This window comes from Fundulus heteroclitus, chromosome 11, assembly GCF_011125445.2.
Source record: "Fundulus heteroclitus isolate FHET01 chromosome 11, MU-UCD_Fhet_4.1, whole genome shotgun sequence".
Classification (NCBI taxonomy): Eukaryota; Metazoa; Chordata; class Actinopteri; order Cyprinodontiformes; family Fundulidae; genus Fundulus; species Fundulus heteroclitus.
The window spans coordinates 26,857,392-27,001,570 of NC_046371.1; the positions used below are offsets into that span (position 1 = coordinate 26,857,392).

Consider the following 144,179-nt stretch of genomic DNA (forward strand, 5'->3'; position numbering starts at 1 on the left):
TGAACTCAGGGGAAGTAGAAAAGGTGTAAGGAGCTTTTAGAAATTAAATTATGTTCGACAGATATATTTTCAAACATCTAAAATGTGTCTTTACATATATTTGCTTCATGTGTTCATAAAAGACCCGTTTCTGAACAAAGATGAACACATACATACATACATACATATATAAATTCCGTTTATGAGTTCAGTCAATTTATCATTTTCTGCAATTTTGTACTCAGAAAATCCCAAAAGGTTCGCTTTTAAACACAATTATCACTCAGTTTCTTGACAAAATCACTTAACTCCTTGTTAAAAATATTATTTTGCACACAATTTGCCAGTTCAGTAACTGACCTATCCATAGAAAAATGGCAAAACATAAAAAAATAACTCCACCGAAAAGCCACGGGGCTAGAAACAAAGAAGGTGGGGCTTGAAGACTCGCAGCAAATCAAACAGGTCATTTCGACTCTTCCGGGTAAAGTGTAGCGGCAGCAGCGATTTGATTGGCTTCTAAAGATGATCGACAGATCTCCGTCTCCAATCACGAGCTTCCTATCTCGACACTACCAGCCTACAAGCTCCACACAATAGCGAAGCCAGCATTTAGTTATTTATCAACAGGCCTATATTAAAATCAATGTTTGATATATTTTCATTACTATAAACGCGTCTCTCCATTCCCCTCTAAGTTGTGAATTTAATAAAAAAAAACTGACACCCGCTAAACAAAAAACAAAAACATTTAATCAAATATATTAAAACAATGCACTTTCAAATAAAATTATATATAAAACTTCAACTCACCCAATCGTGGAAGCTCCGTTTGAATATCTTCCCGTCCCAACTCCATCGTTGCGGAACCAACTAAAGTTAAAAACAACCCATTAGAGATAACACGGGAGCTAACAGTTTCTACAAGGCAAAGGACGCGCTTCGTTTGTCAAACGCCGAGACAAAAATAAACAGCTTCTCGCAGACAGAAGGTTTAGTGAGGCAACATTGGGGAGACCCCGCAGGAGAAAAACAGAAAGGTCCAGCTGAACTTACCTCATACTCCTCCAGCTCCTCGATCAGAATCTAACAACAGAGATACACAGTTAGCCCGACAGGCTAGCGCTGCGGTCCGTTTTTTTTTTGTGATCTTACCACTTTAAAATTAAATTAACGTAACGCGTTACCTGTGCTGCCTTTTTACAAGGACCCGACTGCAGAAATCTGGCAATGAGGTAGTACAGTTCTGAAAAGAAATAATTCGCTGTTAGCCCGATGCTAGCCGTGCTAACGCTAGCTAACGTTTGGCTTCGCTCGGTTGCCAAGCTCACCAGCTGATGTACACAACTCCAAACTCTGGAAAATCACAAATATACGTGGTGAATCAAAAGGGCGTCCAGCACTCACCCGCTTCGATTTGTGAACACTTTTCTTTTGCCATCGCTATTCGGGACAGGCGACATTAAGCCAAAACTGATGCTTTAGCCTGCTCGTTAGCCGCCGGGCTAGCTAACAGTAGCTAAAACAGGCTAGTGAATGGCCTCCTCCTTTCCCAAGTTGTTGCCAATTACCTGCAGCTCTGTGTTAGCGCCCTCCAGCGTGCCAGCTAAATATTGGACTCTTTTTTTCCCCAGGTCTAAAGTGGGGAAAATGTAGCAAATACGTTTTTCCACGTCTAAAGTGAAAAAGAAAACGAGCAAATACGTTACAAAACACACATATATAATATATTTAAAGTTTTAACATGCAAACAAACTTGTTTAGTTGGGGATTTTTGGCAAACTCATATGTTAACAACTGGACCATACAAAGATTTAAAATGATTGTATTTGAATTAAGAACCAAACTGTGACTATATTGTCAATTAATGTATTTATTTTAGAGCAGTGGATTCCATATAAACCTTTCCTAAAATAATAGTTTCTGAGAGTTAACAATAGGCTGAGATGAATACAAATTTTATTTGTAATTTATTTCTATAAATTAATGCAAAACTAAACATTTAGTGAGTACAAATAAAAGTTTATTTTTTTAAATAATATTGTTTTTTTCTGTCTGACCATATACACGGGTTGAACAATGGTAAAGTTACTCATTCAGTAATGCAGTGCCTAAGGAAGTTATATATATTCACCCCCTAAACCTGTTCACGTTAGCTTCAAAATGTTATGTATTTAATTTGAATTTTATGGACCACATGGATTTAACATGGTATATAGTTATGAATGAAAGAGATATGATTTACAAATATATATCTAGCCCAAACAGCCATGTTTCTTACTATAATGTTAAGACTTGTACTGTTCACTTGTCCTGCCCAAGAACTCTGCCTTCTCAAAGCTAAAAGTCGTTGTCTGGAACGTCTCCTGAGTAAAACTTCCCACACACTTGCCTTTACAACAACAATCTTTTTGAAGAACTTCAGGTTGGTTTCTGTCCACAGCACTGAGAGAATGATCTCCTGATTCCCATCTCTCACCACGTCCTCTTTGATGGATTGTCTTCCATCGGTTTTCTTGCACCTCTTTGAATTATTTCACTGCTTACCTCTGATCGACCAATAATGGTTTGTTCGACTTAATAAGTTCAAATCACAGTTTCCCCCAGTGCACCTCAGGGGCATGTTCTTGCTCATCTGTTTTTTATCATCTATCTTCTTCCACTTGGTCTCATTTTCAGACAACTTTGTACCCACTACCCACTTAGTGAACTTTCTCCACTAAGCCCAAATCCACCCTTCCGCCTTCCTTCATTTCTGACTTGCTCTGCTGAATTAAATCACGGTTTAGACAAAACTTTCTCAGACTGAACTCAGAGAAAACAGAATTCATGTAACAGTTTCACAATTTGGTGATTCCTCAGATTCTACCTCCCCTCAAGCTAAGAGTCTGGGTGTCATTCTAGATAGTAATCTACCTTTTGAATCCAATGTCAACAACATTATTAGGTCTGTATGCTGGTCGAGGCATGCCAAATACAAAAAAGGTAAAAAAAAAAAAAAAAACAACCCTAAAAATCAAAAACAAAGGTGAGTTTTGAGAGAAAACAGAAGAAAGAAAGAAAAAAACAACACATAACCACATCAAAAAACCTCTTCAAACTTGTAGATATCCCAAGTGGGCTTTTGTCAAGGGAGCAAGAACACCCAGAAAACACACCACTGAACTGAACAAGGAAAAGATCAAATAAAAAAAATCGCCATGATGCCGAAACATGTCAGAAACTCAGAAGGATTTTCTCTGAACACAACCTGCCTGTGCATTTCAGACCAGACTGAACTCTCAGACAGTAGATGTTTCATACAAAGGATAAAACTGAGGAGTTTACTGGATCATTCTACTGTGTAAAAATGCTTGTATGTAAACCATTAAATGTTTTATTCCCCCTGGTTGTATATTTAGTCTTTGGCGGAATTCATGCATTCATTTTCCCCTTACAAATAACTTATTGGAAAATGTTCAAAATTTGATCTTAGGAAAGCCTCAAACTAAAATAACCACATGATCTACATTTATATTGGCTTAAGTAGAAGAATTCCTGATGATGTTGAGAATATTTTCAACCCAGGTAACGAAACGGGCGACATCAGAGGACGAGAGAAATTACAATTGTCTTTTAAAGTATTTGTCACATTTAACCATTACCCACAAAGGAAGTGCATGATTGTGAGTCACAGCGGCAGCAAAGCAGAGTGATTGTGATATCTTCTGTGAGAGTGAATACACATTCACTCATCCTCTTCAATGGACATAAAAAGGAAATTCTCTTGAATAGCATGGGCTGTGGTCCGTTCACTGATTTTGCTCAGACAATAGGCAACATATGTTTACTCTGACATGATGTAAATGCTGTACAGGTACTGTCACTCCACAATAAAGCATGGACTTCTTCTAAGAGACATTAATAAGTATTCATGAAAAACATTATTTTGTACATATATTTTAGTCAGAAATGTGATGATTTGTTTACTAAATGTATTTTCTAATAGGTCAGTCAGATGTCCGTGACAGAGTAATGAATTGCAAACAAACTAACAGTGCTGTTTTTGATGTTTTGTCCCTTCTGTCTGTCATTATTATCTTCCTGCAAGATCTTGTGGTGTGACTCTGTCAGATTTCTCTATGTAGAGAAAAGCCTCCCATTTATTGCAACACACTGAGCACAGATGTGTCCATCTGCTTGTTTTTTGAAGAAAATAATATCCAGACTGTTGCTGAGGGAGTAATAATTTCTGTGAAAACCTGCTGCTTTGTATTTTGACAGAAAGATCCATCTTTGTTCACTATTCTGTCTCAGATTCCTTGATCAGTTGGAAAAAAAATATCTTTGGAATATACAAAAAATATATTCCATAATTTAGTCCTGCGGGCCGGACTAAATTGGTACCGGCCCGCAGGCCATATGTTTGACACCCCTGCTCTAGGATTACACGCTTGGCTTTTGACTGAACTAAAGGACCAGGTAATTACACAGCATGATGCAAATCCAGCTAGAATCTCACAGAGAGGGTCCTTACTGTTTTTTTTTTTATCATAGCCCCAGGTTTTACCTCTAACTATAGCTCAGGTGAGCGTCCCTGTGCTCTCTGTTCCTCATTACATCCCTGATGATGCTTATTATAAACCTTCACCCCACGTCTTGCTGAGTGAATAACTGATTAGCTGTACCTTACAATTAGTCCATTTCGAGTCCACGGTCAGGTTTTACTAACCTCAGCCTGGGTTATGCTGCTTCCACCTGCCCCTGGGTCCCCCCCCCCTCCGGCTGTCTCTGTGGCTGCGCTGAAATGAGCCGTATCCCCTGTTATTACCCTTTTATAAGCGTCCAGTGTAACATTTTTGGATAATGAACGAAGCAGGCAGACGACCCTGGGCTTAACTCTGGACCGAACAGCCATTCAGGGACAATTTTGATTTGCCACGGGATTGATTCAACAAGACATTTTGTAAACCATCTCTCAATTTCCTCTCACTTGAAAATATGCACTACTTGTGTTGATTTGTCACATTAAATAAACTGTTTGCGATTCTAAAGTGACAAAATGCGAGAGAAATTTCAAACTGTATGGATTCTTTTTGAAGGCACTGTTCGGCTTTTAAAAGCTTTTACGTTTTATAATGTTGCAGTAAAACAAATTTAGCTGTCTAGGAAAGAGGAAACTGACTTTTAGATATTAAAAGAAAAGATCAGCGAGAACAACTGGATTTGTGTAACCCTTGAACCTCTGATTGAAAAAATTACGGTTCCCTTTTATGCGTCAAAGACAGAAAAACATCTTTAAGGCTGTTTTAAGTGAAAGGTGTATGAGTCAGTATCTGTCAGTGTAAAGGCACCCTTTACACAAAAGGGTAAAGTAGATGTAAGAGGGACATGAGCTGCTACTATGGTGACTCCTTTTCTGTTATGATTAAGTATTTACTCAAAAATAATTAATTGATAATGGAAACTGACTCCTTTTATGAAGACGCCATACTTAGTGTCAATTTTTCAGGTTTTTACCAGTCTGGATATGTGGATGCAGAAACGTTTAAATTGATGTTGGGAGTGGTATCCAGTCGTTGTCCCTTTCTTCTACTGCAGACTGAAGTTTTATAATAACTGCAAGGTTTCTTAGGTTTCACCTTGGGAGTGGTGTCATGCTGGGACACTTCAGAATATAACCAGTATCCTTAATGTGTACCTTCTGAGGTCAACAAGGCCTCGTTCAAAATCAAAGACAAGGCGTTATCTGAGTCACTGTCCCAGAATACTGCCCTCAATTGTTGCAGATGAGAGTTGAGTCAGGGAAGCATCACAGCAATTACAAAAACAGCTCTATAACTGGAATGGCAAATTAAGATTTTCTTTTAACAAGTTAGCCTAAAATGGTCGTGACAATGGCTGGAGGAATATTCTCAGCTTCTTTTCTTGCAAGAAAAACTAAGCATGTTTTTGCCCTTTTTCACAGTTTATAATAAAGATAAAGAAAATTTTGGATCAAGAAATGTAATTAATAAAAAAAAAATGACCTTCATGATTTATTTAGAAAGCACTTTAAAAACCAAAGTGCTGAACAGGTACACAAGAACTAAAAGGAAGATAAAAATAATTAAAAAACAATAAGCAATAAAATACAAGGTTGACACGGTATACACAGCAAGCAATGAACAATACTTTGTTAATGCCAAAGGAAATTTTATATAATTCATATAATCCAGGTTTGTTGTAGTTGTTGTTGTTGATGCTGTTGGCTATGGGCAGAATGGATTTTCTGTTGTGGTCTGTCTTACAGCAGATCTGAAAAAGCTTCTGACTGAAGACACCCTGGCCTCATTCCTACTGCAGGCAAATGTGACCCAAATCAGATGTTTTGCGAGTCAGGTGATCAGGTCAGACATTTTAGAACCAGTGGGAATGCTCAGATCTGGCCCAAATCTGATCTGAAGTCACATTTGAACCACTTCCATATGTGGTCCTGAATCTGATTCGTATCTGATCTTTTTGAATGTGACTCCAGTGGGAACCTATGGAAGAGGATTAGGCCCATTAAAAAAAAAAAAGAAAAGTCTATTAAATTTTGACTTTATTCTCAGAATTTGAAGATTAAAGTCATTCTGACTTTAATCTCAGAATTCTGAGAATAAAGTCAGAATTGAATAGACTTTTTTTAATGACCCTAATCCTCTTCCGTTGAACCACCAAGGCATATTTAACACGTCCTTGGCATCACTTTCAAGCGACACAACTTTGCGGCAGCAGCAGCTGGAGGGGATAGCAGTTAGCATTAGCAAGACAGACGGCAGCGTCCTGCTTGGCGCTGCTCAGTGGAGGCAGATTTTAGACCTTATTAATCAATGCAGCAAAACTTCTGCTCAGAACAGCTCGTATAGGAACCGTTTAGACGAGGGACGTAACGTACAGGCGTGCAAAACTCATGTACAATCCTGCACATGGAGGACTTTGCTATGCCAAAGAGGTTTTCATGCATTGCAATCCATTGTATTGCGTTTCAACAGGGGGCAGTGTGTCATGGTCGACCCCTGTTGCAAAGAGATAAAAGTTATTGCAATGGGTATCACGGGTTTGGAGTCGAGTTGAGATTATTAAAAGTTGCCCTCAACTTCCTAAAGTTATGAATGAACTTGGACTCTGTGAAGTTGTTAAAATCCCTACCCAACCAGTCCTGGTTCTGTCCAAACAGACCTATGTTTTGTCAAAACTTTGTAAAATGCCAGAATTGGGCATTTAGATCTGCAGCCAGAACGTAGCCTTAGTTGTTGTACAACAATCTAATGAACAGGATGCTCAGAGTTGTTCGCAATGTTTTATAATTTTCTCAAGAATACTTATTTGCACAATTGTCTCCAGAGTGTCTAGAAGAGTCCCCGGAACAGAATTTGTTTATTTTTCAGGTCACTGACTCTAATTCTACTACCCCGACAGATGATGGCAGAAGAGATCACACTCTCTGCAACAGACTAATAGAAGATATGCAGCATTTTGGTACGAACACTGAAGGGCCTAAGCTTCCTCTAGAGGTAGAGTCTCTTCTATGCCTTCATGTAGACAGGGCACATCGGTTGAACTTTCCAACTCAAAAATTCCAAGGTCAAAATTTCCGACTTCCAAGTGCATCTGGAATGCAGCAGAATACAAAAGAGTGCATATTACCATTTATGGTCAGTGCAACTGTTGGTTAGCATGGTGACTGAAAGCCGGTTAATGAACGGACATTGTTGACCAACGACCAGCACTGATCCACTGAAGTCCTCCAGACAAGAGAAAAGTAAGTTTGTTTATTCATATTTTAATGTATACGACAAACATTGTTCAAAAGCTTTAAAATTAATTTGTTTAAATATAATCTGTCAGAGCTTTTTATCATTTGCATATTTCATTTCCATACATAACATGTTAATGTTTTATTTAAATTTAATTGTAGCACAGAGGGGATGAACTTATTTTGTCTTTGCTATTAGGAACATTGAAGACTCGTTTATTTACCTTTGTATTGGAGCACAAATGTGAATTAATACAAAGTGACACATGTGTTCACCCTACCTGATGAAGAAAAGTTGTTACTTTCTTATTTAGAAAGGAGAGATCATTGTTTGCACCATCTGTCTGACTCATGGATCTTCTCAACACGCTAGGGGAAAGAGAGGTGCTGGATGATTTAAATTTGACTGAGATGAAAGGCTTTTCTCCCAAGAGGAAGCAAATTTAGATCCATGCTGGGCCTGAAAACAATTAGTTGAAGAATTTTGATTTGGGGGAGAGAATTTAGATGTTTTATAGAAACATTTCTGTTATGTTCTGTCGTAAATTATGTCATCAGTTGGGTTCACTCTTGCTCTGTCATAAATTTTTCCATTGGTGTGTCTATTCCGCAAAAGGGAGTTTGTTGTCTTTGTTGTTATAATAGGCACAACAGCTCAACATAAACATCATCTTTAAGCAGCATGACCGCCCCATCCCCCTGAGGATTAGAATAATACTGATAGTGCAGTACAGTTTGTTTTTCCAATTTTTAAAATAGTTTCAAGATTTAAATAAAAATAAGTCAAACTTTATTTTTGTTCAGAGTCTTTTGAACCTTTGCCGTTTAAAAAAGAAGAAGAAAAAAAAGAAAACGCTTACTTTACTAAGAGCAACCAGATGTCCGACGGCTTATTATTGGCTTTCTTAACCCACATCAAAACATTTCAGAACACATTTGGTTCACCACTAAAATCTCTGTTTGCTAAATTATAGTACATAAAAAGGGCTGTTTGCCGCCATATTTAACCTTACGTCAAGTTTGTGTGACATATCAGCAATCAGAGCCATGCCATGTTCACAGGTTCTTGGCAAAAAAGCACCAGAGAAATATCACATATCAAAATAAAGGGAGAGAGGTTTTATTTTCTTACACACCAAGTTGTTAAAGTTTTGTTTTCTTCAAACTGTCAGACAGAAACACAGAATCACGCCCATTGTGATTTATTTCGCACTGAGCTGCTAAAATGTTATATAATGCAGTTGGAAATTCCTCTAAAGTAGGGTTTGGGTTTTTTTCTTAAAATTATGCTAAAGCTTTTTTAACTGTTACATTACATTAAAACTTATACTTTCAAAGAACTGCTCAGCAATGCCATATTACCATCCAAAAGAGCACTTGTATGCAACACCATGGGATTTGTGTATAAGTGCAAAATCCATATAACATTTGCATTTGTTTAGCATTTCGGTTTGAACTGAAATTGACTCTTTGGACTTAATGTTAACGTGTAATTTATTGCTCAGGTGTGATTTTGACCCATTCTCCCACACAAACTATATCTTCAGATCTCAAAAGCACTGGGATTAACTTCTACTCACACAGACCTTCAAATCTGTCCATGCATTTCAAATAGATACAAGTTTGCTGATTGACTGGGAAATTCTAGCAGTTTTACTTCCTTTCTCTAAAACCAATTACTGTAAGAGTTTCCTTGGGTGTTCCTTGGAACTATTATCTTTGAAATGTACACTCATTTCATCTTCAGAATCTCAACAACAATGTCCAAGTATATTTCTCCACACATCCTTTCTTCAAATACCATATGAGACAGCTAACATCATCATGTTCCCACCTGCAAACCTTCTTTTTGCATTGTGTTTTGGGGGTGTTGTGTCTACACATATAACATCTAATGACATCTAAAAACTTCAGCTTTCGCCTCACTTGACCAGGCAATGTTCTCCTAGTATTTCACTGGCATGTGAACAATCCTCAAATGTTTTTTTCTTCAGCAGTGGAGTCTTGTGCAATGAACTTGCATAGAAACCATTACGTTGGTTACCATACTTATTGTTTTCATGGGCAACCTGTATTGCCTATTTCTGGGACTATTCTGATTATTCTTTTGACTCCTCTTTCAGAAATCTTACAAAGGGACACCTGGCTGTGGCTGGTTTATGTTGAAATAATTTTCTTTCCACATACAGATTATGGCTTCAACAGTGCTCACTTGTACATGTAAGCGTTACCATAAGTATGTTTTGCAACAGTAAGAGTGTTTAGCTCTGGGCCCTTTACGGGGGCTCTTCATAACTTTGGCCAAAAGTGTTGAAGACCTGAGAAATATTTATCAACATAAACGTAAAAAAGGAATTATTTTTTTGTTTGGTTTTCATGTGTTTTCATGAGGCTGCAAACTACATGTTCTTTCTTTCTTCATTTTCCATAAATTTGAAATGTTTCATTAAAGAAAATTCTTGTCTTCCAGCAAAATGTTTAAATTTTTATTTGTTCTAAACCCTAAGATTAGGTTTGATTGACTGGTTCTTTATTTTAATTTAGACAGTAGGTCATGCAGGGTTCATGGCTCTAGGCAAATTGTATTTATTTAAAACAAGAGCAAAAACGGCTCTTTAAATTTTAAAGTTAGCTGACCCCTTTGTTTAATCAGTCATATCATTCTAGGCAATAGTTTGGTAATGAGAAACCTTTTTATAGGCCAACAGTTAATATTTAATCAGCTGATATTAATTTGCACATAGCAGCAGGAATATTTCCTAAATACAGATAGATTTTAGCTTGTTTCTTGGATTCTATGCGTTTTTGCATGTATTTTTAACACACCATGTAAATGATGTAAAAGGTATTTGCTCCATACAGATTGCTTTTGCTTTCGCTTTGTTGTTTTTTTTCCCTTTTTCTTTTCTTGTCACATGCAAATGTTTCAGATCATAAAAAATAGATGCATTTTCAAAATGCATATTTTAAATGATGATTTCATCTTTTAAGATCAGGAGATAATATGTTGCCTTTGAGATCTTATGACCTACTCCATGTTGTCAGAAACGTTTCTATTTATGTGACTTGTTGATTTTACAGTAATCTGGCCTGGGTGTGGCAAATGAAACTGAACACAGCTTTCCCAGAAAGCGGTTAATAAAACTTAATTTGTGATTTAACAGGGGCACAACTTTTATCATTACCCCTTAATCAACTGTAAACAGCCTTTTTATATTACCTGGCAATGTTAGCAAAATGTTGTTCTTGGACATGAGAATCAATCAAATTACTTACCCTTGACATTAATCCATCTGGTGTAAAGTCCTGGAATCGTTTATCATTTGTTTAAATTTCAAGCGTAACATGACCATTGACCAGTGGAAATGTACTTTCATTTGCAATGTGGTAAAAGGCAATGAAAAAGACAAACAAATTTGACCTATTTATTCTACTGTAAAATGCTCTGACATAGTACTCTAAATTACTAAATGTAAAACACAAGATTAAAACGTAAAGGACAAGATCATTATTCCTTAACTAAAACATTTTATGTATAAAGCAAGACTATTAGGGCTATTACTAAATTATTCGTTATTGTAGCCTATATATTTTTCAGAAGTTATCGCAGTTGAATTTCAGAATTGACCTTAGGGTGGCGCTGTGGCGCCTGTTAAACTGAATGATCACAGAATTTGACCTGCACATCTATCTATCTATCTATCTATCTATCTATCTATCTATCTATCTATCTATCTATCTATCTATCTATCTATCTATCTATCTATCTATCTATCTATCTATCTATCTATCTATCTATCTATCAACAGATTAGAATATTATCAAAAAGATCAATTTGTTTCAGTAACCCAATAAAAATTATCATATTTGCTTACATATAATGAAAACAAAACATTTACGATTTGCATTGTCTTTGCACTGAAATGTGCTATATAAATAAATTTGCCTTGCCTTGCCTTGCCTAGAATATTACAGCAAACCAATAAAAATATATTTTTCTGTAATACAGAAATCAGGTCTTTAATGAAAAGCATGTCTAATGATTGCTCAAAGGTTATTTTCAAAGGCGCGCACATCACATATAGTTGTTTATTTACCACTCATTTATTTGCAAATCCTCATATTCTCCCTCCGTCAGTCCCTGCCTCAGTAACTTTATTTAGTATGTAGTCCAGTGGGCGGGACTGAGTGTGGACGCACACCGGCAGCTGCTCATTCAGCCCCTCTCCCTCTCTCTGTCTGTCTCCCTCTCCGTCTCCGGTAGGCTCACTGTGGACTGGACCCCGGTGCCGGTCAGCTCCACCGCTCTCGTCCGTGTCGTCGGTCTCGTGAAGCTGTGACATGTCAGGTGCGCGGACTGGACGGCGGTGGGCTCGGTCTCGCACATAAGAGGAATATCGCGCGTGTGGCCAGAAACAGGCTCTGCAGTTTTATCTCTGGGGCAAGTTTTTCTCGTTTTTTTTTTTTTTTTTTTTTTTTGGATTGTAGGAAGTCTGCTCTTTCTTGCCTTTCGCTGTCTTTTCTGGCTCCGACAGTCGTCACGCACAATAAGGTAGGTGTCTTCCAGCTTCCTGTGACGTCACAGAGCATACCTGTAGGTTACGCGTTAACCCCGCGGAGTTTAGTTGACGGCTGGAAAAGTACAAACTCATTCAAGGGAAATGGAATATCCTTCTTCTTCTTCTTAGCACCGGTGTGGCGGTGCTGGAAATAGAGCGTGACGTTGTGGAAAAACTTAAATTTGACACATTTTACTGAACGGCGCGGAGATGCGCTGCTGCCCGCCGTCGTAAGACCAGGTAAAGATTAAATCCCTGTTAAGGTCGCTGGCTATTCATTGCTATTTCCGGCCATTTATTAAAGGCAAACGTAGTGAGTAGTTAACTGCGACTTCTTCTGTTGGTGTTGTTCGTTTCATTCATGAATCGGAGTGTTGTTGTTGTTGTTGTTGTTTTCTGGCTTATTGGTGGCGGTTTTTGAGGCTGGCTGGAGCTTAATAAGGCTGACCCCGTTACTGGAGTGTTGTGGCTGCTGTAGACCTATTATGAAGCTTAGCAGGCCAGGGGTTGTCACAGCCACCTGGAAACCCACACTTAGGCTTATTACTGCATCTGGTACTTTAAATGTGAACAATTTAAAGAGATGTATGTCTGTGTAATGGGCGACAGAGTGATAATAATAATAATAATAATAATAATAATAATAATAATAATAATAATAATAATAATAATTGTTCCTTTATTTCCACCATGTAAAATCCTCATCAGAATTATAGTTTATTTTTCATGAGAGTCCAGGTAATAAACAGTAACGCCTAGATAATTACAGCTAATGCTCAGGATAAGGGAGCAGCCAAACCAAGTGCAACAACAAAAGAAAGAGCAGCAGAATTCATATGAAAAACAGCCACACTGACCCAATCATCTCTTCTCTTGTTCATTTAAAATGGGCTCACAGTTTCAGGTCCTCTTGTGCTTTGTTCTAGCTAATTACCACAGCCTTTAGATTGCAGTTTGAATTTTTTTACTGTACTTTTTAAGCTTGCATTGGAGGTTCATTTATCTATTGATTGATTGAAGTACGCCTGCTATATATTTATTTGTTTCTTTAAACCTTTTTGTCCACTTCGCTTTGTTAATTGCTGTTATTTTTTTTTCGGTGATTTTGCACTTCATTGACGCAGATTTGTTTTTGCTGTATTTTGGTGTAGCTGCAAGCCTGTCGGAGAGGGGAATTAAATAAAATACTTAACGAAAGATGGATTAATAGGTTGATTGAGTGACTGGTATAAATTAGAGGTGTGCCCACAGACGTTTCTCCAGTTTTCTTTGAAGTCTGAAATGTACATTTTTTTTGATACCCCCTACCCCTCCCAAAAAAGAGAGATTATGTCACAAAGTAGAAAGACATTTTCTTTTGCTGCAGGTTCATTGATAGAGATACTAATTTTGAATCCAACTGATACTATAGGAGTTTAAAGATTCTCCTCATCCATACTTCAAAGGATACGTTCAAAATGTATTAACACATTGCTTTATCTGTCAGCAGACAAAACAATGATGGGAATCCTAATCTTCGAGGATTTAATAGAAAGGGGAAAAAATATTCTTTTAATCTTTGTGTTCCTGATCCTCAAAAAGAGAAGATTTAGGTTTATGGAAATGGGTAATTTAGGTTTTTTTTAGAAACTGACATAAAAGCCTGTCCTGTTTGTGCTCAGAATGTTCTGACGGGCCACCATTTTCATTTTTCCACATTTCTACTTGAACATACCCAGATTGGCTGAGCAGACATGAATAGTGATGAGGATGTATGCTGACAGCTGAGGAGGGCGGGATGGGTTGCTCCATGACTGACTGAACTGGGGTGTTCACGGCACCATATGTTCCTGTTCACATCATGCTGCTTAACATTTGCGCCAGCCTCATGACTCATGCCATCTCTTTCGCTCCCCTGCATAATTTTTTTTTTTAGTCCTGTTACTAAATAGGGCAATGTGAATGTACATGGGTTAAGTAAAAGCGCTGCATGGAGTTTACTCACAGGTAACAGTTGTAGTAGTACTGCCTGCCACTGCATGAGTGTTCCTCAATTAAGGAATATTTCATCGGATGGGTTAGGGCTAGGGTTATGTTAATTATAACCATATTACAGCTATCTATTGCATAATACAGTTATTTATTGCATTTATTGGTTGTTCACCCCCCCCCCCCCCCCCCCCCCGATTATGATACATATACTACGGTGGGGCTGCAAGACTTTAGGAAAACATGCTACTGTGATATTATCGTTGGGTGAGATGACGATGATATTGGTTGGGATCAAAACACAATGTTCTTTTTTTTCCCTCTCTTTTCCATCATTACGATTTCCCATAACCTTGCTTGCAAGCTGAATTCTCACGGCGTTTGTGCGTTCACAAACAGACGAGAACACATCTTGTCCCACTCCCGTCTCAATCGTTTGAGACCGGACAAAAATGGGTCAGCCAATCACGTTGCAGTGTTATGGTTTAAGGAGGGACATACAGCTGTGACGAAAGCAAGAGGTGCCGAGCCCACAGCTGAACCAAAATAAACACGGCAGCACAGGAGGACGGGCGTATAGCTGCTGCTATCAAATCAGTTTTGTCAGAATCCACAATTTCATCTCTAAAAGAAGAACAGCAAGAAGTGCCTTGACCAGCGTAAATTGTGGTTTCTCATTGCGCCTGCTGCTTATATTTTCATTTGATACCGTGATTGGCTAAAACCAACCTTTTGTAGGCGGGCACTATAAAGTCGCTTCGCCCAATCAGCTCGGAAGGTTCTGCTGAATGTCCCTCCTTTCCCTGAATGCATTGGATGGGAGCAGACCCAGATACATAATATAGTATCATCTTATATCTCTTTTTAAAAAAATCTTGATATTTTTAAAATCTCAATATATCGCCCAGCCCTAAGTGAAAGTCCATCTGAGTATTAACATGTAAAGCGAGATTGAATAGGATTTCTGTATTGCACACATTGTGCTGAGGATTGTGACTAAACACATTGTGCAGCTCTTTACCTGTATAGGAATATAGAATAAAGTTGCCTACTTCTAAATTTTGTATATATATTTTTTTACAAATACATATTTTTTACATTCTGCTCTTAGCTTGATAAAAGTAAAGCATGGTTTTGCTTTGGTTTCCATGCCATGATTTTATTTTTTATTAAGTTTCCAAAAATATTTACAACCAGCTGTAGTTCTTTTTAATGTCAAGTAAGGTAACGTTCTTCTATCAGCAAGGTGACCTGCAGTGTGGAGGTCTCTGAAGAATTGCACTTCTCTGATTATAGAACCAGAGAACGCTTTAAAGCAGGTTTGAAGCAGAATTTTTCAAAACCTTTGTATCCCTTTATAACAGTAACCAGCCCCTGCCAAGTACAGGCGGCTGTTTGCTGCAAAAGTACAGTATGTTAACCTGGGTACTTCTTGTGAGGGTTGGAATTTAATCCTACAAACACACTGAGAATCCCTGTGGGGGGTAGCTTCTCACCTAATGTACTCACCGAGACAGGATTTGACGCATACGGATATGCTCTGTGACGTCAATAATGAAAATATAATGAAAGCTTAAGAAAGTCTATCACAATGTATCACTCTTTAAAGTCCTTCCCCCCCCCCCCCTAAATCAGTAGTGAGAGAGGTTTATGGAAAGTTTCTTTTTCAGAAACCAATCATGTTTTTTATTATTATTATTTTAGCTTTTTTATTGCTTTTTTGTGTGTTTTTTTTTTTTTTTTTTTTTGCTTTAGCATTGATGTCCCCCAGCTGTTTGCTTATTCTCCGCTAAAACTCAGCGGTGGACGTGGTGAAGGTTGGTTAACTGATGACACACAGCCTCGTCTCCGATGTTACCAAGCATGTTGTGAGGAAAGTAGGTTACTGGGCCATGTCCTGCAAGCTTAAAGTGAGTGCTAGTCTGAATATTGCTCGAGCTGCTTAGTGTGACCAGGCATGCACAAATGGTGCCGGTCCGCGCAGCAGCCAGCGGGAGCCTCCCCGCGCGCTGTCTCTTTAAGAAAACAGAGCGGCGCTCCACATAGCATGAATGTTGAACGTTCAGCCCACGCTGATTGATCTCAAAGCTGCATAAAACAGAGTGGAATCTGACAACAGGTTGACAAATTAGTATTCACAGTAGAGCAATATTGTGGACTTCTTTAAACGTTTAGCTTTTCAAGTCCATGCATAAAAAAATATATAAAAATACATTTATTATGTTGAACGCCACTTGTTTTTCCCGAAATGAACGTTTACTAGAATTCCTACAGATTAGCAATTATATATATATATATATATATATATATATATATATATATATATATATATATATATATATATCTTTTTTTTTAAACTGTGCACGACTTTGTTTCCTTTAGTAAACAAGACCCACAGATTTACTCCTGACACAGACATATTTTATATATCTTTTCATCTACCTTTCTGTGAAAAGCCATATGTTTCCTGAGTCATTCTTGGGTTTCAAACGCTTTTTGCCTTCTTGGTGAAGATGAGGCATTTTCAGACCTTGTAACAACTTTCATTATAGCAAAAAACAAAAAGAAAAATGGGCAGGACAACAACTAAAATAATACATCCCTTCAGTTCTTTACAAGACAAATTAAAGAAAAAGAGATGCATTTAAGTTTTAAAAGACTGACCCAGTTACCTCAAACGGTTTTTATTTTAGGACAATGAGTATATCCCCCCAAAAAAAAGGCTACTTGTATAACTTTGTAGGGCACTGAATAGATCCAACTGCAAGAAATGCAGTTTTCACTATAGTGCTGCACAATCTTCAGTTGCTTTCGAATAAACTAATTTTTTTACATTAAATCCAAATATTTAAATAAAACAAGAATGAAATAATTTTAGCAGAATTTATCTTTTGTAATCTGTACTTTAGACTAGTTCTGAATTGACTGGTTCAATAAATTCCTCTTAATCTTTTTTTTTTTTTTTTATCAGTCAGTCACAGGCTGATGTGTGTTTAACCACTTTTCAGTCTTTCCTTTGGCTTTTGTCTGAGTGTGGGACCCCAACTGTTGCTTTGGTGTAGACAGAGGGTGGAAGGGCATGACGTTTCAGCAAAAACCACAGTAATGTCTTCTTTCAAGTACCATGATGTGTTATCTTTGGTATCACTGTCAACCTGACCAAAGAGGCAGAAATTCTCCAATCTGAATTTTTTTCAAAACAGCACCAGATGTATTTTGTCGGTAACATTGTCACGCATTCTCAACAGGCTCCAAAAATAGGGAGATTTCTTTCACAGTGGAATAAATGAATTGTTGTCCCTACAACATAAACAACAAACACTGGATTTTGTTTGGTAGTAAAGGTTTGGTAGTATAACATAAGAAATAAAAATGGGCACATTGATCTGTTAACATTAATGGGTATCTGCGATACTTAATAACGTCTTAGCTCCTTGAAGATGTAAAATTTTAAAGTGGAGCTTACTTCAATTAAATGCTAATGATTACAGGAAAATGTTTACGGAGGTGTAGACTAATGATTAACGTAGATAAATCAGATTACTGATTTCAACAAGTTCTCATATGTTCTAAGCACTTCTCTTTTGTCTTTGGTAAAAAAAAATTTTAAGGATATTATCCACTGGTAGGTTTTTTCTCACTAACAAACTGAGAGGGAAACAGCAAAAATTGAAAAAAAAAAAATGTTTCTTCTTCTTTGTATGTATTTGGGTGAATGACATCACAAGAGGTTCAGATAGAAGATCGGCTGATATTAGCAATTACTATGGTGGATGATCAACTTGTGCGAGATTTTCAGTTTTGAAGGGGGAGCTAGTTTGACTCCAATTACTCCCAAGGGGTATCGGTGACAAAGATCAATGTGTTCAGAATTTCTACTTGTACTGCTATTATTCTGGTCTAAATGCTTACATCTGATTGGTTTATCTGCATATCGGCTGCTCGTAAAAATAGTACATGCTGCTTTTTACTCGTATCACCCTAAATAGTTATGTAATTTACTGATAATGTGACACTATATGAAGTCTGAACTGGTACTACTTTAGCTTACCTATAAACATGTAACCTTTTTTTGTCACCAGGAGCATGTGTGTTTGTTTCGATTTTGTCGTAAGTAAATAACCATTTTATGACAGAACAGCAAAACTAATAGAAAAACTAATCATGGCATTGATGGTAAAGTGTATCAAGTGAGGTTGACTGATTCTACAGAAAAGTGCGGCTTATAGCTTTAACCACGTTGGCCGCTTTGACTGCGAGAGCCAGGTTCTCCAATGCAGGACTCGTCCCTCCGCTCCTTGATGAAATGGCTCTTACGGTCGGTTTGGTGTCACCGACACGCTGAAAAACACAAGATGCTCCCATGAAGCAGATGGCGTAGCATGTTGCTGTGGAATGCTGTGGCGGCTATGTCGTGTTCAAGTGTTGCCCTGAATTCTGACATAACGTCTCCTCTTCGGTGCTTCGCAGTGGGAACCGCACATGCAGATACCATCTGCTCACCCTTTTTGCATTTCACGTAAACACACTGCCTAGATCAGAGAGCCGCAGATTTAGACCTGTTGAAGTGAAGTTCTGTGAGTTTAACGTGATATCACTGTGTTTCCAGATCAGCCTTGTTTACTGTTATAGCGGTTCCTTTGACTGAGAAACCTTTTCCCAGATGTCGATGTTAAATTAATGTATTTTTTGCTCTAACACAGGGCTTCATCTATATTTATTGGGGTTTTCAACATTCTTTAAAGAAACTTACAAAGTTAAAAAATGTTCTATACTGACGGACTCTCACATTCTTAATAAAGATCATTAGTGACTTTACCTGCCTAATTAAAAGGGCAGGAAATACAGAATTGTGCATAAGTTCAAATGTTTACTGCTGCAATACTTGCAATGAATTAATAGAGAATTCAAATCCTCAAATAGCCACAACATTTAAGTATCATTTAACTACATTCATATGCTACTAGTACTAAATTCTCTTTTGACATTTTATTAATTTTTATTGAATGAGTTGAACATTGATAAAGTTTATTCTCAAGTCTATTGAGGGCTGTACAAAAAGTCTTCAAGAAAACCCCTGTTTCTCTATATTTTGCTTTTCAGGACTCAGACCTTCTTAAAGTGGTTTTGATCATTTGGGCCAATTTTGCACATTTGCAGTCCGTGTTTTGTACTCTAACGTTTTCAGAGGAACATTTTTTTCCTAATGAACCGTTACGCATACCAGACAACCCAGCAACAACTACACACCCACAAACAAACAAAAAAGTTTTCAACTTTACTCAGTTTGTTACCAGATGTCTGTCACAAACACAATTATATGTATAGAAACATATATATATATATATATATATATATATATATATATATATATATATATATATATATATATATATATATATATAACTCTCTATATATAATTGTATACATATTTATTTATGCGTTAATTTCACCCACTGTAATGCCAATTTTCTTGCTGTAAAACACATACTATTTGTACTGTGACCCCAATAACTTTGATTCTTACGCAAGAATATTTTAGAGAACAATCTCCCATTTCTTCATGTTTTATATGTTTATGCCACTTTGATTTTGATTTTTTTTTTTTTTTTTTTAATGACAGTAGGACTCTAAAGTCTCAAGTGTTTAGGGGTAGGAGTTTATAAGTTCTCACTTCTTCCTACCCCATTTTGAGCATGATATGTTTACTGAAACAAAAAATCTGTATTTTCTCTTCTTTCTTATGCACTTCTTGTTACTGTGCACTATTTTATTTTTATATTTGTATCATGTTCAAATAAATTTCATTTCATTTCATTTCATTTCATATACTAATGCAAAAAAGGCTGAATATTTGTTGCTGGGAGATTTATTTACTCTTTGTAGGCTTTGCTTGGCTTTGCAAGATCATTAAAAAAATACTGTTCTGGTGATCATTTCAAAATGGAAAAAAATGGACATTCAATGATCACCTCTAATCTTTAGGAGCATTTTTGAAAGTATTATTGACAACAAGCTATGGTTGGGTTTTATGTAGGAGAGACAGTACAATAATATAACCTGGTGTATTTGTACTTTGTCTTTGGAGTATGTGCAAAATGCAGTTAGACAAATATTTCTAATTCCCTTTGACTAGAATATGATGAAACATTTTTTGTTTACAACCAGGACAGATTTATGTATTGGGGAGTTTGGTATGCTCAGATCTACAGTTTTACAACTTATCTTGATTTATTTTGGTTTAGACGTTGCACATTTTCTACAATTTCCTCTCATACAGAAAACACCATTTGCCTCATTCCAGATTTGTTCACATTTTTTGTCATCTCATTTCAGTTCATAAAATGACTTTTTCAACATCGGACAAAACTATCCTGAGTAAACACAAAAAGCCATTTTAGCGTGATGTTTTCATTTATTAACAGACATAATGCATCAAATACAGTTTATTTCAAATTCATATTCAAAAGTTTATCGTCATGCACAGAAAAACAAAACAAAAACAACAACAAACGTTTCTTTGTACAATTAAATTCTTACTTTGCTGTCCAGCATGAGGGTATAAAAGGGTATAAAAACAGTATACAATAAAATAAGTAAAAAGAAACTGTCACATGAGCATGTGAAAAAGTAATTACCCGTTCAACAATATAAACAGCTGTGCCACACATGGTGACTAGAACCTGTGTCAAGTGTTTGCAATACCTGGTAATTAGTCTTCTAATTGCTGTGAAGTAAATTTGACTCTTACCTTTTTTCATGAAGAGTCTGTTTAAGGTCTCTGTTAAAGCATATCGTTTACGTCAGGACTTTGACTAGGCCACTCCAAAGTACTTATTTTAATTCTTATTTTTTGGGGGGAGCATTCAGATGTGGACTTGGTGCTTCAAATGACTTTCCTGCTGCACAACCCAAGTGCCCTTGAGCCTAATGTCACGAACTGGCCGGCCATTCTAGAGAGGAGAATTCAGTCAATCACTGCATTTTGTCCAGGTCCTGAGGCAGCAACTGCTTTGCTAGTTTTACATCAGATGCAAAAAGGACACATATCCAGCCATTTGCAGTACTTTAGAATGTGATTTTGTGACCGATAATGTTTAACCTTTTTTTTTTTTTTTTTTACATTTGTGGATGACTGTTGTCACTGTGATTTACTGGAGTCTCAAAGCTTTAGAAATTTACCAGACCGATAAACATCAGTAAATCCGTTTCTCATCTGTTCTTGAATTTCTTTAGCATGGTGCAGGTTAGTTTAAATGCACCCCCCCACACCCCCCATAAATGAAACTGTCAATAAAAGTAGCATTATGTGTTTGCTTAGGATACCTTTGTTTGAAAATCAAAAATAGTTTGATGATTGAAAATAGGATTTCTCCTTGGAAACAGTGTGCTTTTTAGGAGCATTAACTTCCGAAGAGAAAGAGACAGAGATGCTGATTGTTGGCTTCAAATAAGGACATTTCCTCTGGCTCCACACCGCGCTGCGCTGATCCTCCTTTGTGGAACACTCTGTTTCCTTTGGCCACTGGAACTATGTTGCACATGACTCCAGAGACTATGGCAGGCATTCACATCACTCTCTTTAACCTTGCAGCTACGACAGACAAAATGTTCAGCCCTGGTTATATAACCCCCTCTGCAGACGTCATCATCCTCCGCTGCCGCCGCTGATCTCTTCCTCCGGAGCACACAGTTGTCTTCGTCAGCTGCCCCTGGCTCAGATACACGGTGGAGTGATTCAGATGATTGTCTTTTTAACTTTAAATATTTAAAAATAGCCTTTCCATTCCCTGGGTTAGACCAATCACATTATATCAGATTTTTTTTTTGTTCATTTAAAGCTTGACATTAGATATTAACAAGAAAAACTTTCCAAACGTCATTGAGGTAATAGACAATAATCATTATTAAGCACTTAAGGCAATTAGGAGGAAAAAAAAACTTAATTGCAGTTGGAATTATATCAATCGCCCGTTGAGTACTAATTTGCTCTGACTTTTTATTAAGTTGGTGTGAGTTGTTACAACCAAGAGGAAGTCACTCTTTTGAATCGGGAGTGGCTTTCGTGTACGTTAATATACCTCAACAATACATGTGGGCATGGCCCCTTGTGTGTGACCTAGATCTGATTCAGATCTTTAGTTCAGGGTGTTGGCTCTATGAGTGCATTACAATACTGTTTGTTTTTGAGGAGCCAAATACACAGCATGACCATGTCAGACCGTCTGAAAGGACCACTCCCGCACAGGTAAATCATCTGACGTGTCAACAGACAAAAGCTCAGTGATGGGATATTAATCCTTTTCAGGAGTCACTCACGGCTGTGATTCATTTTGCTCTCATTAAACGTCAGTGGGGAGAGCTCTGTTACGTTTTGCCGCTACACCTAACTTCGGAGGCTCGGGTTTCCCGTCTGATGGTTGGTTTCCCGAGGTCCAAAATGGGAATCTGAGTCAGTATCGAATGCCAGACCATGACAGAGGTTGAGAAGTTCATAATACTGGAAATTCTGTGCTTAGTTCAAAGCCATTACAGCTCAGTGGATTACTCCTCAGATATTCTAAAAGCGACGAATGATATATTTTTTATCCTTTCTTTAAACCAAAATCAAATATGTACACATATTTTGTATGTGCCCTTTAGGACAATCAGGCTAGCAGTACAATAGTGTCAAAACCTCAGCTCTCGTTGAAATTGTTGTTACTTGGTTATATTATAAAAGACACTCCTCACGCCGGACAGTCTCTGTTTGCACTGATGCCGTCGTGTAAACGGGACAGAGTAATAAGAACAAGAACAAATGGATTCAGACAGTTTTCTTACCTGACTCCGCCAGATAGATTTGCTCCGCATATCCATCTGGAAACCTTCCGTTGAAGTAATTTTGGGAAGGGGCGAAAATACTGGTTAGCTGATTGGCCTATGTTGGTGATAGACGGGCCAAATAAACCAATCAGATTCGTCGTCGCTCGTAACAGAGCAACGACGAAAACACAACCACAAGCCAAGCTACTCTTGCTGCTGCAGGTAAAGGCTCGTTAGCTCAGCAAAGAAATACTCTGTAATTCCGATAAAACTTGCTCGATAGCCACGCTAACGCTAGTTTCATCGGCTGAAGCCGCCATGTTCTTTAGACTGAACTGTCGCTTCTCGTTGCGTCACACCTCAACCCGCCTCAAAGCCAACGCTGATTGGACGTTCGTTTGGTGAACGGCTCCAAATTTTCTTTAACGGAGGGTAGCCAGACTGATCTGCGAGTGAAACCTTGAAAGCTCGCGAGATCAGGATGGTCTCACGAGGCTAACAGTTTTCATCCTACAGCTAAAACAAAACTTAATGCACTCAAAACAACCCATAAATTAACATGAAGGATTGTGTGCAAAAATCTGCATGTGTAGGCTATTTTTGTTCATTGGTTATTTATCAGTTATTTGTTTTGTTTCTTATGCTGTGTGTGTTTAATTTTTTTTTTTTAGATATTATAGTTACTGACTGATGGCACTTTTAATTTCGTGGTTCATGTGACATAAATCTAACTTGTCACTCCTTGTAAATATGTGTACAAAAATCACAGTTGCTCCAAGTCTTGTGCCGTGGCTCTCAACCAGAAAAAGGAGGAGCGATCCTTCCTCATGGTGGGGGCCCTCAAGTGGCAGTAGTTCAAGTAACTTGGGATCTTGTTCCCGGGTGAACCGCAGAGTGTGAGTGGAGGGATCAAAATTCATGAGTCACTATGGCTAATTGTCAGCAAATTCAATTAGCCATAACCTGATTACAGAGATGATTGAAAAAGAAGCTTGAATGGTTTAAACTAAACTGCAATGCAATTTAAAACAATTTTAGACAACTTTGAGGATATTTTCTGCAGACTGGTGTAGGAAACAAAATAACTTGTTAAACAAGCGTGCCGATTGGTTTAGCTGCAGGTAAATAGGTCCAGCTTCTCACCGACCAGCAGTGGTTTTTAGAAACCAGACATTGGCTAGATTTGGAAACCGTTACACAGATCTGGATTCCCCTTATGTCATTCAGCAGAATATGTTACAATCCACGTTTGTCACTGGCCCATGTCTTTGTCAGCTTAAATATAAGTACTGGCACCATGTGCGATATGCCAAGCGCTAGCATAAATGCTTGGGATTGAGGCCTTGTATGCAGTAATAATGTGGAGGTGGTAAAATTATTACATTTTATTCTTTAACTGAATAATTTTTTTAAATTTCAACCTTCTTCTTCTGTTCAGAGAAACCTAACAGGAGAGAGTTTTGTGTGGTTGGTAAGAAGGGCGTTGGAAAACTGAACGGCGCCGTTTCATAACAAGGAAAATGAAACACCAATAGATAGGAATGGAGACATAAGGTAATTTTTTCCATAGCCTACTTGCTAGAGTGCTGTTTGGAGTTTACTGGAGGATCTGATAATAACTGAGTAACTTGTTATGGTTTCCCAAACACTCCCAGAGGGTTCCATAACTTTGGCGTTATTCTGGCTGTCAGCTCAAACTGTTTCTTTTTATTGGAAAAGATATGTGGTACTCTTCCACAGGCAGGAATTTAATCAAAGATGTAATCTGGGATGTTTTTCTTAAGGCAGCAGTGAAAAGAAAAAAAAAAAATACTGCTTTGCCCTTTCCACTCATGCCCTAGAATTGTGACCTAGATATTTGCTCAAACAGTGCCTTCATTTAAAAAGGAAAATGAAAACTCCCTTGATTTGAAATCGTGTTACTAAGGCGAGGCAAGTTTATTTGTATAGTACATGTCAAACAAGATCATTTAAATGCTTTACATGATGAAAACATCAGTACATTGCTGTGGTGTAATAGAATAGAAATACTTTTATTGTCCCACAATAGGGAGATTTGGTTGTGACAGTGGCAAAAAACAAACAAACATGTAGACAGAAGAAAACCAGACTTACACACTAAATTAAATAATATGAATAAAAAGCTAATTAAGTTGTAAAGCAGAAGAGAGGACACTTATCTAAAAAGGCGGAAAATACTGCACAATTATTAATAGGTTATACGGCATATTCAGGTAAAACAAAAGCAACCTTTCAAGTTAAAATGGAAGAAAAAATAGAAGAAGAAAGACAGCAGCCGATTTACAGAACGACGACTGAAGAAAACTGCAATATGCATGATTGTATAAACTAACACACACAAATAGCAAACATTTGCATAATATAATAAAGGAATGGAAAGAAAAGTTGGACAACAGACTGAAACCAATGAGGTTTCAGTTAATAGTTTAAATAGTACAGTCAAAAGCAACAACTAACAAATGGGGTTTTAACCCTGATTTAAAAGACCCCAGGGGTACCAGTATTATTTCAGTTTAGTTGATTTTGTCCAGCTATGCTTTGATTGGGAAGTCTCTCTTTATAGATCTCCCCAGCGAACCTGCAGTCCAGTGTTTTGCCACTTCTGTTTGGCTTTTTCGACGTTCCCTTTTCTCACCTCTTACCTGTGGAGCATTTCTCCGTGGAGATTTCTTCTTAGCAGAGGCAACCTCACAACCAAAAGCCCGCTGTACACTCTTTCAAAACAACGGCAAACGCTAAAAGCCTCAGAGGCCAAAGCTCAGATGATCCGTATAGCAACATTAAGTGAAGGTCAAATGGTGCCAGAATGGCGAATCATAACATTAACAACCAGAGATATCTCCCTGCAATATAGTTGTAAAATTTGCTTGAATTTGTTTAGTGAGGCTGCCCTTTAAAAATCAGGAGCCAGGTACTGTATTTGCTTTTTCCTTCCCACCAAGGAGTAGTAGCAGCAGAAAAAAAAAACCCAGACGGGAATAATTTGGGTGATTTACTTAGAATTGTTGAAAGAATATATTTTTTTAAAGGAAATTTAAAGAGTACCCCCCACCTGGTGAAAGGATGTTTGTTTTATGGGTCTGCTTGAAAGGATGTGGCCACCCACAGTGGCTCTGTGTGCCGTGCGGTAAATGTGTAATTAAAAGGCTTTTTGGGCTAGAGCATCACCGGAGAGTGAACATAGAGTCTGCCGAAGAAATCTACACGTCCTGACAGAACAGACTAAATGCGTTGGGGGGCAGAACTGGCCAAATTTATGGGTCAATACTGTTAAAAATGTGTACAGCAACGCTTAAAAGTCAAATCTCCTTTTTATTGCAGGGGCACAATCTAACGCTGAATAATTTAGAAGAATCCAACCTTTAATTTGAGCCCATTTATTCACTTAGGGAAAAAAAATCCATTGTTAATAAATAAATGTTTTTAATAAATAATATGTCACGAAAATATTTGTACCCTTTTTCCAGGACTACTCCTATTAGCCGATAAGACTTCATTTAGGATTTAGGTCTGTGGACGGAGATGGCCACAGAAGAAAGCTGATTGTGTGTCTGGTGAACTATTGTTTCATTTTTTCTGACATATTTCTGGGTTAATATCTTGCAGAAAGTCCCAGAGATGACCCTCTTTTCTTATAGAATTTCTCTTCTAAATTACAAGCGCCTACATTTCAATTTTAAGAACAAGATTCCTCCTTTGTAGTCTCATAAATCACAGTTTTGAGGGTGAGCCTTAGATTTAAAGTTGAAAATAAGGAATCCTGCTCTTTACTAAAAATGTACGTTTTCAAGTTCACACATTAATTTACAGTTTACTGGCAGAGTACTTGGCATTTTTATTTCAAATCACCCGGTATTTTAAAGAGTTGATGATGCCAGGACTTCTAGCACTGTTAGAGTCTATGGAAGAAATACAAGCCCACAGCATCACACATCCTCCACCTTACTTAACAGCAGTAGTGAGGTGGTTTGTTCCGCATTCATTTATTTCACCTGGAGAGCTGGTCACTAAAATGCTTAATTTTAAACCCCTTTCACAAAACACTTTAAGCCGATATCAAGAAATCTTTTCCTGTCTTTGTATGTTTTGTTAAAGAACCAAGGTGGTAAAACGGAGTCCACCTGTCGCCGGTATAACCCTGACTTGGCAAGCCAGGTAGTCACAGCCCCGACTCGGCTGACTTGTAAGAAAATGTTTCTGAAAGGATTACAGGTGCTCTGTGAGGCCAGCTGGACACATTTAAAGTAGAAACACAGAGGCACATTCATGAATTTGACACGCATCATTTCTCTACATTAACACACATTGGAAAAGCCTTGCTGAATGGCACAGAGACAGAATAGATCACTGAACTTCAAACTAGTAAAAGTTTTGCTTGAAAATAGAAAAGGTGTTACACAACGCTGATGTGTTTACTGTTCTCGGAGCTTTTTGGCAGTTTTTCATGTGTTACTTTTTACATCAGCCCTCCTGACCTATACTTGACACCTCTTTTGGTTCTGCAATGCCAGCATTAATTTTCAAGCTCGCGCTAGTAGTATATCTCTGGCTTGATTTGTAATTAATGAATGGCCTGACATGACACAGACTCGACTGAAGGCCTAGTTTAGCAAATTACGGGTTGTCGTTTCTCCTGGTAGCACTTTCAGACTTGCTACTCTATAAAAAAACGAACATCCTCATATGAACTTCAAAACGTGAACTATACATTTTTAACAAGGTTCAGACGTGTTGATATTAAAGGAATTGTTTAGAAGTAATAACAACTGTACCACAAGTGACAAAATTTAGATAAAAATGTTCATTTGAGTGAACAAGACCACTCAAATTAACATTTTTTACTTTTTTAGTGTCAGATATCGCTATTGTGGTAGAAAATCAGCTAATAAAAAAATGTTTTAACATTATTTACAAGGATGCCAACAAATATTTGCATTGTGTTTTATTGTACACCTTCAACAACATCCAGCATACAGTTTATCGGTGGAGTTTTTACTTGACAGTTCTCTCAAATGATGAATTGTTTATTCTGTACTGAAACAAAAAGCGCTTTATGGAAATCATGTTACCAGCAGGATCCGATCTGTTGAACTGTGCCGTGAATGGAGCACATAAAGTGAATTAGTTTAGCTATTGTTTATCAGGGGAGGATTACCGTGTAGCTGCAGCTTAGTTAAGACTGACAATACTGGAGGGATTGCACTGCTGAGAAGATGCAATGATAATTAGTTGCGTTTCTGATCAGTGCTTCTTGTTTACAGGGAAACAAACCACTGTAGGGACAGGAGAATGTCCTAAAAATCCTTTTGTTAAAACAGAATGAAGTCCTAGCTTCTGTTTATCTGTGTTTCATCGATCCTGAATAAGACTGTTTGAGTTTAATGTTGTGTAGCTTGAACTGGACTAAGGAATAGTTACATAAAGGCAAAAGGCCCTTTTCTGCTGTGTTCAAATGGATTTCTCTTTGGCCGATTCAAGGAGAGAATCGACTTCTGATGTAACATTCTTGTCCTTCTGGGAGAAGATAAAGCTCAGTGGCGTTAAGCATGACATGCTTTCGGTTTTTCCACAGCGAGGAAAGTAAAACATCAACATTGGCAGACTTTAAAAGGAAGAAAAATGAAACACTGCACCTACTTATATTCATGGTCATTTCAGCTCATTGTGATCAGTTGCTTCCTAGGTTTCATTTATATATATATATATATATATATATATATATATATATATATATATATATATATATATATATATATATATATATATATATATATATATAAAAATGAAACATAGGCTTATATGAGCTTAGAGTGTCCGTGAGTTAAAGGAGTCAGAGCTCAGAGCCAGGAAGCCCGTTCTGGCACCTAATTAATATTCCGCAGAGGTAAATGGGTTCCTGAGCTATGGATGAAAAATGTCCTCAACCTGAAGAAAATGAAAACCAGCAGCTTGATGGACATGGCCGCTTCGGTTAGGAGAAAGTAGACACCGCACATTGTTACCATGGGAACACAGAGTGAACAGCCGTGGCAGTCTAATTAATGACAGTCAGTGCTTCAGCTCAGGGGCCGCCGTGACATCATCAATACCAGCACCGCTGTTGTCGCCGGAGGCAATATGGCTTAATATCCAAGTAATTAAACAAATAATTCCCCCTTTTCACTGGCGTGAAAGCAAGCAGTCTGGCCGAAGGTGCGGGATTGTGAAAGGCACACGCACGAGGTAACAATGAGCATTTACTATCCTGCCATGCCCACTTATGAGCAGGAAATGTCATCTCATTATCCAATAGCATGACCTACATAAAAGAGCAGAACTAATCTCCATGTAGGCGGGTGGTGAATAATGCAGGGAAATGTGGGAGATCTTTATGAATCTTAGATGTCTCACACTTGTTGGTTGCTGGCACAGCAGCCACTTTAATTAGGGAGGAATCCATATTAACGCTCTAGCACTGTTTACTTCTGTGATGTTGTTTAGTACAATTTCTGTGCTTGCAGAAAGTAGTTGCAAAGTGTAAGAAGATTAAAGTGTTGAAAAAACTAAAAATGGCTATGCAGTCAGAAAGGTTTGGGGATACCCAGATGCAGCAACTGGAAAAAGTCTTTATAGATTTAGGTCTAGAAAAGTTCAGAGTTGTGAATCACATTGTGATATACTGTGACTTGAGCTTCTTTTTCACTTCTAACCGATTAATTGATTATACTTTTTGATTTTACTGTGCTCACTGCCTTCATCGGTTTGCAGTCTGAGATGCTATTTCATGTTGAAGTTTTTTTTGATGCCTTTAATGATCCAGGTCATCAGAAATGAAGTATTTGAGACTTGTTTCCCAATCTGATTCTAGAATCGACAAAGTTAGCATCGGCAAATATAGTTCCAGCATGAAACTTTGCAGACTTTGACACCTCCCCCCCATAAAACTAAAATAATCCAACATCAAGGTTGCAACTTAGAGATAAAAATACCACTCGTGCACCACTGCAATGAAACTGAAATAAAATGTTAAACAAATGCCGCAGCATTGGCCCACTCATGTTTCAGACCTTCTATTCTGTATCAGCAAAGATGCAAACACCCTGTCATGATGTTGTGCCATTACACGTTTTTAAGTTATATAATGTTTATTAAATAACTTTCGGTCTGTTAGGTATTGTCTGGCGAATATCAGCCCAAACAGCTGAGATTTGGACGATAGTTGAAAATGATTTGAGCACTGGTATTCTTTTAACAGCAAATTCTGGACACATAGAATAAATGATAACTTCTCTTCAAGTTCAAGAATATATTAACAGAAATAAATGAACATCCAGTTATACCATTATATTGTTTTATCTGAATTAGCCATATATTTCAATCAACATATCCTCTCTACTAGGCTAGTGAAAATTAACTAAACTACTGAGCAAAATTAAGATTAAAGAAACTAAGGAACTATGTATGCAAAAAAGATCAAAAGGACATAAAAGTTGAAAAGCATCATCATCAGAATGAATCAGTGAATCTTGGTTCACTGCAGATCTAATGTACATCTTAAAGAATATGGAATGAAGTTAAATGAGCTTAATTAATTTAGAACGACATCTGATATTTGTTCAACCCATTCACAATGCAACTCCAGGTTAGATAAACCATTATTTGAGGAAATAACATTTTAAAGAATGATTTGTTAAATAAAAATCAATAACTTCTAGGACACTTGATTTTATTAATGTAATTGTTTCTCCTGCTAATAATTACGACTCAAATTGGTAACTTAGGAATCTAGAGGACGCTGGAGCGGATGATCGGCTGGAAATGACCATTAGCTTGATTGGTTAATCTTAAAATTACACAAAAACACCATTAAATCATAATGGTAATGACATTATCGTTTTTAGCACTATCGGACAATGGCGGAGCAATACGAAACAAACATTATGTTTGAAACAAACCGCAGTTATGTTTAACTGGGATATTAGCAGTAAGTGATCCTGGAGGCTAATAGCGCTATGCTAGCGGACATTCAGCCACTGAGCTATATAATACACTGGAGTGCTAATCACCGTCTGTTTGAACGAGTCGCTTTGAAGCCACCAGCCGCCATATTGGTACTCCCTATTTCCCTCCAGTAACTAGGGAATATGTGCGCTACAGCATCGAATAACGAGGATTTTCCTCATGTTCAGGGGGGACTTAAGACTTTTAAAATGTCAAATGCCATATAGTTTAATGTTATGTTCTAAAAATATCAAGTACTGAGAAAGTCATGTGCTGAAATATTTTGCATTTTATTCATTTAAATATATATGTTTAACATTTATAAATATATAAATAACAATATACAAAAACATATTTTTACATATGTGTATACATATATATACATATATACATATACACATACTTATATATACATATATACATATTTAATATGAATAACATGTAAAATATTTCAGCACCTAATTTCCTAGTAGTTGATAGTGTTAGTACATCCACTCACTGTAGAATTACCTGTGAAACGTTTTCACTCAGCCAGAAAACTGCTTGTTATTAAAAAACCAATTCCTATGAGATTCTGTGAGAGTAGGGAGGAGCAAGATGGCGGCCAGTGACTTCAGTTTTTCGGCAAAATCAGCACTCCAGTGTATTATATAGCTCAGTGCATTCAGCGCTAATTTAAGATTACTTTTAAGCTATATTTTAACATTAGTTTGTTATCACCGCAAAACACACCCAAAACACATTAGCAAAGCATTGTTTCAAAATTGCTAGCAGGAGGTTTGCCTGTAAGTTGCAGGTATTTTTTTTTACCTTGGTTAAACCTTAAAAACAAGACAGTAAAAACACATTAAAAGTAAACCATTTAACTTTCCCTGCTAGACTCTACCAAATCTCTGCCTCTGTGTCCGTTTGGTTGACTTTGGGGCGTCCAATTGCGAGAAGTTGCTCCAGGGTGAAGCTAGTGACGAAGCGAATGCCGTCATTTTGTTCTCCCAGCCCTGTCTTTGAGCGTCTCCCAGCATGTTCTCGACACAACGTCTGGACAGAACTTTTTTCTCAAAGGGTGTCCGACTACTGTACTGTGTTTGGACAGGATTAGATAGGCATGTTTAGGTTGCAGAAGCGGAAATGTCTCGCACATCTGTGAAACTGGAATCGTTCAGTCCCGCAGTTCAACTCTGCTCGTTTAAGTGGTCAAACATGCCAATTCCGCTCACTTGCGGTGTTTACTCTATGAATAATCCAAGCGGGTCAGTCCTACCCTCGTAGTACCGCACGTCACCGATGTTCGCAGTCTTTACAAATAGCAGCAGAGCACACCACGCTCTATTGTGTGTCTTCTTCTCAACTTTCAGCTCTCCGCGTGCTGGGCTCTCTGTGCCCCTGCCTGCCCGTCAGGTCTGACGTGACGTGGGCGGACATCTGCAGCTGAGTGTCTCATGCACTATGTATAGACAGAGCCAAAACAAACCTTTTTTTGTGTTCTTCCCACCCCGACTACGAGAAAAAAAACCTCTTAGTTCTTGTGGAGTATGTAGAAGCCTTCACTGTCATTTTGTTCTTGTCTGATTTCACAACAATGTTGAATGCTCATGAATGCTTAGGGGTTTCAACATGGACCAGTGGACCTGGCTCCATCCTCTACGTGATTCGGCAAATAAATTTGTCTCAGTTTAGGGTGGCGTAGGCTGTGAAGAGAGCCCTGAACTTTTAGCCCAAGATAGTCAGACAGTTATTAAAGAGGAAAAGAAAATCAGATCGTGACATCAGAGAAAGAAAACCCCCTTACTCTGCTAAAGTGGAGGCACACTGTGCATTTAACACGCTTTCTACCAATACCCATGCAATGCGCGTAACAGAACATCATATGATGGTACACATAATGTACTTTATGGATGTGACAGGAGTTGATGTTTCACAAAATGTACCGTTCTTCATCTTGTTTGTACACCCCCACCCCAATGAAAACAAAACTTTGACATATTCCAAAATATCTGGTTATTTATGCTGTGACAATATCTGGACATCTCTTTGAAATTACAGGTTGTCCAGTTTATTAAAAAAGAGAAAACGTCAAAAATTTTACGTTGCGTATGATGTGTTCTTTTTTCTTCAATATTTAGTAATTTTATACTAAGGATTTACTCTCACTGAGCAAAATGCAACAACGGGTGTGGGGAAGTGCTTGTTGCAGTGAATGACACCAAACAAATCCGCCGTGGGAACCACTGTGGTGCCCTTTTTTTTTAAGCAGGTTGACTGCGGTGAATAAGGCTCCCCGATGACTGCGTTACGCTGATATCAGAACCACCTAGATTTGAATGTATGTAAACATATTGCTCAGTAAATGCAGCCACAACTCCTGCCACTCCTTCAGTTTCCGTAAATACTTGAAAAGACCTGCTCCTGCGTACGCACGTTGTGTCATGGTCTGGCAGTTCACAGAATAAACCAGAAGTCTGGAAGAAATTATAATCCTGCTCCCACTTTGTCCCATTCTTTGGAACATTTCTAGCACATTTCTGGACAGGTGCTTCAGAAAAAAAAATGTTTAATTTACATTTTACCCTGGTAAAAAGGGTTATTTGTGTCTAAGTTGAGTCATTGAAGCCCTTTAACAGATGCTGTTTGATTCTCTTTGATTTTATTTCTCTTTGCACCAGGATTTTCCAACACCGTCTTCATTTGGGATGATGCTATGTAGAATTATATATCTTGCTTTTGTGTTTTGCTTTGAAATATATTGTTTACCCACAAACAACATTTTTGAGTGTGATTTGGGATTTCCCATGGTCTGTATGCGATCATTGTTTATCATCTGCCAGATTTTCAGGTCCACAGAGTTGTGAGAAACTAGAACAACTGGTTTGATTAGATCTTTGGTTGTTGATATTTTATTAAGACTGATGATGATACCACGTGGATCTTTTGTTTATATATTAATTATTTAGCAAAAAAACAAAACAGAACAAAAAAAAAAACACAGTGTCTTTATGCATTTTTTTGTGCCCTCATACTTAAAATTCCCTCATCATACATTTGTAATTTGAGGTCCAGAATAGTCAATAAATCCGACTGATTACATAATGATTGGTAGAAATTACAGGAATGATGTCAAGAGACACAATCAGGTAGAGATGGTATAATTAGAAAATCACAACATTACTTTCAACCCAGCATAGGTTCAACCTGTCATATGACTTCTGCATCTGCAGTCTGAATCAGCTGAAGGGAAAATGTGCCTTATAACATTAAGATGGCTATTTAAAGTGAAGACTTGCATACTTAGCAAAGCCTCAGCTGTGCGTGATGAAATTCATCAACATCTGGAGAGGAACTTTAACTGGGAAAACATGAAATAATGAGGTCTGGCAGAGCCCAGAGCAGCTACTAGAATGGCACGGCTGCTATTGTCTGTTTCTATAAGGGGGAAAATTAACACATATTTTGTCTAGTTTGTCAGTCTTTACAATAAAGTCAGACTACTTGTAATCTAGTAACACTGGGAGCGGCCTTTAAACCGAATCAGGAGCTACCCATTCAATGCAAAACAAGTTGCTGAGTTCTATTTCCTCTTCATGTCTTTGATTGTACTGGGACATACTTCATATTTAATTAAATTACATAATCTGGTTCACTCTACTGAAAAATGTTAATGTATTTTATTAGGATTTGAAGTGATTGCCCAACGCACAGGAATGTACAATTGTAGTGGAAGGAAAACATTGAATCGTGGTGTGCATTTATATTCAGCCCCCTTTGCGCTTATACTGTACCTTTTAATAAAATCCAGAGCCTTTGGAAATCGCATAACAAGGAAATGGAATACATCTGTTTATCATTTAAACTCATCATAAATCCAGCTGTTCGGTGAATGCACATGTCCAATAACACATGGACTGTAATAAACACGAGCAGAAATAAGTTTCAGAGTGAAAGGTCCAAATACAATAACATTTTTAGCAATGTAGCACAGCCTGTACCAAACATATCACAATTTCTTCCCTGATCAGACAGAAAAAAACTGGATGTTGAAAGTTAATTTATTTATATCATGTCAATTGTGAGCTCAGGGAATACACCATTGTGAGTCGACATATTACAGTCCTGTATACTAATGAGAATATTCTTCTACCATTACAATTATTGCAACAACCGGAGACTTAAGAGTCTGTGTGCGTTTTACCACCTTCCTTAAAGTAAATTGATTTTTCTCAGAGGCTCTCGACCTTTGACTGCTCACTTGTGTAACCACTCTCTCGGAGGCTAACTATTTGAATCCAATAAGTCATGCAAGGCTGCTGCTGCTGACCCACATTTGGGACTTCATCAGAGGGAAAAGACAACCAGGAAGTTGTTAAAGCACACGCGCACTGACCCACAGAGGAAGTGCACGGGGAAAACTAAAGTCTCTTCAGCTTCTTGTTTTGCAGATGGACATATTTGTGTCTGGTTTAGATTTATTCTGCCACCACCACCACCACCATCACCACCCACTCTAAGAATGCTCTATAAATTAGAAATCAGGGAATGATTTCTTGCGAGGAGGAGGCAACTGCTTTGATGCGCTAGTAGCGAGACGCTTTGGCCACTTTATTTTATTTTTGAATAAATAATTAGTCATTGATGCAGATGTTTTTGCCTAAATGAAACATGATCTCCTGCCCGGTGGGGCTACCCTTAAGACTGTACCATTCAGGTTCCCGAGTACACACACACACACACACACACAGTCTTTTCTCACACACGGCGCATCCAAACAGTCGCGTTAATGTCGCTTTTTGTGAATAAAAACACGTTGGAGGGTTATAATCTGCGCTCCTGACGCCTGCCTCCGGAGGTTTCTTCCTCCTGGCCGCGGCGGGCGCACAGCCTCTGCTTATATACCGCTGTCGTCGTTAGCCGAGTATTGAGCTACCAGCTGACCTACTTTCTGCGCTCCCAGCCGCCCGCTCCTGTTTACAAGCCACAGCCGAGCCGAGGGATGGGGAGCACCGCACCTGGGAAACCGACGGACGAGACCCGCCGCTAGCCTGGGAGACACAGGAAGACCGGAGTAACAATTAAAATCAGCCGAGAGTTGTGTTTTTTTTTTTTCTTTCTGAGAGGGGGAATAAGTGAGGAGTGCGACAGCGGCGCAGTGAGGGACGCCGGGGCGCTCAGTAACAACGCGTTAATAACTTGTTATGCAATTGAAGGGCTTTCGGTGAATAAGCCGCTGCCACTTGAGCTGAGGCTTCTATGTTGGAGTTTAAAGAACAAAAATGACTGCCTCGGTGAAAGTGACCGATGGCTCTTTATTTCTGCCGGACGCTCGTTCTTCAGGTATGTAGCTTTCTACCTTTCAGTTTCACCCAACTCTGCCCTACTTGTGCCGCTCCTTTTACTCTGTTTACATTATGCCGAGTGGCCCCTTCCCATTTTAGAGGTGGGCGAGCGCATGATTAGTCCTTGTTAATCATTTCCCGTCAGGCTAAACTTCACTGGACGAGGGGCTGTTTTTAAGGGGCTTCGGGTTTTTTTTTTTTTTACCCTGACATTTACAGGACGCTCCTGAACGCTCCTTGCGTGTTTGTCAGCTCTCCAAGTGCCCTGGTTTCAAGGTTGACATAACCATTTTTTTTTCTTCACGTTGACATCCATCACAGACACCGGTGGAGCAGAACGAAAATGCGAGAAAACTAATGCGTAAATCATTTCTCTAGGTTGTTTTTCCCCCTTTTCTTTTTGGTGTGATGTTACCCAACCTGGCAGCTGAAGCCCTGCAAGAGTTCACAGTTTATTTTCGTATAGGTTTGCTCACTGTTGGACGAGCCGATTATGGGTTTGCACAGCCTTACGATCATTTTGTACACTAAGCTTTTATTTTTGGGGGTTCCCCCACCCCCTTGTTATGTTAATGTAGATAAGCATAAACCTATTTCAGACGCCACAGCATAACATCTTGCACTCCTACCTTTCGCGCCGTGCAACGTTTATGTCACCTTACAAACGCAAAGTTGCACATCTGAAATTTCTCTTTGTGAAAAAAAAAAAAAAAAAGATTAGTTGGAGACTGTTTGTGGACAGCTGTTTACAAGCCTTGCTTTATAATCTCAAATGGATTTAGGTCTGGACTTTGACAGGGCCATTCTAACATAGAAATGCACTTTGATCAAAACCACCCCACTCTGTCTTGCTATATTTTAGGCCCGTCGTTCTCCTTGAAGGTGAAGCTCGGGCGAACTTTGATGTCTTTCCCAACCAATAATGGGTTTTCTTTTTTGGGATTGCCCTGTATTTAGCTTCATCCATCTTCATGGTAGGATCCCCAGAGCATAATGCTGTCACCACCATGTTGCGTACTGAGTGATTTTGCAGCGTCAGAGTTCCGCCACACAGAAAACTTAATTTCCGGTCTCATTCTTTCATGTCTGCTGTGTTGCCTACACGGTTTGTGGAAAACCGGATTTATAAAGCTATCTTTCTGTCTTTCTTAAAGGTCAGGTTTGTGGAGTGTGCGGGTAATAATTGTCCTGTCGGCAGATGCTCCCACCTGAGCTGTGTGTTTCTGCGGCTCCTCCAGAGTTGTTAGCAAGTCATTTTAGGTCATATTGCGTGACTTCTGAATGCAGTTGGTTCCACTGGATTTAGCTTTTTGGCATCAGAGTAAACAGAGTTGAATACAAATCTAAACAGTATGTTGGCTCTTTATCTCTGAAATATTTCGGCAACCCTTTGTAATTTTCCTCCGATTTCACGTAGAATTCCAATAAAATGTCTTAAAGTTTGTGGGTGTAGCATACGAACAGGAAGATGGTCAAGAAATGTTATATAATCCAATTTCTAGAATTCACTTACCAAAATAATTTCAACAAAGCTTGCCCAGGCCCAGTTTCGCCGTGACTCTGCCGTCTTAGTGAGGCTTTTCTCAAACCATCCCATAAACTAGCAACACCAAATGCACAAACCTGTGCTAGTGGTGTGTTCTGTAATGCTTCAGTAGAATATTGTCATTTCAGTTTTTTTAAAGGCAGCTCCTAATCACATTGCATTTGCTGTGTGCTAACTCCATTTATACTATTTATATGAGATCTGAATTAGCGTTTATTATCCGCTTCTCTTTGACCGATAAAAGATCAAAAATATTACGTCAGCGTGCTGTTGGCACTGTTATAAGTGGGCTTTATATTTGTCGTAGTCTGAGTTTCCAAAACTGTGAAGCAGATTTCTCATCTCTTCGTCGCGTGACATTGCTTTATTATTAATTAACTTAATAGCTATAGATCAGGCCACCATTTACAACCCTCCACTCTGCCGCCGTGTTGTTTACTTTTTATTGCCATTTTCTGGATAGGTCATTTGAGTCACGCAACGCAAACGCAATAAATGATGCAAAACATTCAAAGCAAACGTATTTGTTTCCATTGCCATGAATACTAACTCCCAAACGGTTAGAAAGGTTACTTTCTGGTATCTCTAAACTTACAGGAGAATAGCGTAGTTGATGAACTGAGGTCATTATTGCTATTATGCGATGATGAATACTAAGCTGATTGATAAGTAAAGGAAATCTGTAACTATGGTCTAATATAGTCTCAGTTATTAACCCAGGGACAAAAAGTAATTAACAGCATACATTATATCTTTCATAATACATAATAATACACAAACAAGTAGCATTATTTATTAATCCCCAAAGGACAAAGCTTCAACTAGCACTAAAATTCTTGCTTAAATACCTTTTAAATTGGGAATTGCTGAGAAACAATCATTATTTTAATTTGGGAGTTGTGGGATAAATTCTAAGAATAAAAGCCTCCCTTGTTCTCAGCTAATCTGATACAAATGAACAAAGTAGATTTTTTTTTTTGCTGTCTTTGGGCTTACAGACTAAAGATAAACTGCACAGCGCTGAATTACTGTGTAAACACCATCTGTGCTGAAGCCTTTTCTGCCAATGTGAGGTTAAAACACTTGACATTTCTTCCCCCATACTTTCAAACCTTGTCGCTTATGGCATTGTACTGAGTGTGAAGATGTTGTAGAACAGCAGAAATGTATAGCTTCAAGTATGTAAATGTATTAGAGAAGTGTTGATTAAATCTGTGCTTAATCATGTGGCAGAAAATCCTTGAAGCAGCAGTCCTCATTGGCTGGGAAGAGACGGACGTGCTGGCTATAGTCCAAACATTGATGCTAGACAGTTGTTTGGTCTTTGGCAGCTATAGGAAATACTCTCCACACCTCTCATCTGTGGCTTAATTATGCCAACTACAGAATGATGTTAAGCTTACAAATGGTATCCATTACAGCCTGTTAGTATTACAGCTATGATCTATTATATTATAACATGAAAACACTGCAGTAGTTCAGCGGTTTGCTTTTAAACAATGCCAGACGACCATGATAATCTTTTAAAACAGCACAAGAAGGCTTTTTGCTAATTTATACCTCTATTTTGCATTCAAACATTGACATTTCAACCCTTCCTCCTTCCTATTTTTTACCCATATAGAAGCTGTTGCATGTCATTTTCTTTCTTTTGTTATTTAAGTGTTTAACTAAGGGCTTCAAAAACTGAATTGGAATACTATGTTATCTGTTTGCAGTAATTTATACATAATTTGACTTTTTAGGTTTGAAATGCATCCATATTCTCAAGAATGAAATGAGATATTTTAATCTTGGCAAAAGTAAGGTTTGCCAAATAACAAAGAATCTGTAATCAATGCAGTAAACTTTTGTCCAGGTTTGAGAAGTCCATATTAGGGTTGCTACAATGCAAACATTTTACAGTTGATGCCAACACTAAGAAAATACTATTTTTTGAAGGTATGGGGTTCTTTCTGGTTAAGAATAGAAACATGAATAATTATAATCTGACAAACCTAAGTTTAGACTTTCTTAATTAATCCAAGACAATACAAATAATGTTTACTACTGAAGGACAAATAAAGGATAATTCTAAACAAAAACTTAGACTTAAGAAGACTTTATCGTCATTCAACTGCACATTCACAATATACATTTGAGCGACTTTTTGTTGCAAGGGTATAAACAGAAGATAAAAGAGAACCATTATAAATCTAAGTTGGTGCAAGATAAAAGAAAAGTATAAAATAGAGAAAAATATAAATAGAATATAAAAGAAACAGGGACTAATGAAAATATTGTAACATTTGTGAAGAATGTAGCAGCAAACCAATAAAGGCGTTTTATATATACAGAAAAGTCATGTGTAAGACAATATGAATAGTGCAAGCAGGATATATTGCAACGATAAACGGACCATATGGTGCAGATAGTACAGGTACTCAGTGCAATTGAGTTCACAGTGTCCATGTAAAGTGACTTGCCTTGTATGTATGGGAGGGGGAGGATTATTGGGAGTTTAGAAGTCTTATGACGTGTGAAATTAAGCTGTTGTGATATTGTAATTCTAAACAAAAATGGATCGATTGCATGTCGACAAGACATTTTTCACAGTGTAAGCAAGAATCTGGTCCATCCAAATGTATTCAGCAGCATCCCTGTACAATTTGTGCCTTACTGGAAGTTTTGCAAGATGTTTAATTTAGTGGTCAACAGAAGCATTAGGGGTCCTACTTTTTTCTGCTTTACCTGTTAGCTTCAGTGTTATTATTAGCCACATTAGCCTCCAACAACTTTACAACTAAATTAAAAGGCAATTGAGGGGGGTGCACTGGTTTGTTTCGTTGCTTCACTATTCGTTAGTAGATGAACAGTGAAGCAATAGAACAGCCTTCAGCTCATAAACATTTTCCTGCGTTGATTCGTACCGCAGTAGAACTGAGCGTTGCGTGGTTCAGAACTGCAGACCTGGAAAGCGCATCTCAACGGGGGAACTCAGACCGACAGAACTTTAGGTAATATTTAAACAGACAGCCTTAGCTTAAGGTTTCTGGGAGGTTTACTATGTCACTGTTGCAAATACACGAGCCTTACTGGCCTTTTTATGTTCCTCTTACACAGTAGTCTCGTAGCGTTAGCTTGTAGCATTAACTTGTAGTTTTTTTTTCTTGTAGCATAGCTTAGCATGTGATATGGTTCAGTATTTCTTTAATATCTTGTTCGCCTGCCTTATAAAGAAAGTTTCTCTGAACGACGATTTTTTGTTTGCCTCGTCGATAAAGAAGGTCGCGTATGTTTTACTGGTTGTACTCAACATGTTAGCAGAGTTTAAACTTCCTGCAGCAGTTCATTGAGCTGCAGCGCCTGCTCATATTTAAGCAGTCGAAAGAAGTGCGACAATTTGGGCACATGTGAATGGATCTGTTTTTATTGCTTTTGGCACAAATGAGTATCGTCTACTAATATTTTTTTTTTGTATTGATTCATTTTACAACAATAGTTGGGGCTGCACGATATTAGGAAAACTTGTGATATGCAATAATATTAGTAAATGTTGTGATGATGATATAGCGTGTGAGAAATACAGATAAATTAAAGCGTCTTTCTTCTTTAGGCAAACAGAGCCCAGATAATGAATAGTCTATTTAGCTACTAAAAAAATCAAAAACATTCATCATTTCCATCTCACGCACAATGTTTTATTTAAATGATTGCGTCTGTCCAGCTTGTGATGTTTTGGCTAATAAACAACTTAGCTGTAGTTTCTTATCAACTTTACCTTCCCAAACTTTTTATGTTGCATCAAACAACAAATGTCACCAAACATTAGGGGCGCTGAGAGCAGGAATGCAGGGTGCTTAAATAATTAGCTAACATTTTTTTTTTTTTTTTTTTTTTGCGATATGCATATTGCATTCCATGATATTGGGATGACAATACATTTGTGATACATTGTGCAACCATAACCCTATCCTATATATAATAGTTTCTATGCATAACTAATTCTAATATAAACCTGAGACTACTAAGAAGCAAATGCCAACGTTAGCTTCTTCAGTCGTTGTTATCCTCCCAGTGGTTACATACGGTCCTCCGCAAATCTTGTGTGCCACTCAATGTCAAATTTTCTTTTTTCTACCCTAAATGCTGCCAGATTTTTTTTTTTAAAGATAGTAAAGCCTTATTTGTACCTTTGCAACTGAGCTGTGTTGGCTAATGGTTAGTTTAGTTGAAGATTCTTCAATCCTTTGATAACTGAGTATTCTTAGTTAGCCCAACAAGGAGTTTTCTAGTCAACGCTATCATTACAAGATTACTTAAGTATTATTTCCTTTCCTGTTTCAAAATAACAGTCTCAAACATGGAATGTTTAGCTTAAAGCACACACCTCAAGATCTGGAGCCCAAAATAACAGCTTCACCAGAAAAGGTTGCACCAACAACAACTGGATACTTCTTCTCTTTGAAGAAAAACATTATGTTAATATGGCGTTGCACCCTGAATATAATGGTTTTCGTCATGTGAGCTGGATGCGTGACTCAAAAGCAGGACAGCAGAGGTTTGTAAAATCCAAACTATCAGGTTTATTTGCTGAGGAGGGGTCAAAACCAGATGAACAGTCAGTGTAGCAGACTGCATAGACAGAGTTTGGGAACAAATCAAGGGTCAAATATTTTAAGAAAAATCAATTTCTGGATAGCAGAAGAGGAGGGTAGGGACAGAAACAAGCTGAGCTAAAACCCACCACAGTTAATGAAATCAAGCCTGAAAGTCACAGTGAAAATAGAGAAAGCAGATGAATAATGATTGACGGCCCAACAGGTGTAGAACAGAGCAGTGGAGTTAATATTACATATTAGAACAAAACAGATGGTAAGAGAAAACTAAGTATAAAAGTACCAAAAAAAAAAGATAATAGTGGTAAAATTGTAAATTTTACCATAATGAAGGTCTTCTTTTGCAAAAGGCTATGTTAAAGCTATGAATCCAAGCGAGCATACTGCAATTCAGTCAGCTGAAAAAAGTGACATAAATTTACGAGGAAATTGGATTATGATCATTTTATGCTATTTACATTTTTCCTCCAATGATGTTGCAGCAATACGGTTGAAATTTTCATGTGTTGAGAAATACTATTTACCTACCAACATGGAGAAATCTGACCTCATGATTTCCGATCTGTGTCACACTGTAATGGAGGCCATGGATCGTTGCGTATTACATTCCATAACCATCTTTAGGGAGAGCTGCTGCACTCAGTTATGACAACTTGGACTTTTTTTCCCTGGAAGGAGTTCTAGTTTTTCTAGGAAACCAGAATTTGTCTGAGTGTACTTTTAGGAATGCCCTGTGAAGAATTATAAGTAATTGTTCCCTTCCCATTCCCTTGTACAGCGTGTTAACGTACTGTCTTGATCATGAACTTTAACTTCAGCAGCTGGTGGTGTGTGTTCAAGTTCATAGTGAAAGGCTGTAAACACTCAGAAGGAATAAGTATATGAAGAACAATTTTTCTCTTTCTTGCTGTTCACTCTACAAGTTAGGGTTTAACCTTTATACAGTTAAAAAAATGTGGTTTCACTTAACATACAGCTTTACAGTCACATGGATTCATGCTGCCAACATAAAAAGAAAAGAATGTCTTGAGTTTCACAAATTGATAGCTTTACTGCGTCAATTCTAGGCAATTTAGTTGTCACAGGTCTATGGAAAGCATTCTTAAGTTTTCTTCAATATTACTGGTTCCCACCATGAGCATATAACCAAAGCTGACTCCAAGAATGTTAGTAAAGTGAGATAAATACGTCTTTATGCTTTTGTCATCGCTGCATCGTTTTAGGAAAACCTCCTATTACAATATTATTGTATCAGTTGTGATTCACCAACATTTTCCACAAGCTCAACTCTGTTTTCCGTCTCCCGTCTACTCTCTGTGAGCTCTGGGTTACTAAATTCTGCATCACTTTATACCTACATGTCCAGATATGCTACAGTTACGCAGAGGATGAGTGCATGGTGCTAGAAGTATAATGTCCTCCTTTGTGATTTTCTTTACATTGAGATGATGAGCCGATGTATTCTGCAGCTCTCAGTTCGTTTCAGTCACAAAACTACTGGTATATCAGTTATTTACTGAATGAGACGGGTCCATATAAAGGAGATAGTTCGCAGTAATGTAGGTAAAATGTAGGGCTGGACGATATGGAAAAAAAATTATATCATGAAATATTTCTTAATTTCGGTCAGTGCGATATAATTACAATATCGTTATAAACAAAATAAAAGCCCCAGAAAGACTGCAAAGAATGCCCACAATATATGCCTGTACAACTTATTTTTGCAATGTCTATAAAACTCCTCCAATATAACATTTTAGAAATATTCGCTTTAAAAAATAAAACACATAAAATCACATAAAACCCAAAACGTCAGTCAGTGACAAATGCTGTAATCATAGACTGTAATGTATATTAAAATATTGGAAATGTCATATCACCTTTATTGAATAAAGTTAGATTGCGATTTATATTGATATTGAATTATTGTCCCTATCCCTAGTAAAATGTTTTAAAGTGAACTTTCTAGTGTTGATGGATTCAAGTCAAACTAGCATGACTCCTAACCTTTGGTTGCACAAAAATCTACTTCAATTTGGCTCGAGCTGTCATCGATGGCCAGTTACATATCATGGTATCTACATGTATGCTGTGGAGGTGTTGAAAAGGTCCATGATAACAAAGAAAGTACTTAAGTTAGAAAAAAAAAGACTCCTGTTTTTAGATATCCTTATCTCCTGTCAGAATGTATTGCTTTTTTATTGGGAAAAAGAAATAAAACTTCATCAGCCCATGCTAATTGGAACAGTCTTTTTATTAGTTCTTTTTCCTATCTCTTGTGTTTCTGGTAAGCTGTTATTTCTGAGATAGCGGCTCTTATTGTATTGTAATGATTGAACCAGCAATCTATGCTACAATCTGGCCTGAGGCAACTCCTTGTTTACTTAGAATAAAACAAACACTGATGACTGCCTGCATTAAAACGACTTACTTATATTCATAGCCCAAAAGAAATTGATACGTCGTTAATTTTATTTACAAACCAAACAATAATTTACTATTTTAATCAAACTGAAAGCAAATTGGTAGCCCAGTATTGTCTATGAATCAGTAAAAGGAACAAAATGTTCTGAATGTTTGGTCTCCTGATTTTACCCAAGGACCGCAATCTTTAAACTGGTTTTTAGTTTATATTAAAGGTTTTCGCTGCTGTTTGTTCAAGCCTGCCATAAACAAAACGTGTGAAAATGGTTGCTGCACTCTGATTTCTGCTGAGTTGTTAAAAGATGAGCCTGCCTCTGGCAGATTTCTAGGTCACAAGAGCTCTCCGCCTTTTCAAAAACCCTAATTTATTTCAAAAATACCTTCCCCTGGTGGACATACATACACAGATTCTGCGGCAAAATGTTAAATTATGACAGCAATAATTAAGAGAGCTCATATAAAATCACAGTTTAGTGGTTTATAAGAACAGTTTTAATAGTCTATTTTCTCAACACCAAAATAGAGGATTTTAGAAATAAAACCACTGAAATGTGTTTGGGGTGTAGTCTGGTGAGTTTGAAAATATATTTTTTAGATGTAAGTTAGTGCTTCAATTCCCAGGAGCTTGAAAGTGATTGAAAAATTCACAGATGAGCAGCTTGCTGGCCAGGTGTGGCCTATTTGCTCACATTTTCAAGACTTATTAAGGATGAAAAGATTGAGCATGAGGGGAGTTTTCCTTTCTGCTGTTCCGCCACGCATGCTCAGTATGAGGGATTGCTGCAAAGTCAGCGCCTCAATAACGTAACCTGCTGGATTTCTTTAGTTGGAAAACGTCTTGACCAATTTTAATCGTAAACCGTTCTTGACTGCTTTGTTTGATAGCTAGGATCAAATTAGATTGCATGGGCTGACTTTGAAGCTGTCTGTGTGGTTGTATTCAATTGACTGTGTTTCTGTACATAAATTGGATTTTCTTTTTAATGTTCTTTATGTGGTTTGCGTTTGTTGTGAATTGCTGTATGTAAATAATTTGAATTTACTCAAACTGGGTCCAAATGGGAATGTTGCATTCGTGGGCAGCTTATGGAAATGCTCACTAGTTTATACATTTCTGCTTTTTCACACTGTAGCCTTTCATTTAGAAATATATATGGGTTGTATTCTCGTGGCAAGGTAGTTTTTCTGTTAGGTGTTACATTTAGTTGCTTTCTATGTCGGCGTGAATAAGGATAAATATATTCATAACTAGATGGCTATCGGTGTGAATGTACTTTATTTTGAGTGATTTTGGTGTTCAGGAAGTAGGCAGCTTCCCAAGCACTCTGGAGAGTGGGAAAAAAAAGGGCTTGGGAACAAATGGCTTCCACATCATCTGTTTATCAGGGTGAAGGTAGAGTTATTGGCACGGACATTCACAGATGCCACTGGAACTGGGTCAGTGTGGCTATCTGACTACACAGCTGCTGACAGAAACTTTGCGTTCTTTCGATTTTTCAAAACTTGAACAAAAACAGACTATCGATGGAAGAGTGGTGCAACGTGTTGCTACAGTTTTTCTTGAGGAATCGAAATGATGCGTGTCCCCTGCCCTAGCTTAGCTGGACAGACGTATTTACTCAAGGCAGATAGCGCGACAAATAATCTAAAACTGTAAGCGACTACAGTAAACCCCAGGAAAAGGTTCTTTTGCATGATGTGTGTGTTTTTTTTTACTTTATGTATAACGACGTTAATCAGTCTATACAGCATGCTGACGTTTACACTGTTGTCACTCTTTCTGTTTTCACAGGATTCTGTATTCCTTCAGAGGAATCGAGGAGGTGGTGGTCTAGTGGTCCCTTATAGGTTTTTCCAATAGTACGTTGCGACAAGTTGAGGACGGATGGGACTTCCAAGACTTCAAAAGGGGCCTGGTTGGCAGAGGGAGTGATTATGGACAACCTTTCAGACTTCGGCGGCCCGTGCCCGTCCACCCTTAGAGAATGGGAGTGAGTATTACCCAGTGGCGGCTGGCCCATAGGGGGCGCTCGGGCGCTGCCCTCCCTAGATGTGGAGGGGAGAAGTCAAAATATATATAAATTTTAAAAGTATTATTAAAGTCAGTTTTTACTTAATAGTACGTGGCTACATGTAATAAGAATTATTAAAACACTTCTACTGATTTACTCTATCATTTAACAGTGCATTTCCACCAACAGAACGTATCATTCTCTTCTTCTACACTTTTGGGGCTGTGACTGAAGTAGCCCTACAAGTGTAGCGAAATAACCAATCGTATACTGTTGCTAGGGAAGATTTATAAATATTTGGCCAATCAGCATCGCCAAAATGAATGGCTTTGGGGCTCCTGGAGTCGTAGCCCTAGCTGCACAGTGATAGGTGCACTTCACGCGTGACGTCACGAGCTACATCCGCGCTACATCCGGGTCACGGTGGTCGGCAAACACAGCACTGTTTTCGCTTACCAGCGTGACAAAACGGGTGAATTAGAGCGTACTTTTAGTTTATTTTTGGAATCTAAACAATGCCTACGACTTGTTGTGCTCCCGGTTGCACACAGAAGCATTCAAAATCGTTGGCTGTACGTTTGTTTCGTTTACCGAAGGACAAAGAAATAAGAAAGAAATGGATCATTTCAATGAATCCATGAAATGAGCCATCATACTAAGACAGAATTTGCAGTCTACACTTCATCTCCGGTAAATACAACTTAATTTTGCACTAGTCATTGTTCTACTTAAATCATTATATAAATAAAAAATTAGGATACATATTAAAGTCAAGACGTAAACGTTTGTTTTGTAATAATATACGTACATGTACAATGTATGCAAACCCTCTGGCATGAGTCTGTGAAAAGGATTAATAAGACAAAAACACCAAAATAATCCTTTGTGAACAATGTTTTTTATTCATTAAATGCTTATTGTGGAATTGTAGTAATTTTCCGACTTTTAATTTAAATGCATGTACTGGGTTAGGCAGGGAAATCTATTGGCCAGCCCCACCAAGATTTTTTTTCACCAGCCGCCACTGGTATTACCCCACACTAACATTGGTCTGTGGTCATAAATACATTTATTCCCCACTTATACAACTGCATGCCTGCTCATCAGAGTGTATTGTTGAAATAACATAACAGTATTTTATTAATTAAAACATACATGTCCTTATTAAAGGTCTTATATGTATAAGGTATTTTGAAGGACTTGAAAAGAAGCACAACATATTACATGTTTGTTGGGGTTAAATACAGACCCCAGGTTTGTATTAGGAATTTGGTCTGAGGACTGAAATGGTTATGACAGAAGAGTTTTGAGATTAGTTTTGTGATGTTGTGTCCAAGGAATCAAATAATTTCTATATGTTTTGCATCATTGTCCTATTGACAGACTTAAACTTAACACATTTTCAGTTTTCAGGCAAAATGTATTTAAAAATCTCTTGGTATTTTAAAGAGGTCATGATGCTATGCACACTGACAAGGTTCACAGGGTCTTGGTAGAAAAACAGGCCCACAGCATCACCGATCCACCATCAGAAATAACATATATATATATTTTTTGCTACCAAAAGCTCAATCCTAACCCCTTTGTCCTTTCACGGACCTTGTGTGCTTTCAGATCATGCAGCTAGAGTTGCAGAACCAAACGGGCACGGTCTCTTAACGGGCAGCGTTCATCTACATAAGACATGTAGGATTTCCCCATGGGAAAACCTCACTCTGTATGATCTGTGCACAAGTCTGCTGTCCAAATAGATTTGATTATTTACATATAAGCACCATTATATAAGCATCATCCACAGCATGTAATAATCTGCATCAGATACTGCTGATCAAAATGCTTCACAAAAAAATAAAAAAATAGAGGATGGGACGATGTCTTCGTTCTTTGGTTTGGTCAACAGTTTTCCCACAATCACGTATTACTATTTACAGTGCGTATTGGTTGTGGGTTTGTCCCTACATCCTGAGGTGGAGCAGGAGCAGAATATAGATGGGTCAACACCAGCTCACGTTTAGTGTTGGGACCTTTCAGTTGACTGAGATGGGAAATGAACACATGTAGATAATATAGACATATGGTAGGTAACAGATCGAAAAAAGGATCTGAAAGGAGCTACAGTCTCCCCCGTCCTTTCTAAAGTCCAACTACAGCTCCCTGTTTCCGTCTGTTAAGATAGCCCACTACCCCACCTCACTGATTTTAGATGTTATTTCCTAATTGGTTCCTCTTGGAAAAAGAAACAAATATATTGCTTATTAAAAGTTCCAATGGTCAACTTAAAAGGGTACTTTTAAAATACTGTTATGGATGCTGCTGATTTTGTTAAAAGGGATTACTTGCTAACTAGGAAATTATTCCCTCTATATAAAAGTAGTCAAATAAATTGTCCCACATTTTTCTTTGTGACATTATGTTCTTGCAGTAAAAGATTACCTTATCAAAGCTTTTTAGGGATCTAAACCAGGGATGCCATAAAGTTTGGAGGCTTGCTGTATGTCTCCTTAAACATTGAGCTGTTTTTTTTCCTCCCATCTAGCACAGTGACCTGATTCAAACGTAAGATCGCCACCAGCTTGAACTTTGTTACCAGATTATACGAACAGAGTTATGGTAGAAACTGTGGAGATTTGTCTCTGACCCTGATCTGAATGAATGAGCCTTTTCTTCACATGTTTAACTTTTTAAGAGCCGAGTTAATTATCACAACGCTCTTTGACACGTTGAACACAACAGACGCATATTTACACATGCCACTAAGGTAAATGGTAATATAATATCTGGGTACATTTTATGCTTCTGCTTCATCGACAGCTTAAAGTTAAAAAGGCTGAGTCGCTGTTGATTTTTGGCAACCATTTTTTTGCAGTTACAAAGTCAAATGTACCATGATATTAGCCTGAAACAACCTTTAACTTGTCTGTCCTTGTGCTTGCAGTACCAACAGCTGCGTGGAGGACTTAATGGATGAAGATGAGAAGGACAGGGCAAAAAGGTACCTTCACCTGCCTACAAGTTTACTGCTACATCTCTTAGTTTGAGTATGTCAGTTCTCTCTCATTATCCCTGTTTCTAGGGCCAAGTCCAACCCACATTGTCTTAACCCGTGTGTTAATTCAACTGCTCTCATGCAATATGAATTTCCGTGTTCAGAGGTGGTAACCAACTTATATTGGGGGTTATTTTACTGTTCAGTTACTTAAGAAACGAGGCTATTTCTGATAAGGAACAGTTAAACATTCTTTTGGACACCTGAAAAAGCCAAACCGTGATGACAAGATAATAAAAAAATAAAAACTTTGAAGCAAATGATCAACACAGCTGTACAAACACATGGAGAAGAGAAGTTAAACATTACCTGCAAAAGAAAGCAATCAAGCTGAAGCTACCAGAAGTTGTTATAATTGACTCAGAAAAGTCACTGCCTGTTTGATTTTAGGTACAGTAACTAATGCAAGATAAATACGCACACTTATAAACTATATGTGTATATACTCTTTGAGAATTTTAGATTGATTTTGTTCAAATCTGTTGTTTATACCTGCTTCTCCATGCAGGGTTGTAGCATCTTATTAAATTGTAAATTTTATTAGAAAAATAAATAGAAGAGAGCAGAAAAGAAAGATTTTTTTTACAGCTTGATCAACCTGAAATTAAATGTCCTATTTTCAAAAGTTCCCGTCTCCTTAAACAAATTTTATTTACATAAAACTCATTAGAATCGACTATAATATTAGCATGTTAATTCGGAAGGCAATAAAATAAATAGGAATGAAGAATGTCAGGTTTTTGGTAGTTTTGGTAGTTTTCCACGTCTGTTTTGTTTCTCTTATGCTGTCATTTTTCTGTTTTTGTTCATCTGCTTTGTTCTGCAGAGCATCTCGCAACAAATCCGAAAAGAAAAGAAGAGACCAATTCAATGTGCTCATCAAGGAGCTATGCACCATGCTGCAGGGTCAAGGCCATCCACGCAAGATGGACAAATCCACCATACTGCAGAGGACTATTGACTTCTTACAGAAACAGAAAGGTAAATGCAACAACTTGTGTCGCCAACTCAAACATCTGTGGATCATTTCATCCACTTTGTAATCTTGATCCCTGACTTTGAGTCATCCTCCCATTGTTTTCAGACATCACTGCGCAGAATGAAATTTGTGACGTGAAGCAGGACTGGAAACCCTCATTCCTCAGTAATGAAGAGTTCACTCAGCTCATGTTAGAGGTAAAGCTCGGCAGGATGTGTCCATTAAGCAGATGATTTGGTTTGAATTCTGACTAATGAAAAAGAGTGTACATATTATATTTATATTTATAAATGAATAGCAAGAATGACTAAAGGAAAATGTCACATAAATCTGAAACTTCTGTTAGTGACCATCTGATAACCTTCATGCATTCACTTCTTACAGGCCCTGGATGGTTTCCTCGTTGCATTGACAACAGATGGCAACATTATATATGTGTCTGACAGCGTGTCGTCACTTATTGGCCATCTACCGGTAAGTTGGAGAAGTCAGTAAGCCAGCAGTTATTCTTCTTTTCACCTCATTGCAGAAGGAAGTTGATGAGGTAACATACAGAAAAGCCATTGATGCATAACAGAAGACGAAAGTCTCCAACATTGTGACTTCCTAGCGCAAAGATAAATTAGAAGATTGTACGGCGATTTATCCCTTGACGAGGAGGGGAGTTGTCTTAGAGCAGCAGCCTGGAGACTTAACAGACTAGCATCAAACTCAGGGATTTAAATGGGTCCAATGGGTCAATTTCTTTCTATAATTCACCAATGTGGTGAATGACCAACCAAGAGGAAAACTGTAATACAGAAAATTCTTAGTTTGTCTCCCAACCACAGTCATGGTGGATTTTCTTTAAAGTGGGACACAAAGCGCAGCAGTGAATAGAAGTAGCTAAAGATCTCACTTTTGTCAAATCGTTATAATAAGGGCACCTCCTTTCATGCCAATGAAACACTGTCTGTCTTTTCTTAAAGCCATGATTCCATAGGTTTTACGACCCTGGAACAAAATGTTTTCTTAGGAAGAGACTTTTTTGGTCACTGAATAGATTTCTGTTTTCACCACGCTCAGGTATCTTATCCACTCCTACAAAGAGCATCTTTAGGGAGAATCAGAGTGGTTACTCTTACCCGCTATCTGTTGCCAATAAGCAGCTGTACATCCACATGGCAGAGGATAAGCAATATACTCTGCCATGAGGAGAGGATATTTTTTCAGCAATAATGGCCTGTTTAACTGGCTGGATTTAACTCTGGACTTTGATTATGCCATTTAAAACCTTTATTTTGTTTTTTTCATTTGCCCATTAAGAGGTAAAGTCTGTGCTTTTTAGAAAAGGTGCTGAATGACAGTTAACATGATTTTGTGGGGAGGGGGGGATTTTTTCACATAGGGCCCGGTTGGTTCACCTTTTTAGGCAAAATCCTTGGTTGAAAACTACGGCTTCGTATATACTAAGCTTATCGAAGTTTTATAAAAACAAAGCATCATGGGAGACGTGCAAGTGTAAAAGGCAAGACAACTACTAAAGCTGTAACAGGGCAAATTAAGGCTGCACGATATATTGCAAATATATTGTCTTTGCAATCTCACTGTGTGCCATATTGAGATTGCAAAGGAATGTTTAGTGTGCAATAATTGTTGGCTAATATATTTCAAGTGTTATAAACTTCCATTTTATTTGCCAGTGTAATGTTTAGCCAGCCGGACGGAGTCTCATGGTGGCACATGCTCACACCTGTCACGAATGACATTACCCAAAATGCTAAAGGTCACAGAGTGATGGAAGCCCAGATGCGAAAGAAAGAAAGAAAGAAAGAAAATAAGAGAATAGGCACATACTTTCACTCTTGATTTTTCTTTCTTTAAAACAAGCTGTCAGTCATAAATGAGCTGCTCTGACAAAACATACAAAGGGATAAGACGACACACACAAGCGACCTAAAGTCTTGTCAGCACGCAATGACTGACACACATCTGTCTCTTTTTCTACCAGTCAGATATGGTGGACCAAAATATCTTGAATTTCCTCCCGGAGCGGGAACACGGGGAGGTGTATAAGCTGCTATCATCCCACATGCTGATGACTGACCCCGTTGCTGCTGATTTCCTTGACAGTGAGTATCCTGCTGAGAGGCCTCGCTGCACAATCCTTGTCTGGGTCATCATGCTGAAACACAGCAGAAGTACAAAGGTTCAAGCCTCTAGATGGGCTTTTTATTCACAGGAGGTAAAGCAAATGTAACGCAAGAGAGGAATACTGCACTCAGTACGGAAGCTGTTGCTCTTTATTTTGTTCTCACCTACTGGGTCCTTGTTTAAAATACAAAACAGACACCAGACTCTTGATATCTTAATATCCAGACATCAGCAGAGATCCTGAGGTCCTCATTCAGCTCTTTGTAAATAGGGGAAATTACCACTTTTGGGTGTGTGGTTTATTGGGGTTCTGATTAACTTGTCTATAATTAGACTTTTAGCTAATAATAGGAATCAGCTTAGTATCATACTTAAGACTTTAAATCACTGTTATGTTAACACAGTAATCCAAGGCAGTGTGGCATGGGAGGGCAAAGACACTGACCTTAATCCTGTGTTTCTGATGGGCTTTTTCGGAGGAAGAGAGAGGGTGAATCGTCAGTGTCTCCGGTCAACATTAGAGGCCTTCAGTGGCTGTCTCAAAGCCATGTCTGGAGCAATCATCAGCTCTGCTGGAGATCCATCTGGTTGAACAAGAGTCTGGCTTTTTAACAATATTAAAGCCTGATTTCAATGTATGGAACCTAAACTATTAGTAAAAGGAAATAATCTCAAGTAAGCTTTCTGTGCTTTAAGCAGTGGTTTTCTCTGTGGATGTCAAATTTGCAGACCTTTAAAATACAATCTAAGCACTTAAATGATATAATGCGTCACTGCAAAGATTACCCAAAGCTCTAGCTTTTGAATTATGAGTGTAGACTTTAATAAAAGCTATTTATCAAATTGCAGTGCAAGTGTAAAAAAAAGCTTGCATTACAGGGCCTTACCAAAGGACTCAGACCATTTGAGCTTTGTCACGTTTTGAGATGGGGAAAAAAATATCTTAATGGGAATTTCCATGAAAGCCCAACACAAAGTGTTTTAAAACACTTTTAAACAAAAAACTGAATGATTAAAGCCCCAGCGTGTTAGGTTTTCATATTTGCACATCATCTAGCGGTGCGCTAAATGAATTCCAAAAAACCTCCCCATTTAGCGCGTAATAACTACTATGGAAGCCGTAGAGTTTCATAAATGTGACAATGTCATCAAGTCCTCCATGTATTAGGTACTGCTAATAGCTAATACCTACAGTTATTGTGTGAAATATATATATATATATATATATATATATATATATATATATATATATATATATATATATATATATATATATATATATTTAAATCCTTTTTGGCACTGTTGCCAAGTCCGCTTGTTTTTTTCTAAAGTTGCTTCTAAATGCCGTGAGTTGCATAATATTTTTGGGCTCATTACTGAACGTGCAGTCGCTTATTTGGGCTCTAAAACAAGCCACTATAAACACAAGTTATAAAGAGACCTGATTGCGCTGCTGTGCTATGGACCCGTGAACCGGCTGATATCACTCCACCACGCACACGTGAATATTCTTGACAGGGAGAGGGAGACAAGACGAGCAAACTAGCTTTCTCTGCTGGGAGGACAGAGTAGATGCTGGACTAAACTGCCCTGTTTCTAACATAACGCCAAAATAAACTTCACTGTTATATTGAATTAACTTACCTGTCCAGTATAAAGCCTGCAACCTCTGCATCCATTTTGAATCCCCACTCCCTCATAAATTATTTCCACTCCACCTGGTAATAATAGCTGTGCTGATATAGACTCTAGTTTTCTCCCGGTTACTTCTTTTTATTTTCTTCGTTACTTTCTTTTCCCTCTTGTTGGGCAAAGAGTGTAAATGGTCCTCCATTTCAACAGATAACAAATAAAGCGATCTACGGTTGTCTTTGCTTGTTTATTCTCCTCCATTGACAGCGCGTCTTCATATAGAACACAGATATGGAAAATGCGTAAGGCTGACAAGTTTGTCCCCTTTCGGCTACTGAAATCAGAAATAGCAACACAACATGGCGCAAATCCAAGCAAAATCTCTGTTGGAGGTCTTTTAACAATGGCTTTCTTCTGACCGTTCATGAAGGATAGATATGTAGCATATCGAACTAAAGGTCCTAGCAACAGATTCTCTCACCACTCCATCAGAGTTTCCTTTGGCCCTTAGGCTGTTTCTCTGATTAATGCCCTCCTTATTATTATAATAATAATTATTATTATTTTGTGGCGATAGTGGTCTTTATTTGATGGTTGGCAGACAGGAAATAGGTGAAGAGAGAATGACATAGGTCTCGGGGTTTGTACTCAAGCGCGACAGAACCGCGTCGATGACTGAGACCTCCGTACTTAAGTCGCGTCCTTCTGCCCCAGCGCCAATGTGCCACCCTGTATTTACTAATTTGATGGGCTCTGAAGGCAATTTTATTTATACTTTGCCAGTGCAGCAGGGGTATTTGAGTACAGGAGGCTGTATACAAATGCATGCCACACCTTTCAGATCGTTATTTGTAAAAAATAATTTAGAAAACAACATATATTTTTCCTTCCACTTTACAGGTAAATATTGACTTTGTAAAGTGCCTTGAGATGATGTGTGTTGTGAATTGGCGCTATATAAATAACATTGAATTGAATTGAATTACCTTTTGTTGCTCAACTACATAAAATCTAAATGACAAAATGTAAAATTGTTCAAATAGGGTATGAATACTTCTGCAAAGCTCTATATGTGAGGTAAATTGACATTAAATTCTAATACGTATGAGTTATAAACAGGAAAATATCTCAATTTTGCAGGTGAGGCACATATTGAATTTTGCTGCCATCTAGCCAGGGGTAACATTGACCCCAAAGAGCCTCCTGTGTACGAGTATGTCAAGTTTGTTGGAGATTTCAAGTTTCATAACAATGGTAAGAAACCTTCCTTTAAGAAGATATAAAACGATTTGTGTTATTCTAACAACTTTTGACAAGAAAATGTACTTGTTCCACACAGTGCCTACATCTTCTTGTAACGGGCATGAACTGACGTTACCGAGAAGCCTGCAGTCGTCGCTGGAGGAGCAGGTCTGCCTCATAGCAACTGTACGATTAGTCACTCCACAGTTCCTGAAGGTAGGAGCATTTTAAGGCCTAAGATTTGTAGCGTAGTATTACAGATTGCGTTTCATCTGCCTATGCTTAGAACTCCTAAAAAAATAAAGCAATAGGCGGTGTTCTGCATGTTATTAATAAGAAAGAGCCAAGGACATGACACCTTTTGGTCCTTAGTGAGGATATGAAGTCTGCACATTTCTTGTGCTACTTTAGTTGAGTATGGCACATTGATTCCATCCAATCACATCATCCAAGGATTTATGCATAACATTATTGGATCTGTTGAATTAAACGGTGGGTCCTGTAATTATATTAGATCATGAAAAATTAGAGCATGCCAATTCTCTGCTAAAATAGGAAGATGAAAGATTGTAATGTCCTTGTTACAGAAAAGTCACTGAATTCAACGAAAAATATCGTATGAAACAATATAGCGCAACTTTTTTTTATTTGTGGGTGAATCAGAAATGTATTTTGTAAATAACCAATTTGTATTTTTTTTTTACCCTTTACACTGTTGACCATAGTGATAAAGACTGTTTTGGCTGCTACAGCATCCTGTCTGTATGGTATAACATGCTTACCACCCCCTCACATTAACAGCACAGCACACCACTATAACACCAGATGTTAAGAATAAAGAGATTTAAAGCATGGTGCTTAATTTGTGAAGCATCAGAATAAGTTCTGCTCAGACACGATGAACCGGATCCGCAACAAACATGGCACAAGGCAACTCATCAACCAATTATATCAAAAGAAAGAATGGAAACTAATGTTAGCGTAGCGCTTCAGCAAACTGCTTCATCTGCAAAGATCCTCTGTTGAAGCGATACGAGTTTACTAAAGACTTTGTGAAACAAGGAAATCTGAAAGGTTTTAATGGAAAATGCAATACCCCCCCTCCTCCCCCATCACTGTTCTGTACTCTTTTTCAGAAACATCAACTTTAAATTTCTTTCTATAATTTTACAAGAGTGCTCTCTACCTAAATGTTGTTGTTGTTATCGGTTTTCTAAATTAAAATAAAAATGTTCAGTTTGCTAAACAGTCAGACAGACTGAACGGCAAGTCTTGTGCCTGACATTAATGATTCACTTGAAAATTTTAAGTAGCAAATTTGTGATATGATTTTCATCTAACCTTAAACAAAGCCATGCTGTGTTTTCCATATCGGCAACCCTTAATTGAAGTTTTCATTTTATTTATTGTGCAGTGTTATAAACAGACTCACTTACTATTGTGCCCTGCTGGCCGTTTGTAACAACTGCAACAATAGAGGCTTGACTGTACGGATTCACATTTTCCCTTCAAATTCTTTGACTTATGACAAATCTATTGCAAATCCTTGCTTTGAATTTCCAATTACAAACTGGCCTCAGTCCTTCACGCAGACTAAATATCTCAGTTCAAGGCCACAGCTGCTTGGAGTTATTCAGAACATTCAATCTGTTTGATGCTGACGCACAAATATGGTCACGCAGTGATTTAGTGAGAACAAAACTGTGAGGCAGAGTTGCCAAATGTGTGATGCTAGGGCAGCTCACACTTTCCTTTTTTGGGGTGATAACCTTCATGCTGTCTCTGGAAACCTGCAGAACAAAGGTTTTGTTAAAGTTGTAGCTGCAGGATATTTTAAGCCAAACCCCCAATAAAATCCCCCATCATGTTTATGCTCTGGTGCGAAATATTAAGGAAAAAGGCCTCACTGTATTCCTGCATTCTGCTTTAGGATTTGTGCAACGCGGATGATCCTTGTGACGAATTCACGTCCAGACACAGCCTTGAGTGGAAGTTCCTGTTTTTAGATCACAGGTGAGAAACTGATATCCTCGTCATTTTTAGAGTTCCCCAAGAAATCATCTTGCATGTTTATCACCGCCTTTTATGTTTCAGAGCATCACCAATCATAGGCTATTTACCCTTTGAGGTTCTTGGAACTTCGGGCTATGATTACTATCATGTGGATGACTTGGAGCTAATAGCCCAGTGTCACAAGCAATGTAAGGAAGAAACCTTATGTTACCTCTTTATTGCATATCTTCATCGCTGCAGCATCCAGTCCATCTCGGATTTGTGCAGATCGTACAGACTGGCTGATAAAATCAGGAGCTTGTGAACACAGCTTTAATGCCGCTTTCGTTTTCTCTCCATCTCCTCAGTAATGCAGTTTGGGAAGGGTAAATCCTGCTATTATCGCTTCCTGACCAAGGGACAGCAGTGGATTTGGCTGCAGACTCATTATTACATTACTTACCACCAGTGGAACTCCAAACCCGAGTTCATTGTCTGCACTCACACCGTTGTCAGGTAATCCTGGTGGCTTTGTTTTCTCAAGTGCCACGGGACATTTGTTCATTGCTAGAAAAAGTATGGATAGGAGTGCAAACGAAAACCTTCACACAAATGTATGCGCGTGTTGTTTAGTTACGCCGAAGTGCGAGCCGAACGGAGGAGAGCTTTCGGTCTGGAGGAGCTTTCGCCACCTGAGATCGCGCCGTCCTCTGTGAAGGTAAGTTATGAGCTCCTCTGCATATGCAGCGCCTTAAAAATGTTAGGTTGGAAAATGCTTTGAACGCCTCGCAGCACTGTTCAATCCGCCACAACAAAATGCCGCGCTACGAACCTAGATGGCTGTCCATCCAAACCAATAATGTAGAGAAGAAGAGCATTAATCAGAGAAGTAGTAAAAAAAACCTGTTTGAAGCTGAAGAAGACTTAAACCTGGGACAGAGGTTCACCATCTGAAGTGAAGGTGAACCTCATGTCCCATGCAGTCAGACCTCTGTCTGACTGCATGTCTTTGCTCTGACTGCAAAGACATGCAGTCAGAGCTACAGCAAAGGGGTTTGGATGACAGGTTAGAAATAGAAAATCTAGATCTCACTCAGGCTGTGAATCTGTGGAAAGACTTGAAACTCTGTTCACTGCTTCCCTCCATCGAATCCGATTGAGCTTGAACTATTTTGCAATGGTGAAATATTTCAGTAACAAACTTTTCTGTAAAAAAACAATCAAAATAAATTATTTCTATGGCACTTATACTTACTTGACATAAAATCCCAAGAAATTGCACTGAATGTTTTTGGCTGTAATGTGACAAGGTTTTAAAAAAAAAAAGGTTGTACGGGTGTGAATACTTTTGCAAGGAATTGCGTGATGTGATGTTTTGCAGCTGTGCCTTCAGATTGGACCCTCTGTGCTGAGCGTGACTCTTTCTTCCCAGGCTCAGGAGCTGTACTTGGACATCTGCTCAACCCTGGATGCCAAGAGGGACAGAAACAGCGGTGCACGTTCGGTGTCCTCCCACAGCTCTCGGAAATCCTCCCACACTGCCCTGTCGGACTCTTTGTGTGAGTCATCCCTTTCTCTCTAAACTGCTGAGTTACTCAGCAGCAGGTTTTTATGTAAAAAAACCCAAAAAACTAAAACGTGTGTTTGCGTTACGGAAAGTTAGTCTAAATAAGACTTGTCAGACTGAGCAAAGCAGCAGATAAATCTACCTTTCTTCTTTCGTTATGGAAATTGTAGCTCCTTTTCTTTTAGTTTTCATCAAAATCCCCCAGTCGATCGTTTAGCATGGAATCTTAAAAGACTTGGCAATCAGCAGTAAAGCACCTGGAACGAAGCAGACATGGCATTATTACGACACCTCCCTGTATAAAATTTTTCCAAACCCCATGCGTTCAGTCTGCCTGGCCGCTATCCCACCTGCCATATAATGCACTAAATACTTCCTTCTGCATAGCTGTGAAGACAACACAGCAGCTGTGAGATTCTCATAGCATTATCTGTTTACAGAAAGCAAACCGTGTTTCAGGCTTCCCTAAAAAAAAAACACACTTCAAACGTGGATACGCTGCCTCTGTCAGGCCTACGAGGTGTGGATGATTTACTTGCTCAGCCTTGGTTTGTGTGGGCTATGATAGAAAACAGTGAGCGAATGCCTCACGGTTTGTGGAGTTAAAGATATAAATTGGCCTCTGAATCGGGAGCTGCTACGCAACCGAAGATAAAATGTGTTGCTTCTTTTAGCTTGACTTCAGAAAAACTATAGTTGATGAAAAGAAACTCTTTAAAAGAGGAGAGCATATTTTTTTATTTTAAGTAAGTCACTACTCTGGTTTGCATTTTCACTCTGTTCAGATAATGAAGGAAGGATCTTCTATACGAGGTTACTACCGTCTCGCCGTCAAGTCGTCAATATCTAAAAGCCACCTGAAGATTATAATGATCAGAATAATTTGATAGCAGTTTGAAACTCAAGCGTTTGTCCCAGTCTGCCTTTATGAAACATTGAATGAACATTTTAAATTTTCTCACCTTGTTACCTTGGTTTAGGTTCTTAGATCCAACTTATACTCCGTTTAATTACATATTTAAATTAATAACTCAAAAAAGTAACTTTAAAGAGACAGTCTGCTGTCTTCAGTGGAGCTGGATGTGCCTTAAAGCCTTAAAGCACATCCAGCTCTTGCCCGGGGTAGGCTGATCGCGGAGCTGCGTTGTTATTGGCCGGTTCAGACGACAAAGAATAAAACACACAGCAGAGGAACGACTGTCAGTAGGTTTAGACTTTTACTGATGGAGTTGAAGTGTTCTCTTTCAGGCTGGAATAATTATACAACAAGCAGCATTAATGACTTAAAAAAACAAGAATTGCTTGCACATTTGAATTTATTATGGATTTTATCTTATTGACATGAGAGGAAAAACATTTTCTTACATGTCTGGAACCCTAAGTTCTTTTAAATTGAAGTAAAAACCCAACTTATTTGAAATGTTATTAGGTTCAATCCCCATTCCGACTTTTCTTTCCTTTATTATGCCACTGCAATGTACTTTTTAATGTTTTCTTACATTTCATCATGTGAAGTCTTGTTGCTGAAATGTACAAATGCACCTACCTTGCCATTTAAATGGAAATAAACAAGGTTTATTGTCAAGAAGCTTCATTGTACCAAAGTAAAAAAAAAATTACCAAACATAAATTTCCTTACATTTTATGCCCACCATATGTCATTTTGATCAGATTTTGATTGAACCAAAAATGCTAAGTGGTGCCCTTGATTTTATTTTTTTTAGAAAGCGTTTGAATTGTCATCCTACCTTAAAAAGAGCGCCTCGAATGTATCATTGAAAGCCAAAACATTAAAGTGACAACAAATGGCCATGCTAGGTGAAACATGTCAACATGTCAAAAATGCAACAAAATTAAGGATTAATTAATTTTTTTTCTTTTTTCATTTGATTAACATATAGCGTAAAATGACCTAACGAACATTAGATTCCTCATCATCATTAACTTGTTTAGACTTTCTTCTCAAATGGGCAACTTTGAATTAATGGAGACTCAGATGCATTGTCATAAAACCGTTTTGCTTAAAGTAAGTGACAGAGAAACATGAATTTAACTGAGTAAAGGACTCAGACTGTGTGTCTAAAAGTGAGCTGTCCCCTTTGCAGCAGCAAACTCCTACACAGAGGCCTGCACGCCATCGTGGCCGTCGGCTTCCGTCGGAGCTGAGAAGACACCTGCCAGACTCCAGCCCAGCGACTCAAAGGTCAGTTTAGACTAAACGTCTGCGCGTAGAAAGCCTCTCTACCTAAAGCCGTAAAAACAGTCCACAGAAAGCATCTGTGCAAGGACAACACAGCCTTATGTCACTGTGCGGTTCTTAATCATAAATGTGTGCTCCCCCGACCCTCCTCCCAACTATAGGAGTTGGCTCAGAGACAAAGTTCCTCTGACCTAGTTCCCAAAATGAGCCTCTCCCTTTCTCCGACCTGCAGCAAGCACTCCACGATGGTCAGTGTTCAGACTTGCTCTGCTGCCTGTTACTCTACGCTGGTTCTGCCTGTGTACAGTATCTGGCTGCCATGACTGCTGCCTCATGTGGGTTTACTTCATCTGCTGCTACACTGACTCTTGGCCGGAGTTAGAGGATTGTGATTTAAAAAAAAAAAAAACAGGACAGGAGGAGATCACAAACCAGAGCGATGTGTCTTTGTTTTGTGGTCGGACTGCAGATTCGCTGTGTAATTCTAAAAGATTTGAGTCAGCTCTGGAGTTCCTCAAATGTTTTCACTCATGATCATTAACTATCGGCATATTTAGGGATGCTTTTTAGAGTGGCACGGTGCCCTGGAGATTAGTACAGCAGAAAGGCTTTACTGTGCTCAGCTTGCATGTTTTTCCCTGGTCTGTGTTTTTTTTTTTTTTTTTTTTTTTTCATCCGCTGATTTTCTCCAGGTGCTTGAGCAGAATACGCGTCTTAGGTTAATATGCGACTGCGAGTGAAGTGTTGTGTGTGCTTGTCTGTCATTAAAACTGCACCTTGCCTCTTACCCAATTTATTTTCCAGCATAAAGTGGTTTGCTGAAAATCTGCGATGTAGAAATCAAGTTTTCTGCTTTTTGTTCCCGTGTTTTTTCCCCCCCCTCTACAGCAGCAGCAATCACAACAGCAACCACAGCAGCAGCAACAACAACAACAACAACAGCAGCAGCAGCAGCAGCAGCAGCAGCAGCAGTCTTCTGCGTATCAGCTGCAGCAGCCTCAGCTCGGCGTAATGAACCAGCTGAAAGAACAACTGGAGGAGAGGACGCGCATTCTGCAGGCCGACATCAAGACGCAGCAGCAGGAGCTGCACGACATTAAGGAGAAGCTCCATCTGGCTAATCTACAGGTAGCAACTGTTCTCAAAAGAAAGATTACGCTCAGTCCATGTCTTTCTGCAGGAACCAATTTATGACTGCACTTTGTATTGGAAGACAGATTATCTGCAGTAAAACATTTCAAAAATTTCAATGAAGCAAGCACAGACATATTTAATTAGATGCCTGAATGAAGTAAAACATTTGTAAATCAGCTGGATCTGCAGGTGGGGAGAATTCAGCCTGCTACCAAATCTTCAACAGTAAAGGAAGTTTGTCTCCCTCTAGGTGCAAAGGTTAGCTATAACACACTGTAACCCACATTGAATCAATTGATTTGGGAAGGGGTTTTAGTCCATCAAAAGCCAGAACTGTCACAGTGCATTAGGGAATTCTTAAATCTTTATATATTTAATCATTTGGATTAAATTGGATATATGTGCATGATCTAAATAAATACATATATAAATGCATCTATAGTTTCTGTTCCTATGTTGCAGCACATCAGGAATCAGATGTCTGTTTAACAAGCCCAACTGACTCTTTTAAATGATATTGTCACGGTTCCTGTTGTACAGGATCCATTTAATATTAAGTAAACAATGAAGTAAAAAAATCACATCTGCTTTTAAAGGAGCAATGAGCTAAATTTATTTTTTTAGATAGAAAGAATTAGAAAATAGTTTTGTGAAGAACTAAAGGTATCTTTTTAGATGGAGCATGGTATGATCTCCAGTCTTTTGTTTACAAAGCAGGGCCAGCCCCGCATTCATGTATGCGCACGTGAACGGCTGCCACTCAGGGCTTAGCCCCTCCCTGCCCGTACAATGCCACCGCCAGGCACAAAATGGCGGGGGGCACGCCTAGTGGATTGAATCACTCTTTTGCTAACAGTATTATAAAGTGATGCGTTACTTACTTCTTCACTACACATGTTCCTCTGAAAGGTGATAAGGTGATGCTGTTTTGTTGTGTTTTCATTCTTAGCAAATATACACATACGAGGCAACAGAAGGGGGGGGGGGCAGATTGCTTATTGCTCTTTTAACACATACCTTCTTTTTTTTCATTGACAACATTCACGTTTAATCACTTAATGGTGCATTTAATACATTTTTTGTCAAATTATCTTTTTAGTTATTATCATTATTCATGTATTTATTCCATTTCTTGCAATTGGATTTAAATAATTAAATAAACTAGCTTGTTTTGTTGTTGACCTATATAACCCAATTTAAACGTAAATTATATTTTTGGAGCACAGTATTATGCCAATATTTAAAAACCAACTCTTCTCAGTGTGTAATGATTTAAAAAGGTTTCTCTTCTTTGTGTTTGCGTGTTAGATGCTGTTACAGCAGCCTATCCAAAATGACTTCAGTCAGGCCCAATCGCAGCAGCAGCAGCAGCAGCAGCAGCAGCAGGGCCCAGGAAGGCCAGCGCAGCAGAACCAGAACCAGAACCAGAACCAGAACCAGAACCAGTCCGGTGTCATCAGGCAGCACTCAGGCCAACCGAAACCAGCGACCTGTGGGGCTCACAGTTCATCTCCACACTCTTCTCTGAGAGAAAACACCTCACCGTCCACACAGGTTAAACAACACAAGCTGCACATTTGTAAAAAGATATTCTTTAATGCTGAAATCTAGGATTTGAAAGCTAAGGATGCCAGTTTGTCATAGTTTAAAGGCTATTTTTAGCTTTTTTTTCTCCAGTAGCATTCAAGTCCTATGGCAGAGAATGCCTGTCAAGATGTTAGACCAGTTCGGTCCATTTACCATTTGATCTTACTTTCTCTGTCTGGTTGGTAAATGGGAACATGGAGAAGTAGAAATAAAACTGATTGCAACCCACAACATTTCCATAGCTTCTGCTCTCAGATTTTTTTAAGAGGATGATAGTGAGGATGACAAGTTACCTTCAGTCATCATGATTTCTGCTTTTCATTGGTTTAGCTTGAAATTTGGGACATCTGATTGATGTTGATCATTCGGATAGTAACGAAAACCAAATCAAGCCTATTTTTACGTACTTGAGAAGTCGCTGTGTAAAAGTTCTTAGTGTGTGACGTCGATAGGTGTGCAGCATCTCTCAGGTGCTCATTGCACATTACCTTCTCGGTGCCGTAGGTTCAGCAGAGGATCGCTCGGAGCCGGCAGACCCAGTCAGTGAGTTTACCGATGCAGACGAACACGAGCCTGACGACGCCCTTCTACAGCAACCCTATGATGTTCTCCCAGACCAACACGAGGCCTCAGCAGGAGACAAACCAAAGACAGACAGATAACCAGTTCAGCCACGATGGACAACTACGGTGAGAGGCCCCGAAAAAAAAAAAGCACAACACAAAAAAAAGACGTATTTGTTTTTACGCGGCGGACACGGCGTTACTTGACAGACTGCTTCCTCCTGCAGGATGCTTCTCAAACAGCCGATGCAGACTCTAGTTCCTACCAGCAGCGTCACTTCACAGCCCTCCCAGTGCAACATGGGCATCTCCCAAACTCTGTAAGCGCCCAGGACACAGCGCATGTTTTTGTTTAAGGTTGTGCGGTACGGCAGCTGAGCTCTTCACTGTTCCCCTTCCCAGGTACAGCTTGGAGCAGCCCATCACCTCGTTTACCATGCAACAGGTCAACTGCAACGCTGTGCTCGTGCCCTCCCCCGTCTTCACCTCCCCCATAATGATCCCGCACAACACCTTCATCACACACCAGGCCCAGTCGGCCTACAACAGCCAGCCTCAGGCCTCCCAGCACTCCGTTCAGCTCCCGCAGCCCCAGCAGTTCTTTCAGGTACAGAACGCCGGCGTACGCTCACAGCAGCTCCTTTATGTGGATCGGTAACAGATCGTGGGCAACCAGAGGAACCTTTGGTGGAGGCGATGGGAGCCATTAAGAAAGAGAAGGTGTTTTGGTCCGTTAGGGGGGGATCCTGGAACAGCTTAACCTGACAACAGCCAGATGCATGTCTCGCTCCGCCTAGCTCCACTCACATACATCTGGGACATCGCTCGTTGAAAGTGATTTCCCCAACCAAATTTATGGTCTGGCCAATCAGGACGCAGGGCGGGTGTTTCCTGGATGTGACGTAGCGGCTTGCATCGAGGAAGCAAGCGTTAGCATTGATGCTGCTATTTCTTCCGTGTTGTCCAATCTACCTAATATTGTTTCATTAAAAGAACATCAGAGAACGGCTCTGAAGGCTTTTGTTGGTGGGAACCATGTTTTCGCCCTTCTCCCGACCGGATTTGGCAAGCGGTTAGCCGCTAACGAGCGGTTAGCCGCTAACCGTTAGCGGTTAGCGCAAACCATATTAGGAGGCCTTTAGTCCTCAACGCGGTCCACCCGGGATCGACTCCGACCCGCGGCGCTTTGCCGCCTGTCTTCTCCCCTCTTCCTGTCAGCTCACTGTCAATAAAACGCGTGCCACTAGAGCCGCAAACACATTAAAAAAAGGGTTATTTTTCCCTGCGTCGGTCTCATCAGCGTCACGGGTTAGCTTCGGTGTGAGTGGTTGAAATAGCACGCTGATAAAGATGACAGACAAGTGGCTTATCCAATCATATGCAAGAATTTTTGATAAGCCCCAGCCTTCAAAAAAGGCAATTCCTATGGCGGTGTCCCAGATGTATGTGAGTGGAGCTAGGCGGAGCGAAACATGCATCTGGCTGTTGTCAGGTTAGGAACAGCTTACTAAGTGGCCAGAGGGGCCTCAGGTTTTGTGGTTGCAGAAGCAAAACCTCTGGTGTAGGGTAACAGGGACCACCGTGGTTTTCAACCTGAAAAAGGAGGTTTGCTGCCTTAGCGTCTGTGGTCAGTCTTTGCCTCACACGGAGGAGTTTAAAGTATCTAGGTGCCTTTTTACAGGAGTGATGGAAGGATGCGGCGTTCGGCTTCGTCTACAGCAATACGGGCGCCTCTCCGGTCTGTCGTAGTAAAGAAAGAGCTGAGCCAAAAAAGCAAAGCTGTCGATTTACCGGTCCGTCCACATTCCGACGCTCACCCATGGTCATGAGACAAGGACCATGAATCAAAGATGAAGATCACAGATACGAGCGAGATGAGCTTTCCCCATAGGGTGGCTGGGCTCCAACTTGGAGATAAGAAGATGTCCCGTCACCCTGACAGCTCACCACCGTCAGGGCGTGAATGTGTGACTGACTGACTGTAATGTAAAGCGCTTTGGAGTTGTTGGACTTGATAAAGCGCTATACAAGTAAAAACGATTAACCAATTTTACTATTTATCATGCCAGGGGGGCTTGGAAGACTTTAGCTGAGGTGCTTCAGGAATTTGATCAGGATGAGTGTTGAGTTGTTGGAGGTATGTCCCACTGGGAGGACATCTGCAGTGCAGACATAGCTCATGCTTTAGGGACTTTCCTTTCTGGCCTGGGAACACTTTGGGATCCCCCAGAAGGAGCTGGGCACTGTTACCGGGCAGAGAGGTTTCTGGCTGTTACCCTGCCACCCTGTTTTGGATAAGCTGAACAGAAATTTGACGGGCCGTATAGGCTGTTTAGTTTCAACAAAGGCCTTGAAATAAATACTAGATTTTATTTTCATTCATTTTAGGGCAAATATTTCATATTAGGTCCTCTATGTCTAGAGGGCTCTGACAGTTTGCCCTTGCAAAAGCATTCCTACCTTACCTTAGACACTTTTTCAGATTTTTAGATGTAAAAATGTTGAAATCAATGTTTTCCTTTTCCCTCCACTTCCCAGCCTTATGCACTACTTCTTTCCCATAAAATCCCAGTTAAAAACACGCCGAGGTTTGTGGTTGTAACGTTCCAAAAATGTGACAAAGTTAGAGGGTCGGTTAAACCGTTGCATGCCACTGTTTATAGTTACTGAGACATCTCCATGTAAGGACCATTTCTGCTCCCTTCTGTGTCCGCAGATGGCTCAAGGACTCGTGCATGGAGGATCCGCTCCAGCTTTCCTACACACCACTAATGTCCCACAGCAAGGCACCATGGGATACATTCAGCAGCAGCCACAAACGCAGCAACTGCCACTGGCACAGCAGCAGCAGCAACCACAGCAGCAGCAGCAGCAGCATCAGCAGCAAAGGCAGTACCAACATTCCCAAAACCAGGCAGGCAGCGTTTCAGACTTCAGGAACATGCTGACTCGGTAGCACTGAGGACTTGCTCGTAGCGCTGAGGATCTGCCTCTGTGACGCCGCCCTGCAGGCGGCAGCATGTTGTGAAGCTCCCTGATTCAGGAGGAGCCGGGTTGCAACGTCGTCACAGTGACGCCACTAGCAGAGGCTGCACCGACCCAACGCCACCTGCGAGATCCGCGGACAATCTGAGGTGTCGGGTCTTCGCCAGGAGGCCACATTGCACTCAGTAGAACAGCCGTGAACACAAGTGGATTATCAAAGCTGTTTGAAAAAAAAAAAAAAAAACACTTTAACGACATGTGGAGGTTTTCTTCTAGCAAAGTTCTCATTTAGGTGTTTGCACTTTGGTACCCCCCTTTCTACCCAAAAGTAGAATATTTATTTATTTTTTACCTGAGACCAAACTTTCTGCTCTGTTCTCAAGCTCCTCCTGTGGCGTGATGGTGAACTGCTCGTATTCAGACTATTTCCAAAGAAAGAGAGCCAAACGTGAGTCACGCTGTCCCCTCTAGAACCACGATTTAGGCACGTCCAGTCACTACAGCAGAGCTTTACAGGACGCAACAAACGGTGCGACTACCACTTTTATCAAAGGGCGGGTTTGATGTAACGCGCTACAGCGGGAAGCCGGAGGTCTATCTAGATTTTTAAAGCCTCAATCTGAAGGAGCGAGGGGTGCTGTAGCGGCTCCACCACCGGTCTCACAGAAGGACCACAGAGCTCAGAAACGGAAAGCGACCACTGCAGCAGCAGCAGCTCTCAGCTAGCCGAGAGGCGGGGAGGAGGAATCGTGCCTTCAAACGTAATGACGTTCATGTTGTGGTTTGATAGGTTGTGCCTGATTATGGCTTTAAAAATCCAGCTCAGGTCTGTTTGGAATATAAAAGGTATATTTTCATAAGAGCGTCATTTGTTACTAGAAGAGAAGACATGCAGAGATTTTTCTAATGGATAGATTGCACACACACACACACATATATATATATATATATATATATATATATATATATATATATATATATATATATATATATATATATATATATATATATATATATATATATATATAGTGATTTTACCACTATTATGTTTGCAGTAAGTCCCTACCTTCTGAGTCATTGATGAAATCATTAACTCTGTGAGCTAAAACTAGCTTATATTGATGTGATATGGCTCCTCTATACCCAGAGGTACATGCTTGTCCTTGTTCTTACCCCATCTTTGTTTCATGTAAACCCCACGCACACAGGAAAATTGTAAGTTCTTGGTCAGGACTGTTCAACCAACTGCAGCATGAATGGAAACCAACACACTGCCCTGGTAAAGATGCGCAAAAAGCCTTAAATTAAATCCATTAGTAGCGTTAATGATCCCAGCAATATCACCTTTTCCACTAGGCTGGACGAGTGGCCATGTTCATCTTGACACCACTCACAGCGAGGAGGGTTGCACCGTCAGATGCCGTACGCATGCCGAGCGATTGTGATGCTAAGGAAAAGTCTGACTTTTATAGCAGAGACGTAAACATGTGGAATTAGCAAAAAGCTTCCAGGACCTAAACTGGTACATTTGTGGTTGCACTTTAAACTCCGGTTGTCCAAGGACTAATTTATATGGCACTTTTGGGCTAGATGACGCTCGTCTGTATCCAGCTCAGAAAAATACCTTAAAAATTGAACTTTTTATCGTAGCCCCCAGATTCAATCACATTTTAGCGTCAACCAACGTGTTGATGTCTTTGTAAGCTCAGATCCCGCTTCAGCTTACACCTCTTTCCAGCCACATCTCAACATCTATAGAGTGTTTCCCCGGAAATCTCTCCGCTTTGCTCCTTTTCAACCACGTTTGAAAAACATGGGGTCAGGTGTAAAACCAATGACGTCAAAGGGGGAAAGAATCGTTTTCCCACCCTTGAGTATGGTGGAGGAGCTGTGAAGGGCCTGCCCTCCTTGGGAACCTTAATATAGTGCATGGCGTTATGAACACTTTAAAAAATATCAGGCCATTATAAATAAACTTCTGAAAGACTCCAGCAATAAATAACGATCCAAAACAAGTGGCCAAATAAAAGAGAAACGGTTCAAAATCAACCTTGTTCCATGGTCTTGTTCTTCAGACTTAAATCGCATCGATTTAGGTCAGCCTTGTGAAACGTTAAAGGAGAAGACTTAAGCGCTGTCTTGTCGGCAAGATTGTCAAGAGCAGGTGTGTCAGTAATTCTGGTACTGGTGATTTAGCAGAAAACAGTATTTACTAACAAGAGTTCAAATTAATGGTGATTTCTTTTATCACACTGCAGTAAAATTATCATTTTATTTTAAGGCTTTTCACGCATATTTTAACAGGACAAATAAATACATTGAGTAGAGGGTTTGCATCCCATCGTGTGGCGGCAGATAAACTTCCAACCCCAAGCAGGTGAGCTAACCGTCAGATTATTGCCTGCAACGATTTTTATTCACACTGAAAACACAGCAGCCTTTGGTTAGTTTAACATTCGCATTGAGAATCTGTAGATCTGAAAGACGCTAGGTTAGTTGGGTGAAGGGAAACGACTTATCGGGTTCTCATTCAGCTGGGATTACAGTGGGGACAAGCAGTCGTATTCAGGAGCAATTATTTGTAGTCAGTGTTTTTTGTTGAGCTGATGGCGGTTAAGAGACAACGGGTCGGGGTGTGATGCTGCAGTCTGTCCAGGAAAGAAACAAGAAGCCCCATCAAACACCTTATAAAGACAATCAGCGGAATATACTGTACAAAAACTGCCTGTACCACAGTGTGACTTCATGATCGTAACATTTTAAGTCCTAGACCGTACTCCCCCGCTCTGGATCTGAAACACACGTGTTGTCGCTACACTTTATGGAGCGTTTGGTGTCAGCGCACGTTGATTTTTTTTTAGTGATGAAGGTGAAAGAGGCCCGGCCAGCGCCAGAGCCGCCCGTGTTGCACGACGAGACGTAGTAGCACACTCAGCATGTACGTTCAGTGCCGTTTTTACACTTTTCTATGTGCAATGTCGATTAAGAAAAAGAAAGAGAGAGAGAAGAATGTTAATTTATACTGTTGGAAGTGTTTCCAAACAGATTTATATGGAGGTGTATTATAAGCAGATGTTACCATGTAATTTATATGGAAGTATTTTTTTAAACGGAAATGTCCAGACATTCCCTTAGCAGTATTTTAATTTTGGTTTTTGTTTTCAAATGCTCGAGACGCGTCCTCTGAAGAGTAGGATTACGGCGGACTTTTATTTTTATTTGTTTTTTGCGTGGGAATGCGGTGCACAGGGTTGGATGCTCCCAAAGAGACTGAACTGAAGAGTCAACGGTTCACCATGAGAAGAGATTAAACGGAGAATCTGTATTCTTCTTATCAAGCGGATTGCAGCTGCAGTTGTTCAGTAATTCAAGCAACACTTAAAGATGACAAGAAAAAAAAAAGTGCAATTGTGTAAACATCATAAGGTTGTTGTTTTTTTGTTTTGTTTTTTTTGTTTCTGTGGGTGGAGCATTTTCATTCATCACCGTTCTCCCCGTTTTCAAACATGAATCTGTTCGCTAAGGTCCAGCTGTGCCAGCAGCTCAAAAGGTGCCATAGATATCTGCGTTTCTGTTTCCTGTCAGCACAGTTTTTATGAAAATGTTAACGTTACAGGTGTATTGATTAGAATTGTAAATCTATTTCAGCAATTCCACTAAAAAAAAAAAAAAGTGACATTGATTCAATTCTCAAAGTAGTATAGGCCATTTCAAGCCTTTATTGCTGGTAAGTGTGATGATTATGGCTTACAGTTAATAAAAACCCTAATGTATTTCTCGGAAAAGTGAGAGCAATGTACAGAAATGTTACGGCTTAAAAATCATTGGCGAGGCTCCTGACTTGACATGACGTCGCGGAAGAAGCGGGTTGCTCACCAAGTGCGGTATACAGGCATTTTAATGGAAAGTTTAGTGGAAGGAAAACATGGTGGATAAATGCAGCCTCAAGAATGATTGTCAAGACCCATAGTGGAGGGAGTCAGTGCTTCTACAGCCCTCACCACACCCATTAAAAATCCTTAATTAATTTTCTTATGTAATATTCTAATTGAAGTTCAATTAGTTTGCTGTAAGCCACAATCATAAACATTGGCAGAAATACAAGTTTTAAAATATATTAGTCTCTATATATACAGTAAACATGGGTTTTATTTTCTAAGTTTAATTACTGAATAAAGTTTTCAAAAATATTCCAATAATTTTAAGGCTTACCTGTAAGTTTTCAAACAGTTGTGACAAAGTAAATGTCGCTCTAGCAAAAATATCAGCCTTTCTGGCAGCAAACGTGGTTATTTGTCATTCAAACACATCAGTCAGAGAGAATAGACAAAGTATTTTGGTTTGCCTTGCTGTGTTGATTGAGGGTCAGTCGATCTGTTAATCTGTATCAAACCAAAATCATTCGGTTTCAGATGCATGAGACTAATCTCACCAGTTTGATGAAGGGTGTAAATAATCTGGCCGCTCACCTTCTCCATGACGATGACTGCTGCAGCCCTTCTTGGTTTTTTGGCTTCCCTTCATTACCTTTTGACTGGTGTTCTTCACAGGGATTTTTTTTTTTTTTAAATGCGTGTTTGATCACATTAACTTGTACATGTTTTTTCTGATTTGTAACATATTGACTGGCACCTCGGATCTGAGTGGGCAGTCGGATCAGATCGTTTCTGTGTAAGAGTCGCCAGGACATGAACAAAAGACCCTGGCGTATAGTCATTTCTGCAGTTTCAGTGCAGAAACAAATATATACATATATATATATTGTATTATAGAATGTGGAAAAAATACTTTAGTCTACATAGTTGTTTATTTTATATGTGTAATAGATTACATATATGTTATGACTTTAAAATTAAAGTAATTTTATAACAGATTATGAACTCCCAGAGGCATCATTTCCTTCTTTTTTTTTGCTTTGAATTTTAGTCACAGCTGTAAACCCTGTTTTCTCTATCATAACATAACCATTTAAATAAAGAAACTATTTCAAATCCGTTAATAAATTCAGTTTACAAAATAAGATACATTTGGCAACTTTTAATCAGCCTTGGAACTGAAACTCTTGGTTTTAATTAATGACTTTTCAACATGGGATAACCCTCATGTTCGATGCAAAGATAACAGACGGCTTATTATGGAGGACGCACGATATGCGGTGTGCCTAGAGCCAGCGCCTGGGCTGCACGGCTGTTAGCTGGGCATGGCTTAGGTCTGACCCGCTGGAAACAACCGCACCACTGCTTTTCCACACAAAAAAAGTTCTGTAATCTTTACAAAAGTCGGATTGTTTTTGTTTTTGTCTGGCTCCATGGTAACGTCTCTGGACCAAACTGGTTAAACGAGCAGGGATGACAGCGGGTGCGTCTTCATAATGTTTTGCAATGGGGTGTCTACCAATATCCCAGGGATGTGCTCCAAAAAAAAAAAATCAAACTCAGCATCAGAAGTCCTGAAGTTTCATTTTTGGTGTATTTGTTGAGGCTCGATTACCTAAATAGAACCTTTCTGACAACATGAAGTAGGCTCAAAGATCTTCACAGCAACACATCATGCCCCGATCTAAAGAAATTCAAGAACTGGAGAGTTGATCAGTCTGAAAAGGGTTACAAAGCCATTTCTAATGTTTGGGACTCCAGCGACCCGCACTGAAAACTCATCCAGGCCTCAAAAACAATCCAGAACATCTAAAGCAACACAGGCCTCATCTGCCTGAGTTTAAGTCAGTGTAGATAATTTAACAAAATAAGAGAGACTGGGCCTAAATGACCATAGAAGAATCCAAAGGCCAAAACCACTGCTGGGGTTCCCCAAGAGTTTGGGAAAATATCCTGTGGACTGATGAGAGAAAACAGCTTTATGGAAGGTGTGCATCCTTTTAAATTCAGGTAAAGCCAACACAGCATCTTAGAAAAACCCCACAAGTCAAACGTGGCGGTATTCTGACGGTCTGGGCCTCTCTACCAGGATATTCTGAAGAATGTGCTGCCATCGGTCTGTGACCTTAAGTAGTAGAACAATGACCCAAAGGACACTGGGAAATCCTTCATTTAAGTCCGAACTTCACATTGGATTGAGATGCTGTAACTTAAACGGGACATTCACAGTGGAAACCCCCTCTGCTGCTTGGGTGATGCTCCCTGCTCCCAAGTGACGTTTGATTCTCATTGATTTCCCAATTCAGTTGCGCTATTTCATGTTGATCCAGCTGATTTCTACTTGAAATAAAAAGACATCATTTTCTGTGTTTTAGTATTTTAATAATAAAAAACCCCACAAATTATATTAATCTGTTTATGATTGTGGCCTGTTTTCTATCAAAAATAAAATGTCCACGATTGACGACGACGAGGAGAAGAAAATGTCCCTTTTTCTAGTCGAGCGTAACATCTGTCACCCTGTACACCTTGTTGACGAGGATCTCCACTTTATCTCCACCCAGCTGACACAGATCCAAAAAGCACACCACGTGCGTGTCCTCCAGCTCCTGGGCGCTTGCCAAGATCTCCTCTGCAAGAACCAAAAGTTGAAATCAAAGCTCTCCGTTGGCCTGGAGATACTTGACTAAATGCTCAGTTGGGTTAGCAGCCCCCCCATCTGAGGAGGGATTTATTTGTCCTGTAGCTACCTGACTCATGGAGCGTTACTTCTCTCTCTCTGGCTGTGCTGCCGAGGGGGCAGAGGAAACCCGATGAGAGGCAGGAGAGCATGGAGTTGTCATGGGGATCCTGAGAAAGACCGACAGCCCGGGGGTCGTCGGAGCGCACCACGGGGAGAAACGCTGCGTCGACAGCTATCTGCTTGTTAATACCTAACAGGAAGTTGTGAAAAAAACAAAATAGCATGATCAGAACTCTGATTATAGGCTGGAAATATGCAGAAAACAGCAGACAAATGTTTTATGTTCCAGAAGCTGACGTGATGCAGAGCCTTGTTGAAAATAGAGCAGAATGCAAAGCACACATGAAGAGGAGCAGATCCACCTTAACCTCAATAGCTGCATGAATTCTGCCCGTTTTCTAAGGTCACACAGACCTCTGACTGTGTGAACGGGTTTACTCCCTCAGTATGACTCACTGACCTAAATGTAACGATATAAACTCTAGGGCTGGGCGATAAATCGATTAATTCGAATTTACAATTCTTTAAAGATTTCATTTTTGGAAAATCTGGATTTTATTTTGCCAATACACTCATTGGGTTTCCATGAAGAGAACAGCATGTGATGCTGAATATATGTTTAGGCAAATATATTGTCAAAATATTGTTAAGTGGAAACTTTTTTTACAATAATACGAGGTACCTCATTTACTTATTTACTTTTTTTTTTTTTTACTTAGTTTGACGTTCACAAGTGCAGTGAAGCCTGTTCTTAGCTCAATGTGTAATACAACTAGCAGCAAATGTTTTATTATATTTTCATTGTTTATAATGGCACGGCTGCCATCTTGTTTTACAAACATGTTTCACAGCTTGTTTTTAGTTGCATTTTGAATTCAGGTCAACTCCCTGACGAAATGCTTCACATAAAAGCAAGGTTTTAAAATAATTTCTTTAATTTCTTTTTATGAAACAAAAAGGAGGGAAAAAAAATCGATTAATCGGATTTGGTATGATAAAATCCGAAAATGTATTTTTTAATCCATATCGCCCAGCCCTAATAAACACAGGTGGTGAAGTGCCGGAAGAAAGCTGATCCGTCACCACGGACAGCTCCGCTTTACCAAGTATCGTCAGCCGATAGTGTCCGGGGCAGGTGACGGGTGGGAGCGCGTCGCCAGCCGTCTCTGGCGCCCACCGGGTTGGCTGAAGGTTGCTCCACTGCAGGAGAGCGCTCTTCTCGTCGAAGGTGAACCTGCGAGAGACGCTGTCCCGGTGCAGGCCGCCCTCACTCAGATGCTCGGAGAGTTGCTCTCGCTGCGTAGACCAGCCGCTGCTCTGCCAGGACGGAGCAGTGGAGTCTGGTGGGAGACGGAGGCGTTACACACACACACACACACACACACACACACACACACACACACACACACACACACACACACACACACACACACACACACAGAGCAGCGAAACTTAAGCACCACTAACTCACCCTGACATTCCTGCTGCTCATGCTGGACCTCCTCATATACAGAGTTCTCCTGCTCCTCCTCCTCCTCTTCTCTTTCCCCTGGCTTTCTGTATTCCAGCCTCCTGGGAGCAGGCAGACATATAAGCTAGGAATGGGTGAAACCTTCCACTGATACGTGCATGCGTGTAGGTAGGTAGAGCTTAATTACCTTTTAGCTGGGGTGCTGCCACGATTTGGGGAGCCAGGTGTGGCTTTACTAGAACACGTTCAATTAAATGTACCAGTATTTATAATTACTCTGTGCACATGCATAAAAATTCAGAAAAAATAAAAGAAAAAAATCCAAACCTTATTGGAACTCTTCTCTTCCTTGTCTTAGCGTGGCTTCCGTCCATAGAGGGAGACATTAGACCGTCTTCTGCTGCTGGCTGAGCCGCTGCGGGATCAGCATGTGCGTCAACATGCTCGGGACCTGCTGTAACCTAAAAAAAACAAAATAAAATAAATCAGCAAACCCATTTCAGTTTAGTTTGCCATCATTGCTACACACTTATTGAAAACAAACCCTGTTACCTCTCTGCCCTCTCGCTTTGTGTAGCGCACTGCTGTGATCTGTCCCTGGATCGCCAGCTTTTTATGCTCCCTATACTGCAGGCTCTCTAGCTCCCTCTTCAGGTCGGATGCAGAAACCAATGGAATTTGACCTTAAGCGTTGAAGGAGAGGTATGAAGTAAAAAAACAAAAAAAACAACACTCACAGTTTCTGTTAGGGCTGAACAATTAATCGGATTTTCAATATAATTGCGATTTAAAAAAAACGCAATTTCCAAATCGCAGAGGTCTGCAATTTTTGGCTATGTAACAATTAGGGAATTAGACGCGTCCTTTAGGTGTCAGTAAAATGTTTGAAGTGGTTTTGCCTCCAAATGGAAGGGAAGACTGTTGCAGCAGTGAGATAATCTAACTTTCTTACTTGTTTTAGAGTTTATATAATCATACATAGCATTAAGTACTGGTCAATCAGTTTAATACATAGTTTTGCTTGTTGGTTGCACTTTATGTTCAACAAGGATTGATGTCCAAATCAATTAAAAGCTGTTCTCTTGAACAATATTCTGATTTATAAAAACATTAAAAGTTCTTGTTTTAAATAGTCCTTGTTAACAAACATCTTTATCTAGAGGCCATTTGAACAGACAACAATTGTCGCTTGTGGTTAATGCAGAAAAAAGTCAAAATTGCAATTTTGGTTGAAATATATTTTCAACCAAACGCAGAACGCAATCATTACTGCGCCGAGTTTAGAGGCTGTGGGTCTTTTAGTAACTAATCCGCACAGAGACGAAACAAATGGATTTGTTGTTTTGTATATGTTTAAAAAGACATGATAAATTAAACTGGGGGAAATAAATCGTATTAAATCGCAATATTAAGATAAAAAAAAAACGCAATTTGATTATTTTCCAAAATCGTTCAGCCCTAGTTTCTGTTAAAGTCTTTGAACTCCCACAGAGAAACAAATCACCGGATGTGTCGGCCGCTGACCGGGCCAGTCTGCGTGGGGGAGGAGGGTAGCAGTAATGGCCGCCGACGGTGGTTTTCTGCAGGACGGCGTTGTCCTTCAGAGTCTTGGTCCACTGAATGAAGCTCTTCACTGCGGGGTCGCTCACATACGGCTGGCCCTTGTGGTATCCTGTTGCAGACCCAGACAATCGCACACTTTAGCCCCGCCCCCATCAGCCTTCCTCCCACCGCAGTGCTGAGCGACTACCGCAGGCAGATCCACTGACCCGTGATGAAGACCTGAGTTTCACAGCTGCTGGTGAGGTACGGCGGGCACCCTTCCACCTGACAAACCCTCATCTGGGTGCAAACGATGTAGGTCACTGTTACAGACGAAAGGGGAGAGGAAAAACGGAGGTGACAAGAAGCACACATACTGTATATAGATAAATACGGTTCCTTATTTAGTCGATTCGTTGGTACGTATGGGGACAAGAAACGCTCTTCAACGTTTACGCCCTGAGCTACTTCACAACGCCTGTCCACAGACGGGCTGAAATTAGCATTAAGTTAGTGTTTATCTATCCAGGTAGTGTTAGCTTTATTTTAACGTGAAGCTCTTGTGCAGTGAAGGCTGTTTGTCCGAGAGATGCTCCATGGGTCACTGAGTTAGAAGCTCTCAAGGGAGCCGTGTCTCAAAAGCTTGTAGGTGGTCCATCCTCTCTCCATTCTCAGATGATGAATGAACAGATTTCTTTAAGATGTTCAATACTTGAGACATTAGTTTGCTTTAAACTTCTCTCCTCCTTTCTCCCTGCCCTATCCGCCATGCTCATTATTCTTAAAGATGCCATTTGTTCACCAACATTCGCATCTACAGATAACATCCTTTATACCGGTAGACTTTATTGACTTTTAATGGAAGTTGCAATGTGTTTTATTTAGGGAGTATCGTGAGTAAATGGGACTTAACACAAACGCATGCCAGAATTATCCAATCTTTATTTGAGAAGCATATACACTCACCGGCCACTTTATTAGGTACACCTGTCCAACTGCTCGTTAACACTTAATTTCTAAGCAGCCAATCACATGGCGGCAACTCAGTGCATTTAGGCATGTAGACATGGTCAAGAGAATCTCCTGCAGTTCAAACCGAGCATCAGTATGGGGAAGAAAGGTGATTTGAGTGACTTTGAACGTGGCATGATTGTTGGTGCCAGAAGGGCTGGTCTGAGTATTTCAGAAACTGCTAATCTACTGGGATTTTCACGCACAACCATCTCTAGGGTTTACAGAGAATGGTCCGAAAAAGAAAAAAACATCCAGTGAGCGGCAGTTCTGTGGGTGGAAATGCCTTGTTGATGCCAGAGGTCAGAGGAGAATGGCCAGACTGGTTCGAGCTGATAGAAGGGCAACAGTGACTCAAATAACCACCCGTTACAACCAAGGTGGGCAGAAGAGCATCTCTGAACGCACAGTACGTCGCACTTTGAGGCAGATGGGCTACAGCAGCAGAAGACCACATCGGGTGGCACTCCTTTCAGCTAAGAACAGGAAACTTAGGCTACAATTTGCACAAGCTCATCGAAATTGGACAATAGAAGATTGGAAAAAACGTTGCCTGGTCTGATGAGTCTCGATTTCTGCTGCGACAGTCGGATGGTAGGGTCAGAATTTGGCGTCTACAACATGAAAGCATGGATCCATCCTGCCTTGTATCAACGGTTCAGGTTGGTGGTGGTGGTGTCATGGTGTGGGGAATATTTTCTTGGCACTCTTTGGGCCCCTTGGTACCAATTGAGAATCGTTGCAACGCCACAGCCTACCTGAGTATTGGTGCTGACCATGTCCATCCCTTTATGACCACAATGTACCCAACCCATGATGGCTACTTTCACCAGGATAATGCGCCATGTCATAAAGCTGGAATCATCTCAGACTGGTTTCTTGAACATGACAATGAGTTCGCTGTACTCAAATGGCCTCCACAGTCACCAGATCTCAATCCAATAGAGCATCTTTGGGATGTGGTGGAACGGGGGATTCGCATCATGGATGTGCAGCCGACAAATCTGCGGCAACTGTGTGATGCCATCATGTCAATATGGACCAAACTCCCTGAGGAATGCTTCCAGCACCTTGTTGAATCTATGCCACGAAGAATTGAGGCAGTTCTGAAGGCAAAAGGGTGTAGTCCGTTACTAGCATGGGGTACCTAATAAAGTGGCCGGTGAGTGTATATGTCCCCCCCCCCCAATTAATTGCATAATGGTTATGCAAGGCTCGGTTTGAGGCAACGACCTACTTGGACAGATTTGATTGAAGATTTCCGGTTGCGACGAGGAATAAAGCTCCAGGATGTAAGGACGGTCAGATGTTCCGTCCACCGCGTGGATCCACCGATATGTCCAGTATTTTTCTGGAGCTGAAAAGGTGAGAAAATATCAAGTGAAATACAGAAGCTTAAAAAAAGATCAGGCTATCAACAAGTTGCAAACCCCTTTTACCTTTGGTCCCTTTACTCCTGACTCTTTCGACCCGGCCGACGAATGTTACCAAACCAATGACGTCACAAGCTAAACCGTTGGGAAGCTTCTCCAGCTCCGACCTGTAAGACTCACGAATACCAAGGAGCAGCTTTTAAACCAAAAGAAGTGCAAGATTATCGCATGAAAACATGCACACAGGCGCTGTAAATTCTATTATTTATTGGAACAGTGGCTAGCGTTGATCACCTGCTGGTGAACTGGTAGGACACCTCTGGCAGCCCCCACTGGGGAAGGACACTCTTGGGCGAGACCACAGTGATGACCGCAGCTGGGTTACGAGCGTTCAGACAGATTTCTTGGAGGTAAAAGAAAAGTGCAACCTAAGATATAAACTCACATGCTAAATAGAAATGATGACAGAATTATTGCTAGAAAAACATACCAGGGCCCAGTACAGTGTTGCCAAGTCTGCTTATTATAAGCAACTTTGGAAAAAAAAGAAGCTCAAAGTCGCTTGCAAATTCCGGTTTTTACAAAGTCGCTTGTAAATTCCGGTTTTTATGGTCTTGTTTCTGAAAATGAAGTCGCATATTTGGGCTCTAAAATAAGCGACCGACACAGAACTGGCAGAAACATCCCTCCGCGTTCACACACTCCTACCTACCGAGAAAATATGCTAGAAGCCTCATAACGTGTTGGAGCCACTGATCTCTATTATACACTGGAGTGCTAATCGCCTGCTGTTTGAACTAGTCGCTTTGAAGCCACCAGCCGCCATATTGGTACTCCCTATTTCCCCCCAGTAACTAGGGAATATGTGCGCTACAGCATCGAATAACGATGATTTTCTCATGTTCAGGGGGGGGGCTTAAAACTTTTAAAATGTCAAATGTCATATACTTTTATGTTATGTTCTAAAACTATCAAGTACTGAAAAAGTCATGTGCTGAAATATTTTGCATTTTATTCCTTTAAATATATATATTTAACATTTATAAATATATAAATAACAATATACAAAAACATATATTTACATATGTGTATACATATATATACATATACACATACTTATATATATATATATATTTAATATGAATAACATGTAAAATATTTCAGCACCTAGTTTCCTAGTAGTTGATAGTGTTAGTACATCCACTGACTGTAGAATTACCTGTGAAACGTTTTCACTCAGCCAGAAAACTGCTTGTTGTTGCAAACAAATCCTATGGGATTCTGTGAGAGTAGGGAGGAGCAAGATGGCGGCCAGTGGCTTCAGTTTTTCGGCAAAATCAGCACTCCAGTGTATTATATAGCTCAGTGGTTGGAGCACATCCTGTGTCGCCGCCATATTGGCTGGGTCTTTTCTGCTCTAGGCCGACATAGGAGCTGACGGGAGTAAATGCACAGGGAGCATTATTCGCCTGCGTTTTATGCAGTTTACGGCTGCAATAACTGCTGTGAAAGCAGATTGCGCGGTGCAGATCACCATTTTGGGCTGAGATTCTGAAGAGGAGTTTTTACGTGCTGATAACAGAAACCCAACTCATACTGCATACTCTAATGCTTATTAATTTGTTGTCTCTGTATTTGACAAAACAAGGCTGATGAGTGTCAGCACATGCAAGACGCTGTGCATAACGATTCTCTTTCAAAGGTATTATACTCCTGCCCCAGTAGTAAACACAGTGTAACACATGAATCACCTGGAAATTATAAACCCTTTTCCAGGCTTTCAAAAACAAATGTGTGTATGCATGTGGGTATAAACAGCACACAAAAATATAAAAACTTATTGATGTTGATGTTTACAGAAAGCTCAGGATTAGATGATTAGATTAGGATTAGATGTGTGAGTGAGAGAGACTGAAAAAAAGAGCTATGAACAGTAACACCATGTATGAAAAAAGTATTTCGGTATGAGAACACGTATGTATTTACACATAGTGTAAACATTGTGGAGTGAAGCGTCTATGCATTCTACGTCTGAGTCCCCCCCGCTGCTTGTTTTAATAGCGCTGGTTGCTTGTTTGTCTCACAAAACCTGGCAACACTGGCCCGGCATTAAACCTGTTGGGTTTAGGACTTTTGCATAAACACTTTGCGCATGTGTTGTGGCGTATTGGGTGAAATTATAATTTTTTTGTTGGGTAACAATTCAAAAAATCTCTCTGTCTCGCTACCACGTAGCTAAACTGCAACCCCGCTGACTCCATACCAACAGAGGTGAAGCTTTTCATCCGGTGGTGGTCCATTTGTGGGCGGGATCGGTTGGAATAACTCTGCTTCAAGCTGTAGTTTCGCAGGTACAGCACCGTGCCGACGTTCATCCTCTGGTAATACTCGGGACAGAGCTCGTTCCAAAGCACGAGCGACATGGTGCCGCTCTGGTCGGCGACTTCAAAGTAAGCCTGAAAAAAGAATCAGTGTGCAGCAGGATGTGGTATCACTGTACATCATCTGTCGAATGCATGTAAAAAAAAAAAATAGATCAAGTAATATAACAAAAGGTAAACTCACCTGGTATGGGTAATCAATGCTGAGCCCGAATTTCCCATAGTACCTTAACCTGGCTTTATGGATTATCTTCACCAGGAGAGGGAGCGGTTTCCATAAGCCTCTAAAGGATGACTCCAGAGTAACAAGATGAGCAACCCTGGACACTGAAATAAACATATTGACAAAGCTGGTGAACAAAACAACAAAACCCACACCATTCAATGTCATACTCCATATTTAAGGAAAATTAGAAAAAAAAATACAGTTTGCATTTCCTTAAAATGCACTAGCCCCCTGTTTTTTTATTACCTTCATATAAAGCCCTGTTTAATGCTTTATTTCCCCATAAAAGCTGCTGTGGCTGGCCTACAGGGGACAAGGCTCTGTAACAACACCCCAACAGAGGAAGGCAGGATCTCACCGTCCAGGACCTGGTCTGGTGAAGCACACCCCGAGGCCCACATGTCTCCCTCCGGATCGTCGTTGTTCCACAGAGACAGGTAGTGTTTCCGGCTCACCTGAAGGGGGACGTCGCTCTGCAGCGCCACGCTCCTCTCCATGCCGTGTTTCACCAGCAGCGGCAGGGAGCTGACGTCGACGCCGGGCAGGACGCGAGAGCCCTCGTCGATGCACCCGAGCTCCTCGATGCAAATGTAGCCGTGGCCCAGCCGCCTCTCGTTGTACACGAAGGAGCAGCGGCTGACGCGGACGTCCGTCCCAGTCCTCAGGGCGTTTCTGTGCACCAGGTGGTTGAGACTGGGGTGAAGGAGGCACTTGGCTCGCCACGCTCCGTCTGTGATCGTCACGTCGAAGCTGTAGCTGTCGAGCTGCTGCTCCTGACGCTGGCCGTCGGTCGGCTCCGACAGGTACCTCTGAAGGGCGACCACGGCGACGGGAAGCGCCTCATCGGCCGGTAGTTTCAGGCTCTGAGTGGACGATAATCGCTCCAACATCCTCTGAAGGAAAGAGTCCTGAGGAGGATGAGCCAGCATCGACGAGCTGCCCTCCATCACCGTTAGCGCATGCTAGCTTGTTTACCTCGATGTGTTTCACACAACTAAAATGATTCACGGCAGCTAACGAAGTATTGCACATGCATGGGTGTCTTGGAATTGATACTTTACCGCAAACTATTTGACTTTTATTTTCGAGAGAAACTGTTCTTAGGTCAGGGAGTTTTCACTTACTCCGGAAACCGACGGCCAGCTGAGCGTTGCAAGTTGTTTTGGTGCTTTTTGATGGCGTCATCATGTTCCTAAAAAAAAAGATAAAAAAAAAAATAGTAGATAGAAATTTACGTGTTTGTATATTCGCTTTAAAATGCTTATTCTAGCTCTGCTACAAGTTGAACAGTGTAAACAGGAGACGGCTATTTTAAAAAATCCGCGCTAAGATGCGCCGTTAAAGTGACGTCATCCCGGACCGCTGTTCCTGTATGGCAAGTAATAATAACATATAATGGAACTTTGCTTCAGAATTTTTATGGCAAGTAGCTGTAACATATAATAAACAACCAGAATTTGTCAATCAAGGAAACATCAGTTACAAATACAAAAAAAATTACAAATAACCAAGAAAACAGTATAACTAGTACAACTTATTTTTTAATTTGTCCATTAAGGTTTTTTTGTAAACATGAGTTTTTCATTCAGTGACAAGGCTTTTCAAACACAGTAGCTTCTCACAAAAACTGATGATGCATTTTTGATACTCTTAAACTTATTAATAGCTTTGCATGTTTTTAATTTAAGAACCTTTTGTAGACCATTTAATGATCATGGTGCTTTAAAGCATGTGCAAATAGTGACTACTAGCTCTGTGGGAGCTAGTAGTCAATAAATCAAATATTTTCATCAACCCATACGTATAATACCTTTTCAATTAGTATCCCATCAGATGTAAAAAATTCGTACATTATCAAAGTTTTGTCAGTAACCATTTGATAAGATCCTAAACTTTTTTTTCTGGGCATTTAAAACTAGTTTTAGACCCCTTAATGCTCGTTGTAATGACTGCAATATTCTCCCTTCGCCTGTGCTGCAGAAGGAGTACAAAGAAGACCATGTGTTTAAATAATTGATATAACAAAATGTAGGTATGTCAAAATTAATCACACGAAGGACCAAAAGTTTAAACATAGACTGCATTGGGGGCTGAAAAGGACAGATATTTATTCATCAAAATAAAATGGACATGCTGTAATCAGTAATCAGACGGAGTGTGGCGAGCCAGTGAATTTGAACAGATGGAACAAATCTATTAATACATTATTACTAGTAAATAAAAACATGATCAAAAGTAATAATTTTAATCATAGTAGTAATAAATGAGTACCAGCAAACACTAACCTTGCTAGAGTCAGAAATCTTATAATAAAATAATATTAATAATAAAATTTGACCCCTCCCCCCCAAATGTTAAATATAAAAAAATTAGTTATAATAAAATAATATGATTTTTAATATCGGAAATGTGAGTTTATCTGTAGCAAAGAATTTGTTTCGGAAAGTTTTTATCCATGAGTAGAGGTATGTTATCTAAAGCTGAACATTCAATACATATGACATGAAAAGTCTTGTAAATAAAATAAGTGCTTGCAATCGGACAGTTGATTGTGGATAGGAGGAATATTTTTTTAAATCTTTATTTTATATTGTTATAACATTTGTATAGAGCAAGAATAGTTAAATGATGGGCTTGTAGTCTGCTAATTTTGTTCTTACTATACTGAACACAGTTTGTAATGCAACATATTTTCTGTTTAAAGCAAATAAATCTTATATTCATATGATTTGATTTAATCTGTTTTATAGCCTGCTGTTCGCTTTTATGAAAAGATTATATAAAACCTGATATCATGATGCAACAAATCCTGTTATAAATGATCTAGTGTAAATAGGGAAATTTTTTTCCAAATATTTAAAATACACCTTGATGATTATTTCAAAACTGCAGCTGAAAAAAATACAGTTATGTTTACAGATGTTTTGCACTATAATGTGTTTTAGACTCTAGTTATATCTTGATATATTAAGTTTCAGCTTATGCCTCGAGGGACGTTTTATGTCTGATTAGAAACTACAAAACTATTAATGCGATTTGTGGTGCCAGGAGGGGATGGCATTATGACTCCCAAGAACAAAAATGAGGAAATGAGATTTAGCGAACAAATCCCTTGGGCTGGAGGAACAACTTTCACTGCTTTGTGCATTGTATTTACGTGATGGAGGCAGCAGTTTGGACCGAGTCCTTCTGTGTTTCAGAATTTGCCTTAACCTCAGTGTCATTTACTATATTTAGAATCGGCTGAGAGTCACTAATGCTAAGTAGTGTAAATTAACATTAATCTAAATCTTTCTTGATTTGTTGTAACACATCTCTGCCAGCAGGATTTCACAGGAACATACATGTTTTATTAGCATGCGTTTCTCTTCAACCATGATAATTTTGGTTAAAGCAGCACAAATTATATAATTATATAAACAATTCTTTATATATATATATATATATATATATATATATATATAAATATATAAATATAAATTCTCTTAATAACTGTTCTAGTAATAGTTATATCTCACTTTTTATTCAGATCTTTATGCCAGTTGGGGTGCAGAAAAATGGTTTTGCACACTGTTTAGATTGTAGGAAAGAGGACCATTGCAGAATGGACTGGCCAGATTTAACTTTTAATAATCACCAGCAATCATTTAGTGTCAAATTGATATTAAAACAGCTGATGTTTTATGTTAAGAGGAATTTGTAAATCCAATTTTCCTGTAGAACTCCTGCATTACCTGCTAACTCTGCCAAAAACCTTTCTCGCCTCCAGTACAGCCTGTATTCTCGCTATCATTCCAGTTAACCATAGGGGGAGAGGAGTATGTAAAATCTCATTCGATCGAATGCAAATCACATTATGATGTAAAGTGACACAAGTAGAATATTGCACAAAAATGACCTACAACCATTCAGGTGGAAAACACAGGGAATATACACAGACTTGTCGTGTATATTCCACGGCATTTTCCATTCATATTCACATATGAATGGAAAATGGCATATTCACCATTTTCCACGGCAGCAACTCAGATTCATCAGAATTTATGCCAGAATCAGTCAATAGTGACTCATCTACAATAATATAAAATATTCCATTTGATAATTTCAATTCTTGTGCGTTTTGTGAGGCCATCAATCAAAATACACAGAAAATGGTCGTTTTGGTTTGCCTCTTAAGTGGGCTCTTTAAAATGTATTTTGTAAAATCCTTTAGTGGCAATCTATACTTTTTGTACTGTATATTTGTTGGTAGGTATGGAGGTCTTCCATAGGTGGGGGTGGGGGGGCAATGACAACACACCTGGGTAATATATTCCTTGAAATATTTCTATAATTCTGGTTAATTTACACGAACAACAAGTAAAATGTTAAACTTTCGAGATGTAAAGGAGGGATTAGTTGAGCCGTGGTAAAATGATGACAGCTTTAAGGGCCCCAGCAGCTTTGCTCCGGCTATGGATATACTACCTCTAGCTCCCATTTTCAAGTAAGACGACGTTCTCTGTATAAACTACAATCCCATGATGCATTGCGTGCGTGCCAGCATTTCTTGTCGACGTGGGAAGCGAAGGGAGGGATTCGGACACAAACAAATGTCTCCGGTTCTCCTCGTAGGGGCTTTTTTGACGGGAGACCGTGACATGTCAGGTGGATTTACATGAGAACCCCGTCACGTTGGAAACATGTGGCTCAAACCTGAAGAAATCCTGCTGAAAAACGCCTTCAAACTGTGGGTCACCGAGAAGGATAACGAGTATTTTGTGCTGCAAAGGAGACGGGGGTACGGAGACGGAGGTGGCGGGCTGACAGGTAACGTTAGCGGCTCGGGTTTTGATTTCTCGCATGTTTGCAGGAGCTGCCCTTTCCGCTTAGCCAATCACATTTCAACACTAGTTAGTTTCGGGTTAAGTCACCATTATCGCTGCTTGGCTAACGCGCCGTGTGGCGTTCAGGGTGCGGGAGCGAGAACCTCCCAGGAAAACAAACAGTCTCTTTGCAACAGGTAGGAGTCAAGTGTCTGTAGAGGCACCAAACAGCTGGAAACACCACAATCACCGGAAAGCTGTTTTTTTTTTTTCCCTTTTAAGATTTAGTGTTTGTTCATCGATTATATGGGCCGCTTTCATTTCTTAGCATTTTCCGCACAAATTTCCCTATTATGCGTAGGTTTCCGAAGTTCAAATGATAAAAGGTGTCGCGCCACGTATTAAAGACGCTGTCACTTTGGTTAGTTTTAATTATTTTTAATTTATATATTTATTTTCAACGAATAAACGTACACTGATACCACTGCAATGCACACTGCAAGAGTTCGCAGTACAATTCCTCAAGTGCTGCACAAAATAAATAGCTAATTCTATGCCGTAAGTATTTTTGATCAATGACATTACAAGAGGCACAAATAAAGGTGATTCTACATTGTAGTGAATAAGCACCATACGACATATTAAATCTATCTATGCAAAAAATATCACAATGATGGTGTAGTGTTGTTTGCATTGCAATAATTTTGGCTGATGTATTCAAAGTGAGAGGCAGTTATGCTTTGCAGGTCAGCGGTAGATTCAGCCTGTTTAACGGAGTCTCGCTGTTTTCATATCCAAATAATACATTTTATGATTGCGCTGTTTGTAAGTTTGCACGTGTATAAATGCACAGTACATTGTACACTGCTAAAACACATTAAAGGAACGTTTTCAAAACAACTTAGATCTCAGTTGAGGGGAAAACCATGCTGGATATCCATACTGATATGAAATGGGTAATATGTATAACCATGTGCCTTATCATGACCCCAGGAGGAACCCAGGGCCCACTGCACCAGTGAGGGTCTAACAATGTGTCTGAGGATTTCATCTCGATAACTAATGATAGTCTGGACGCCATAGTTTGTCCTGCACAGGTCTGTGGGTCCCTCCATGGATATGCCTTCCTGGACCAACACTGACCCACCACCAAACTTGTCACCACAGTTTCTCCAGACCCTGCAGATACTGGTCCTGCAGATGGGTTTAGGACCTCCGGCGGCACTGTCCAGCTCCCCTAGAGTAACTGCCCGTCTCCTGAGTCCTGAGACCTCCTCCATGCTCTTGAGACTATGCTGGGAGACCCAACAGCAAAACGTCTGACAATGGCACGTATTGATGCACTGCCCTGATGGAGTGGGACTGCCTTTGCTGGGTATCGCCTCATGCTACCAGTAGTGACGCTGACCGTGGTCAAATGCGAAATTGCTGAAAAGCAATCAGTGAAAAATGAGGAGGGAAACTACTATCTGTGGTCACCACCAGCAAAACCCATTCCTGTTTTTGGGCTTGTCTCATTGTTGCCCCTTTCGTGCCCCTTGTTGTTAATTTCATTAACTTCCCCTCTACTACTGAACTGACCCGATCCATATTCCTCAAGTTTACCTACCTGATATTACTTGATATTATGCTCTGATTAAAAAGTGTTCCTTTAATTTCTTTTTTCAGCAGTGGTTTAAGTGGCCTTAATGCTGCTGTTTCATGTGTTTTTCTAAGATAAGACAGGCTTTATTGATCTCACATTGGAGAAATTCACATGTCACATTGGCTCAGTAATCAATAATCAGAAGAAGAAGGTGCATCGGTTATATACAGTGTGTCCTCGTTTATACAGTGGATCAAAAGAAAAGAAGTAGATAAGAAAAATAAGAATAAAAATACAAAATAGAAATAAGGCAGAGGATGTCTTATGTACATTCACGGTGACTTATATACATATGTATTGACATATATTCAGGTGGTAATAGCAGCAGAAGTCACTTCTTTCAGGATTATTGCACAGTGTATTAAACAGGATTGCACATTAGTTATTGCACGTTGGTTATTACAGTTATGGTTACAGTCATAGTGCAGCATTGTATAATCTGATAGCAGCAGGAATGAATGACCTGCGGTAGCGCTTCGTTTTACAGACAGGATGTCTAAGTCTGTCACTAAAGGAGCTGCTCAGCTCCTCTACAGTCTGGTGCAGGGGGTGGAAGGTGTTGTCCATGATGGATGTAAGCTTGTACAACATATAAAAATAATTTCTTAACCTTTTTTAAATTATTATTACTCTCTCAACACTTCATTTACTCACCACTGAGACGGCAAATGGAAGCGATCCGTAAAGAGTCCCAATTTCGTGTAGTAAATTCAAGTTTACGTTTTTATATGCACAACACCAGTAAAATAGACATGGAGAATGTGGCTTTATTGCTGCAACGCTGACAATGATGTTGGTGACATTCGTTGCTTAATGCTGTGTGAAAAGGTTTTGAAGGTAAAGAGGTGTTGTTTTCAATGCCAAAAACGGCAGCAACCGTAGCGCTAAAACCCAGAAATAATGAATGTTGAGTTCTTTTTCCAGAGCCTTGATGGACTATTTGTTGTCTGAGGTCAATGTTTGCTGTAAGCCCAGAGCAGAAAGACACAAAAACACTTTTTTAATTACTTGTTTATTTATTACACGCCATACCATTATCACAACATTCACCAATATGGTTTCATATTGTGTGTTTTCCTCATATCAGCTCTGATAGATGCTGTTGTGGGTCGCGAAGCTGAACCAAACGTAGATAATGAGGGTCCTTAGAACTTTAACAAACGTGCAAATCTGTTTCTCTCTTCCAATTTGAATTTTTCCAGCTGGTATTTTCCAATACATGTGTTTACCACTTGTAAAATAAGCAAATGCTGTATTCTGCTAGGATCTCCTTAACCTGGTTGTCTTTTTCAGCAGCGCTGCATGCAGTCTTAACTACTTTAGCTCTCCCGTTTTTCTTTTCTAATATTTGAGTGTTGGTATTCTTTTCTAATTTCTTCTATGGTGTTTATTGGGATGACGGTACAGGATGCCGGATGCGTGGTGGATGGTATGCACTGGTTTGATTGGTCTCATCATCTGCTGTCTGGCTGGCGGTCATTTTCGGTGGTAGTTGCCTCAGTTCTGCAGTGAACCTCGTTAGGATTTGAAAATCGACTTAAAGGAGCCTGGTGACCTTTACGTAATGGTTTCTATAACAACTTAACTCAAAATGGTAGCTGAAGATTTTTGATAATGAAATCTGGCCATTCCAGTCTACCTAATGCCTGACATCCATCACCAGAGGCAAGTGCATGCCGAAGCTTGGTCTTTTAAGGGCTTGGATCTTGTCTTGGAAAAATAGCAATACAGAACAAAATAGCAAAAAAAAAACAAACAAAAAAAACACTGACTATGATGGATTTTACATAAAAGTCTGGTCAGTATCTGTCAAAGGGGGCAATTTACCAAGTAATGAAATATGAAGCCATTCAGGTTTGAAAGAAACAGATGCACTACACCAAAGACTTTTAGAGTATTACACCCCCCCCCCCCCCCCCCCCCCCAGAAAAAAATAAAATAAGTCAAACAACTGTTACAATGTAGTTACCTCGCAGCAATGTCAAGCTCTGCTCCCTGGACAGTAAATGCATCAGCAACTTTTTGACGCTGATTTGAGTTGTCACCCTCTAAATTTGGCTTGACTAAAAAAGTAAAGCAATGGACACGGAACAAGAAATCCTTGTTTCCCCAGACTGGACCTGCTGCAGCTTTGTTGTTTTTCATATAAATCTGCCATGATTCCAAAGTTGTTTCACAAAGCTGCTTCGATAGGTTAAGAACTTCAACTCATAAAAAAAAAAAAAAAAAAAAAAGTTTCCATAGACTTTATTGTTATATTATCTTGATAAACAACTTGTTGAGAGTTTCTGCATGTAAAAGCTTTTTAATATTGTTTTTTTTTTTTTTTAATCTGACAAACATAAGGCACCATACACACAATTTTTAAGTGCTCTACAGAAAAAAGGAAAAACAGTTAAAAAATACAACAAATAAAAAATACAATAAAACAATGATAATTGTATATAAAAGTATTATTTATGGACACCGTGACTTAGTGGCTGGAAGGATCTGTGGTCATGTAGTGATGGAGATATAAAGTTGTTTTACCTCTATAATTGTGCTTTATTTACACCAGCTTTCAAAAGTGTAGACACCCATATTAAAATAGAAAGTTTTGTGATCTAGTAAAAATATAAAACCTTACTTGATTGTTTAAAAAAAATATTTTCTTTCGTATAATGTAACATTTGTCTAGTAAAGTTTAGGTGAGAAACAGATGTATTAATGAGAGATGCACCGATTCAGTACCTGGATCAGATATCAGCTCTGATATCAACTTATTAGCTGGATCGTATATTGGATGATTGATGCCAATCCAGCATTCTGATCTAGTAATTTCTTTGTTTATTAATATCATACACAGCAATACAGTTACAGTGATTTAGTCACTTCTATTCCATATTTGCAATGGCGGTTACGCAGAGCACGCACAGCAGCTAGCGATGAGCAAACACAGAGCAACATGGGTCGAGTGCCGGACCGAGCCCAGTCTGCTATTTGGAAAAGGTTCAAACTTGATACGCCAAGTCCGACGGTAACATGCAGCATCTTCAATGCGTAAGTTGCGAGGGCGGTGATAAGGTTGGTAAATTCAACACGACAAACTTAAATAAGCACCTCCAATAGAACCTTGGTAAAGAACATGCAGAACTTTCGTTTAACGTTTCTTTCAAGCCTGATAACTTCACTCACATGTATACAGTTTATTCATTCAACAGTAGTATCAGAGCGATATCGGGTGTTGGCCGATACGCTTAGCCCCCGGTATCGGATTGGATCAGAAAAAACTGGATTGATGCATCTCTAGTATTAATCAGAGCAGAAACGTGTGTACTAAAAATAACGTGGTTGCTTATGTTCACAATTATTACTTTGTTAAAGCCACTTTGGGTTTAATTTTAGCACCTAGTCTTATTGAATTAATGCCTCCCATCCATTATATAGAATCTAATGAAATAAAGTTCAGCTGTCCTGTTCAGATCATCCTGAGTTTTTCTCATTTGTGTCCTTTAGCTTAAGTGAGTTGGCAGAAAGGTTACAAAGGATCAAAATGATCTTATTGTACAAAAGTATCTGTAGGTTATTATTTATAGCACATTTATAACAACCTCAGCTGACCAAAGTACTTCATGACCATCACATCACAGGTAGACAAAGGATAAAACAAGAAATGAAACTAAGTTTGATTAAGAAAAAAATTAAAATAAAACCATAATAGAATTGGGAATAAAATACCAAAAAATAATACAAAACAAAAGAACACTATGCACGTAATAAAACATGTTAGTGGCAGCATCATGATCAGGGGTGACGTCAGATGGATCTTATTGTTCTTTTTCACAAGGTGGGTAAAATGAACAGTTTTAAATACCGGTCAGTTCTGACTCAAAACCTTTGGCCGTCTGCCAGAAATCAGAAGAGGAGGAATTTTCTCAGTGAGTCCAAGCATACATCCAAAGACGCACAAGAATCGCTTCATCTATGTACTCAGGCCTGAACCTCCAAAAGCATTTAAACAATTACAAAGTCGGCCTTCTGTCACCTGAAGAACATTTCCAGGATTAAAGGACTAATATCTCAGCAGGATCAGGAAAAAAATAATCCATGCGTTTATCTTTAGTAGAATCGATTTCTGCAATGATGTTTTTACAGATCTGCCTAAGAAAGTAGAGCACATCACCCCAGTTCTAAAGTCCTTCCACTGGCTCCCTGTATCTCAGAGAATAGACTTTAAAATACTTCTGTTAGTCTATAAATCACTGAATGGATTAGCACCTAAATACATCACAGACTTGTTATCAGTGTATCAACCCTACAGACCACTCAGGTCTTCTGATTCTAGCCTACTCTGCATACCTAGAACCAGAACTAAACACAGAGAAGCAGCATTTAGTTCCTTATGCGCCAATGATCTGGAACAAACTTCCACAAAACTGTAAAAGTGCTGAAAGCCTGAGTTCCTTTAAATCAAGATTAAAAACACGTTTAGGATTGCCTTTGTCTGTTCTAGTCAAACTGTTAATTTAAACCTCATTAGTTTAAGTTTGTAAACCAACTGTTTTTAAAATCATTATATTTGCTTTTATTTTCCATTTTGCTATGTTTTATTTTTCCTACATTTTATTCACACTGGTATTTTTTTTAACTTTTATTCTGTTTTTATTTTCCAATGTTTTAATCATGTAAAGCACTTTGCGTTGTTCTTGTACTGAAATGCGCTATACAAATAAATTTGCCTTGCCTTCACAAGAGAGGAAAAAATGTGTAGGAATGGCCTAACCAAAGTACAGAAACGACTAAATCTGAGAGGTCTCCTGTAGAGTGCTTTGGGAGGAGATGTTCTCATAATCTGAGTGGTTTGAGGAATTTTAACGAGGCAGATTGATTAAATATTGAGTGATGTAGTGTAGGTGACTATGTAGGATCAGATCCTCATAGTCTTGAATCTTTTTCCCTCCTCCCATGTTTGTGTTTCAGTTGAATCGAGCAGGGAATATCTCACATTATTTGTGGCAAAACCTCTGAAATTATGTATCGTGGTCGTCTTCTTTTGACATTTTAACGGGATTGTGGACACTTTGAAGAGCCACTGCAGAGGCTGTAAACATACTGTGAGTTATCAGAAGGAGCTGCGCCACAAAACCTTCAGCGAACCATGTTATTGATGCTACAATTCTAAAGCTGTATGTTCCTTGTCCTTATTTTTGTTACGGTTATAAATTGCTTTGCTTATTAACATATCGGAAGATTGAGACTAAAACATGCATTTGTGACATATATAATAATGGAACCCTCTACCGACCATCATTATAGGAGATCACCACGCGTTAACTTTTAGGAATGCTTTGTTTATAAAGGGCAACTTAAGACATGTTTGAAGCTTAAATATGTGTAGATGAACTGTAAAATCTAGGCTTTAAAGGATTATAACTGCTCTTGCTGAAAGCATTTTATTGCCATTTTAATTGTACAGCATAGTTTCTGTAAATCGTCCGAATCCTTGTTTTTTTTTTTTTTTTTTTTTTTGAGATCATAAATCTGGATTGTGTTCAGTGTATATTTATTTAAAGGTGACCTATTAAGCAAAATGTACATTTGAAAAAAAATATATAATCCCACTGAGGGAAAATTTGTCTCTGCATTTAACCCATCCCTTAGGGAGCAGTGTGCTGCCAACCCTGAGCAGCACAAAGTGGGCACTCTTTGGTCAAGGGTCTTGCTCAAAGGACCCAAACTGAGTTTCAAACCGCTGACCTTTGGGGCCCCTCCAAGTTGCAAATGCCCAGCTCTCTAACCACTAGGCCAGCACTTTTGCACGTTTTGGTAGTTCCATTTGGGTATCTAATGCTTCTAGAAACAGTTCAAGCACTAAAAAAACAAAAAAAGACATCTAACTGTTTTTTTGGGAATAAGTAAATGTTTTTGTTGGTGTCTAGAAAATTAGCTGTTTCAAAAACCTCCTGGTTATTACGTCACAATCAGTGGGTGCTGCTCCTCACCTAGAAACCCCAGCCGAGCCCAACCCAATCCAACCAGTGCATACATCCACCACGCCTGTGCCATCATCCCAATAAACACCAGAGAAGAAATTAGAAAAGATACCAACACTCAAATATGAGAGAAGAAAAAGGGTAGGGCTGAAGTAGTTAAGACTGCATGCAGCGCTGCTGAACTGGAAAAAGACAACCAAGTAAGAAGATCCTAGCAGAATAAAGCATTTGCTTATTTTACAAGTGGTAAATACATGTATTGGAAAATACCAGCTGGAAAAATTCAAATTGGAAGAGAGAAACAGATTTGCACGTTTGTTAACCCCTTTGTACTAACATACAAAATTTAACACGACTTTTCTATCACATCTTACATTGAAGTTGTTAGGTTGTTATTCCAATAACAAAAACCACCTAACATTTGCATTAATGCATGCCAAAAATGCATATAGTTCCCTTACACATAACTGCAGCTGAAAAGACACAGACCTCTAAACGGTTAGCATTATGCTAACTGTTAAGACGTCTGTGAAAAAAGATGCTAATAGTGCTAGCATCCTTGTGGGATAGAAAATCCCACAGGGATGCTAGCACTATTAGCATCTTTTTTCACAGATATCTTAACGTTTAGCATAATGCTAACCGCAGATGCTAACCGCATCTTTTTTCTCTCAGATTCTTCCGATTTTAAAACAACCAAAATGCCTCCTAGAAGTATCTTACACAAAGCAACACTTCATAAAAGCACAACACTCACTGACAAATGTTTTTAGGCAGCTGAGAACATAAAACAAGATAGTTTAACACTGCAGAAATGTGGCTTTCAACGTAGGTCTGGCTCTCTCTCTAAGGCAGCCCTGTAGGAAGAGGCTACTTGTTGAAACTGTTGCTGCATCTTCGCTTGTTGTGCAGGTGGCTCCTCTTCTTCAGCTTCTGACTCAGGATCAAAGGTGTGCTGTTGTTGAGTCTGTTTGCAGCCCCTTTCACATGCGAGTGTAAACATTGAGTTTGGGGGCGGGGCCTGCTACCTAATTTGCATAAAAGTGACAGAGCCTTAAAACAGCTCATTCTGAAAGGAGCTCAAACAACAAGGTAAACTGAGGAGGGTAGATCTAATTATTCCAGAATGATTTTGTGCAAAACTATAATGAACATGTTTTGTGTAGCCCATAAACCTATTCTAAATGTTTAAAGGGAGGCATAATAGCTCACCTTTAAAGCCCACGTGTGAAACCTGATAATAATCAGACCTATTGTTAGTCACACTTTCTAACCACTTACCAGAGAGTGATTGCTGTAAGGTAAGTGGTTTCAATGACTGGATCTAAAGATGCTATGTAGAGTATATAAGGACAGTAGAGGTAATGTATTTAATGATGTGAGTCAGGGGGCTAGTTTTCTATATCAGAAGCATCTTTTCTAGTCTTGTTTTGCAGAAATAAGTATTGAATGGTGTCACTTGAGATGGATGTGCCAAATGCTTTACTACTTGGCAGCTCATCTTTGGCCCATATGGAGCAGACAGGAGGCAGGCTGGTCTAATACTGTTGCAGTCTGTTAGATAGCGCTTTCAGCGCAGCCTTCTTAATAATTCATGGAGGGCTCGACAGTGAGAGGGTGTAAAGGTAACAGATTTAGCTAAATTTAGTGCTGGCAGGGACTGGGAACATTATGAATTTCTGCTGCCAGACATTGTTTTTAAAGCCATACTATGATCCAAGTGAAAAAAAAATATAAAATCAGTGACCAACCGCCTAAGGTTAATGGATGCTGTACTGTTTGAATTATTAATCTTATTCATCCTGTATTATTGTTCTGGTTGATGCAAAGTTATTTTAGACGTTCATAAAATGAGGACTTCATGACATTCTTGTCATGGTTGGCATAAATCTGAAACTTAGCTGCTTTTCAGAGTCTCTGTTGGCTGCAGAGCTTGTGTGACATACTGGTTGTTCATGTGCTGTATTTTACAGGCCTGCTTGTGGGAACTCTGGATACTGTGCTGGACTCAACATCCAGAGTTGCTCCTTACCGCATATTACACCACACACCAGACTCGCAAGTCTACTGGTCCATAGCATGTGGTATGTGACTGCGTTTTTTACCCTGATTCTGCTGCTTTTAGGATATTGTCAACCAATAGTTAAGTAAAATTGTTTGAAACTGTATTGATACACAGGAAAGCCACTTACATTATTACATTAAAAATATGAATACTTTGCCAGCTAACTTAATTTATCTATAAAAAAAGGTGGTCAATTATCAAAGGCAACTTTTAGAAATATATATGCTTTTGTTTTGTTTTATAAAATGACTTATTTTTGCTGTTGCTGAGCCAGGGGTCACCAAAGAAGAGATCGGCCAGCACTGGGAATGGTTGCAGCAGAACATCATGAGGACCCTCTCTGTTTTTGACTCCACTGAAGACATCACCAGCTTCGTACAGGGAAAGATTAGAGTAAGAACTGCTGAAAACCAGAAACCAGCTATATAAATGTGTCAATTGTCTTACGGTGATAAATAAAATACCCCTTGATTTGTTTTTATTTTTGTTTTTAGTCTTATGTTTTTACATTTTCTTACTTTACAATCACAAACTTTAATGTATTTTATTGGGATTCTATGTGATAATCACACAGTAGTGCATCATTGTGAAGTAGAAGGAAAATGAGGCACGATTTTCAAATATTTCAAATCATTTTGGGAATAATAATCTGAAAAGTGTGGTGTGCATTTATATATAGGCCTGGAGGAGTCAGTACATTAGAGCCATATTTCACTGGAGTAACAACTTTTGGGGGGAGTCTTACATACACATGTCTTTCCACATCTAGAGAGACAACCTTTTGCCAATTCTTCTTCTGGTTCAAGATAATCAGTTTTTTCTTCTCAGATGGTTTTAGGTCTGAACTTTGTGTGGCTTGTTAAAACACATGAATATGTTTTGATCTAAACCATATCAATGTTCTTCTGATTGAATGCAGCTTCAGTTTTCTGTGAAGACTGCCCTGTCGGAGGCCATTTTCTTTCAAACTGGCCAGTTTCTGTCCCTTTTGAAGAAAAGCATCTTCACTTCATGATACTCCCACCATCCAATAAGTTCAGTTTTGGGCTCGTGTGTTCAGAGCACCTCATGTCTGCTGCGTCCCTATATGGCTTGTGACAAACTGCTCTGCTTTAAACTTCTCCAACACAACGCCTGACCTATCTAGGGTGTTTCTTCATCTTCATCATGCTTCCTCAGAATTTTATTTGCAAAAGATTTTGAAAATCATAAAAAAATTCCTTTTACTTATTTGTGCTCTGGTTGTTGATCTATCACATTAAATACCAATAAAATACTTTGGATCTGGTGATTGTAACCCGACCAAATCTGAAAAAGTCTGATTGGTATTAGTACCTCGGCAAGTCATTGTACCAATCAATATTTTTTTGCTCTTAGGGCCTTATTGCTGAAGAAGGGAAGAGCTCCATGGTGCTGGAGGAGGATCCAGATAAATTCAGAGAGTCCCTTTTGAGGTTTGAGAAGTGGTTCGAGCTGCCCGCCCAGGAAAAGCTGGTCACATATTACTCGTGCAGTTACTGGAGAGGCAAAGTGCCCTGCCAGGGCTGGCTCTACCTCAGCACAAATTTCCTCTGCTTCTACTCGTACCTCCTGGGAGCTGAGGGTGAGTAATGTCTGTGTTCAACCTTCTGCCATGAAATGGTTGTTTTAATGTTACAAAGAGTGTTGTTAGTGCTAACCGCCATCAACTGGGCGTTTTTGTACCTTTTTAAAAGAAAATGGCTCATGGTGATGGCTGCTTCCAGAATTGTTAAAGCTATTACAGCTGACTCACAGAGCACTGCTAAAAAAAGGTCTGAGGACAATGGGTAATACTGAATTGTGGGTCACAGAGGTTCTAAAACATTTTGTTTAAAAATCAGTTAGCAGTTTCATATTTCTTAAAGACCTTATATGATAGTTCAGAGCAAGTATGAAACAAACAAGTAATAGTTAGTTTTTCCAAGTGTAATTTTAAATAATTTTTTACCACACTTTTCGATTTAAAAAAAAAAAAAAGTCATACACAGGAAGACACTTCCATATATGGGTGGTGATGTGTTACATGGAGCAGCACCAGCTTTAAATCTCTCACTGTAATCATCATGTAGACAATTTTTTAGACAAAAAATAATGTGTCCATTGGATGTAGAGCCAATTGTTTGGTATCACCGTGGTAGGATATAGTTAGCTCTTTTGCTACAAAGATCATCTATGCAGGAAGCGTGGGTGAACTCGACAAGATCAGAGACAGATGGGGAGGACAGTTTTCTCCTGACTTCTGAAAACAGTTTCTCTCCTGAAAACGCATCGGCATTGTGGGAAAAATTGGAATCTTGGATACAAGCAACAGCCTAAACTGGAGTAATGAGGAAAATACTGAGATGTTAGAGAATTTTGACTTTCCTTTCATCCACCACAACTGTAACATCAGCTTGAATTGAATATTAAGCATCAAAGGATTATTATTATTTTTTTAAATTTATGACTGAGTTTGAGTGATATGGCAGAAGGTGAGCTCGTAATAACGTTTTGACAGCTCCATTACTGTAGTGCAGGTAAACTCTCATGAGTAAAAAACAGAATGATTAACTGGAACAAAATGAAACAAAATCGCCACCGGCCTCCCTAATGTAAGTTATTTTTTTTGTGACAGCTGTTTTGAGAATAGGAAATGCTGGTGCTGTGAATATCCGAGTAACAATGCTGGTCAGAAGTTGAGCAGAAATCGCAGCGACCACCTGAAGGCTACCAGATTTTTACTGTTTCAAGTTATTCAACCAATACTGTGGGCAATTACGAGGATCACCACAGAGCTTTCAGCAATCCCTGTAGGGTGGCAGCTTGTCAAAGGCTCCAAGCTATTGCTCTCAGACCACATTTCTGTTGCTTTCCTCATCTTGACATAATGTTTTCGAGCATTTATTTGCATACAACTAATAAAAACATGACATTTAAAATCGGAAAATATTGCATCAGACCAATTAAAACAATTGTGTGGGCCTAATTAAATTACACTTATGTTGAATTTAAACTTAAATTTAATCTGACAAGCAGTATTGGAACATGTATTTTAATTTATTGAATATGACTGTAGATATTAGTGTCAGGAGCCACTTGTTAAGCTCCAAATAATTCCTAAATTCTGCCAGCCATATTTATAGAGTTAATCAAACAAAAAAGGCCTCCTTCTCATAACTCTAATTTTTCGCTTCAAAACGTTAACTGGAGCAAACTTGCCGCTGAAATTAAGAGATTACTTTACACCTAAATCTCCCAGGGTTATAAATAACGTTTGGGTTTAATGGTACAAGGCGGGACACGGTTGAAATGGTAAGGCTGTAAAAAGGAGAATACATTCACTTTAAAGTAATTGCTTTTAAGTGGGAGTTCTGTTTCTGACTCTGCAGTGAAACTGATCATCTCCTGGGATGAGATCTGGAGGCTGGAGAAGACGTCTAACGTAATCCTGACGGAGAGCATCCACGTTTTGGCTCACGGGGAGGACCACTACTTCTCCATGCTGCTGCATCTCAATGAGACGTTTGTCATCATGGAGCAGCTCGCCAGCTACTCCATCAAGCGTCTCTTCGATAAAGAGGCATTCCAGGGCGAGCCAGCTCTCTCCGACCCCCTACAAGTTACCAAGAGGTGCTGTCTGTGCAGCAAAATGAATCATGGGAATTGAATAGCCTGAAGTGGAGCGATGTGTTTCTTACGATGTATCTTCTGTTCCTCGTTTTTTCCCCACAGAGGCCTTGAAGCTCACGCAAAGAGTGAGCAATTCCGGTCGTTTTTCCGGCTTCCCAAGGAGGAAAACCTATTAGAAGTGCACGAGAGCTTCCTGTGGGTGCCATTCAGTCACTTTAACACTCTTGGCAAGATCTGCCTCTCCGAGAACTACCTTTGCTTTGCCAGTCAGGACGGCAGCCAGTGCCACATCATCATTCCAATGCGCGAGGTAAAGAGGCATCTCTGAATGAGTTGCAACGCCGCTCAGAAACCTAACCTGTCCTGATGGCCGATATCGCCTCCCCGCAGGTCGTCAACGTCGAGAAGCCCGATCCCAGCAGTCGGGCTTTGACGGTATGCGTGCGTGGCAAGAGAGCGCTGCGTTTCTCCGAGGTGCGGGACTACCAGCGGCTCGCAAACACGCTCCGCAGCAGGTGCGGGATCAGCGCCAGCCCACAGCACTCGGCTTCATCAGAGGTAATACGACTGCGTGTCGCGCTCGGGCTGTTTTCACCCCCTTTGCAGTCGCCGGGTTTCTGACAGCAAACTGATATACGGCGTGTCTTTTAACACCAAGGCCATACGAGGCGAATGTCAGTCGCTCATAAATCACTTTGAGGACAACCCAGAGGACGTGACTCTCATGGTGGGACAGAAGAACACCAGCAAGGCTGTAAGCACTGAGGCCCTCATGACCGTCTTTCATCCTCAAGATGTTGAAAACCTTGATCCCAAAATGGTAAGCAGAAAAAAAAGGTGGAGTGTAAAGCCACTCAATTATGCTAAATTGAGTTTGGTGCCCTACAGTTAATCCAGCTTTTCCGTAACATACTGTTCTGATCAGAAGTTTGCATACACCTATCATCGGTATGAATGTTAAAGTCATTTCTTAAACAAATCTGTGAGCCTAAACTGTATTTTAATGCTTGTGCTTGAAAGATAATGACGGCTGTTTTAAGTAGATGAGAAGGTTTATGCTGAAATGCTCTAAGGTCGGATATGCTGCGTGTGATCTGTGTGTTTTAACAGCTCAAAGAGAAGATGAAGGAGCAGTCTTGGAACATCCATTTCTCTGAATACGGACGCGGGACTAGCATGTTTTTCACCAGGAAGACGCGAGACTTGATTGTCCGAGGCGTTCCCGAATCCCTGAGGGGAGAGCTCTGGATGCTGTTTTCAGGTAACGCACGTCGACTTCGAGTCGGCGACGTCCGAACTGCCGCCCCCATCGGTGTGAAAACCCCCTGCTGCGTTGTGATCGGGCTCACTGTGGGTTCGCCTCTGCAGGAGCTGTGAACGAGATGGCCACCAACCCCGGCTATTACACCGAGCTGGTGGAGCAGTCTCTGGGCACCAGCACTCTGGCGACGGACGAGATCGAAAGGGACTTGCACCGCTCTCTCCCCGAGCACCCGGCGTTTCAGAGCGACACGGGCATCTCAGCTCTGCGCAGAGTCCTTACTGCCTATGCCTACAGGAACCCAAAAATTGGATACTGCCAGGTACTTGGTCTTCAAGCTGACGATTTAATGTCTGAAATAGACTCCTTGGTTGTTTTATCTGTGCGGGAAATTAATTTGATGAGATGGGAACGTGAGATAATTATGCAAATGTTTACGACGCAGGAGCAGGAGGGCAAACTTCCTGCTGGAGTAACTTCTGTCTTCACTGTTTATAGAGATCAATCAGTATAAACACTAAAGCTAGGTTAGAAAGTAAGGCTTTTTCAGCAAAAATAATGGCTGGAATTAGTTTTTTTTTTTTATTGCTTTCTGTATATTCAGGTTGATGAGTTCACTCCAGGTTGTCGGGAGTTTTCCTCGGTAATCTTTGCCTACCACTGCAGATGCACTGATCAGAATTCAGTGGCTAGTTTTCAATGTGTTTTTTTTTAATGCTTTGACCTGCCAATACAGAGTGTTTTTCTCTCAGATCCAAAATATAAGCAGTTTTCTTGAGATTAAAAAAAACAATTTAAAACAAAACAGTGAAATGAATGGAAAAACTGAATGTTCACTGCAAAACTGGAACTAGAAATAAGTAAAATATTCTTTAAAATGAGTGTATTTGTCCTTGATTTGAGCAGGTAAATAAGATGATTTGCCAATGGAATAAGATTTTTGTACTTAAAATAGGAACAATTCATCTCAATCTGCTTATTTTAAGTGCAGGATGTCTAATTATCCTTTTTTAGGGGTAGAAGTACTCATTCCGTTGGCAGATAATCTTATTTAACTGCTCAAATCAAGGATTAAAACACTAACTTTAAGAACATTTTACTTATTTTTAGATCTGTTTTTGCAGTGAGATGACAAAGTAGTACATCTTAAGAAAGTTTTACTGATTTTATAGAGAAATGTTTTGCATATTAACTAGGGTTGTGTTTTTAAATTTGCGATTTATTTCAACCATAATTGGGATTTAATTTTGACTTTTCTCTGCATTAATCACAATTCACAAAAATGTGTTGTAGATAAAGATGTTTGCACTGCAAAAACTGAACCAAAAATAAGTCAAATTTTCTTGAAATTAGTGTATTTGTCCTTGATTTGAGCAGGTAAATAAGATTATCTGCCAATGGAATGAGTATTTCGACCCCTAAAATAAGATATTTAGGTATTCTGCCCTCTAAATAAGACGATGAAGATGAGTTGTTCCTATTTTAAGTGCAAAAATCTCATTCCATTGGCAAATAGTTTCATTTACCTGCTTAAATGAAGGACAAATACACTCATTTCAAGAAAATTTTACTCATTTTTAGTTCCGTTTTTGCAGTGTGTAAACAAGGACTATTTAAAAAAAAAAATACTTTTTTTTTTTTATTAATCGCATAATTATTATTTAAGAGAATAGTTGAGTTGGACATCAATCCTTGTTGAACCAACAAACCAATCTGTATTAAACAGTTTGACCAGTACTTAATGCTATGGTGAGATTCCTGAAAGTTTCTGGTAAAAAGTATGATTATATAAACTCTAAAATAAATAATAAAATTATATTATCTCACTGCTACAACTCTTTTCCTTCCAAGTGAAGGCAAACCCACTGTAAACATGTTACCGACACCTAACGGACGAGTCTGATCCATTAATTGTGATGTAACCAAAAATTGCTGACCCCTGCAAATGGGAAATTGTGTTTTTTTTATTTTTATTTTTTTTATTGTGATTATATTGCAAATGTGATTAATTGTCCAGACCTAATATTAACTTTAAGATGCTGCTAGAAAATGCCAATAATCTTTTGTTTTTGATTTAAACTTGAGTGGTTAAGTTATAGATAACTCTAGCTTTCTACTCTAGTTATGTTGCACAATCAGAGTCCTGCAAAGGTCTTGTTGTCATGGGAACCTTGAAATCAGTTTCCTGGGTCGCTGCCAAGCCTAATCCTGCTGGTCCTGCAGCTCAGAGGGCGTCGTACCGCAGCCTGAAAGGTTTCTCTGAATCCGTGTGCTCTTTGCCCCCGTGTAGGCCATGAACATTCTCACCTCAGTCCTGCTGCTGTACGCGAAGGAGGAGGAGGCTTTCTGGCTGCTGGTGGCGGTCTGTGAGAGGATGCTGCCGGACTATTTCAACCGCCGAATTATCGGTGAAGCCGCAAGCAGCGGATTCTGACCTTTTACATTTCCTGCTCGACGCTCCGTGGTCCACTGACGTGTTCTTTTTCAGGAGCTCTGGTCGACCAGGCCGTGTTCGAGGACCTGATCAGAGAGAACCTCCCGCAGCTGGTGGAGCACATGACGGATCTGAGCTTCTTCTCGTCCGTGTCCTTGTCCTGGTTCCTCACTCTCTTCATCAGCGTCCTGCCCATCGAGAGCGCCGTCAACGTGGTGGACTGCTTCTTCTACGACGGCATAAAAGCCATTGTGCAGCTCGGCCTGGCTGTGCTGGACTACAACATGGAGGCGCTCATCGCCTGCAGCGACGACGCGGAAGCGGTCACCATCCTCAACAGGTCCGTATACGCACAAAGCCAGCAGGATTGCCGCTTTTCAAGCGACGTTGCTCTATAAATCACAGTCTGCCCGTTTTCTGATGCCGTTCCTTCAGGTTCTTTGATAGCGTGACCAACAAAGACAGTCCGCTGCCTCCGACGGTGCAGCAGGCCTCAGCGAGCAACAACGACAAGGCATCTCACGTCTGCGTGGACATCAGCGAGCTGATCCGAGAAGCCTACGAGGTACTGTGAGATTTACCCGTTTCAGTTTCAATCAGCAATGTCCGGTTCCTGCTTGATGACTCCAGCTTTGCCCTTTCGGTAGAAATATGGACATTTCCGATCGGAGGAAGTCGAGAGTTCACGGAGGCGGAACAAGCTTTATGTCATCCAGACACTGGAGGATACAACCAAACAAAACGTCGTGAGTGAGATCACAGTGATTAATATCCTCGTGTTGTTGCCATAGCGTAGATCATCTGTTGGTTTTCAGATCCGGGTGGTGTCCCAAGAGGTCCGATTCACCGCCTCGCAGCTTGACGAGCTTTACAACTTGTTCAAAGTGAGTCGACGGCGTTGCACAGCGCCCTCCTTCCGTGGACATAAATGCGTCGAATAATTGTCAGATCGCGCTTCCTTTCAGAGGCAGCATTTCCTCAGCTGCTACTGGACGATGAGGAGTCCAGCTCTGCTCCACCACGATCCTAGTCTGGCCTACCTGGAGCAGTACCAGCTGGGCTTCCAGCAGTTCAGCGAGCTGTTCTCCCTGCTCGAGCCCTGGGGGTTTTGCGCCGCCAAGAGCACCCTCTCCCTTTGGGTCTTCCGCCTCATCGACGAGAACCAGGACGGTCTCATCAACTTTAAGGAATTCTGCTGCGCTCTCGGTATGTTTGCCAGATTTCTCCTACCATCCAGCGCGTCTTCTCCACTTTCAGCTACTTGTGCGTAAAATCCAGCTTTTTTTTTTTTTTTTACTGGAGGCAGCTTGCGAAAGTAAAGCCTATTCTTTCTAATCTGCATTTTGAGACAGTAATCCATGCCTTTGTAACCACTCGGCTAGACTACTGTAATGCACCAGTGATTCATGCATTTCCCAGCTTCAGAGGGCCTTTTAACAGGTACAAGAAAATTTGAGCATATTTCCCCTGTTTTAGCCTCGCTACATTGGATGCCAGTACATTTTGGGATTCATTTTAAAATCCTTTTATTTGCTTTTAAAGCGCTTAATGGCCTTGCCCCACCTTACGTGTCTGAGCTGCTACATCCCTACACACCCTCCCGTTCCCTTAGATCAGCTGACCAGTTGTTACTGAGGGTGCCGAAGACGAAGCGTAAGCACAGAGTAGGGCTGGGCGATAAATCGATTAAATCGAAATAATTCGAATTTACAATTCTTTAAGATTTCATTTTTTGGAAAATCTGGATTTTATTTTGCCAATACACTCATTGGGTTTCCATGAAGGCAAATGTATTGTCAAAATATTGTTAAGTGGAAACTTTTTTTTACCATAATACGAGGTACTTCATTTACTTATTTACTTTTTTTTTTAACTTAGTTTGAAGTTCACAACTGCAGTGAAGCCTGTTCTTAGCTCAATGTGTAATACCACTAGCAGCAAATGTTTTGTTATATTTTCATTGTTTATAATGGCACGGCTGCCATCTTGTTTTACATATTTCACAGCTTGTTTTTAGTTGCACTTTGAATTCAGGTCAACTCCCTGACGAAATGCTTGACATAAAAAGCAAGGTTTTAAAATAATTTCTTTAATTTGTTTTTATGAAACAAAAAGGAGGAAAAAATCGATTAATCGGATTTGGTATGATAAAATCGGAGATTTATTTTTTATTCCATATCGCCCAGCCCTAGCAAAGAGGGGACCGTGCTTTCTCTGTAGCAGCTCCCAAGCTGTGGAATGACCTTCCCTTGAGCTTTAGACAGGCATCTTCCCTTTCTGATTTTAAATCCCTTCTTAAGACTCATCTCTTTTTCTTGGTTTTTGACTCAATCTGAGATGTTGACTTTGTTTTACTACATTTTACTTTATTTTATTACAAATTTTATATACCATTTTGCTAATTGTTTTATGAGTGATCGTTTGTGATTGTGTACAGCACGTTGGTCCTGTTGGTGTTTTAAAGTGCTTTATAAATAAAATTGGTATGGCGTGGTGCTATAAATGATGTTATTTCCACAGATACCTTATACGGCGGATCTTTCACCAATAAGCTGAAATTTCTCTTCAAGCTCCACCTGCCACCAGGTTAGTGATGAACCACAGCAGAGGCCCATATTACATTTTTAATATTTAATGCCCTTTGGTGGCTTTGTAAACAACACAATACAGTACCTTGCATCTTATGTTCCAACTGCAAACTTCAATATATATTTTAATGGGAATTTATGATAGACTAACACAAAGTAGCAAATCCCTGTGAAGTAAAGACAATAATGCATGATTTTCTGAAAATGTTTCACTGATTTAAAAATCAGTATAATTTGGTATCCATTTGTGTTCAACCCCCTGTAGTTGAATACCCCTAAATAAAGTTCTCTGCAACTTTATTAGTAAATAGAGTCCACTAATGTATAATATGGTATTGGTATGAATCCAGCAGTTCTGGGAAGGCCTCAGAGGTTTGTTAGGGAACACCATTTAACAAACAGCATCATGAGGGCCAAGGAACAGCAGGCCGGTCAGGGAAGAAGTAGGCCATATGTTTGAAACAGGATTAGGTTAAGAAGAACAGCCAAAGTTTTGAATATCTCGTGGAAAACTGCTCTGAACTTAACTAGAGAAACAGTCGAGCGCTGGAGGAGCTGCAGAGAATCACAGCCGAGTCTTTTGACAGAACAACTATTAGTTTTAGATTTTGTAAACCTGGATTTTATAGTAAATACTTTATAGAAAAGTGATGAGAAGGAAGCGATTGTTGAATGAAAGTTTTAAGAAGTCCCACACAGTTTTGTTCAAGCCATTTCGAGGCCACAGCAAACATGTTGAAAAAGGTGTTTTAGTTAGACGAAAACCCTTTTGGACTTTCCGGCTAGCAAGATCACGTGTAAAACATTGTAAGTGCTGGAGAACAAACTCTGCACATGAGGGATAGATAAACTTTTCAGATTTGATGGGAAGATGGCTGGAGTTGAATAGAAGGCAGTCCTGGAAAAAAAGATGTGAGACTGGGGTGAAGGTTCACCTTCCTGCAGGACAACCACCCTGAACATTCAGACAGAGCAACAAAGGAGCTTGTGTAGGACAAATCATATTCTTGTCCAGCAAAAGTCCAAACCTTAATCTATTTGCAAATCTTTGGAAAGTTCCTTTTAAAACAGATGCTCTTCAGTCTGAGTGAGCCTAAACAATTTTTGCTATGTAGAATGGGGAAAAATATGAATACTGTCGATGTGCGAGGCTGCTACAAACCTAGGCGTCAAACTTTTACCAGATGTTAGACTTTTATTTTTAAGGAATTTGAAAACGATGCAACCTTTTGTGTTTTGTGTTGGCCTGTCACTTACAATTAAAATAAAATCCATAGTCTGGGGTTTCATGCAGCACAAATTGTTTCTTAAAGCCCTGTGTTTCTTACTGGTTTGTCTTATTTACTATATTTACCCATTTATTTTATAGCCATGTCTGTAAAGTTAGATCCCCACAGTGTAAAGACCATCTTCTCAGTGATTTTCTTTTAGTTTCCTAGATTAACATATTTTCTAACACGTTCACTCTACAGCATCCGTGCACCCGTCTAGGAATCAGTCGTGGAACAAGTAAAACCCAAAGTCTGGCTGTCCTAAACCAGCCGTGATTTTTAAAGGCATTGAAAACATAGGAGTCGTCATTTTTAAAAATCCCACCCGTAAGTCAGGATATGTAGAGAGCGCTTAGCCCGGGGCGAGATGCTGCCCTTGAATGCGGGGCTCTTATCTCCACGATGTGTCACCGCCTGGCTCGGAGGCTTGGGGGGGTAAGAATAGCCCACGCTGAATGAAGCAACTTGCCATGGCAACGACGGGTGTCAGGAGCAGCCGGGGCTTTCTTGCTGTGGGATGGCTGGACTAAAAGCAGGATCCCGCACGGCGGACAGGCTGCTCAGATTACAACTGACAGCTTAGCAGCAGACAAGCCCCTGAGTCACCGTTTGTGCCAGGCCAATGAACGTCAAGCTGCACAGCCTATATATTATGTCTCACGGTGAGGGCACGGCGCTTCCGCTCCAAGGACGGTCCACGTCAGGGTGCGACGACGAGCCCTGTTATTTCACCGCGGTTAGGTCTAAATCGGGGCACCGAGCGGCGTTTCGTCATCCGCTTCCTCTTCGGAAAGCACAAGGTTTCATCTCCAGACACTCCATTGATCCAGGAAATCAAATCATGTGCTGTTTGAGCAGAGGATCTGTCGGTCCTAACAAAAGGTACAGCAGCTGGGCGCACTTATCTGTCACAAAGGGCAGCAAACGTTTAGTTAGGTTGTTTACAGGGGGAACTGAACATTTAATTCCCTCAAACTTCGAAGCACTGCAGAAATGATCGCTGCCCTGCGTTCCCCGTCCCCAAAGCGTCTAATTAAAAAAAGGAAAAGATGGAGGATGGAGATTGATTCTGGAGCTTGGAACTCTTTGGATTACACGGTTAAATGTGTGTAAATTGAAAAAAGATTGACACAGGAGTGGGGGGGGGGGTGGGTGTATGTCAAATTGAAGAGCAGACCTCAGGCTTTGCTGCTTATGCTGCATCAAGCCATCAAGCAGATGAAGACATTGCTTGGCTTGTCGGGATAATTGTTTAATCGATGCGTGAAAGCAACACGCATGCTTGCACCCACATGTGGTCATGAGTGAGGGCTTGTAGGGCAGAAGTAGTGTGATGCAGACAGATTTTTCTTCATTAAAACCATTTTCCCCATTGTCATGGTTATTATTTTAATTTTACTTGCAATGATGAGGAGAAGCACTGCAAAAATAGAACTAAAAATAAAAAATAAAATGTCTTGAAATTAAAGTATTAGTCCTTGATTTGAGCAGGTAAATAGGACTATTTGCCAATGGAATAAGATTTTTTTTGCACTTAAAATAGGAACAATTCGTCTCCATCATCTTATTCCAAGTGCAGGATATCTAATTATCTTATTTTAGGAGTAAAAATACTCATTCCATTGGCAAATATTCTTATTTACCTGCTCAAATCAAGCACAAATACATTCATTTCAAAACAATTTTACTTATTTTTAGTTCTCTTTTTGCAGCGAGGTGTTTAGTCCCTTCAATTTTTTATCTTGTGTTTGTCCCATACAAATTTAAACACAAACATTATTATGAAGTGGGGACTGCCTGATGCCTTAATAAGAACACGGAGACTTAGTGGAAGACATTAAAGAGGAGAGTTTTCTTCCTTGTGTCCAAGACTTTGGTCCAACCTAAAGGATTCTAATATTTCCCAGGAGAATGTGTACAAACTCTCAGGGAAATCAGGAAAAAATAGTTACCCTTGTATTAAAAAAAAATGCAGTAGAAAAATAAAAGGCATCACGTACAAATCAATTTAAATGTACCATTTTTTTTCATTAGTTTTAAAATGCATGTTTTGCTTATTCTAATCTCTCTCTGAAATGCATTAAATGAGAGATACCAGTTTTATTTAAAACAGTTTTTATAAAGGACTTACACTGTTTACCTGTTTTTATTAAATTCATCATGTCTGAAACGTCTTTCTTTGAGGTCACAAAAGGAGGATTAGATTCTGTCCACTTAACTCATGTTCTGTCCTCAAATTAAAAGTGTTGTCTCTTCTTCCTGCACGGACGCTTTCCCTCCTCTGTGTCTCGTCTCCTTTCGTTGCTCTCACAGATCGTCTCTTTTAGCTTTCACAGGTAGTCCTTTACACTTAAAGGAAGAAAGAGTCCAGCAATTTCTTCCAGTGACTGAGGACTCCTCTCACTTGACTAGACTCTCTGGTTAGCTTCTACTCTTTTTTTTCTCCTTTCCCTAAAACTCCAATTTCCCTCTTTTTCTGACTACAATTGGCCATGATTCAGTCCCAGACTTGTCTGAAAGTGCGCCTCGGTTCACTTTAACAAGCCGCCTTTTTTGTTTTCCAGCCTTTGATCTTCCAGAAGATGGCGTCATCAGGAAAAGTCCTGAAAGAGGTAAGATTACTTCTCACTTTGCAGCTCTGTCCTCGGGGTTCTTATGCAGTCTGGAAAAGTCTGAATTGTGATGCCAGAGTTTTAGCTTTGGTTAACTATGGAAACAGAGAATGGGGAAAGAACTCTGCTCCCTATTTCATTGACCTTCCTTCAACTCTTCCTTTTTTGTGTCCATCCTTTCCTTCTTTTATCCAGCCTCACTGTAATCATTAATTCTTTCCTTCCTTTTTCATTTTCTGTTTTCCTCCCCTCCTTCATTGTGTCCTTCCTTGTTTCCTTGACCCCTTCTCCTTTCTTTGTTACCTCCTTGTATCCTTTCTCCCTCATGTCATCCCTTCCATATTTGTGTCCTTCATTGTGTTCATCCCTTTTTCCACATTTCCTTCATTTTTTCATTCCTCCCTTTCTTGCGTCCTCCTTTCCTTACTTCTGTCCTTCATTTTATACTTGTGTCCTTCCCTCCTCGCTTGTTGCCTTTTTCTTTTTTTTTTTGTCATTGCCTCCCTACATTTCCTTTTTGTGTCCTTCCTTTCTCTGCATGTCCAACGTTTTGCCCATGTGCCCCTCCTTCCTTGCTTTCTTTTCCTTGTGTCCTTCTTCCTTTTTTTCCTTGTGTACTCTCTCTCTCACTCAGGTAGATACACCTGGCAGACGTTTATAGGGATCTGTTGTTTTAAAACGGGTCCATAGGACTCAGTACTCTGTAAATTTACATCTAGAAATTAGAATGACTAATATGTAGGCACCCTGACGGCCTGAAGACAGTTGCTGTATTTTTATGTTTTCATCTGGTTACATTTTTCCTGTCCAACAACAGGCAGGGGAAAGGTTGACCTTCAGGCCTATCTGAAACAATGGCAAAATGAAATACTCAAGAAGGAGGAAACGATCAAGGACCTACCGAGAATTAATCAGGCAATTCAACTAATCATCCGTTTCTTTTTTTTTTTTTTCCATTACAAATGACCCTAGTTAAACTTTGTTTTCATTTACCATCTTAGGCTCAGTTCATCCAGTTCTCCAAGACCCTCTACAATATCTTTCACGGTGATCCCGAGGAGGAGACGCTGTACCGGGCCGTTGCCCACGTGACCAGCCTCCTCCTCAGGATGGAGGAGGTTGGGCGGAGGCTGCAGGAGCCGAGCAGCCCGCCCCCGGAGGCCACGAAGCCCGTCAGCGCAACCGCTTCTGCAGAGGCGTCTTCAACCGAAGAGGCCTCCAGCAAGCCGGAGGCCTCAGACGCCTCCAGTTCTAACAACAGCCAGGAGGGGGCGACGGAGCAGTCGGACGAGGATTGGTCGTTTTCCTTCGAGCAGGTCCTGGCCTCGCTGCTCAACGAGCCCACCATCGTCAGCTTCTTCGAGCGGCACGTCCACATTCACGCAAAACTAGGACAGGCCAGGGTCGCCCAGCTCAAGCTGAAGGCCAAGAAGTAAAAAGACGTTAATGGCTCTGACTCAAACCGCAGGTTTAATTTCCGTTCTCCGGTCAGATCGGGGAGAGGATTTTGACGCTGAGATGGGTTTAAATTCTGTGTTCATATCGTCGATGATCCAAAATAAGGGAATCTTCAAGATGCTAGAGTAGGTTCACTGACCAACACATTCATCCTGTTCTTAATTGTAACTCACAACACAGACTTAGAGTAGGCTGAGGGTTGTTCCTCACATCTCATTATGCATTTCCATCCTTACTCGCTCACGCAGCTGCACTTTCAATAGATTTCAAGTCAGATTTAAGAAACTGTATGATATAACATACTGTATGACACATGTCTATAAAAACCAATAGACTTAGAATCTGCTTCTGAATGTTTTGATGTATATTATCATTCAGATTAGTATTCACTTCTTGCAATGAAACTACTGTGTATGATAGTCTGTCCTTTGACTGGTTCGTTATGCTCAATATTTAAGCTTAGTGTAAGAAACACCAGCTTAGTTATTAGTTGAATAGATCAGTAGTATATCGGATAGAGGACACGTTTTATTGTTGTTCCTGGAAGCCATAAACTGATCAGAGTTAATCTGACTGAAAAATTATACATTTTGAGAGCAAAAAATAATAAAGTGATTAGACTTTAGTGAAAACATTTGCAATAACCAGGGCTAGATTTAAGAGTCTGGGGGCCCCTGGGCTGAAGCAAGTAGTGGTGTCCTACGCATATTAAGGTTTTCCTTGCACATGTAGATTACAATAGAAAGCTAGGTCCAAATCATCTTCACAGTTTTCAAAACAGTCTTTGTATATGTCTTTTGGGAAAAAAAGAAGATAATCTCCTCCATAAAGGCATTTCTGAAAATGTCAGCCTGAAATGTTAATGTGATTATATCAGGCCTGTATATGGAGACTGAACCGCAGCAAAAGAAACCCCAGCATCAAACGAGTTAGGCTGGTGACGTCTTCGTTTTCAGACAGTTGTGTATGGCTGTTCTGCACAAATCAAAGTAGTTTAAACACACCACAGGGGTCTGAGCGTGGACGTATTCGTTTGAAAATTTTCCGACTCCTATACAGGTATGTCTCAATCAATTGGAATATTATTTCAAAATTATTAGATTTGTGATTGAGTTCAAAACATCAGACTCTTAAAGCGATTCATTTCACACGGAGCAATATAGAGCAAGCGATATTTCTGTTTTTTATGATTGTGGTTCACACCTGATAAAAACCCTAAACTCTGTTTCTCCAAAAAAATTATGTTATGTAAGACAAAATGTAAAAAGGAAATTGGTTGGAGACTTTATTGAAATATTGTGATCTATATAACTGAGGCAATAGTGACTTCACTGGGACGTTGCCAAAGAAGCTGGCTGTTCAGAGTGCTGTTGGTGCATATGTCATATATGCATATTGATGGAAAGTTAGGTGGAGGGAAAAACTATTGTGGAAAAAGATCTAAGGATTAAGTCCATTTGAGAAATTGGGGGAGGTTAACTAGCCGTTGATTAGACTGAGAGCTTTAAAGAGCCGCCACTCACAGGTGGACCGTTCTGATCTTGCTTCTGGTTCAGAAACATCAGAACGGTCCTACCTTAGCAGCGCCACAGGCCGATTTCCTCCTGGCAACGCTCTGCCAAAGCGGTAACTCGTGCTTAAGGAGCAAATTAAATAAAAACGGACCTCAAAACCACGGGGCTCACAGACTTCTGCCCTGGTAAGTCCTGGCTAAACGCTGGCCCTGGCAATAACATGCAGCAGAGGGCGCTAATGTGCCACAACGCATTCAACTGCTTTGCTTGTCCAGCAGCAGTCCAGGTTAACATATTTTTTTTTAACCCAGGCTCATGCTTGACCAGCATCACCAGTGAATTTAGATCACAGATTTCTTTAGTAGGTCAAACATGTGCCTGAAAACCAAGATATGTGCGGATAAACCTGCTGCATCCTCCTGTGGTGCCGCCTGTGGACTTCACTATTCAACTTGATGACGTTTTAGCTACATGTCGTCGTAACTTTATCCTCCTCTGTGTCGCTCTGGTGTATCCGTGAGGCTTCTGTGAACCTCAGTGAGCTCCAGGACTGTTGAATAAGGATATTGTGTTTCATCATATCTCAGGGTGATTTGCGTAAACATAAACAAGGTTAAAAAGGGATATTTTTCAACCTGAGACACAAAACGGTATATGAACAGAATTCTATATTACAGCATTTACATATAGAGCATGTGTAGCATAGTTACAGGATTAGCAAGGCGTCTGCGAGCTGCTTTGCTACCGGGAGCCAGAATCTGCAGTGTTTTGTTTTCGCTGTTTTTTTTCTCTTCGTATCTATTCTGTCTGTGAGCGATTTGCACATGTTGTTTATAGATTTACAAGCTGTAGATGTGCCTGTATCTCAGCCAGATCTTGTAGGCGGGGGGACTCAACAAAAAAAAAAAGGGGTCAGGACCACTGCAGCAGGGGCTTGTCTCGTCTTCTGGGGGCCAAATTAAGGAATATAAAGCTTTACAGTATGTGCTTTTTGCCCCCAGAGCTTAGCTTTTAGTTCGTTTTTAGGTGCCTCCTAAATGAAGCTCTAATTTTTGTGCTTGCTGTTTTTAATCATTTTGCCACTTGCTGAATATTTAAATTTTTTTTTGCCGTTGACTGATCAGGACTGAAGGACCAACCTCTTGTGTGTTGTTACTTTTACTGCTGAAGGAAGTTTACCAATTGATTTTTAAAATAACCATTTCTCTTGGGAGAAAAAGAATAATAAATAAACCACGGTTTATATGTGCAATGCATAAGAAAATAGTCAAAATGCATCATTGATGTTTGAGATGCTATCACGCCCTAACACTAAAAGTTGAATAATAAATTATAGACTTCTCAGTGGTGAATATCATCAGACAGTAATGAGCATCAGCAGCAGAGTTGATTATTTGAATGTTATGAAAGCTATATTTGGGCATGGTTTTACTTTATTAGTAACTGTTTCCCTGCAGTCATGGTGGATTCTGGACATCTTTGAATGTCATAAAATTGCAAACAGCATCTTATTAGGAAACAGGATGTGCATGGATTATGAGTTTGTGCATGCTTTGCTCTGTCAGTTTCTCTTTATTAAAAGTATATTGAAGTCTTTTTTTATATAAGCGCTTTGATTTATAGAATGTTTTCTTTTCTTTGACAGAGTATTCATATCAAACATTAATTTATGCAAAAACGTTCCTTTTTTTTTAAAGCCCATAAATGTTGCTGTCCTCTTTACAGAGAAGGGAAAAGCCAATGCACGGCTCTGGAAACCTCTTGATTGAACTCTTGTCTTGCTCTACACGTGACGCTTGGATGTTTGATTTATTTGGATTGGTTTTATTGTCACCTAAATGTATGAGAATAAAGAGCAGTGATTTAATAAGTCGTGTCTCTAAGGTCTTTGTTAGGATTTCTTTACGTGGAAGAACAAAGCTACGTAGGTGGTAGATTTGCACAGCAGGTAAAAGTGAGGCTGAATGTTTTAAGTGACGTGGTCTGACTTGAACTGGCATCATATGCAGAGTTCCTACCAGTTTCATGCAAAAGATCCATACTTCTCCAGACTCACAGTCAGAGTTGTCCTCCTTTGATAAAAAGCTATTCAGACCCAGGTATTAAATGTTCACTTTTATATACAGAAAGGCTATAATTTATTTATTTACTTTCTTTTACTTTCTTTTTTAGGTATCACATTACACATGTCAGCTTAAATAATAATACATATGATTTAGCAATGGTATCAAGGTGTTACACGATTGTATCTGTTGCTTTATGTCTGTTGGTTGTGCTGTTCTTTTTGTGTCTCTTTCCAGGTGATGGAGCAGACAGAGGACATTTTATCATTCTCTTCCTTTTATATCTTCTTTCTTTCACCTCTTCTTTTTTTCTTCTCTTCTTGTTTTTCTTTTACTCTCCTACTTTCCCATTGTAGTGTCCATATAATTTGAAATTCTCCCTGCAGGGATCACAATAAAGCTATTTACATGCACAAATCAAGCGGAGCATTATGGCGAAAGCTGTTTGCTCCACTTGTGAAAGTAAAATCTGTCGAGCTCTATTTGGCATTAAGATATCAATTCTTATTGCCACATTGCTAGACAGGACACTGGAAAAAAAATAAAAAAGCTATTCAGACGATAATTCAATATAATTGACTTTGAGATGACGTGTGTGGTGAATTGCTGCCATGTAAATAAATTGAATTGTGAAATATTAAATATGTTTTTGAAAAATTGATGGCAGGTATTTCTGCAACGGGCAGACTTTTTAAATCTGCAATCTCAAAAAACCTGAAACTGCAGGGAAGGACGGAAGACAGGCGTGGCACAAGAAGGAATGAGGGAAGGACATCAATTGAGAACGGGCATGGAGGGCTCACCGAAGAAAGGACATGTGGGAGAAAGGAAGAACACTAAAAAGAAAGCAGGAGAGGATGGAAAAGGATTACCTGAGAGGAGAAAAGGGTCAGAATCAAGGCGATACAACCATCAAGGGTCGTCCAAGGATTTGAGACCGGGGCAGAGGGTTGCCTTTCAGCTGGAGAACAGCCCTGAACCTCCAGCCCTTTAACAATGTGGTGACTAACATGAAAACATTTTCTCATATTAGAACCTATTCCTCACTCAAATATTTGTATTGTCAAAGAAAGACAGCAGTGATCTAATCAATCTGTGTCAATTTAATTCTTCCCTTGAATGGATCCACTAAGTGAAGCACATAATCTAGAGAAATGACACCCAGACGCAGCACTGTTTTGAGGTAGTTTAGATTGATGGGTAAAACCAGAAAAGAAGCAGGTTCTCCTTGATGGAACATTTTTAGTTTCCTACCGTGGTGTTTTACTCTGCTTTACTTAGTTTTGATCGTGATCTTATACGTACCTTAACTTATGTTTTTTCCTTGCAGCATTGATAAGAAAAGTGAATATGATGTAGATGTAGATTTGTCTTCATCACATTGTTGACAGCTTGCCAAAGTTTTCTTCACTTCTAGAGTTAGTATAACTCCAGCTGGTCTAACCTGCACAATATACTAAATAAGTTACAAGGGATGAGTCTCGTTTTTGCACAGTGACTATTTCAAACAGAAATTTTGGCAGAACATTGTTCTCCGTTTTAATATCAACGTCAGAAAGTGTCTGATATTTATCCATCTGTTTGGCAAGATGAAGAATCGACAAGTGTGCTGGTAAACTGTCTCTTTCCTCTGTGTGGAGAACGGCAAACCGGCTATCAGCTGTTTTTTTTTTTTTTTTTTTTACTTTAGGCAAAGAGGCTCAATCACTTTAACACTGTGAGGAACATAAATACTAAAAGGTAGTTTTTTTTAAGAAGTTAGAACTTTTTAAAAATGTAAACCAACCCTGGATTATTTCCTCTAAAGTCTTTTCGAACAGAAAAGAAATTCTCAAAATTGCACTAAACGTTTTTCTGTAACGAGCAAAAAACGAATGACTACAAAAATCAGTTTTAAATCAGTTTATTGGTTTTATTCTTATCTCATGGAGATAAGTAAATGTCTTGCATGCACATGCCTTCTTGTCGTCCCTGATGTTTGGAATCAAGTGGAAAGCTCTCAGACTTTCAGGTCATTGTCTTTGAGCCTTGGATTCTTCTTGGTGTGGTTGGGGCTGCAAGCAGAGTCTGGTTCTGCCATGCACTTATTTGGGGCAGGTTAAGACACTTTGGATTCTGATGTAGAGCTCATTAGCAGGACTCTGGAGAACCTGACTGCATACTGAGGATATAATTTAGCCATTTATTTCAGGTATGCTGGACCAGGGACACATCTGTAAAAGTTGCAGAACACCGGCCCCTAGAAGACTGGAATTCAGGACCCCTGGCCTAGACCATTAAATCATATTTACTATCATAGTTTTGGGAGGGGGGGAGGGACCCCCCAGCTTCCCTCCAGCTCTGCCCCTGATCTCCTCCTTTAGTTTTGAGAGCAGTGTTAGCATAACAAATGACCTGTGTCTCGGAGGCAGGCTAGATAATGGAAGAACATGTTCTTTATTTATCCCAACAATTAGAAAAAGACCAAATATGTGGAGCATAATAGTTTTAAATATCCAGTTGTCGATAACAGACTTTTTACAATTCCACACTCTTATCACTCATTTTACCTTAGGCTAAAATCAATGATAGAATCTCTGCTTTGTTTCTCATTGCTGTTTTAATTCTAATATATTCTAAGATTATAGTTTAATAGCTTAAAATCTGGCATTTTGACAGTTAACAGTTTGTCACACATCTATGTTTAATCATAGCCTCTGTAATTAAAAGCAAAATACAAATTGTAACTCTATATAACAAAGCTTTACAGCTTCAGGAACTTAATTTCCCCTATAGTAAGCCACATGAATCCCTTTCTATCTTTTATCATCAGTTCTATTCATTTTTAACTAACCTGAATTATTTTTTGGTCAAGCTATCTACCCTTAATGTGTTTTTATTTAATTTTATTTAATGTGAAATGATCTGGTCCGAACTTTATTTTTAAAAGTCTATCTCTCAAACTTTTAGCTAAACCTTCCATGCTTCTTTGTCAGGCGATCTCTGAAATTTATCTATGTAAAAGCTGCAGTTCTCTTGACATAAATCAACATTTTTGAAACCGTGGCATGCATAATTTAAACCTAATTACTTAGTACAGATGAACAGAGATTTAGTCACAGGCAAACAAAACATTCAACAGTGAAGACAAACCACACGCAGGCCTAATTTTCCTGGCTCTTTTTCCTACAAATTTCTGTACTGCGGTCAAGCCAGCCTTCACTTGGTTTTGTAGGTCATGCAAACACCATGCATTATGGTAGTAAGGCGTGAGACTACTTTTCAAAATAAAAGCAATATGTTTGACGTGTATTGACTTTTTCTTTTTTACACATATCAACTTGAGTTATAATTTTTACTGCTTTATGTATTTTTTTTTTTTTATTCAGGCCCTCTAGTGAATATGGAAATATATAGTTTGGTCACTCTCATAAGCCTCAACAACTACTAAAAACATTTTTTTCAAGGTGACTACTTTAATTTATAGATGACAGATGATGATCTCCAGATGTTACTCATCAAAGTCCATCTGCATAATGCGGAATTTCAAAGTAAAAGTCCTCCAAAATTTCTATGTCACGTCACTTTGACCTAAGTTGCTGTCAATGAAGCTATTAAACTACGTTTTCAGTGAACAATTTTGATTTACTATTACAGTAAAAGACCTCCAGATAACACTCAACAAATTTCATCCACATCTGATGTGGAATTTAAAAATAAAAGCCACTCTATGTATAGTCACTTTGACTTAAGTTGCTGTCAATGTTGCTACTAAACTGTAGGTTTTCAGTAAATATTTTTGGTGCATCATGACAACAGAATTCAATTCAATTTTACTTATATAGCGCCAATTCATGAAACATGTCATCTCAAGGCACTTTCCAAAGTCAAATTCAATCAGATTATACAGATTGGGTCAGATTATACAGATTGATCAAAAAAAAAAAATTCCTATCTAAGGAAACCCAGTAGAATGCATCAAGTCCCGATGAGCAGCATTCACTCCTGGAGAAGCGTAGAGCCACAGGGAGAGTCGTCTGCATTGTCCATGGCTTTGCAGCAATCCCTCATACTGAGCGAGCATGAAGCGACAGTGGAAACAAAAACTCCAGATGCTGCTCAATAAATTTCGTCCACAACTGATACGATATTTAAAAATAAAATCCACTCAAAATCTCTATATATAGTCACCTTGACCTAAATTGCTGTCAATATCGCTACAGGTTAACATGTTTAACCACCGTCAGCTAAGACGGAAGACCAACGGTTCTTCACCTTATTGCGTTCCTCGTGCAAGGGTGCATCTCTTTTAGTTCCGCTATGTCACATATTTATTACTGTACCTTATTCTATTTTTATATGTTTCTATTTCAGACTGTTTTAATACGCTTTCATATTACCATATACTTTTCATTCTGTTTTAAACAGTTTTCTACTGCTTCAAACTAGCCAGTTTCTTCTCTCAGTTTTCAAAATAAGATCCAAACAATGCAATCAGCCTTCATAACTCTTCCCCCGCACTATCACCGAAACCATCCCATTTTCTGCTTCTTTCCAGAGGTTTGTGTGAAGTAAGTTAAGGCAACTGTAAGGTCCAGGTAACCCTCTACATGTGCTCTCAACCCCTTCTCAGCCCTAGCCAAGGCCAACATTCCCTCCCTCAGTCCTGTCATCACTACCAAAGTGAATCAATTAACACTCTCCTCCAGATATGAAGACTCCACAGACTGTTACCAAATATTTTTAATGAAGGCTTTTAAATGTTTGGTCCTGTTTTTCCTTGCTTTCATAAGCACTACATTTATTGGTGTATTTTATCTACAGTTTATTATTATATTGGTTGCTTTATTGACTGTAGCATTAGTTTTTTGTAAATGTAACGTGTGTTATGAATAAAACTATTATTATATCATTATCTGTGACAGATTGGCGACCTGTCCAGGGTGTACCCCGCCTCTCGCCCATAGGCACCAGCACCCCCTCATGACCCCAACAAGGGACAAGCGTGACAGAAAATGGATGGATAATATCATTGTTGCTATTATTAAAATGCAAAAGGAACCAGAGGTAATTGACTTGCAACAATTCAAGTTTATTTTTTAGAACATAAATTAACAACACATGTCACCACAAGGCACTTTACAAAGTAATTTCAATCAAATCATACAAACAGATTGGTTTAAAAGTTTTCGATCCACTTGCTCAGCCTTAAACTGCCTCCTGATGATTCTTGATGAGGTGCAGCTGCCAAAAGAGAAAGAGAGCTACAGAAAAACACACACCCAGCTGCACACACCGCCTTGGCAGAAATGACTGTTTTATGCACTTTAATACCTGCAGTATATAGACAATATATCTGTGCTCTGTTCAGTGATAGAAAATAGCATAAAGACTATTTTTAGCCCCTTAGCAATTATATTATCTGGCATTCAAACAAGTCAAAGGGTAGTCTTCACAATTTTATTCCACTTAGCCATTAAATAAAATCACAAATTCAAAAATATGTCATAACATTTGTCAATAAAGGAAACAAACTGAATTAAGGAATGCATAAAATAGAGAAAAATGCACAGGCCAATGTTGTAAACAAGAACTAGCTCTCAATCTTCTAACCTGGTCAAACAAAGGTGAAATAAAAAAGGAAATGAAACTTGGAAAAGGCAATTAATTGTTTAAAGGACATAATAAAGTCTCAAAGATACAAACATTCTAGGATGTATAATAGGGGCTGCTCTCAAGCACTGTATGAAAGATTTACAAAATCGGATACTGTTTAGTGTTTAAGTTCCATGTAGAAAAAAAGTTCTGATCTTCAGCAGTTTAAATGAACCGGCTTTGAGTAACCAGTTTTAGGGAGCATTAGTAGGAACATTTGCACACAATTGTCACACAAAAAGGACAAAATGTTAAACAACCATTATCCATGCACCAGAGTTTTATTAGTCATTTTAACATTGTAGTTCTCTAATTTATGCTCTTAAAACTAAACTTAAGACTGAGCAGATTAAGACATCATGATTAGATTGTACAATAAATAGGGAGCCAATTTTGTCACTATAAAACACATAAATGAGCCCAAACTGGTATAAAATTCATGTTCAGATGTATGTGCCTGAATGTCTCTTAGAATAATGTTGTCTAACTGTCACCGTCACCTGTGTTTGTGCATTGTTACTTTCACAATTAGCTTCCTTTTTTTTCTTGCAAAATACAAAGAACATCTCCACAACATTGAGTAGCAGAGACACTAAAGCTACTATAAGCATGAAAATAATAAAGATGGTTTTCTCTGTAGGTCGGGACACATAGCAGAACACTTTGGTGAGGCAGGGCCAACGCTCACAGGGGTACATCAGCTCAAGGCCAAATCCATAAAGGTAGTACTGAGCTACAAGGAAGGCTACTTCAAACAGAATCGTAAAAACTATGTTCAAGACGTATATTGTCCGGGCTCTACCTTTCGATGGCACTTTGCCATTATTGTCTTTTTTGGATGGTTGATCTACGATGGTGTTGACTTTGGTTTTCAGAACACCATCTTCCCACAGCACTTCAACTTTAGTGTCTTCTTTGGAAGGATCCCCGTTTTTTCTCTTTCTATTGAAGCTATTGATATCATAGACAATGTTTTTCAGGTCATCACCTTTCAACAGCACTTCAACCTTCCTGTCTTCTTCCTTTTTATTCTTGCCTTCTTGGTGAATGAGGAAGCCCAGATAAATAAGCGTTGGCGTGGAAACAATAAGGATTTGCATAATCCAGAAGCGGAGATGAGAAACTGGGAAAGTGTTGTCGTAACAAGCAAGTTGACAACCAGGTTGCTTAGTGTCACATAAGAAATTGGACTGCTCATCACCCCACACTTCTTTAGCAGCTATTACCAGAACGAAGATGCGGAAGACGAACAGCACCGTGAGCCAGACTTTGCCCACAGTGGTAGACTTTTTCTTCGCTTTTTTCAGCAGGTTCGACAACTCGCCAAACTCTCCCATTGCTACTCGGAGATTTCAATCAGCAGAACCACCACAGCAACCTATAGTGAAAGAGGAAATGTATTTAAATTGGATCATATTAATACATACATATATATATATATATATATATATATATATATATATATAGTTTTTAAATATTTCCACAAATGAAATTCTGACAATTTGGGTTCTGTATTTGTACTTAGCCATCTTCGTCAGATACCCCTAAATGTTTAGAGTTGACGGGAAGATGCATGGAGTTTAATATATGCGATTAAACTTAGAGTTTGTTTACAAAACACTATTAGAAACAACCAAAGTTGACCAGAAAGCTAAATAAGTCAACAACTAAAACTGAGCATAAATGCTTTATGACAATAATGTCATAAAGCATTCATAACAGTCTACAAGAAGGTGTCTGAAGTCAAAACTGACCAAACAAACATGTGGAAAAGTAGTCAGTGGGAAGAGTAGTCTTGAAGTCCAAAAGTTGCGGGTTTGGTTCCAGCTTCATGATGATGTGCCCCTGGGCAAGGGCACTGAACCCTACATATCGGTGTAGGAATGAGAGCGTGACTGTTCTAATGTAGCTTTAGTAAAAAGCACTTTGGTGAGTATGACTAGAAAAACACTAGGGGGCTCAAAAGGGCACGTGATTTTGCAATGTATTGTGGGAATTGGTCAGCTTTTTTCTGTGCAACAGCTTTTGTTTCCAAAGGTTTACTATCTCAAAAAATATCTGGAATCAGTAGAATTGATCCATCTGAGCATGATAACTAGACAAAAGATATACATGACCTGCCACTATTCTCAAATTTGGTCAATATGCAGTTCAGCCATGGGGAATTAAAAGTGATGAAAATCTTGGGTTTTCATACATGTTGAAGGGGAGGGCCAAACATCAAAGGTCAGGACAGGATCAAACTGCCATTTTGTCCCTTTCACTCATGTCGTATTTGAGCTAACTCCTCTTACAGCTTTTGCGTTACACACATCAAAATCACTCAGTATAGTCTTCACCCATTTGGGATCAAAAGTTATCAAAGGTTTTTACTGAACGCATGTCGGCATGGTTCTCGCAATAGACCAGTTCATTGTTATCGTTTTGATCTGGGTTTTTTTCGCGCCTGCGCGCCGGACTGATTGGCAAAAGACGAACACAATGGCGGACGCAAACAGAGAAACTGACGAGTTCTCCACGTATTTTTCTTCTTTAGATAACGTATCACAAGATCGTTATAAGAGTAAGTTGATGGTTGATGGTATCAGATTGCCAGACCCACACAGCAAAAGCCTGAAGGGACGGAGCGAGTCTGTGAAATGCTGGCCAATTGTTCCGTACAGCGACATACAGCTACCTTATTAACACGGCAGGCCAGTACAGACGAGAGAGCATGAAAGCCATGAAACCACTGGACGGCTACAATTATTTTATATCGGGACATAGGCACCAGCAACCCCCGCGACCCCATGAGGGATTAAGTGGGTCAGAAAATGGATGGATGGATGTTCAGACATGTTTGTGTAACATAAGAAAGCGGAGTCGGACACAGACAGCGCCTCAGCAGAGAGGAAGACCCGCCACTGGTAGGTTAAAAAAAACATTGTTCACTAAGGATTATTTTGGTGTTTTTGTCTTATTAATCCTTTTCACAGACTTATGCCAGAGGGTTTGCATACATTGTACATGTATGCAAACTCAGTTTGTAATGTGTTGTATGCCATTATTTTAACTTTCATCTAAATTCAAGAAAATTGTAAAAAAAAATTTTTTTTTACTAAAAACATTAAATTGTTTTGGTGAACAATTCACTGTTAAATGGCAGTTGTCCTCTTTTCTTTCTGTGCTAACCCTGGGTTATTCTTGATGCAAGTGGCAAGGTCGATTGTACCTGCATGGCTGGTGTGGCAGTAAAAGAGACAAAATGATGATGGGTTTTGTCGCACTCTAACTTAGAGAGGTGTGTTTCTTGAAGAAAAATATGTGTGAAGTAAGTTTCAACTTCAGAGTTGGGGGAAGTGGCCTTCGGGTTGGAAGGGTCGCCCCCAGATGCAGATTGCCAGCTCACACAAAAGAATGAAGCTGGGCACATTTGAGAATTGAAAAACATTTGCATTGTAGCCAGTTTTAATGTTTACATAGTTATAATAGGAAATACTGCATTAATTTTGGGATTGCCATTTCACTTAAGGAAAAGTTATTGTTTCTTGATAGGGTCACAGCAAAATCCCTTCAACCTTTTCCTGATGTGTTTCAGCCTCCTGTCCTGGTGTCATGGGGATGCTCAATCTACGGCTTTCCATGGCAACTGTCTCCAATTCAGCACGGGTGCATCTTTTCAAGGGGGGACATTTGCCGTTGTTATCTGGGAGAAATTCTCTTTTGATTGGGTCGTCTTCTGCCTCAGATGCATTATCGTGAACCACAGGGCTGCTTTTGAAGAAAACCCACAGTGAGTTAGCCTATGATCTTGCAGAGGCCATTGTGTGCATGGCTATTGGGGGCCGGAGGCCATACATCATCAGAGCCATCAACTTGCACATGAAACGTAAGGGCCAGAGGCCACCATTTTGTCCGGGGGACTGATTACCTAGGCTCATCGTGTTGGCTAGCTTTGCTGAAACTATTCCGAGGCCCTTAGCTGCAGGCTATTGTGATGTCACTCGTGGCAAACTTACTAGCTATTATTAGCCGATCGCCACGTTGAGGTCCAGAGTTAGAACGGTTTGGAAGCTAATTGTTGCATGAACTAACACTGCTAACGGCTAGCTTTGTCGAAGCGTCCGCCATCTTAGCTTCAGGCCTATTTGTGTATACCAGCCTTTTCCTACCTTAGAGATACTTAGCCAGAATTCCTTCAATGCTTTAACATCAAAATTATGACATGTTGATTGTGATCGTTCAGTGTTGGAACTAATAAAATTTCTAATGAACTGTGAATTGTTTACAAATTGCTACAATTAATCAATTTTAACTGACTTTTATTTGTATTTTTTTATTTAATAGTGAATAGTGTTCCTATTTCTGTCATTAAACAGAATAATAACTGTAACAGAGAATTATCCAGTTTAATAAATAACCACAGCCCAATCGCAGTTGTTGGTGGTTATTTTCAATCAGCAGCTGAATGGTCTAAGAGTTACCAAATGACCTCCTTTTGAGTTAATAACTGAATATACTGAGAAATTTTTATTTGTCTGTGGTGAATGACAAATGGTTAAAGCTCCAATTGCAATTATAATTAAAGTTGTCTCTTCTCACAGGAAGTGCTCCTTATTTCCAAAAAAGGTAAAAAACAAAGCAACTGGACTTGTTTATTGTAGTTGAAGACGTTTCGCTTCCTCTCCAGGAAGCTTTCTCAATTCAAAAAGTCTGGAGTAATGTGGAGTAACAAGCTTAAACCATTACAAGGCCTTTGTTAGGCAGCAGTATAAAGCTTGTTACTCCACATTACTCCAGACTTTTTGAATTGAGAAAGCTTCCTGGAGAGGAAGCGAAACGTCTTCCACTAACAAAAACAAGTCCAGTTGCTTTGTTTTTTACTTTTTTTGGAATGACCATGACCTGGATGACTGAGAATCTTCACCAGCATATGCTCCTTATTTCTTGTCGATCGTTATTTACTTGGTGGTTTAATCCTAAATTACCAATTCAAGCCTTAATCATTTCCTGGCGAGATAATTGCATTAATAAAATCAAGTGTCCTAAATATACAGATTTTACTGAGCAAATCAATCTTTAAAATGTTATTTTGTGAAATAATGTTTTGTTTAACTAAGATTTGCACTGTGAATGGGTTGAAACACATACCAAATGATCTAAATTAGTTAAGCTAATTTGATCTCATTCCATATTCTTTAAGATTAACTTTAGTTCTCTAACTTGCATCTGCAGTGAACCAGGATTCACAATCATTCTGATGATGGTTTTCAACCTTTTTATTTGTCCTTTTGTTTTTGTGTGTACATAGTTCCTTGGCTTCTTTTTATCTTCGTTTTGCTTAATAGTTTTAATTAAGTTTCACTAGCCTAGTGGAGAGGATTTGTTGATTGAAATATAGTGTTAAATCAGATAAACAGCATTCTATATTGATGTTCTCTGGATGTTGATTTTATTTCTGTTAATCAATTCTGGAACTTAAAAAGAAGTTATGACTCACTTATTCTCTGTGTGCAGAGTTTGCTGTTAAAAGAACGCCAGAATCACCCTTTCAACTATTCTCCTAATATCAGCTGTTTAAGTTGATATTCACCGGACAATACCTAACAGACCGAGAGTTATTTAGTAAACATTAAATAACTTAAAACAGTGCGTAATGGCACACCAATAGTTGCAGTTGGTGAATGAACATAGAAGGGGGATGAAATTATGAAATGTCTGTAGCTATGTATGGAATATCTGTAAATTGTTAGACAAAACAGAGAAATGTACGAATGTCACATGTCACTAATGTTAGAATGTCACTATGATCATCTAAGGAACAACAACCCCTTAGTAACAATTTTTTGATAGCAGGTATTTGTTGCTTTCATTCTCTTTGAAAGTATGGAAAATCCTTACCTGTTCTTGATTCCCTTGGAGCCTTAAAGTGCGGGAGTGTCTTGAGTCTCTAACCTAATGACAAAAACAGGACATGAACTAGTTTTTATTCCTCCATCAAGGTGAAACGTCACTCCATTTGTTTCTTTCAGTTTTTGTTTGATCCACCCACAAGTGAATAATGACGTGCACAACTATTTCAGGTAGATGGGTAATTTAACATAAAACTTGACCGTAACAAATATTTCAAGCTTTTTAACATCTCTTTAATCTGTAATCAGTACGACTCAGCTCCACAGATACCAATGTTTTGACGATCACCTAAACTGCCTGCTAACCAAGAAGAACACATTTGATTAGTCAACATTTCCTTATTACATCTTATTTAACATTTCCCCTAATACTTATGTACCTACGGTATGTGTTTCCTCATTCTTCTCCTTTCTGTACTTCCGATGCACAACTTTCTTTTTTCTTCCACCATAGCGGAACGTCACTCCATGTGTGTCTTTTACTTTTAGTTTCATCAGTCCTCTGGTGAATTATGACATTCACAACTATTTCAGGTAGAAGGTTAACTTTTGAAGGTGTCTGTCTCCTTTTCTCTGCAATATTAAAACAAAATATATACAGTTGTGCTTTGCAGAAATGTTCAAAGTTTTTTCACATTCTCTTCTGGTGAAACAACAAACTTCAAATATATTTTGCTAAGATTTTTCTTGATAAATCCATGGCTCTAATACTATTGTGCATGGGCCACTTGTGGAACTCTGGTACATTTCAATGGTATTTTAGATTTCAACTATTTAGAAGTTAACCAAGTTAATCATCATAGTCTGAATTTTGCTGTAAAGCCTATTTGCAGAGATGACTGAATGGGAGATGACCAGTTAAATTAAACAAATTTTCACATGAAAACTGTTTAAGTAAGAAGTGCAGTAGTATTAAAGGAAATAATCAAAAAGCTAAAGAAAAACCTCTAACTGAAGTGGGTGACCATGAACTAGGAACAAGTGCTAGCAATTTCTTATGTAAGACCAGTACAGTATTTGATAGGGTCTATCAATCCATTGGACAAGCTAGCAACCAAGCTGCAAAATTTTAAAAACAGTCTCAATCTTGAGATTTTCACATGAAGTAACATAACCAGTTTCAGGACAAATTTGCGTGTCCTTTTGCACAAGCATCTCACACACAAATATATTATCATGTCAAACAGACCAGTTTTTTTGTCTGTGTTTTGCAATCAGCCATGTGGGATAAAATCCGACTGTAAATTTAAAGTCACTGAAATGTGAGACTTTTAATGATTGTTTTAATTTAGCTCCGCCATCGTTCAATAGCGCCACAAGCGTTGTTACAGCATTTTTATGGAAGATTAATGTAAATGTAATGGTATTTGTGTAACTTTAGGATTACTGTATTTTTAGACAATAAATTTTGGACCATGAATTAACCTGTCTATGTGTGTCTATGTCCACACATAAGGCACATCGGAATATAAGGCACAATAAATATTCTTCCCAAGTGTGTAATATCACTCTGCCCCGTTCACTGTACACAGCTCTCTCCTGAGAGGGAGAGCTATCCATCTTAGGAGGACAGAGTAGTTGGACTACACTGCCCTGTTTCTAACATAAGGCCACAATAAACATAACTTTTATATTGAATTAAACTACTTGGTTTATTGTTGCTAGTGTGTACTCCGGATGCAGGCTGCCTTACATGAATGCACTTCTAGTTTAGACATTACAGTCAGATAATCTTTTAGACTAGAGATTCCCAAAGTGTGAGCTGCCACTAGGGGGTGCGCGAGCTAAAAACTGTAATGGCGTCTGACAGTGTTTTTTCCCCCACACCATGAAGACATGTAAATAAACATTTTCTTTGTAAAAATTAAAATCAAAAACTGCAAATTGAATCAATAAACAAAATTAATTGTAATGATCTGTATTAGACTTTATTGCTAAGTGCTGTTGCACACTTACTGTTTCTTTAAGTAGGTTGCTTTGGGGTCATACCGGAAGAAATGTGTGGCTTCCGGGGGGAGGAGTGGTGGTTCGGGGGACTGGCCATAGACATCATATACGTAGACGCCTCGTTGGTGTCATGATTTGGGTTTTGTTATGGTTTATGTTTGTTTAATAAATTAGTTCACTCTCTTAAGTATTAGCTCTGGTTTTTATTATTTGCTTATGTTCTGTTTAGTCTTAGGTTTGGTCTTTATGGTGATTTTGGTTCCAGATTAGTCTAGTTTAAGTTCTGTTTTGGTTTAGTGATTATCTTCATGTAATCGATTCTGTCTTAGGTTCTGCATTAGTGTTGGTTAATAGAATAGTTTGGGTTTTAATGTGGTTTGATTTTGTACTTTGTTTTATGTTATCAGTTTCTTCTGGTCTGCTCTGATCACTTCTGTGACCAGCCTTTATTCAGTTCACCTGCCAGCATTCTTTCGTCTTCCTGTCACTCCCCTTCACCAGTCACCATCCAATGAGCTTCAGTTTACTTCCAGCCACTTTTTCCTCCCCTAATCAGCTCCACTCATTCTGGTAATTAGTTTCAGTCCGTTCACCTGCTCACTCCTCTACTTATACCTACCTCTGTCCATTATATATATATATATATATATATATATATATATACACACGACTGTAAGTTCTTGTATATATACACACACACACACGTCAGCCCGGTAGGGACACGGAAGGGGGAAAGGGGAGCGCAGATAAAAAAGTTTGGGAACCCCTGTTCTAGACTACTGAGGGGGCCAATCAGGTAGTGACACAGTATACGTTAATGCTCTAAATATCCATTGAGCAGAGTGGCTTTGTTGCTTAGTTGTACTTAAACATTTTAGAAGTGTCATGATATTTTTCTAGGATGAACCCGGACACAGCGCGCACACACAGAGTTGGATGTTAAGGTAGTTTATTGTATGATGTGGATGGATGACATGAGGAACCAGAGTATTACCAGGTGGAGTTATAGGGTGCAGAAGCTGGCCGGCAGGAGTAGTGACGAGAGACTGACCAGGAAGTGATATTTCAGCTGATGACTGGAGACCAGGATGGAACACAGGAGTCGAGAACTTGAGACCAGGACGGGACACAGGAGCCGAGAACTTGAGACCAAGGCAGAGCGCCGGAGCTGGTGACTGGAGACCAAGGCAGAGCGCCGGAGCTGGTGACCAAGGCAGAGCGCCGGAGCTGGTGACCAAGGCAGAGCGCCGGAGCTGGTGACCAAGGCAGAGCGCCGGAGCTGGTGACCAAGGCAGAGCGCCGGAGCTGGTGACCAAGGCAGAGCGCCGGAGCTGGTGACCAAGGCAGAGCGCCGGAGCTGGTGACCAAGGCAGAGCGCCGGAGCTGGTGACCAAGGCAGAGCGCCGGAGCTGGTGACCAAGGCAGAGCGCCGGAGCTGGTGACCAAGGCAGAGCGCCGGAGCTGGTGACCAAGGCAGAGCGCCGGAGCTGGTGACCAAGGCAGAGCGCCGGAGCTGGTGACCAAGGCAGAGCGCCGGAGCTGGTGACCAAGGCAGAGCGCCGGAGCTGGTGACTGGAGACCAAGGCAGAGCGGCAGAGCCGACGAACCCTAGACTGCGGGCTGAGCTGGAACGGAGTCTCTGGTGGTGAACTGAGCTGGAACAGAGTTACTGGCTGTGGACTGATCTGGAGTTTAACCTTTACGGACCAGCGAGCAAGAGCAGACTGAGGTGAGTAGATATAGTGGTGAGAGCAGGTGGAAACAGTCCGAGGTTAATTGCAGGCTGACAGGTGAAACCAATCAGGCTGCGCTGGGAAGGGGGGAGGCAGGAAAGCTCAGAATGCAGCCTACAAGCTGCATCCTGACAAGAAGATTTTTGAGTGCATTGTACCACATAAAATTGGTCGGTAAGCATAAAAGTAATCATATATAGGGCGAACTGGATTATAAGATGCATCATACATTTTTTAGAAAGTTTAAGGATTTTAAGTGTGTCTTATAGTCCAATAATGAATGATGATACATGATTTTCAAAATGTTTATTTCTCCTATGTCTGAAGCCATGGTTCTCAACAGGAAAACGGAGTGCTGCTCCTTTCGGGTTGGGGTTCAGTAACTGCCTTAACCTCGTGATCAAGACACTAATGGAAGATGGGTACAGATTGTGACTTTGTTTGCAGGAATGTAGCCGTTGCCCAGATATGCCATGTTGAACATAGAGCAGAACAAAGCTCTTATTTGACTCAATTTAAATGGTTTGGGCCTCTGATCAGGCACCTCACTTTGCAGGTTTTTCAGTCCAGCCAACTGAGAGGAAGGAAGAGGTGTGTTTGAGTTTCTTTCTGAGAATCTTATCTTGAATAACATGTGGTGCTAGGAATAGCCTTATAAAGCAGTTAATGGCATTGTTAGACCACAACAAATATTTCAAGGTTTTTCATTTATCTTTAATCAGTATGACTCAGCTGCACACATACCAATACATTGACATTCACCTAAACTGACTGCTAACCAAGAATAACATATCACATTTCCTTCTTGCATAGATTTGACTTTTTCCCCTCATCCTTATCTCTACCTATCTGTTTCCTCTTCACATTCTTTTTCCTGTCTTTACGTCAGACTCGTCAGCGACTTTATTTTTCTTCCACCATAGCAGAACATCACTCCATACACCTCTTTTACTTTTAGTTTCACTAGTCCTCTGGTGAATTATGACATTCACAACTATCTCAGGTAGACATTTTACTTAAGTGGTTTGTCTCTGTTTCTCTTCAGAATTAAAACAAAATATATACAGTAGTGCTTTGCATAAATGTTCAGAAATTTTTCATATTCTCTTCCAGTGCAACAATAAATGTCAATGTATTTTGCTAAGGTTTTACTTGATAGATGGCTCTTAAGCTGTTGTGCATGTGCCACTTGTGGTACTCTAGTACCATTTACTGGTATGCTAAAAATCAACCATTTTGAAGTTAACCATTAAAGTCTGACTTGTGCTTTAAAGCCTAATTTCAGGGATGACTGAAAGGACCAGTGAATTTAAACTAATCTTATCATCACAGGAAAACTGTTTGAAAAAAAAAGTCCAGTGAATGATTATAAAAATCAAGTAAAAATAAAAGAAAAAGCTATAACTGAAGTGGGTTACCCTGAACTAGAATCACAAAGCTTTATGTGTGATAATGAAGCTTTTGGTGAGGCAGGCATTGGTTCAATTCAGATAAATACACACAACACGTACACACAATACATAATTTTCTTTTTAAATATAAACAGCTGGGGACTAGGAATGGACTAGGAACAAGTGCTAGTGGTTTCTTATGAAAGTATTTGGTGGGATCTATCAATCCATTTAACAAGGTAGCAACTGTTAAAAATATCACCCTGCTATCATCATGCTGGTGATACTCCCAGAATTCATTGATGAGAGACAAAGGCAACAGAGTCAGTGAATGCAAATCAACCAAACGTTTAATATATGGTACCAAGTACAAAGATAGCTTTGGAGATCAACACTTAACAGCAATACTGCAGAAATGCCCTGCCTGTGCTGATCTGATCTCTTTCCCCTTAAACCTTTTCTTTTATGCCTTAACACCGTACGTCAGCTGCAGACAACTTCCAGATGCACCCTACACTCCCCTTCTCCTCGGGCTGTTATCTGGCTCCTGACAAGGGATTGTTTATGAGCACGGAGCATGTAGAATTTATTAGTGCAGCTGCATTTGAGAATAAAGCAGGAATTCTCAAGGAAAACTTATTCTCTTCCCAAAGCATTCTCAAACACAGGTTATATATAGCCATGTATAGTTCACAAGTTCAGCTACAAAGACTACATCAGAGCCGAGGACTTGATACCAGGACGGAACATCAGAGCCGAGACCTTGAGACCAGAACATCAGAGCAGAGGACTTGAGACCAGGATGGAACATCAGGAGTTGAGAACAGGAGTTGAGAACTTGTGAGCAGGACGGAACAGTGTCTTGGGTGAGGCTGGGCTGAAATAAAGCTGAAGTAAAATCTTCTGGCTGACTGGGACAAAAACAACTGAGCTGACACAAGGTTCTGGTAGAAACTAAACATGAGTGAACACTACGGACCGGCAACGAGAACAGAATCAAGTGAGTATATATGGAGGAGATAACAGGTGGAGACAGATCAGTGATGATTGCAGCCTGACAGGTGAAACCAATCAGGCTGCGCAAGGAAGAGAGAAAGGAAGGGAGGCTCAGCATGCAGCCCACAAGCTGCATCCTGACAATTAAAATATATGATTCCACAATTCCCCCCTTTGATCTCTTTTAAGAGATCAGCCTTACACCTGTTCTTCTTAAATCCTCTCAGCAGGTGACTGCAATACCATCAGATAAGGTTGTGGACCTTTGTCCCCACTATCCTTTTCTTTAGCAGAAGTGATTAACCTAACCATGAGTGCCCTTATGCATGGAACACAACAACATCCAAAAGTAACAATTATAGCGACAAAAGTATCAAATATGTAACGGATTATATGATTAGAGACTCAGTTGAGAAAGGCAGTTACCATGGAAACTGCAGATGAACAACAGACAATGGAGACGAAGAACCTGAAATACTGAGATTGGACAGAATGGTTGATTAGGGGAAGATGTATCAGCTAGGACACGTCTACATTATGTCAGGGTTGACTTAGCTTTCTGTTTAATATTAGTTTTCAGTTTTCCTCTTTGTTTGGGTTTTAGTTATGATTTGACTTTTATTTCTGTTAGTTTCAGCTCCTCCTTTCCCCTCACCTAAGCTTTCCCTTCACTCCCTATGCAGTCTTCTTCTTCTTCTTCTGATTTTTTATTGGCGGGTGACATCTAACGTTTAGATGTATTATCGCCATCTACTATGCTGGAGTGTGGACCAGAGTTTCTCCCTTTACTAAATCCTTACATACAACCCTGTTTCCTTTAAAAAATTTATAACTGCTTTATTTATTTTATGTTTAATTAATATTTTATTAAGATCTATTCTCCCTATATCATATTTCATTATTTCTTGTTTTAGCTTCTCTCTACTTATCTTATACTTCTCACAATGAATTATTACATGTTCCACTGTTTCCATCCCCCTTCCACATTCACAACTACCTGTTGGGTGTTTACCAATCATATTTAAAGTTTTATTTAACCCAGTATGTCCTAATCGTATTCTTGTCATTACTACTTGTTCTTTTCGATTCTCTCCAATTACCTCCATTTTCCCTACTTTCTTTTGTATATGAAACAAATGACGACCTTTAGTTCCTTCTTCCCATAATTGTTGCCATTCAGAATTGATTTTATTTTTAATAATTGATTTAATTTCTGATTTACAATACTCTATTTCCATAATTCTAATTTGTTTTAAAGACATCTTAGCTAATTGATCTGCCATTTCATTTCCTTCAATACCCTTATGAGCTGGTATCCACATAAATCTAATATCTATTTGCATTTGTCTCATTCTGAATACAGCTTCATAAATTTCGTATACCAAGTCCATGCGACTTTCAGATGAAATATTTAATATAGACATTAGTACTGATAATGAGTCTGAACATATAAGAACTTTTTTAGTTTTATTTTCCTCTACCCACTGCAAGGCCATTTTTATCGCTATCATTTCCACCGTGTAAACCGCTAAATAATCAGGTGTTCTTTGTTTCATACATATATCTAATTCAGGAATAACATAAGCAAATCCTGTTTTGTTTGTAACTAGATCTTTTGAACCATCTGTATATACAATTGTATAGTTATTATATACTTTATTAATTCTATCACTTACAAAATTTACCCAGTTATTATCCTTATTAACCTGCATTTTTTTACTAACCTCTAGGTCAACATTTATATTTGGAAACAGCCAAAAGGGAGTAATTGAGTAAGGCACCTCAGCACAGTACTTCATTCCTTGTATTCCCATTTCCCTAGCGGATTTATTTGCTGCCCATGCAAAACAGTCTCTTTTTGCTTTTCCACTCTCCCAACATGTTCTCAGTATTCCTACTGCTGGATTTTTCCCCTCCTCCTGTCCCTGCAAACTCACCCAATAATTAAGCATTATTTGTTTTTGTCTTAAATATAAAGGCCTTTCTCCCATTTCAACCTGTACTGCCAAGGAAGAAGACGTTTTCAACGCTCCACAGCATAATCTTAGAGCCTGATTTTGAATTACTTCTAATTTATTAATTATAGTTTTTGCAGCTTGCTTATAAACTACACATCCATAATCTAACACTGATCTTATCAAGGCTATATATATCTTTTTTAAATTTATTTTATCTGCTCCCCAATTTATACCTACTAAACATCTCATTATATTTATAACCTTTTTACATTTCCCTTCAATATACTTTACATGATCTCCCCATAAAAGTTTGGAATCAAACATAATTCCTAAAAACCGAAATTTACTTACTTTTTCTATTTTTTCTCCATACATTTTTAATTCAATTTCCTCTATTTTCTTCCTACTAAATACAACTGTCTTTGTTTTATCTACTGAGAATTTAACTCCCCAGTTATACGCCCAATTTTCAACAGAATCAATAGCCTTCTGTATTTTCTTATATACTATTTTTACATTTTTCCCTTTCCTCCACAAAGCTCCATCATCAGCAAACAATGATTTCATGACATCCTGATCTACTTCTTTAAAGACATCGTTAATCATAATGGAAAATAATAATGGACTAATAATACTTCCTTGTGGAGTTCCATTATCAATTTTATATTTATTAGATAATGCTATTCCCATCTGTACCTGTATATCTCTATTTGACAAAAAATCTTTAATCCAATTATAAGCCCTTCCCGTAATCCCCATTTTATATAATTTTATAAGCAATCCGTCTTTCCATACCATGTCATATGCCTTCTCTATATCAAAAAATACTGCTACAACTACTTCTTTATTAATTTGAGCTTTTCTAATATCTGTTTCCAGGCACACCACTGGATCCATTGTGCTCCTTCCTTTTCGAAATCCACTTTGACATGAATACAATAAACCTTTACTTTCTACATAGTATGTAATTCTTTCCGTTATCATTCTTTCCATTACCTTTCCTAAACATGAAGTAAGTGCTATTGGTCTGTAACTTGAGGGGTTTGTTGGATCTTTTCCTGGTTTAATGATTGGTACTATGACTGCTTCCTTCCAATTAGACGGTACTCTTCCTTCTTCCCATACTTTATTATATAAGCCTAAAAGTTTTTCTTCAGCTTGATCCCCTAAATTTTTTAACATAATGTAGTTTATCTGATCCTTTCCTGGAGCTGTTAATCCTGTTCTAGATATTGCTCTCTTCAGTTCTTGTTTAGAAAAATAAACATCCATGATATTTCCTGGTGTTATTCCACTTCCTAGAATAAAATCATTTGCCATCCTTGTTTTTTCTCTTCTCATTTTCCCCTGTTCATTTAAATTATCCGAACTATGAATCTTTACAAATGTTCTTGCCATTACTTCTACTTTCTCTTCATTTTTTATTATTATTCTTTCTTCGTGTTTTAGTATTGGATATGTTCTCATCTGTGTATTTCCCCTCATTTTCTTTATCATTCCCCACACATTGGCTATAGGTGTAGATCTACCTATTGAATCACAAAATTCTCTCCACTTTGTCTTCTTTGCTTTCTTAATAATTTTCTTTGCTTGTGCTTAATTTTTTTTATATTCAATTAAATTTTTGTAATTATGTGTTTTCTTCAACACTCTGAAAGCTCGATTTCTTTTCCTTATTGCTTCACTACACTCAGGCGTCCACCAAGGTACCCCTTTCTTTATGTTTTTACCTTTGCTCACCGGAATTGTTGTTTTTGCTACTTTTATTATAACTTCCCTTATCTTATTCTCTATACTTTCTATATCTAACTCTAAATTTACTTCTGCCATGGATTTCTCACACATATATTTAAATATGTTCCATTTTGCTTTATCAAAAACCCATCTTTCCTTTCTTCCTCCCTCTCTCTTCTTTTTAGGAATAAGGACTTTACAATAAATTGGGAAATGATCACTCCCTACTGTTGTTTCTTGTTCTATTTCCCATTCACATAATCCAGCTAAATCACTGGACACCAAAGTTAAATCTATTGCTGAACATTTTCCAGTATGCACATCTACTCTTGTCCCTCTTCCATCATTCATACATACTAATTGATTATCTTCCAACAATTGTTCTATAATTTCTCCATTCGCATCAGTTCCTTGTACTCCCCATAAATTACTATGGGCATTAAAATCCGCACACCAAATAATTCTATTCCTATTTTGTCCCTGAATTTCTTTTAATTTATCTAACTCTAATTTTTTCCCCGGATTGTAATAATTTACTACAATATATGGTTCTGCATTTATCCAAATTTCCACCATAACGTACTCTTCTTCTCTCCCTTTCTTAATCACTCTAAATGGTATTCCCTCCCTAATGAAAATAATACATCCCCCACCATTACCTTTAACCCTATCCAATCTAACCGCTTCATAACTTAATATTCTAAATTCTAATTGCGGTTTTAACCAAGATTCTTGAATACAAATAACTTCTGGAGCTTCTTCTAATTTATTAATAAAATGTTTTAATTCCTGTCCATTTGCTATTAAACTTCTTGCATTCCATTGTAAAATCAAGACCATATTATACCTATCCTATCGATACTGCTTCCTGACTGGCCTGAGCACTAAGCTCATCTCTCACTTCCTCCCATGTTATTTCATTAATGCTAAGGTGATTTGCTGCTGCTTTCACAATAATTTGAATTCTTTCAGTTTTTGATTTAATTTCCATAGTTGCATTTATAACCCCTGCAATGAATGTCACTAGCTTTTTTAAGTCCACATGTACTTTATTTTCTTTTGTTTGGTTCAATTCTGTATCCACTCTATTTTCCACCTCAACTTCTGTTCTTTCCTTTACTACTTTAACAGCTTCTGCATAGGATAACTTGTTTCTTACTCTAACTTGTTGAATCTGCACTGCTCTCTTCATTACTTCACATCCCCCATATGCCACACTGTGATCACCACCACAATTACAACATTTTGGCTGCCTGCTCTTGTTGCATTGTTCATATTCATGATCTTCTCCACATCGTGCACATCTTCTCTTTCCTTTACATGCCTGTGCTGTATGTCCAAATCTTTGGCATTTAAAACATCTGATCGGTTTTGGAATATATTCTCTTACATTATAGGTCAAATATCCTAAATATACTCTCTCTGGTAGTCTTTCTTCATCAAATTCAATCAGAACACTTTCACTGTTCTCCTTCTTTCCATTTTTAAAGGTCTGAATCCTCCTTACCTCTTTAATTCTTCCCCCTCTGATATTTGATTTTATTTCTTCATTTGAAACCTCAATTGGGATCCCCCAAATCACTCCCTTCCTCCACTTACTTCCTTCTTGTACCAAACTCACGCTTGTCACTTTATACTTTCCAACTTCTTTCATCCTACTTGCTCTGTCTTTTTGTTCCTCTGTATTACAGATTACCATTAAGTTACCATCTCTCAACACTCTTGCATTTGTAATATCTCCCACTTGATTCTTCAGAATCATAGATAGCTTAACTGGACTGATTAACTGCAATCCCTTCTCCTCATTAACCCTAATAATCACTTTGAACTCTCTTGTCTCCCTTTCCATTTCTTCCTCATACTCATCCCATCTTTTTTCCACTCTACCTCTCTTCTCTACACCTGCTTTCGCTAAAGAATTTCCTCTTTTTAAACTCATCCTTTCACTACTTGATGATTCACTACTTTCGTCACTTTCAATCTCTATACTATTTCCCCACTCTGATCCATTCACAGCACAGCTGTGTCTACCTGCCTTATGTTTAGTCCACAATTCTTTCACCAATCCACGGGTCTTCCCAACTGGATCCTGATCATTTCCTCGATATCGGCTTCCTTGAGTCCAACTTAGTCTTTTTTCTTTATCTTCATCAGTTCCTCTTTCACTCCTTTTCTTTGTCTTTTTAACCATTTACCTGCAACTCCCAATTCCAACTCGTTTAGCTCCTCCGACCTCACAACCATCCGCTACCACCTCCAGTGACCAACCTCGAAGCCCCCTCCCCTATGCAGTCAGTCACACCTGTTGGTATTAATCAGTCAGACGCATTTCACCTGCTACCCTCCCTATTTAAGCCTCCCTCTGTGTCACTCCAGTCCGTCATCATTCAACACCTACTCTATGCCTGTCTGTATTTGTCTCCTGCATCACTGGAATCCTGCCACCTCTGCTTCTCCTCAAGGTTTGCTCTCTGCATACGGTTTATTCTGCTGCCGAGCTCTGGTTTCCCCTGCCGTGCTGAAGACTCTGCTGCTGTGCTCTGGCTCGCTCTTTGTCGTGCTGTGGACTCTGTTGTGGTGCTCTGGCTAGCTCACTGCCGAGCTGTGGATTCTCTGCTGTACTGGGAAACCTGCTGCTGTTCCCCGGCTAGCTCTCTGCCGAGCCGTGGACTCTGCTGCCTGTCTCTGGTTTCAAGAACCCCCTCTCCGGGATGTCAGCTCCTGCCATCATCTACACCCCTGCTCTTGTTCAGTTCTACCTCTCCTGTTACATCATCTACCATCCATTCAACCTGTCAATAAAGACTCTTAATTTTAGTCCCGTGTGTTGTGGTTCTGGGTTCATCCGTAAACAAATCCTCACACATTATAGTATGATCTTCTCTACCAATGTGATGAAAGGATATCATAGTGTGTACGCCCTTGAATGGGTGTACACAATTGGTCCTACTTAATGTCTGTGTGAGGAATGAACGGGGCTCTCTCGTGTCCGGAAGTGGTCTTGTGTATGAGAGTCCAGTACTGAAGCTGTAAACATCCCTCTGCCTTTTAGATTAAATATGTTAAAATCTAGTTTTGGTTTCAAGAGTCTCTTTATTACTACAAAAGTCTATAGAAACACCACATTATTCAGGCAAAGAATCTGGGGTGACCGCATCCAGGTCAATTCATTAACAAGTGGTGATTCGCCCGGTCTGAGTGGTTGTTTTTATGTTTTGGAGAATGTCCACAGAGGGAGATGACATCACAGCGGCAGCTGCAAAGATAAAGAAAGACAATATGGTGAGATTTCCTTTTTTAAATCTGTACGGGCTGTGATGTCAGATCCTATGTGAGAATTGTTTTTGTAACTTTTAAGGCCCGAGGATTTTCCGGGATAATTGTTTGCAAATGTGTTGGTAAAAAGTTGAGTGTGGCTTACAACAGTGACGAGTCCGGGGGACCCTGATCCAGTCCCTAAAAAAAACTGTAACCTTGAGAATGTGGGTTTAGAACCCCATATTATACACAGTACACAATATTAAAGCTGCCTTTCTGACAAAAGGAGCACATGGTCGGCTTGGGGTTAAAGTCTTTGAACATTCTTAATCAAAAATAAGCTGTTTTTTTTTACGAGAAAGATAAAAGGAAAAACTTTGTTTTGACAAGGAGACCCCTAGTCGTGGGTGGATATTGGGTTTAAATGGTCCCCTAAGGGTCTCTTAAAGACACTATAAAATAGACTTATCCACGGATATTTGATAAAAGTACATGTAACTGATGTTAAAAGAAACTGGACAGTGTTAAGCAGTAGTATGAAAGCATAGAAAGAGTGTAAAACAGGCAAAAATGGAAAATAGGTTACTGTAATGATTATGTGACGTACAGGAACTAAAAGAGGCAGAGTGTTGCATGGAGGATGCTTTTAGTGAACACTTCTCGTAGTGTCAATGGGGAAAACTGTTTAAATCTACTGTGAAAATCGATGTAAATTTATTAAAAAAGGAACAAGAGTCTATACGATAAAGAGATGGATCCTTACGGGGCCGAAGAATAAAATTGTATGTAAGTTGAATTATGGCCGACAGTCGGGATCAAATATCAAATATGCAATTAAAAGGCTTAGAATTGCAGTACACTTTAGACATAAAAAGTATCATCTGCTTTCAATTAGAAGTCCTTTCTGTTTGATGCACGGTCAAGCTGAAACTAATTCACAAAACTACTTCCTGTCTCTCCTCCCTAGGCTACACCCACTTCCTGAATATCAACCAATGACGACTTGCTGAGGCTCTTAGGCGCGCAAACACTTTCTTTTTCTCAGCTTAGCTTTACAAAACAAGACAAAAATATGTAGGAATGCTTCTGATTAAACTAAAACACATTTCTGGAAATCTACAGAGAAGTACCTCTTTAACAAACTTAGAGGTTTTCTGTTTGGGTTTTAAAAACACATGTAAGTTATTTTAGAACTGATTCAGTAAAAATTTCCAAAAAAGGTTTTTAATATAATTCTTTATTGAGACTGACTGAGCACTGAATGAAATAATGTGAGTCTTGATGCAGTAATGAGAAGAGACACCCATGAAATGGGCAATATGATAAAATGATGTTGCATAGAACTTTCAACTGTCAGACATTGAAAGGTAAGACTCACCTTGGATGAATTATGTTAAGAATTACTGAGAAAAACTGCTGAAGACATCAAGATTACTTGCAGGATGTAATGATCACAGGGTGGGACATCTAAACAAAGAGCAACATAATTATGAACAGGAATATCTGGATGTGAAAGTGCTTGGAGGACGTTTTGAATAAATTACAAATGAATGAGGAACTTGATAATAGCACTAATTGCACTTTTTGTTTCTGTTTTAGAACAGAGTTATTGGATTGTTATCCTATAGTCACTATGACCTGATGCCAGTTCAGACATGGGAGGCCTGGACACACGAGTCCTCACATGTCCGGGGGATGGACTGGACACACGAGAACTGCACATCAGCTCTACTGCAGGATAATGAATGTCCAGGTTATGAATGTCTTTGTTTTGTCTCATGTCAAGGCTGCTGTCAGGTATAGTAAGAGGCGAGAATGGGGACCGGACAGAAACAGGGCAGATGAAGGCTGCGGCTGGACCGTTGGGTGTGATTACTTTCATCTATGTAATCTATCTATCTATAAGTGCTGGAACTTGACCACTTCACTGTTTCCTTATTCAATAAGTCTGGAAAGTCAGTTATTGTTTGATACAAGGATCAGCTGCATTGTACTACATATTCAATCACTAATAAAAGGAGTCTCAATAAAATATTGAACAAATATACAATAATAACAGTCCATGAATCACAGTTCGACTAAAACAATCATATTAAAAACACTGCAAATCAACCTTTAAAAATAAAATAATTTCCAACATCACTCCCTTCCCGGTTTGTTGCTGTAGATCACAAGAGACTAAAGATGTGGCTCCCTATGTGTCCTTGCCCTTCCCCTGTTAATCTTCTCATTCCATATCATGCGCTCATTAACAAATTTTAGAGACATTGGGATAAACAAATAATTATATCTGTTATGTTTGCACAAGGGGTCCCGTACCTTATTCAGAAGTTCAGTAGTAGAAATTCAGAGAGAAGCACATGAGAGGAATCGGATACATTTTTATTTGCTTGTCTGAAGTTGGACTGCTCAAAAAGTTCCTGTGGAGACAGATAAGGAGCCATTCCCATTATTTTACCTGCTATTCTAAGTTTAAAACCTGGGTCTTTTTACTGTCAAATTATCAAACCAGCTGGTGATGCCATACACTAGTATAGACTGTGGTAGCTCTGTAGAAAATCACTATTAGGTTGGTACAAACACCACTCTTAAATGATGAAGAAAATTAAGATGCTGTTCAAGTTTAACACAAACACCTGCCACACGTGTGTGCATGCCAAGAGTGTTATCAATATGAACCCTCAGGTATTTATATGAACTCACCTGTTGAATAATCTGTCCATGTATGGCCGCAGCGCTGTAGTGTAGTCTCCAACTGCCCTGGGGTCCACCAGCATCTCCATCATCTTTTCTATATTAATGTGCAACTTATTAGCATTTCACCAGTTTACGCATTCATCAACTGCTGATCTATCACTGCTTGGATTGGAATCAGTGTTTAACAGGCTAAGTATTATGGTATCATCTGAGAATTTCACCACATAGTGATTAGGCTGGTAGCTGATGCCAGGCTTGAGTGAGTTCCTCCCCAAATGTTTTCAAGAGGAAAGCAGACATAATGTCTGATCCTGTCGCTTTGTTCATGCGCATTGATCTAAAAACCTGAGTCACTAATTGTGGGTTTATCAAGATTTTGTTTTCACCATCCTTGCAATCATCTCCTCCAAAATCTCCATACATCCATTATTGTTAGCACTTTCAAATCACAAATAGAAAGGATTTAGTTCATTTTCTTTCGTTGCATCGTTTTTAGCAAAAACAGGTTTCCTGTTTGATTCCATGTTGGTCATACTGCGGATGGAATTCAATAGTCTCTTGATGTTGGACTTGGAAAGGTTCAGTTCTACATGATCCTTGTGCTGCCGTCGAGCCCTTCTCATCTGTTGGTTGAGATCTCTTTGGTTTCTCTAAGGTTTAGTATTTGGGTATTTCTTAATGTTTTTCTTTAGGATAATTGAATCAACACAGAAGAAAATGCAACTTGTAACTGATTCTGTAGCAGTGTGAATGTCTGCATCCTGAAAGAAAATATTTCAGTTAATACACGGGAAGCATCCTATCATCTCTTCTATCTTGTCAGCCGACCATATTTTTTATAGCGTGAACTTCAGGTTTATAGGATTCAAACACTGGCCGATAAACAGGAAGGTGCTGGATTATATTATGATCCAAATTACCCAGTGGGGGTTTAGCTCTGGAGGTCTACGTATCTTTAATAT

The 144,179-nt window shown here is 39.3% G+C and overlaps 5 protein-coding genes across 8 annotated transcripts in view; 2 read left to right on the plus strand and 3 right to left on the minus strand.

Moving 5' to 3' along the window:
• The window catches only part of brwd3 (bromodomain and WD repeat domain containing 3), a 23,270-nt gene extending 21,728 nt beyond the window's left edge, over positions 1-1,542 (minus strand). Inside the window, exons 1-4 of the mRNA XM_012864716.3 lie at positions 1,387-1,542; positions 1,167-1,225; positions 1,036-1,065; positions 793-852 (exon numbers count right to left, since the gene is read on the minus strand). Coding sequence (XP_012720170.2) covers positions 793-852; positions 1,036-1,065; positions 1,167-1,225; positions 1,387-1,420 — 183 coding nt within the window. The 5' untranslated portion in view covers positions 1,421-1,542. The remainder of the gene's footprint in view (positions 1-792; positions 853-1,035; positions 1,066-1,166; positions 1,226-1,386) is intronic.
• Positions 1,543-11,953: 10,411 nt separating this feature from the next.
• On the plus strand, positions 11,954-68,990 carry npas2 (neuronal PAS domain protein 2). 3 transcript variants are annotated; one of them, XM_036143309.1, is made up of 21 exons: positions 11,954-12,290; positions 46,759-46,957; positions 49,914-49,970; positions 50,851-51,005; positions 51,109-51,200; positions 51,388-51,477; positions 52,994-53,114; positions 55,909-56,022; positions 56,108-56,226; positions 57,941-58,023; positions 58,105-58,211; positions 58,371-58,518; positions 58,636-58,720; positions 59,435-59,561; positions 61,675-61,772; positions 62,658-62,897; positions 64,212-64,457; positions 64,995-65,179; positions 65,281-65,373; positions 65,456-65,660; positions 67,770-68,990. In XM_036143309.1, the coding sequence occupies exons 2-21, from the start codon at positions 46,902-46,904 to the stop codon at positions 68,007-68,009; spliced, it is 2,661 nt and encodes an 886-aa protein (XP_035999202.1). In that variant the 5' UTR covers positions 11,954-12,290; positions 46,759-46,901; the 3' UTR covers positions 68,010-68,990. The 3 variants fall into 3 exon arrangements, with proteins under 3 accessions (XP_035999202.1, XP_035999203.1, XP_035999201.1); XM_036143310.1 differs by lacking the exon at positions 11,954-12,290 and adding an exon at positions 12,322-12,537; XM_036143308.1 differs by lacking the exon at positions 11,954-12,290 and adding an exon at positions 35,817-36,396.
• A 5,283-nt stretch (positions 68,991-74,273) lies between these two features.
• radx (RPA1 related single stranded DNA binding protein) lies at positions 74,274-83,995 on the minus strand. The gene is made up of 15 exons (XM_036143311.1): positions 83,019-83,995; positions 82,619-82,761; positions 82,317-82,509; positions 80,348-80,456; positions 80,120-80,220; positions 79,918-80,037; positions 77,897-77,992; positions 77,632-77,799; positions 76,680-76,810; positions 76,455-76,588; positions 76,315-76,362; positions 76,128-76,228; positions 75,760-75,996; positions 74,664-74,846; positions 74,274-74,545 (listed from the first exon to the last, which is right to left on the minus strand). Exons 1-15 carry the CDS (start codon positions 83,605-83,607, stop codon positions 74,409-74,411), a joined length of 2,490 nt encoding a protein of 829 aa, XP_035999204.1. The 5' UTR covers positions 83,608-83,995; the 3' UTR covers positions 74,274-74,408.
• A 3,202-nt stretch (positions 83,996-87,197) lies between these two features.
• On the plus strand, positions 87,198-115,785 carry tbc1d8b (TBC1 domain family member 8B). 2 transcript variants are annotated; one of them, XM_012864703.3, is made up of 21 exons: positions 87,198-87,469; positions 97,056-97,166; positions 97,422-97,540; positions 98,525-98,750; positions 100,537-100,777; positions 100,880-101,087; positions 101,168-101,335; positions 101,436-101,597; positions 101,888-102,038; positions 102,146-102,360; positions 104,329-104,446; positions 104,527-104,812; positions 104,908-105,037; positions 105,120-105,218; positions 105,288-105,356; positions 105,438-105,678; positions 106,993-107,058; positions 110,659-110,751; positions 110,896-110,943; positions 111,761-111,858; positions 111,945-115,785. In XM_012864703.3, the coding sequence occupies exons 1-21, from the start codon at positions 87,343-87,345 to the stop codon at positions 112,377-112,379; spliced, it is 3,411 nt and encodes a 1,136-aa protein (XP_012720157.2). In that variant the 5' UTR covers positions 87,198-87,342; the 3' UTR covers positions 112,380-115,785. The 2 variants fall into 2 exon arrangements, with proteins under 2 accessions (XP_012720157.2, XP_012720158.2); XM_012864704.3 differs by lacking the exon at positions 110,659-110,751.
• Positions 115,786-121,081: 5,296 nt separating this feature from the next.
• On the minus strand, positions 121,082-122,955 carry LOC118564467 (gap junction alpha-3 protein-like). The gene has a single exon (XM_036142630.1). It carries the CDS (start codon positions 122,947-122,949, stop codon positions 122,056-122,058), a length of 894 nt encoding a protein of 297 aa, XP_035998523.1. The 5' UTR covers positions 122,950-122,955; the 3' UTR covers positions 121,082-122,055.
• Between the last annotated feature and the right edge of the window lie 21,224 nt (positions 122,956-144,179).

Bases quoted from the DNA above. Each gene is read 5' to 3' on its own strand.
- npas2 (XM_036143309.1), top strand. From the start codon at position 46,902: ATGGACAACCTTTCAGACTTCGGCGGCCCGTGCCCGTCCACCCTTAGA. The intron at 56,227-57,940 runs GTAGGAGCATTT...ATTCTGCTTTAG, and splicing joins TCACTCCACAGTTCCTGAAG to GATTTGTGCAACGCGGATGA. The intron at 65,661-67,769 runs GTACAGAACGCC...CTGTGTCCGCAG, and splicing joins AGCCCCAGCAGTTCTTTCAG to ATGGCTCAAGGACTCGTGCA.
- radx (XM_036143311.1), bottom strand. From the start codon at position 83,607: ATGGAGGGCAGCTCGTCGATGCTGGCTCATCCTCCTCAGGACTCTTTC. The intron at 76,229-76,314 runs GTAATTAAGCTC...GCCTGCTCCCAG, and splicing joins GGCAGCACCCCAGCTAAAAG to GAGGCTGGAATACAGAAAGC. The intron at 75,997-76,127 runs GTGAGTTAGTGG...GTCTCCCACCAG, and splicing joins TGAGCAGCAGGAATGTCAGG to ACTCCACTGCTCCGTCCTGG.
- tbc1d8b (XM_012864703.3), top strand. From the start codon at position 87,343: ATGTGGCTCAAACCTGAAGAAATCCTGCTGAAAAACGCCTTCAAACTG. The intron at 100,778-100,879 runs GTGCTGTCTGTG...TTTTCCCCACAG, and splicing joins CCCCTACAAGTTACCAAGAG to AGGCCTTGAAGCTCACGCAA. The intron at 102,039-102,145 runs GTAACGCACGTC...TCGCCTCTGCAG, and splicing joins GCTCTGGATGCTGTTTTCAG to GAGCTGTGAACGAGATGGCC.
- LOC118564467 (XM_036142630.1), bottom strand. From the start codon at position 122,949: ATGGGAGAGTTTGGCGAGTTGTCGAACCTGCTGAAAAAAGCGAAGAAA.